Source organism: Microchirus variegatus (genome assembly GCF_963457635.1).
Source record: "Microchirus variegatus genome assembly, chromosome: 1".
NCBI lineage: Eukaryota > Metazoa > Chordata > Actinopteri > Pleuronectiformes > Soleidae > Microchirus > Microchirus variegatus.
The window spans coordinates 23448931-23573556 of NC_139802.1; the positions used below are offsets into that span (position 1 = coordinate 23448931).

The following is a 124626-nucleotide window of genomic DNA, read 5'->3' on the forward strand; positions in this document are numbered from 1 at the left end:
TCACCATACTCAACTCAGATCTGAAAACAAATCCACCAGACTGACAGCACTGTGGGTGTGCGTTTGCGTTATTCTTAATATACATTACATTATACATTATTTTAAATCAGATGTTTGGGAAGAAATTTGGTTAAATGTACAAAATGCAAGTGTGGCCAAACAAACGAGGCAAGAGAATCGAGTTGCCAAACAACGCCACCTGGGGAATTACACCCCAGGAAATACGATCACCACTCTTACTAGGAAGTTACACACAGATTCATAACACGGCTTAATTTAAAGAGGACATGAGAGGCGGACTTCCAAGTACACAAATTTTATTAAATTAAAACCAATATACTAGAGTTAAAAGAGCAGAAAGACGTCAGTTACCCAATCAAAGTGCCAAAATAATAAAGCACTATAAATTGTGGTAACAAAAGGATAAATAAATGACAGGACCAGGGCTAAGGCTTTGCTTGGCGGACAGACTAAAAAAACAAAAGAAATATAACTCAAAACCAAAAGAAAACCACTACCAACCACCACGTGCCACACCAACTTCAGGGAAGTGAGAAGGGAACCACCACCAGGGGAGTCTGCCACCCGCTGTACCCGCTCCTGTCCTGCACAAGAAAACAAAGAAAAAGAAAATACCGCTTTTAGTGGGACACTCAGGCAATTGGATCATGCAGTTAAAACAAGAGTCATACAAAACCACACACAGCAACAGACAACGAAATGAACCTAATAACTAATTAAATAATAAAACCCAAATACAAATATATCAAGAAACAAAATAACATAATAAACACAAGACACCAACACTCAACTGTGGACAGGGACCAGGCTTAAGATTCCCTTCGGCTAAATAAACAAACGACAGCGGAGTAGACTAAATAAACAAACGAAAATATTCAACCCAAAAGAATAAACCAAATAAGCCAACAGAGACAAAAAAAGAGAAAATTAATCAAGTAATAAGAGTTGTGGCGGTATTGAAAATCCGAAGCTGCGTGGGCGCACAGCAGGACTATAGTGTCCACTTTAATTGAGATGTCGAACCCGCAGCAGCAGAGGAAACGGTGGCGGAGACGAAGCGACTGCACCAGGGCTGGGGACTGTGGACAGCTTTACGATGCCCAGGCTGGCTGCCCGCGTCAGAGCCGTGCAGCGCAGCCCCACACCGAGCGCATGGGGGAGGAGGAGAGATAAACTGTGGCCTCAGCAGCTGAACAGAAAGCGTAGCATCCAGCTCCCAAAACAGCCAATCGTACAAATCCCAGCTCGCTGCAAACCACCGTAGCGCGCCAGAACGAGCCGACCCCGCAGTTCTCAACCTCGTCACAAAGACAGCAGTACGGCCAACACCAGCCGATCGTACAAATCCCAGCTCGGTGCAAACCACCGTAGCACACCAGAATGAGCTCTCTCCTGCTGAACGCCAGGCAATCGTGTGCGCACCCGCCGAAGCCCGACCACTTAACAGGTGGCACCACTGCGCAATCAGGCACAGGTGATATCAACTGAGTAGAGGTGGAGCTACCCTCAACCTGCCACACAAGGTACAACAGTAGAACACCATGCTGTCCTTTTACTAAACTAAATAATCCCATCTGTTAATTTATTCTGACATGATGATGTAAATGTTGACTTGTTATCGATGGGGAAAAAGAAAGACTATAATCCTCTGCTCGGACAAACACAGAGATCATCTCTGCATTTTAATGACCGGGTGGTTCATTGAAGGTTTGAGAAGAGTGAGTGTTTCGATTGCAGCGTGGACAGATTTGACCTTTGACCTTTTACATCGTGTCATCTTAAGATGAAGTGGTGAGAGCGAGAGAGAGGGCTCTCGGCTAATGGAATGTTGAAATGTCACTCGACACAAACGATCGATGAGGTCATCGATGACGTTCGGATCTGGATCGCTGGTTTCATAATAAGATGAGAATTAAAACTCATCTGTTTTATTCCATATTTATCGTCTTTGGGGATGATTTTAACTTATTTTGAGTTAAAGGATGAGTTTTATTGAAAGTTGCAGTGACAAATTCTACGAAAAAGACAAAATCACAAATGCTTCCGTTCCAATAAAATTTTTTATGATATCCTTGTAACCTTGTGATTGTTGTATCAGCTCCTGAATGTTGAAATAAATTTGATGAATGTCGACATAAAGGCTTGTTCAAATGGAAAAAGAGAATAAATATAAGTAAATAAATAGATAGATGTTGAGATATAGAGGTTTCCATATAAATGAATGGAAAAAATACATAAATGAATGCACATAAATGTATAAATACAGACTTTAAATAAATAAATGTTACAATAAATGTTATGTTCTACATTAATGTAGAAATACAAATGAAAAAGTATAAAGACACATGGAAATACATGGAGAATGTAATTCATGTAGAAATTCAGCTATAAATGCACTTAAGGCCACATTATACTTCTCCGACTGCGAATACGTTATCCGACTGACGGATACGCGCTGCAATTTCCCGCCCGATCAGTAGGGGTCGCTGCGCAAGGTTGTTGTGCTTCTGGCTACAGTGAGCAATGACGTCGAGTGAGAAAGAGAGAGAAATACTGTTGTTGTTGAAACAGTAGCCGTTTGTCACTTTTCTGTGTCACGGAACGCAGTTTTAAGATAATTTGAGGCGAGAAATTGGTCATTTAGAGTCTAAACATGTGCTGTGTGTGTATAGATATGACGTATTTATAGTTTGGCAGCGACGTTCTCGGCGGGGATCAGCCCCTCTGCGTAACCTACGCAGAGCACTTTACGCAGGAGTATAAATTGGGCTTTAGGCACTGAATCAATGTAAACTTAAATAAAAAAAAATACAAATTAGACATATAAACGCTACATTACAAATGTAAACACACGGATCAAATAAAAATATATTCAGAAATGTTGAAACAATTTCACTAATACAGATATAAATGTATAGAAATAATAATAATATTCACTGTATATATAACTATAGACATGTAGTCTATAAAGAGACGTAAGTGCATTTAAACGCTGAATAAATAAGGAAATAAATGTAGAAATACAAACTTGCTATACAGTAGGTAATGAATAAAATAAGAAAATAAGAACTGCATGTAGAAATTCATCCATAAATTGATGTAAATATATTTATTCACTGGATAAATGTGGCCCGCCACGGACAAAGGCGGCGCAAGTCGGCACAGCACAAAACGGGTAAAACCTGAAAAAAGTTTTTTTGTTTTTTTTTCAAAATGAGGGATTTTTGTTTTTTTCAAAATTGTTCAACTTAACTTCAAGTTTGTAAAATGCCACTACATGCTTCAAATCACAGTATTGTGGGTCTTAAAACCATAAACTTTGTTTTCGTATTTTTCGGCCAATCAGCTGACGGTGGAGAATACACATGGCTACTTAATATGCACGCACAGAGGGAGGGGAGAGGGAGAGAGAGTGTGTGGAACTTTCTAACAGTTATTGAGCTGTGCATTGTGAAATCAAAGCGTGATTGTCATCAAAGCAGTCGTCATCAAAGCTTTGTTGACCAAAGGAAGGCAAGGAGAACTGGACAATAATCACGTCTCAATTATCACTGTGTTTGTCTCCTATATGATAACTTTTGCTTGCCACTGTATGACTACACGAGTGTAAGGACAAAAGAATGATAACAGAATAAGAAAAAGAAAAAGAAAATGGGTTTTTAATAATTTGGTACCTGAGAAATCTCAAATGGCACAGATGGTGCCAAACTGTGCCAAAAGAGAGAACGCCGAGACATCTCTTTAGTAAAACCTCTGTAATTTTACTCTGCTTCATTTCAGCAGCATCAGCTCATGTCCACATGTTGTTACATGACCTCCATGTTTTTTTAAGCTCCTGCTGCATATTTTAAAGGTGATATTTGCTTTAAAATACAATACTTTTTTAGGCGACAGAAAAAAATCCTTCAGTTATGCTGTGTTCCATGTACATTTACTCTGACACAGTGGCATCTACAGTGAAACTTACACCTCTGGTGGAATCTCACAAATGTTATCCGTATTTTGATACCAAGATAATCCACATAGAGCTTGGAACTGTACTGGATCTGTGCTCATACAGAGCAGGGTGTGGTTTCACTGACAGCTTAGACCAGGAGGGGGTTGTTCTATGTAAATGTGATGATTCTGTCTCTTGGCTCTCAGAAGGTGTAAATCTTTGAGGCTAAAATTCTCCCTAAAGCAGTTTGAGGAGTGTCTACATTCAAATGGCCACATCTTCTTCAAAAATTATCAGATTTGCATGTGTTGGACATTGTTGGAAATCTTAGAAATCACACTTTTAGAATCTGTAAATAACTAAAAATGTCCCTCTGTAGACTTGTGACCGGTTTTGCCATGGCTGGACACAAATGTGTAAATAAATAAACACAAATGTGTGGAATACAAATGTTAATAAATGTACAAATACTTAAATACATGACAAAAAACCCAGAGAAAACAGAGTAGATATCATTTGTTCTGGTCTTAAAAAAAAGTAAATGCGTACCAGTGCAGTTGTCATGACAACGGGAAAACGGTTTATGTGTTTGTTTGTTTTTTTTAAATATTCAACCAGGGAAATTATGTTTGACACAATAATATAATAAAAGTGACTCCAGACACGGTGAAGAGTGAAATAATCCCTCGTCAATCACAGTCAGTCATAAAGTCGACTTCACCCATGAGAAATTATCACTTTGTCACAGCAGATATAAAAACCTTAGAATATTACCCATGAGCCTCTGCCACCATCTCCACCTCCACTGCTGCGGACAGGAAGCCAATTTTATTTGAAGTGTGACGGGGAAGTTCAAAATAAACAGAGATAATCCACATATGAATCTCGGGCTGAAACTATTCTTAAATGTCAATATTTTCTTGTTTCTTTGCTCCATAAAACAAATAAAATGATTAGACATTTTACCACACCACATTTGCTGACATTTTATGGGCCAAACAAGTACTGGATTAATCAAGAAAATAATGGACAGGTTCATTGATTACGTAATTAATTGTTAGTCGCAGCCTTGTTTGTGTTCTGCTGTGACATTTATAAATATCCCATTGTTCTGATGCCAAGATGACGTACAATCGTCATTACAATGAAAAATAAAAAGTCACACACATAATACAGATAATAAAACCTGTTTTTAATGTGAATGAAGAATTTAATAATTGCTTTTGTATCTGGGACAAAAGACTTCTTTTGGCTTTTTGGTCTCTGCACCAAACCCCATAGAGAAAATCAGTGATTTTACACAACTGGGACACAGGAGCTGCTGCTCTACTGCTGCCTCGTGTGGTCACTTTGTGTCACTGCGGTAAATCTGAACAAAGAATTTTAAACACAGAATTCACAAAACAACACATTTGGAGTTACTGATGGAGGGAGCAGTGGATTAACAACTCCTGTGTGCTGTGATGTTAAATTGGTGATTTTCTCTATGGGGTTTGGTGTGGTAAAAGTTGAGCTGTTTTCAAAGAGCCACAAACTTGAATTTCCAATCAGAAAAGTCTGTTTAACTGTGAGATAAAGCAACATGCATACTGTTACGATATTATACACGAGGTGGACCTATATTTTATTAAGTGGGCCTTTTACCACTATTTAAAAAAACAAAAAACAACCCGAAAATATCCCTTTAAGTTTGTATAAAACATTGTGATTGATGTTAAGGCGACATTGGTTTGATTAATTATAGTTATTGTAATTGAAATTGTTTTAAAAGCAAGAAACCCATTTGTTGTATTTTTTTGTTTTTTGACCAAATATTAAATGAATTAGATTAGATAAATTCAATATTAATTAGATCTACTGTAATTATTTGCCAAAATTGTTTCCCACATGTGCAGAAAACAGGGAAATGTGATTGATTTACTTTTTGTTTCCTGAATTTGTTTATATTTTCCATGTATTTTTGGAAGCTGCATGTGTGAACCGTCTGTTTTTATTATATTTTATTTATAATCTTTTTTATAAATTACACAATAACTATGATGTGATAGAATCAGTGCTTGTGCTGCTTTATTTCTGGTTGAAAAAGACCCGACGTGTGCACTTTAATGGACATATTTCACGTGTTGTACAGTGTGTATTGTAAGAAGCCCTTTCATTAACTATCAGTGCCTCCTCTATGACACTAAGAAAATGGCCGACATCTCCAGGCTAATGTCAAGTGTCGCTACATAAATGTCAGTCTCTCTTCACTCCTTCTGCCCCGAGGACGTGAACTCACAGCAGCAGTATCGTCCTCCTCAGAGTGTGTGTGTAGATGCACCATCTTACATAACGTCCACCTTTATGATCCACACAGTGTCCTGCAGTCAACTCCACACTCACTGGCTATTTATAGCACTGCTGATGAAGTGTGTGTGTGGACACTGTGGACTGTTGTCACAGTCAGTGGGTGGACACTCTTAATGGAGACTCCAGTTCTCTGCTCGTTACTCTGCTGGAACTTGGCTGGACAGAACGTCTGTCCATTAATCCACTGCAGAACTGTCCATTAAAAGTTTGCTTGACAGGCTTCAAACGTGGCTAATGGTCCGGTTCGGATTGGTACGGTACAGTCCTGGGTCAGGCTTGTGTTTTGCCTGAGGACAGTACCGACGACAACAGGCAACAAAGGAGGACATCCAGCAGCTCGGATTGTGGCAGCCAATATGGTGCCCGCGGGCTCACTTCACCTCACCTCACTTGCATGTATCCATATGATCACTCAGTAAAATATCATTGATATTGTTTATAAAAACTGATAATCGTTAGGAGTAAGCACTGGAATTAATGTGTTTGCAATTGAATGCATAATATTAATCATTTAAATAGTAAAACAAAAAAATGGTGCATAAAATATTTACATGGTAGCCCTCCATATTATTCTTTACCCTTCAGGTAGCTCTTGGTCTCAAAAAGATTGGCGACCCCTGGTCTAGGCTTTATACCACGTTTTGCCCTGTGTCAGCTGGGATTGCCCTCTGAGACTCTCGTGTGGAGGATGGATGGATTGATTTCGGCTCTTTGAGGATAAGAACACCAACTGACAGATTTTTACAGCTCCTGCTGCTCTGAAGGAGTATGAAATCAAACTAAACTCAATAACCAACCACAAGCAATGACGTTCTTTCTCCACTAAAACACACCAGCAATTTTAGTTCTCCCTCAGTTATTTACTGATTTAAATATCATGTAGTGGACCTCACGACAGAGGTAGTGTAGGCTGCTCGTCTCTGTCATCGCCCACTGGTGGTCACATGTGATAGACGTGTCGATACTTGGGCAGCTTCCGCCTCGTTGACACAAATGTAAACACCCACATGACCTACACAGACGGCCTGGAGGCAGCACTAAAACAACAAATGTTATTGGCACTCTCGTCAGCAAACACACACACACACACACACACACACACACACACACCCATATCTGGGTCATGGTTCAGTCAATCGTTGCTGGCAGTGGTGGTGGTGTTGGACCAAACTGTGGCTCCTGCAGGTGGGAGGTGATGTAAAGGTTTTATTCCAGGAAGCAGAGTCTTCGTAGCTCCTTTTTCCTCCTACAGCCTCGTCTGAAAGACGGAACAGTGGGATAGAAACTAATATAGAGTAACCTTTACGCCTCCTACTGAAGGCTTTAGCTGCTTAGCTGTTCCTCAAAGCAAAGACATCTATAACACACGCAGGAGTTCAAACTGGAGTCAGTGCAGGTTAGAAGTCGTCTGAAGCCTCGATCTCATCGACTTCCAGTTACAGTTGAAGTCAAACTCGGTCGCTTTTATTTGGACAATCACATGCCCACCTACCCTTTTTATGAAAAATAACAATAATATATTACTGGACACTGCATGAAAAACTGGAACAAAGGTTGAAATTCCTTGTTAGAGAAGATGGCCTACAGTTTTTAGCAATATTGAGAATTCTTTTTGAGACTCACAAAAGTAGAAACACCTGCTAATATTTGCAATGGATCCTTGTTCAGGGCGATGCTCACTATTATTATATAAAATTTCAAGTCATTCCAAGATACTTTTTGTTTTTAAGAAGAAAGTCAGCTCACTGTCAAAGTGCATCAGGGCAAATGGATCATTTCCTGAATTTCAAAAATTCATTAAAATTATTCCTTAAGAGGTTTGCAAATATTTTCAACGGATCTTTGTTCAGGGAGATGCCGACTATTAGGATGGTAAATTTAAAGGTGAAGTAAGTAGTTTATAGTGCCATCTAGCGGAGAGGCTGAAATTTACAACAAAGAACTGCTCCTCTGCTCACCCCCTCCCTTCCCTGAGCGCTACGGTGTCCTCAGCTGGTCAAATGTCGTCCTCGTTGTCTTTCTCCGTGTCAGCAGATGAGGTTCGTGAGGCGAGGGAGAGGGCGAGCTACCGCGGCCATAGCAGACGAAGCGGAGAGAGAGGAGGCGAGACTTCCGCTACAAGTAAAGCAACGCTTGATTTGTTCTCTCGTGTTTGTCCTTACAGGCTCCCATAGAAACATGGTGTCGTGGCAATGCAGTAGCGGCCCGTGACCATGTTATTTTACATGACTTTTTGAAACACTACGAAAATGAAACAAAGAATATTATACAGCGACTAGACAATGCAGGAGCACATAATATGTATAAAAAAGTGGATTTTGGGTCATATAAACCCATAAATTCTACACAGTGTCCCTTTGAAGTCATTCCGAGATGCTTTTTCTGAATAAAGTCTGATGAGGAGTTCATAGCTTATATCTTGAGTCATATTTTATTTCAATATAGAAGCGCCGATGATGGTTCTTTGCTCTGAGTTTTTCTTACTTTTGATTTATTATCGACACGGCTCTAATCGGCTTTATTGCCATCGATTGCTTCCGATGGAGTCACCTAAGAATCGGAGTTAATTTTCAACGCGTCCACTCATCGTGCGTGTATGTGTATGTGTGTGTGTCTCTCTGTGGACTAGACTGTCGGTTAAACGTTCAAAATGTCAATGGTGCTGCTCGGAATATTAATGATGCATGAACATGTTCGGCCTGAAGCAGCTGTGCTGTCGTTTATTTATAAACTAAATTCACTGAAAGAAAAAAAAGGTTATTTCGTCCCTTTGGGATGTGACTGTGTTGTTTTTGATCGCCGTAAGCTCGCACAAAAAAAGTGAAACGTATCCTATTATTTTAAAAAACAAAAGGTCGAAATGCATCATCACACCAGAAGATTTTCTCCACTAATTTGAGGATTTATATGGAGCAGACTGGGTTTGTCAAAAATGATGCACTTTTCCATCTTACCCTGGATTTCCACTGGATGCGTTGCAGCCGTGGCACGTCAGCGGTGCGGTTGCCGTTGCAAATCGCTTCCATTGTAATCAATGCATTTGCACTGGCTGCGCTGCGGAACATCTCAGCAGCGTCCCAGAAGCGTCTCGCTGCGCCGCATCGCTATCGATAGGTAGCAGTTCAATTTTTGCCGTTGTCGCTGCTGAGTTGCGTCAAGCAGATCGCACCAGACAGGAAGTCCGACACAGAATCAAAGTAAAACATTTCTGCCCCCCTTTCAAAATAAAACACAATACGCAGGTCATATAGCCTGTCACAACTTTACATCAACATTACGTTGTGACCGGTGCTACCAGGTCAACAGTCAATTAATCAGAGTGTCTCGGAGAGACTGATTGTTGACGTGGAGAAACATAAAATCATTTATGACACCAGATCAACAGTTCTTCCACGGCAGAGAATGAAAAGAAGCTGTGCTGTTGTTTCCTTTATACACAGTCTATCGCGGGATCTCGTGAACTTGCGTCCGTTCGAGATTATCGCTGGGCAGAGGTCGAAGCAGAACCGGCAGGCTGTAACGTCCAGTGGAAATCCGGGGTTATACAGTAATGAACCTTTTTTCATCTACACTAATCACCAAATTATTACTAGTTGTCTAACCCCAATCTTACCACCACCTAACCTTATTTAGCTTTCGATCAATACATTTGGTAATTGATGATATCTTTGTTGCTTTATCTCGCCACATTTTTTGCCAGTTGAATAGTTAACGTTCTTGTTGCATGAGACCTAGTGGAAGTAATGTAGGCTTCACTGCGTGTTGAGCTAAAAGGAGAAGCATCAAGATTCATCCAAGAAACCTCGTAAATGTCATCTTTTCTGCTGACGCCACATGAAGTCCACAAACTGAACGCTTGCTGACAACAAGACCTTGTGAAAGTCGATGCACCACAAATTAGGTCGTCATCGGCGTAGAAAGAGATGGTTTTATCCATGCGATCTTTGATAAAACATTTTGTTTTTGAATCTTTTTGATACAAATAGTCACAGTTAATAACCAAGCCAGTAATCGAATACTCAAGCATGTCTGTACTGTAAACCATAAAAACATGGCGTCGCTAATGTAATGTGGTTAATGTAAAGGTAGCTAGTTTAATGTATTATGTGTGTCAAATTACCGTTTTAGATCAAATATGGTGTGTTTGCGAGTGTTGATTCTCACACATCTGCACAAATATCATACAGTAATCATTTAAAATATGTAGGGCTGTCAAACGTCAACGTTTACGCGCCAACGGTGTTCAACTGTAGGCGTGCTAAGGACGCTAAAAGGAGCTAATGAAGCTAACGGAGCTAACTGGAAAACGGTGCCTGGACTCTGGACACTGTCGTGGCACATAAACATGACGTCATGCGCGTCTTTTTCGTCAGTCGCCATGGAATCATGTCATGTGCTAACGTTGATGCCATTAATTGTCGCTATCGTGTTAACCTAGTGCCCAGCACAAAAAATATATATAATGTATATTTCAATAAAAATGAGAACAATTACCATTCCACAATCGCATTTCCTGTCAAAAATAATTGCAGTTAGATAATTGTTCAAAATCGTTCAACCATATAATATGAGGGTATTTACTAAATGACTTTAATCCTCATGTCATATTACATTGGTAAAAATATAAATAAAATACACCCTTCCTTCTCCATATTCTGTCTCCCTGCATCATCTTCATCGATCCACATCTTGCTTTACCTCTACTCTCCATGTTCTTTTCTTTTTTCTCGCTCCTATTCACATTTCTCCGTCCTCAGCCTCTCGGAGAAGAAATCCCACAGATCGCAGCACTTGTACCACCTGTCACGCTGAATGCTAATGTGAGCAGCTGACGCATAACATGCACCCGGAGATGGAGAGATGCTTGAAACAAGAGGGTAGTGGAGTAGTAAAGGAGAAGGAGAAAGAAAGGGGTTGTGAATTGTGAGTGTGCGTGTGCGTGTGCGTGTGCGTGTGTGTGTGTGTGTGTGTTCGTGTGCGTGTGCGTGTATGTGTTTAAAGACAAAGCAATTGCAGAGATTCTCCTCTTTACACGTCTCATGTATATTAGAAAATGGAGGCTGGAAATATGTAAAAGTGACTGAAAACACACGAGCTGAGAAGTCTGTGTCGTTGCCTCGATGTAAAAACACACAGAAAAGCTTGTGACGCTTATTTTAAACTCCTACAGGTGAGCAAAATGAAGTAGAGAAGAAGAGTAGACTCCTGCTGCGAGGCTGCAGTACCACTGATGGAGAGAGAGGGAGACAGAGAGCAGGACACCAATGGTGAAAATTACACTTTGTAACCCATTTTTAGTGTTTTTATCCTGCGAAAGCACAGATTAGACGTGCCATTAAAGGTGCCATATGTAAGAATGTGGCCAAAAACGGTTACTACATTCAAATTCAAAATACCGCGGTCTTTTAGGTTTCGTTTTTTGACGTAACTGGCAACCCGTGGTTGCTCGGCAGCTGAGACTCTACTGACTGCAATGATTGGTAGACGGCGGTAGGTGGCGCCACATTCCAAAACATGATTTCAAAACATAAACATGATTTGCAGTCTGTACTGTTGTTGTTGGTGAGTTCAGTTTGTTATATGAAGATTACTCCTGAGTCTCTGTGACATATTAGGAGGATTTTATGGCCAGTTGATTTAGATTTATTACATAATGCACCTTTAAATCCAAACTCTTTTAAAGCTTGACTCTTTCACAATATGTTGTATGTATGTATGTTATATTATAACAACCAAAATAACGAACACAAAACGTAAACAAAGAAACGTGGTTATGACGATAACACAAATGCGAGTGTGTGGATGCGCAATCCAACACGTTCAACACAAAGAAAAGTTAACAAACACAGAAACAAAACCTAACTCTGCCCAGAACTCTTACTGTGAGCCGACATCAGGTTGTGTGGTCAGTCCGTGGGTCCGGTCAAATTTGTCTGAGCCGTGGAGTGTGGACGGGCCGTTATTTGGCTCACACCGGACAGCTGTTGATCCTTTTTGTCTCTGAGTGGAAGCAGTTCGGGTGGCAGGTATGGAGGGCTGCGCCAGCAGAGGTGCGCTCCTCGGAAGGTATTTTGGACCATTCTTCTTCTGTATCATATAAACTTTATTTCACTTCTCAAATATCATTGTGTTTGTCTCCTATATTATATATTTAACTGAAATTTCTTATCCAAATAACCAATGATTTATAAAGGAAAATCATGAAAATGTACAGGGGTGCCCAAACTTTTACATACCAATGTATTTCCATCATCTGTTTATTTTGTTTCATGAAAACAAAATATACAATATATACTTAATACTTTATACTTACACATAAAGTGTAATTGAATTTAATGTTAAACACAAGGGGCGATACTGACACAGTTAACAGAACATACCCTCTCTAGTGGCTAACTCACTGCTAACTAACAGGACCTAATGGTAAGAGCTTATACTAACTGAACTTCACACTTAATAGCTCAGTCTGCTCCTTCCTGGCTACTGCGCCAGTGATGATGTCATCCTCACTGGTGATGATGTTTTTGTGTTTTCTGCTTTTGTGTTTGTGTTGTGTGATTTGTGTTTCCGTTTTGAGTTAATTTTTTTGTGTTTTTGATTTGCGTTTGTGTTTTTTGACTTGTGTTGTGTTTTGTGATTTGCGTTACCTTATATCGCAAATATACTTATATTTAAAATGTTAATTTACTGTTACAACTACAATGCTACTCTCAATAAACATGAGACATCAATACTCCTACTCCTACCTAACACAAAAACAGAAAGATAACCTCAGTTTTCTTGAGCTGCAGTTAGGCCTGGACGATATATCGATTTTATCGATTAATTTGAGGTTTTTGTTCTGGGATGATTTTAAAAATAAAAATATCGATTATTTTCTCTGTCTGCATCAGATGAGGGGGCACTACCACTTTTTTATTTATGTTAATTAGTTTAATTTTAAATGTGACCAGCATTGAATGGCTTTGTTTTAAGATTCACTGGCATTTACGTAATTAGGATTTAACTTAAATGAAAACAATTGAACAATTGAGAAGTCAGTGGCTTCAATAAGAAATTGACATTTTATTCACTGACACAAAAAGCACACACTCTATGGTGATAAAGTAAGTATGAAAGGTAAAAAACAGAATAGAAAAAAACGGAAAAAACAGAATTCTAAAAAATAAAAACAGATAAAACAGAATTTGGAAAAAATTCAACGGATTTCATAGGGCCCTAGATTAGCCAGAGTCTGTGCTACGGTCATGGAGGATGTATTTAAAATATTTTAATTAACTGACACTGAAACACTGTGTATGTGTGTGTAAAACGTCATGCATTTACACATAGTACATCATATGAATAATAATTTTGTCTTTAGTAGTTGAAAAAGAAAAATTATTTTTTTATTAAATAAATCGGGGATTTTATTTTTAGGCCATATCGCCCAGCCCTAGCTGCAGTCTTCCTCCGCCATGGAGAACTCAGATCTCCATGGTGACCATTGAGCACTGTTTAACACTTTAGCTAACAAAAACAGCTGTGTGGTGGTAAATCATCATGTATTGGAAAAATATTCTGCATGTGTTGTTTCCACATTGGAACACTTTTAGCACCCAGCCATATCAAAATTAAAGAATTGTGTTTTTTGATGCATCCTAATGACAACGATAATAAACCAACGAGAAAAAGCGATCACCTGAATGCGTTAGTTTTGAACAATTTAGAAAAAAACTAAAATCCCTCATTTTGAAGAAAAAGTACTTTTTTCATATTTTACTTGTTTTGCGCTGGGCCGACGGCACATTTTAAAACCTGACTCTTTTTAGCTTGACTTTTAAGCCCAACTCTTTTTAGCCTGACTCTTTCCGAATATTTTAAAGCCTGACTCTTTCCGAATATTTTTTAGCCCGACTCTTTTTAGCCTGACTCTTTCCGAATATTTTAAAGCCCAACTCATTTAAAGCCTGACTCTTTTAAAGCCTGACTCTTTTTAGCCTGACTCTTTCCGACTCTTTTAAGCGTGTCATCTTTTGAAATGGTATTTCCTTGCTATTATTATTATCTCTCACTAATGAATCAAGGTGCGTTCCATTTCCGTCGGCGTTGCCTCCGAGTTGACCGATTTCCATTCGAGAAGTCGGGGGGAAAACCCATGACGCTGGCAGGAAAGCCTTTGTTGATGTTGTTCCTCTTTGAGAATATAGACGACCTATAAACCCTCCAAAGAAACAGTATGTCCATGAATACAACACAACGTTATTGTGGGTCATAGAGAGGGAGGGAGAGAGGAGGGATGAATGTGTGCCGTGAGCGAGAGAGCGGGAGTATGGGAACGGATTATTGCAGGCAGCAGTGTTCGGTAATTGTTCTGTGTGTGTGTGTGTGTGTGTGTGTGTGTGTGTGTGTGTGTCAGTGATGCTGAGACCTGACTCCACTGGAGGAAAAACAAACACCACACACACTCGCACATGCAGCGGAGAAGAGCGAGCGCCTCCCCTCTCTTCTCTCACACACTCACATAAAAACACACTCTCACACTTTTCCTTTGCAGCTGAGAGACGACAGAAAACACCCAGAAGAGGAGAAGGAGGAGGAAGAGGAGGAGGAGGAGGACACACGGTGAGGGAGGGAACGACATCCAGCAGCTTAATCTGAGAACATCTAACCCTGCTCGTCCCTCAGCCTCAGTCCAGCGCTGCAGCAGGTGAGCTGCATGTTGATGTTGTGTGTCGCAGTGTGTGTGTGTGTGTGTGTGTGTACTGTGAACACATGGGTCTCCTCTCTCTCTCTGCTGCTGCTGTAGCTGCATCACTGCAGTGACAGTGATGAGGAGACAAAGCTGCAGCTGGATTCTCATATCTGTGAAGATGCAGCACAGAGAAAGATGATGAAGATGATGGTGATGATTATGAATACAGTGCTCAGCTGCACGCGTCGCTGCTTCATGATAGTGTTGGAATTAGAGGAGGGAGCGAAACATCAGTCTCTCTGTTAGCTCCCGTGTTTTTTCAAAATTTTATTATTATAAATTATTATTTTTTTAATTGTGTATTCCAGATCAAAGTTGATGCGAGGGCGGTTGATTCCCACGCGCCCAGCGCGTCAATGTAGCACCACTGCACGGTCACTGCTCACGCTTAACAATGCCGCCCTAAAACCCACTTCATTTTCCCGGTGTAAAACAGATTTTTTTTTAAATTCACTGATCCAGGTGCAGATTTTCCACCACAATGATACATGTTGCATCTACTGCCCCCTGTGGTCAAACACCAGCTACTGCGTTCAGATTTAACCGCTCAATCAGCGAGTTGCCTCGTGTGACTCTTGAACCTCACACACACAAACACAGTGTCAGGTTTCACTGCCAGGCCACGCCCCCTGCACTGCTCTCCACTCCCCACAGTTTCATGGTTGGACGGAGTTACCCTTTAATAATGTGATATTGTGCACAAGCCTTGAACTGTCCTGGCAATGCTGTAATTATTTCTCTTCATCTTCAGCAGAAAATGAGTTTACACTTTTAAAATAACAGAAAATTAACTGGTGGAAAGAACATACAGCTTCTAGATGTTTCAGTGTCTTTATTTAAGTATTTATTGTGACGTCCAAAGGATTAAATAATTTTTTTATGTCAATTAACTAACCTTTAAACAAGTGTATATTAGTTTATGAAAATAGAATATAACTGAAATTAAACATAACGTGAAAACGTGTGAATATTTTATAAGGATAAACACTAAAATTATTCATACCATAAATAAAAGTATTCGGGATGGGAATCTCCGGAGACACTATGTCACAATTTTTAAGTCACTAAAATGGCATTCTCACGATATATCACCATCATTATGTCACAATATGATATTTCGGTATTGCAAAAATCACATATTGCGATAATCTCACAAAACAGCTCTAGTGAGAGTGAGCACTTGGCGCCATCTAGTGTACTGAAATGTTAGCTCTTTTTGATGCTAATCCACCAAAAATTTGCTTAATAAAGATACATGCCACCCCTACGACCTGTGACTACTGCAACCTGATTTTATTGCCTTTTTTTTTTTAAAGTTATGGCAAGTTATGGTTTTATACAAGAAATAGTTATAGCAGAAGTTAGTGGCTCTTATTTTGAAGGCCAGGTAATAAAGAAGTGGTGATTTGAGAGCATTTCCACTGGGCGCGCTGTGGAACGTCTCAGCAGCGTCCCAGAAGCGGTTTGCCGCACAGAAGCGCTTTCAATAGGTAGCAGTTCTATTTTTGCCGTTGCTGATCCATGTAAATTTCAACAGAGCAGTTCGCACCAGACAGGAAGTGCGACACAGACTCAAAGTCAAATATTTCCGCCCCCCTTTCGGTGCTACCAGGTCAACAGTCAATTAATCAGAGCGTCTCGGAGAGTCATAATGTACGACGAGAGAGACTGATTGTTGAAGTGGAGAAACATAAAATCATCTATGACACCAGATCAACAGTTCTTCCACGTTGGAGAATGAAAGAAGCTGTGTTGTTGTTTCCTTTATACACACAGGGCCTGATTTACTAAGATTCCAAATAGAGAGCGCTTAATTGCTTGCGCGAGCAGAAAGACTGCGCCTGTTACTGGATTACGTTTTGCGGGTGAACTACTAAGATTGCGGCCGCAATTGACTACAGGCGCAGAAGTGGTTAAGACCACCCTATTTATATGAGGATTTTGCGCTAGTGAAGAGTTGTCAACATGGAGAAAGAGCAGACTCAACGGAAGCGCAAAATTAAATTTGAAGCCACTGAACAGAAAGTGACGTTCTGCGATGAGCTGATAACTGAGATCGAGGCATATATGACGTCATTGTTCCCCGGGTCCATAGAACCTTTTTATATTATTATTATTTTAATCCTGCGTCTGTATTTTGGACAGCTCCATCATTACCTGACGTATCAAACAAAGAAAACTATGGACTATGGATGTTGCCATAAAAAAAAAAAAAAGAAGGTGCTGCGCTCTCCTCCTGACTCACCTGCAGCTCACTGACAGCTGCCAGGGAGCGAGTTCTGCTGTTTCTATCAAGATTACACATAGGTCAAATTTCAATGGATGTGTGACTTTTCTGTCAGTAAGTAAATAAATATATAAAGCGGATCATCACAACGGCTTTTTAGTCTCAGTCCGTCCCTGGTTTCATCTGTGTTCATTCAGTCAGGCTGAGTTTCCATTACGCGTGCCAACAGCCTTTGATCTGACGTCAGAGGCGACGGGACAATCGATATAGATGATATATCTATAGCTGATTCAGATAGTTACATCAAATAGTGATTGTTGTGATTATTTATTGCATTTAAATGTGCCTGGAACTGGAAGGGTTAGGGTTAGGGTAACCTGCCTGTGATGTTTTGGTGACATCTTCTCACTGCACCACCTGCGCTTCACCGTGCACCGAGAGTGGACCAGGTTAGAGCTGGACCCGTTAAGGTAAAGCAGGGTTCCCCGTTCCTCCGGTCTTAACTGGGTAACATAGGTATGACCCCTCGTTGAGCCTCAAACTGCAGACCAAGGTAAGCCCATACCAGTACAAACACACATTTCTCCTCTGGATATCTATATTTAATTAATTCAGATATACCAAATAAGAAATGAATGTGCGTCATCTGTGAACACGTAGTTGAACATGCTCTGGAAAATTGTAATTTCCTGATTTACAAATATAATATAACTATAAATAACCGCAGTCATGTGCGCGCACCGCTGTGCCAGTTAAGACCTGCCTTTCAAACGTGCTAAATACAGACGCAAAAATAAACACCGCAATCAGTTTCAGGTTTGATAAAGCACTTTGCGCGTGCTAAAATAACACATTTACATTTTCTCCTCCCATCACACGCAAAATAGCGTGTAAACACCCCATATTGCATATGCATTAAGGCAAGAATGCTAAATGGGTTGCGAGTGCTATTATGCCCGTCTGAGGGACGCACTCCTCGTTGCGCCGTTAGTAGATCAGCATCAATGCTAATCTGTGTGTGCAATCCAGTTTGCGCATGTTTTTTCACGTGCAAAGCTTTAGTAAATCAGGCCCATAGTCTATCCCGCGAACTCGCGTCCGTTCGAGATTATCGCGTGATCTTCCGTGAATACCGCTGGCTCCCAAGGTACCGCGCCGTTGCTGTAACGCGCCCGGTGGGGATTGCTGCTGGTCGAATCAGAACCGCGCTGCTGACGTGCCGCGGCTGTGATGCGTCCAGTGGAAATCCGGGGTAAGAGTTGCTGAGTTGACGGTGGGTAAGAAAATCAGGTTTAAAGTATCTTCAAAGTATTTATTGTGAACTACATTTTTACACTTGAACATTGGCAGGATTCTGTAGATTAAATTAAATTTACAGAGATTAGGACTGCGACTAACAAAGGTTTTTTTATAATCGCTTAATCTGACAATTATTTAACGAGAAGAACTATTGAAAATGATACATGACAATATTATTTTGTACCATTAACTACAGCAAACTATTTTTATTTTTCGAGTTTTATTTATACCGGCAGCAGAACTCTTGTTTTGAAGGCCGAGAAATAAAGTCAGGTTAGCTTGTTCATTGTTTTTTACCTGCACAGGCATAGTTGCACATAACATAACATAAAAGATCACATACATGTGTGTTTTATTTCAAAAGAATAACTACTAAAACATTATATAACTATCATTTATCTTATTTTTTAAACATTACTTTGACAGGAAGTAGCCACACGCGCCTGCTAAATCGTGAATCTTAAGGCTTAAAATGGGACGTACTGGTGACATCACTTCCTGTTGCAACTGGTGATGAAGCACAATCATTGAAGCTGAAAGTGTAAATAAACCAGTGTATTTTGCTAACTAAATCATGTTATTTGCTCTCAGCTCAGTTTTTGGCATTTTTCAAAATCAGGAAGTAGGCGGGGTTAACTTCAAAAGAGGTGATTTAGTTGACCCTTTTAAGGGAAGTTGTAAATTAGACCAAACTAATCAATTATTGACTTTTTTTGCGATAAATCATCCTCATGTTGAGTTGCTTCTTGTTCGTGTGTGTGTCGCTGTCTTTAAGTGTGTGTGTTTGTGACAATGTCAATGTAACAGGTGATCTGATGTGTGTGTGTGTCGCTGTTGTCCTCCACAGTGCCTGACGCCCGACTGCGAGTCCTCGCCCGGGGAAATGCTCCACAGACAAAGAGACGAGGCGTGAACACCATGAGCTGCCAGGACAAATGGGTCACTCTGACCCCGGCTGAGTTTGCTCTGCTGCAGGAATACACTCAGTGTGAGTACCAGTGTAACGCTGTGTGTGAGAGGATGGTGGCACTGTGGAGGCGGCTGCGTTTTCCTTCTTCTGTCTCATTTTTCCCAAATCACAATCACGAGAGCTGCAAATGATGGTAAACTTTCAAAATGACGACCCGTCTTCAATTCCATTAAATTAAATGGATAACCCTGGTGTTCTGAAACATGATTGTATGAGATTGTAGCCTAATCCAAAAAAAACTAAAACAAAAACGTTAAAAACTATTTTATTTACACAGAGACAAATATGACCAATCATTTTAGTATGGAAGCGTATTACATTCACCTAAAATAATTTTTTAAGGGCTTTTTTTACGTCAGTTTTTTTTCCGGGGTTTGTAGATTTTATTAGATGAGTCTTTGGGGTGGCTGATCAATGGATTTTATTGATTAATTTGTGGTTTTTAGTTAAGATTTCCCCTTATCTTCCACCATTGATGAAGTTTGCTGAAATGTTATATATATATATATATATGTATATATTTAATGTATATATTATTAAATCAAAACGCCTGAACTTTCTCTTTAATTGAATTGAGTTTAATTCATGAATTGGCAGCAGCTGCTGTGCACAGTGACTCCACGTCGAGAAGAGTGAAGTCCCTGCCGGTTTTAAATCTTTTATTTTTGCTGAGTTAATCCACAATCAGTTTACTCTGAAATTAAAAGTAGTGACAGTAAATCTGTCCTCTGGATTTAATTTATCAGCACAATCGGGCTTTGGGTGCCTTGCTCAGGGGAACCCCAGCCCGTGGTCCCACCTGGAACCAGATACTTTCCCTCTTGGCCATGGGTCATTTAATCCAAGTACATCCTGGTAATCTTTCCCCTAAATCTCATCATTTCCTGAGACTATTCCCTCAAACCTGTTATGACTCGAGGCGTATTTTCATTTCACCGTTCTGAGCTGTTGTAAGACTTGTGCTCTTAAAAGCTTCACTATCCTCCTCCTCCTCCTCCTCACACACTCACACAGACAAATGTTTTAGTTCCCACACACAAACACACACACAAACTGCTCTAAACTGCAGCTCAACTTCACCACGGTTAATCTCAAGCGTCCCTCGGTTGTAGTGATAAATATTTGATGTCGTAATTGCCGGTGCTGATGTAGGGAAGCCAGAGCTGCTGGAGCGTTTAATCTCAGCTGCTGCCGAAGTTACTGCTGCTGTTTGAGCTCTGAATGATTAATTCTCCTCTCAAAACAAACATCTCTCCTCACACTCACAGTCTGAGCCAAAGCCTGGAGTTTATGTTACGCTGCGACATGTTGACACATTTCTTCTGTGTGCGAAATTGTACCAGGGGATGGAAAATATGACGCCACCACCTGGCAGCGGCGATCACACCTCCGACCCACACACACACAGCCACACATACACCCATACACGTTTACCTTGCAGAGAGGGGACTGTCACTTCAAATGTGCTTTTTAAATTTTTTTGGAGAAAAAGCAAAGTGGGCACAAAGATCACTGTGCGAAATACAGTGGGGTCTGGGGGTTAGGTCTGACCATGTTACAATGTAACCTCACAATGTAACTTTTTCCTAAATATTTTTGTTATGCCCTTTATAACCAGACAACATGTAAATTATTGTATTTGTAATTTTGGATTTTAATGTTTTAATTAATTGCTTTCCAAATTGGAAAAAGGCCCACACAAGCCCACAACTGACAGGGAAGATAGCAATACTGCAGGGTGTCACCTGGGGTGGTGACACGGTATTGCGCAACAATTGTGAGATGGGACCCCCCCGATTATTAATGGATAATTCGCATCACTGACTAAGATCCTTGAGCGACGTCTACCTATCAAATAAGGGACCTCCCACTGTTACAGTGAAAGTGTCTGCAGCCATTGTTTCACCTAATGAGTGTCTGTTTACTGCCAAGCCTTTCTTTGAGTCTCCAAATAAATGATCATTTAACTTGAATGTTATCAACATTTAAACCTTTTTCTGTGACACAAATATTAAATAATCCTGGCCACTGGAATTATAAGAATAAAAAAACAAGTTTATTTTCAAATTAGATGTAACTTTGTCACTATTCTGAGAGGGGTGACTCCGCCTTAAGACTCCTCCTGAACGCTAGTGATGGGAATTCCGGCTCTTTTTAGAGAACCGGCTCTTTCGGCTCGGCTCACTAAAAAGAGCCGGCTCTTTCGGCTCCCAAGCGGCTCTTCAGGTTGTTTTATTGCTTTCATTAATTTATCAACAACAATATAAAATTATGCACAAAATTAATTACTAAAGTAAAAAAACTTGCTTTTTATTCATATATGTTTATTATATAAATATGCTTTTATTTATACACTCCACATAAAATGTAAAAAATAAATTATAAAATACAAAAACAACTATTTACAATTCAACTTTTAACTATTTCAATTTTCAACTTTTTCCTTTTAAACAAATTTAAAGTGAAACAACACAAAACACTGCAAACCACAACATAATAAAATATAGATTAAAATATGCAAAACAAAAAGAAAAAAAATGAACACCCAGATGTTTAATTAAGGTCGAGGTTGGCATTAAGAAATACCAAGTGCGTCAGCTGTGCAGGTTGTTTGTGGAGCCGGCTCTGTAGGATATTCTTTTCTTGCAGACTCTACACTCTGCCACTGTGTTGTCAACAAAATTGAAATGGTTCCAGATTTTGCTTCTTTTCCTGGTGTCACTCATTTTCTTACTATGGTAAAGGTATCTACTATACCTTTTCTAATGTGTCGATGTTGTCTCCTCTTTCTCCCTCCTGCTCTGTTCGTGTGTTACTGCTGCGAGTGTAACTACCGCCCCTCCCCCCGCTGCTCAGCGCAAACACAAGGCACACACGCATATAGACCAATCACGTGCGAAGAAAAAAAAGTGAGAGAGAGAGAGAGAGTGACAAAAAAAAAAACACGGCTCCCAAGAAAGAGCCGGCTCCCGTCGTTCACTTCAAAGAGCCGGCTCTAAGAGCCGTTTCATTCGCGACCGACCCATCACTACTGAACGCTGATCAGGAACAGGAGGGTGGAGCTGCGCAGTTGGAGACAATCACCATCGGCTTCTCAGAAAGTAGGTCAGCCATGCCTCCTGCAGAGAGAGAGGGAGAGAGAAAACAGGAGCAGCAGGGGAAAACTAATAATAAAACTAAATAATATTGAGGGAAGGTGTGGTGATGAGTGAGATCGTGTCAGTACCTCCCCCTCAACGGGCGCCTCCTGGTGCCACGACAGAAGCCTCAGGATGGTCCCGGTGGAAGTCACGGATCAGGGACTTGTCCGACTGGCCATTCGATTGGGGATGATACCCGGAGGCAAGACTGGCGGAGGGCGGAGCAGAATGCCTTCCAAACCTGGGAGGCGAACTGGGGGCCTCGGTTGGATACGATGTCAACGGGGAACCCATGGAGCTTGAAGACATGATTGACCAGGAGTTCACCAGTCTCAGCAGAGGAGAGCAGCTTAGGAAGAGGGATGAAGTGGACCGCCTTGGAAAAACGGTCAACTACGGTGAGGACGGTGGTATGGTCGAGAGATGTGGGTAGACCGGTGACGAAGTCCACGGCTATATGGGACCAAGGACGACGCGGGATGGACAGCGGGTTGAGGAGACCAGCTGGAGCGCGATTGGTAGACTTTCCTCGGGCACAGACGGAGCAGGCGGAGATGAAAGTCGAGGTGTCTTGAGCCATGGTGGGCCACCAAAAACGCTGTTTGATGAATTTAAGTGTTCGTCCTACTCCAGGATGACAGGTGAGTTTCGACGAATGTGCCCACTGCAAAACCTCAGAACGAACAACGTTGGGGACGAACAGACACCGCGGAGGACCACCCCCAGGGTCGGGCTCGGTCTGTTGGGCCCTCCAGAAACTCTCCTCCACTGGCCAGGAGGCTGCTCCGATGATGTATGTGGATGGGATGATAGGGCCAGGTTCCAAACACAGTGGATCGGGGGAGAACTGTCGAGACAGGGTGTCGGGCTTGACGTTCCTGGAGCCGTGGCGAAAGGTGAGAGTGAAGTTGAAACTCCCCAGGAAAAGAGCCCAACGAGCCTGTCGGGAGTTTAGCCGCTTAGCATTCTGGAGGTATGAAAGGTTCTTGTGATCTGTCCATACGATGAGGCTGAGCAGCTCCCTCTAGCCAGTGTCTCCATTCTTGGAGGGCCAGTACCACTGCCAACAGAGAGGACTGCTCCTGCTCCCGTGTCCGAGGCATCTACTTCAACAATGAATTGTAGTTCCGGATCGGGATCTGAACGAATAGGAGCAGAGGTGAACAGTTCTTACAGGTGTAGGAAAGCGGCTTCGGCGTCGCTGGACCACAGGAACGTTTTGAGGGGTGAGGTGAGTCTGGTCAGGGGTTCGGCCACTTTTCTGTAATTCCTGATGAATCGACGGTAGAAATTTGCAAATCCCAAGAAACGCTGGAGTTGTTTGCGGGAGGAAGGTGTGGGCCAGTCTCGGACCGCGCTGATCTTGTCAGGGTTGGGTGAAAGCTTTCCTTTCTCCACGATGAACCCCAGGAATGGGACGGACTGACCGTGGAAACAGCACTTCTCTGCTTTTACGAATAGTCGATTCTCCAATAGCCGCTGTTACACCAAGCGAACATGCTGGACATGTTCCTCCTTCGTCTCTGAGAAAATAAGGATGTCGTCGAGGTAGACGAAGAGGAACCTGTCCAGCATGTCACGAAGAATGTCATTTACGAGGTGTTGAAAAACAGCGAGGCGTTGGTCCAGAGGAGTGTTGAACGCCGTGTTCCACTCGTCCCCCTCACGGATCTGAACCAAGTGATAGGCATTTCGGAGGTTGAGTTTTGAGAACACCTTGGCCTTACTGAGGGGACTGAACGCGGAGTCAAGCAGGGGTAGGGCGTAGCGCTTTCTAATCGTGATCTCGTTCAGGCCTCGATAGTCGATGCAGGAACGAAGGGATCCGTCCTTCTGGACGAAGAAGAATCATGCGGTGGGTCACCTCGGCCAGAGTCCTGCCGTCCAGGTCCGCGATAACCTTTGGTTTAGGGAGAGGTGTGATGGGAATTCCGGCCTGGGCGGCGACTTGCAGGTCGAGGAAGGACTCATCGGCACCAGAGTCAATGAGGAAGGAGAGAGGGAGTGATTGTTGTTAAAACCGCGGTAGCCCACTGTGCGGCTCTGCCAGAGAGTAAATTTATAAGAAATGTAATTTTAGCACTGTCGGTGGGATATGTCATGGGTTGAAGGTTGAAAACTGAGGAACATTGAAATAGGAAACTTGAACACTTTCCTATTTCCCCCGCATATCGTTCCGGGATGGGGACGTAAGATTCACGTGACACTGGGGGTGAAGCGTGGGCGGAAATGACAGTGACGATAGGTGTAGCATTAGCCTGAGACCGGTTCATAGAAGTTTGTTGGGTAAAAGATGCTAAGCTAACAGAGAGGTCGTGAATAGCTGTTGTAATTTCGGATAATAATCCTTCATGACGCCCTATCATTATGCCCTGGGCTGTTAAAGCCTGACGGAGGGCGTCACTGTCTGCCGGGTCCATGATGGTCAGATCGTTATGCCACGATTCTTATATAAGAATTAATGGTGTTATAATATAAGGACCCGAGTGCAGACAGATGACAAGAGATGGTAAGTAAAGAAAGTAATTTTATTATAAATGTCGTAATAATAATTACAGGAGACCGTGTGTGTGTGTGTGTGTGTGTGTGTGTGTGTGTGTGTGTATGTGTGTGCGTGTGTGCGTATACGTGTGTATGTGCGGTTCGGCTGCGCCGGATGAGATCAGCTGCAGCGGCGTAACAGTCAGAGTTCGTTCAGGAAGGTTCCTTCAGGGAACAACCTCACTCAGAGCAGGAGAGGGGGAGAGCCTGATGTTGAGTGGATGAAGAGGAGATGACAAGTAGGTAATGAGTCGAGCGACTGGATCCCAGGAGAAGGAGGAAGTCGTTGGCGAGGGTCCGTGTCTCTCAAGGCGCAGGAGACGTGGCGACTTGGAGAAAGATCAGTAAGTACGAGTGGCGAAGTTTCTTTTCAAGTAGAGGGATCAATACGTGCGACTTTACCGGTGAGTATAGAACAACGATCTGACACTGGTGATAGGGGCGACTCCGCCTTAAGACTCCTCCTGAACGCTGATCAGGAACAGGAGGGTGGAGCCACGCCTCCTGCAGAGAGAGAGGGAGAGAGAAAACAGGAGCAGCAGGGGAAAACTAATAATAAAACGAAATAATATTGAGGGAAGGTGTGGTGATGAGTGAGATCGTGTCAAACTTGGCTGATCTCAGACTCACACGCACGTACGCATGCACGCACACACACACACACTCTCTCTCTCTCTCTCTCTCATCGTTACAAAATCACACACAGGCCTAAAAATGATACAGCAAAAAAATTATCCGCTCATTTTTTTTTTTTTATGAATAAACTAAACCATTTTTAACCCCAAAAACATTTTTGCATCTGTTTTTCTGAATGAATGATTCAGAAATTTCACCGTTCTGCAACATTTTCAAAAAGAAAAAGGACATTTTGAATCAATAAGTTAAAAATTAAAAAGTACTTTTCCCTCGTCAAAGTAAATATAGTGGTAGATATTTAAACCATTGCTGTTTTTCTTAAAAAAATATTTCTGAATTCTTACTAAAAGTAGATATAGCAGTATATATATCTGAAGAATATTTCTTTACAAAAAATAAAAATAAAGGCTCTGTTTTTTCTGAATTAACAAAAGGATTTTTGCATTAAGACAATCAATCAATCAATCAATCTTTATTTGTATAGCCCACAGTTTACAAAACATAGTTTGTCTTCACAGGGTTGGTAACATCCTCTGTCCTTAGACCTTCGACCAGGGTCAGGAAAAACAACCAGGGAAAAAACCCTTATAACAGGGAAAAAGGCTAGAAACCTTAGGGAGAACCACAGGTGAGGGATCCACTCAATCAGTCAATCAGTCAAATTCAGTCAAAACAATAATTTTGACTGAATTCATAAACGAGGTAATTGTTTTAGAATCAAATTTTCTGAATTAATGAGATAAATTCTACCCTTGATGAAGTTTTTCTGTACAAACGAGACAATGTCATTTAAAAAGTTGCTTTTTTATGATTTCGTACTAAAAGTATATGATATTAGTAGATATTTGAACAAAAAAAACTTAATTAATTAATAAGAATATTTGATCCTGATATGTGATAATAGTGGTGTGAATCACAGCGTTCCTCACGATACGATAGGCGCTGCTCTTTTCCTTTAATAAACAGACTGCTCCAGTTCCACTGTAGGCACGCTAACGGCGCTAAAGGAGCTAATGCAGCTAACGGAGCTAACTGGTAAACGGTGCCTGGACTCTGGTGCCGCGACACGTAAACATGATGTCACGCACGTCTTTTTTCCGGTCAGTAGTCATGGAAACATGTCGTGCGTTAACGTTGATGCCGTTGAACTCGTTAACGTGTCCAGCACTAATTCACATTAGTGCTGGACACAATCTGTCTGAACTGAAGAAAACAAAAAATGTTTACGTGAAAAATGAACCGTTAAAGGGGGAAGTAAGAAGTTTATAGTGACATCTAGAGGAGAGGCTGAAATTTACAACAAAGACCTGCTCCTCTGCTCACCCCCTCCCTTCCCTGAGCGCTACGGTATCCTCAGCTGGTCAAATGTCGTCCTCGTCGTCTTTCTCCGTGTCAGCAGATGAGGTTCGTGAGGTGAGGGAGAGGGCGAGCTACCGCGGCCGTAGCAGACGAAGCGGAGAGAGTGGAGGCGGGACTTCCGCTACAAGTAAAGAGACGCTTGATTTGTTCTCTCGCGTTTGTCCTTACAGGCTCCGGTAGAAACATGGCGTCTCGCTGCTAACAGTGGCTATGCAACCGCGGCCCGCAACCATGTTATTTTACATGACTTTTTGAAACACTACGAAAATGAAACAAAAACTATTATACAGCGACTAGACAATGCAGGAGCACATAATATGTATGAAAAAGTGGATTTTGGGTTATATAAACCCATAAATACTACATATTGTCCCTTTAACTGTTTCCCCCTCATTTATTTGAGCTGCGCCACCATGAGGAGACGTGAAGTAATGACATCCGGCGAGTGATAATGGTTTACTTTTGGTTGTTTTTGGTGTCTTCATTTTTGGTTTCTTTGCTCCATAAAACAAAAATCACCAAAGTCACTTGAGAACATCATTATTTTAAAATGTATGACTTTTCTGGACACAATCCTCGATTAATTAAGATGAATCAATTATGAAAGTAATAGGTTATGTGAAGGTTAAGGGTTAGGCACTGACTTGTAATAGTTAAGATTAGGGTAAACATCCTGGGACTGCGTTACATGGATGAGTGTCCTCACTAAGAATGTTTGTGTGTGTGCATTTGTGTGTGTGTTTGTGTGTTGGACAGATTTGGATAATGATGTTTCAGCGAGCACTTTGTCTGCGCTGCAGCTACAGGTTATAAAATATCCCCGTCGTCTGAGTGGGAACAATGAGCCCCATCACGTCGCCTCACCTTCTCCCTGATTAAAGTGAGCCGCGGCACACTCTTTCATAACATTTTAATAGCTGTGTGCCTAGTCACGCACCCCACATCTGACTCACAACAATTAGTTTCTCTTTATGTGATATAATTGCTTTTGTGCACAGAGCAGCAGCAGACTGTTTGCTCCTCTCTCTTTTATCACAGAGAGATTGTCACATTTAAAGGTTTTAAGACAAACGTAGAAACACGAGACGAGACGATGATTACACTCCGACACACAGCGGGATAAATAAATCATTAGCCCGAGAAAATAAATGATAATTCAGCCGAGGCTGCGGAGTGTGACAGACAATCAGTGGATACATAATCACTCTGCTCTGTAATGGACGCCTGTGGACGGTGAATCGCTAATAAAGACTCGCAATAACGATGACACATATCAGGTGCATATATGTGTGTCTGTGTGCATATATGTGTGTGTGTGCGTCTATGTATATGTGTGCGTATATATGTGTATATGTATGCATATATGTGTGCGTATCTACGTGTATATGTGAGTGTATATATGTGTGTGCATATGTGAGTATGTGTGCGTATATATGTGTATATGTATATGTATATATGTGTGTGTATATGTATATACACACATATATGTGTTGAGAGAATATAATGACACAAGTTTTTTCTCTCATTTTAATTAAATTAAAGTATTTAATGTAGAACTTTATAAAAGCCTTATTTTATAGTAAACATATTCTATTGTTCTACCTTGTGTTGTTGGGACAGAATATATAACAAGATGGTTCTTCTTTCTGCTCCTTTTCGTTCATGTTTTTGGATTTCCTTGTAGTTTTTTGTGGTGTTTGTATTTGCTATGTTTGAGGAATGGAAATAAAAATCAATGAACTAATACTAATAATAAACAGATGAGGGAAACACAGCAGCTCATTAGCATCACAAAGACATTTTTAAGTTTAAAGTGTGACGATCAGAGGTGGATTTAGACGAGCGTCCAGCTCGTGTGATAAAAACACACTCATTAACTTGAGTAACATTAGAACCTGGTGTCTGCGGCGCCGCTAATTGATTTAGCCGTGGAGCTCATGAATGCTCTGTGGTGCACAGTCATTATCACAGCCGCTCACTTTGACTTATTTCACTGTGACTGAGTGAATGAATGAATGTTAACACACACAGCGCTTCGTTCCTGTTCAACACGTGTGTTGTCATTAGCCAGGTTTTAGTGCACAGTTCTTCAGTATAATTGACTGATGTTATTCTCACCTGCTGCTTCCCCTCACATGTGTGGAGCTTTAGATTTTAGAGTTTAGTGCAGAGCAAACACCAGCTTGTGCTCCTCAGGTGGTCTGAGAAGTGATTCCACCTGAATGCTGATGTTCTGCTGCAGCAGAATTTCACCTGAACTTTAATAACTAACTCATCTACTTCAGGTAAAAGAGTCTCATATATATATATATAAAACATTGTTTCATGTCTTCTTTTCATGCAGTTTAATTTTCTCTTGAGTCTGTGAAGATGAAATTCTGCATCAGGGCAAATGGATCATTTCCTGAATTTCAAAAAATCATTAAAATTATTCCTCAAGAGGTTTGCAAATAATATTTGTATTATATATAATAATAATATATATAATATTAATAATATGTTCAACTGATCTTTGTTCAGGGTGATGCCGACTATTATGATGGTAAATTTCAATTAATTCCGAGATACTTTTTGTTTTTTTGAAGAAAGTCGACCCACTGTCAAAGTGCATCAGGGCAAATGGATCATTTTTGTTCAGGGCGATGCCGACTATTTTTATGGAAAATGTCATTCTGAGATACTTTTTTTTTTTTGCTGATGAGCCACTGCCTGCCTGGTGCAGCATGATAAATCAGTGAAAATTAAAATCCCCCCCCCCAAAAATTGAAAATCAAAGATGCACACCATCGGGTCATGCTCAACCCATATCCAAAGTCTTCGGGCAATCTGACTAACGGTCAGCGAGCTATGCCTGTCACAGACAGACAGACGCAACTCGCTTTATAGATAGATATCTCTGGCTAACTATCCTGCTATCTATCTAGTTATATATCTGGCTAACTATCCTACTGTCTATCTAGTTCTCTATCTAACTGGTAATCCATTTCACTAGCTATTTAAATAGACCTCTAAATTAGTACCTATCTAATCGCTGAGATTGTTTAAAGTCTCTCAGATTGAAGTTGTAGTGAAAGTGTTTTGCTGCACTGAGCCCCGCCTCCTCTGTCCTAACATGCCCTTCTTTGCTGAGTGTAGTTGTTTTTAAATGAACGTTTATTATGTGACAAATGTCAATGTGTACAAATGATGTTGTCGTCTGTGTGTTTGCTCAGACTCCACCAAGAAGCTGAAGGATGTGCTGCAGGAGTTCCATGGAGATGGTGTTTTGGCCAAATACAATCCAGAGGAGGTATGTTCAGTTTACGTTATGTCATATATGTATACATATTATGGCATGCCGTTCAGGAAATTCATCTTTGAATATATGGAATGAAACTTTGAATATATTGAATGAACCTTTGAATATATGGAATGAAACTTGAATATATTGAATGCAACCTTGAATATATTGAATGAAACTTGAATATATGGAATGAAACTTGAATATATTGAATGAAACTTGAATATATGGAATGAAACTCTGAATATATTGAATGAAACCTTGAATATATGGAATGAAACTTGAATATATTGAATTAAACTTGAATATATGGAATGAAAACCTTGAATATATGGAATGAAACTTTGAATATATGGAATGAAACCTTGAATATATGGAATGAAACTTTGAATATATGGAATGAAACCTTGAATATATTGAATGAAACCTTGAATATATTGAATGAAACCTTAAATATATTGAATGAAACTTTGAATATATGGAATGAAACCTTGAATATATTGAATCAAACTTGACTGATGTCAGACTTCACGGCAGTGTGTGCGGCCATCTTGTGTAACCAGTGGATGCTGCAGCAAAAAGTGACAATGAGTCAGGCCGCTCGCAATCTCCTTGCAGCAATATTAAACAATGAGGACATCATTACGACACTGGCGAATGCATGTGAAGATCCTCCCGATACACCTGCCTTATATCCTGCCCGGTAACAGAGCGAATCCTTCATGAAAAAGCATTAACGGAACACTCTGCTGTGTGTATAGGTCTATGTCGGTATCTATGTAGCTATATAGGTACAGTGGTATGCAAAAGTTTGGGCACCTCTGTAAATGTTCATGATTTTCCTTTGTAAATCATTGGTTGTTTGGATAGGAAATTTCAGTTAAATATATCATATTAGAGAAAAACATATATTAACATAGATATTTGAGAAGTGAAATAGAGTTATATGATTTACACAAAGTGTGCAAGAAATATTTAAACAAAATTAGGCATATGCATAAGTTTAGGCACCACAAAAGAAACATTTTGTGCATCCTCCTTTTGCAGAAATAACAGCCTCTAAACGCTTCCTATAGCTTCCAATTAGAGTCTGTTCAATTCAAATGCTCAATAATATTCAGGTCTGGGGACTGAGATGGCCATTCCAGAACGTTGTATTTGTTCCTCTGCATGAATGCCTTAGAAGATTTTGAGCAGTGTTTAGGGTCGTTGTCTTGTTGAAAGATCCAGCCCCGACACAACTTCACCTTTGTCACTGATTCCTAGACATTGTTCTCCAGAGTGGAATCCATGTGACCCCAACTTTAACAAGATTCCCAGTCCCTGCACTGGCCACAGCTCCACAGCATGATGGAACCGCCACCAAATATTACTGTAGGTAGCAAGTGTTTTTCTTGGAATGCTGTGTTCGTTTTCTACCATGCAAAACACCCCTTGTTTTGCCCAAATAACTCTATTTTAGTTTCATCAGTCCACAGCACCTTATTCCAAATGTGCTTTAGCATACCTCAAGCGACTCTGTTTGTGACGGGTGCAGAGAAAAGGCTTTTTCTGCATTACTCTTCCATACAGCATCTCCTTGTGTAAAGTGTGCTGAATAGTTGAACGATGCACAGTGACACCATCTGCAGCAAGATGATGTTGTAGGTCTTTGGAGCTGGTCTGTGGGTTGACTGTGACTGTTCTCACCATCCTTCACCTCTGCTTATCTGAGATTTTTCTTGGTCTGCCACTTCGGGCCTTAACTAGAACTGTGTCTGTGGTCTTCACATTCCTCACAATGTTCCTCACAGTTGAAACTGAGAGCTTAAATCTCTGAGATAGCTTTCTGTATCCTTCCCCTAAACCATGATATTGAACAATCATTGTTTTCAGGTCATTTGAGAGTTGATTTGAGGCTCCCATGTTGCCACTCTTCAGAGAAGATGCAAAGAGGAGAAACATTTACAATTGGCCTCCTTAAATACCCTTTCTCATGATTGGATTCACCTGTGTATGGAGGTCAAGGGTCACTGAGGTTACCAAACCATGTTTGAGTTCCATTTATTAGTGCTAAAGGTATTGAAATAAATAAAATGACAAGGGTGCCTATTATGCACAATTTATAATAATATATAATTTATATGCACAATAATTTTATTTAAATAATTCTTGCACACTTTCTATAAATCATATAAACTTTATTTCACTTCTCAATTATCACTGTGTTTGTCTCCTATATGATATATTTAACTGACATTTCTCATCCAAACAACCAATGATTTATAAAGGAAAATCATAAAAATTTACAGGGGTGCCCAAACTTTTGCATACCACTGTATGTATTTTGTGGTTGATATATGCCATTAAACGGTGTTACAGTGATTAACACAGCAGTAATATATTAATATTTTTTTTTTATTCCATAAAAATTATCTCCGTAAGGCATAATCTCATTTTGCATTCGTCTGTCTGTCAATCCGCTCTGTGAGTAATGTGCCCAAAGCTGACAATGTGTCGCCGATCATCAAATACGTTCAATACTAAACTAAATATTCAGCCTGCATTGATCTATGAATGTGGGTGATTCGTATTGTATCTAAACAATATATGAAGAGCTTCTCTTTCAGTTCACAAAATCCTTTTAGCTTCTCCAGTCCCGGAGAAGTGCCGTGTCAGAGCGCAGTGCCATTACGCACGGCCATTCACTGTGTTTACCTTCATTAAATCACCTGAAAACTAAATCAAGCTAACCATACGGACCTATACACACAGCGGAGTGTTCCGTTAATAGTTCTACTTTTTCATGAAGGATTCGCTCTGTTACCGGGCAACGTGTAGGTGTATCGGGAGGATTTTCACATGCATTCGCCAAGTGTCGTAATGATGTCCTCATTGTTTAATATTGCTGCAACGAGATTGCGAGCGGCCTGACTCATTGTCACTTTTTGCTGCAGCATCCACTGGTTACACAAGATGGCCGCACACACTGCTGTGAAGTCCGATGTCAGTCAAGTTTCATTCAATATATTCAAGGTTTCATTCCATATATTCAAGGTTTCATTCAATATATTCAAGGTTTCATTCAATATATTCAAGGTTTCATTCAATATATTCAAGGTTTCATTCAATATATTCAAGTTTCATTCAATATATTCAAGGTTTCGTTCCATATATTCAAGGTTTCGTTCCATATATTCAAGGTTTCATTCCATATATTCAAGTTTCGTTCAATATATTCAAGTTTCATTCAATATATTCAAGGTTTCATTCCATATTTTCAAGGTTTAATTCCATATATTCAAGGTTTCATTCAATATATTCAAGTTTCACTCCATATATTCAAGTTTCACTCCATATATTCAAAGGTTCATTTAATATATTCAAAGTTTCATTCCATATATTCAAAGATTAATTTCCTGAACGGCATGCCATAATATGTATACATATATATATATATATATGTATACATACATACATATATACAGTATATAAATGTTTATTAAAGCATTGGTAACATTAATTAAAGTCTTCTTTACAGATTAATTTAATAATAAAACATTTTCAGCACAGGATGACAGTTCAGATATCTCCTCTGTGTTTTATTTCCTGTTCTGATTTAATTTCTCACTCTTCACACATTGGATAAAGTGTAAACTGCCAGTTTAGCATCACAGAATAATTGGATGTCACCTCAGCGGTGGCAGCAGCAAAGTTTGTATCCAGGTTTTGTCGCGATGATAAAAATGATGGAGTTCTGTGTTTAGATTTTCGATGACTGAATAAACGAGGTGTGGAGGATTGTTCTCACCTTCACTTTAATGATCCTCGGTTTTCTTCACAAAAACACTTATTAAAAAAAAAAAAAATCCTTATGCAGTTCACTATTCCACTGTTATAACATGCTCCAAACATGAAACCTTATCTAATACTGTTTGTTTTTTAATATATATGTATATGTATATGTATATGTATATGTATGTATGTGTTTATATGTATGTATGTGTTTATATGTATATGCATGTATGTATGTGTATATATGTATACACATACATACATACATACATATATATATATATATATTTTAGCATGGCAGTAATACAAAATAAATAATTAAACAATGTTTCCATGAACGTGTTTCTTTCCTCCTTTAAACGCTGCGTGTCACAGAAGCAGGAAATCCTCAGTCAGGTACAGTAACTCATGTGTTTAACTTTATGAGATTATGTACTGCAAATACAGTATTTCACAACTCCACAAAGCTCTCAGAGAGCTTTATATGCCTGTAAATATATCCAAACATGTCTTTTTCAAAATAATTTGATGATAATTTGAGTCATTTCTGTGAAAATTTCAACATTATGACTGGTTTCCAACTTGCTTGTTAAGACCCCCTGTAAAGAATGCAATATTTAGATGCTTTCTTAGTTATTTGAGTATCTGTGATGTTAAAGAGACAATCACAGATAAATAAAAGTCTTGTTCATAATGAATTGTCAGTTTAACATGAGAGTAAAGAATGTAACTGAGTCAAGAGAGCTGGAATTGAACCTTCTGTTTTTGGGTTGTTTCAGGAGATCGACTTTGAGGGCTTCAAGGTTTTTATGCAGACGTTCTTGGAGAGCGAACTCTCCGAAGAGTTCTGTCAACACCTCTTCATGTCGTTCAGCAACAAGGGTCTGATGAAACCCAGTCCGTCATGTTCAGACAAATCCAAAGTCTCCGGTAAGTATTTCACGGTTGGACATCATTTTCTGAAGTTTGTAAACCACTCGCTCTTCCACACCAAACCCCATATAGAAAATCAGTCATTTTAGCACACAGAAACACAGATGTTTTTGGTCTACTGCTGCCTCGTGTGGTCACTTTGTGTCACTGAGGTAAATCTAAATTGAGGTTTAAAAAACCTGAAAATTTAAATAACACGTCTGAACTTACTGATGGAGGCAGCGGTGGATTTAACAACGCCGCAAAATCACTGGTTTTTTCGATGGGGTTTGGTGTGGGTTTTTTTTTCCTTGTGTCACTGGCAGCCATGTTTTCACTTAAAGGTCCAGTCTGTGAAGTGAAAATGAAAATATTAAATTTTTCTGTGTTTATACGCTAAATGATGCTAACTAATGATGCTAACTGAAGGCTGCATATGTGAAAAAATAAAAACTAGACACAAAGCAGCACTCACTATATCTTAAAACCATGTGTTAAAAATACATGAGCTATCACTTTAACCTCTGTTTTAATAGTGGCTTGGTTTGAATCCAGTGCAGCCCGTTTGTTGCTCAAGTGCACCGCAGCAGTGACACTCTGCTAATGATTTTTCAGAATAGTCTCAGACTTGACACAGTCTAATTTCCTGAGTCGTCTAAGATGCTGCCAAGTCCAGCGCCCGCCTGATGGAGCGCGATGGAAATTGTAGTGTGGAGGCTGCCAATTGTCTTGGCAACTGTCTTGTTTGTTTTCAGCGGTTTACTCTAATATCTCCTTCTCCCGTGAACGATGACTCACTGCTGTTGAAATGACACTTCATACGCCAAGAAAAAAGGGACACTGTTGCCTCCCATTCTGTCCACTTTTACTCAGAACACAGCAGTTAAAGGGAGAGTAAAGGTCGGCTGTCAGAGGTTCTGACACGCTCACAGTCGACGCTGACTCCTCTCTAAACGCCCCCTGCTGGCACCAGGAAGCAGCCGGCGCCATGGCGACAGACTCTTTCAGTGAAACACACTTTTTTTTAGTGCTGGGCACTAGGTTAGCGCACGTTAACACACATTATTCATGACACATTATTATTAACGCATGACGGAGTCCAGGCACCGTTTACCAGTTGGCTCCGTTAGCTGCATTAGCTTGTTTAGCACCGTTAGCACGCCTACAGTCGAACTGAAGTGGTCTGTTTATTAAACAATCTGTTTGTAAAGTTTAGCGTTACTTTAGAGACTAATGTCAACAAATCGGGAGTCACGTAAACATGAGATCACGGCCACGCGTCTTTTTCCGGTCAGTTGTCATGTCATTAACGCACGTTAACGTTGACGCCGTTAACCACCACTATCGCATTAAAGCGCCCACGGGCACTAGTTTTTTTATTTGTTAAATTCATTTCAGAACATATTTTAATCTTTAATCTCACTGCTAAACTATCATTTTGTAAACTGCGTCTTCTCCAACACCAAACCCCATAGAGAAAATCAGTGATTTTAACATCACAGACACAGGAGTTGTTGATCCACTTCTGCCTCCGTAAGTAAGTTTAAATGTACGATTTTGGCACAAAGTGACCACACGAGGCAGCAGTAGACCAGCAGCCCCTGTGTTAACATGAGCTAAATCACTGATTTTCTCAATGGAGTTTGATGTGGGAGAGTCAGGGGTTCACAAATGTCAGTTTCTAGCCCATAAACGGGGTGTCTAATTGTAAGATGAAACAGTGGATATAATTTAATGATAATGATGACTTTAATAGGTGTAGATTTGTTAAGGTGAGTCTTGTTTTTTAGGTTGCTAAAACACAAAGCAGCCATGTTTTACATGAGTTTTTCATGAATGTTGTGTTTTTCTACATGTACAGACACGAGTAGCTGTGAATTGTGCCTTTGTGTTGCTAACACAACACAAATGCCATGTGCTAATATCTTATATTTTCTCTAAATGCAAATATAGTTTACAGAATTGACATTACGTTCCATTGAAGAAGAGCTGAAACTGGTGCTTTACTTCATTAACTCCTCAGGAAACTGTTAACTTCCATTCAAATAGAGCTGTTTTTGCAACCAGTGGAGTCGCCCCCTGGTGGCTATGTCCATTTTTCATATTATAGCCTGTGGACCTGATGACCTGGACAAAAAAGGGAGTCCACAGCGTGAGCTCTAAAACCGCGTTGAGATGAAATAAACCAAACAAAGGCATTGACGAGGCTAAAAGTGGACATGGACTGTGTCTCTGCCCTTTTGTTGAAGTGGACACCTGCGATCCACTCACTGTGGTTAATATCAGGCATCCTTCTGACACGGCAGGCGCCCCTGCTAACATTAGAGGTAGTGGTTGGCTGGGTTGTTTTGACCTTTCACGTTAGTTTCTCCTCCCCCCCTGTCAGGACTGAAGCTGATCAAAAGCAGCTCCACGCCTCTGAAGATGACCACCGCCCTGACCACTGTACTGCCCACGCCTCAGGACATGGTGCAGCTGAAGGACATCGTCTGCTACCTTTCGCTGCTGGAGGGCGGACGTCCCGAGGACAAGCTGGAGTGTGAGTGCCCCCCCCCCCCCCCCTGTTTGTGATGCAGGTACAGAGATGGTACAATCCAGTCACTTCCTACAGTCAAAGATGTTCTCAGATCAGTGTCTGCAGAAGTTAACAGTTCGAGCGCTATCAGTCACGTCATTTTACATGACCTCATAGCTCCTCCTCAACGTGGGCAGAGTTGTCATAGCAACAACGGCTGCATGAAACTTCCGTGGTGTCGCGGTTTTCTACGCCGACACAAACACACAAACTAGTAACTAGTAAGCAGTTGTTTTGGGTTTAACTAACTCAATCAGAATTATAAGTAGATTTTGGAACTTTGAGTAGATTTTGGAACTTTAAGTAGATTGTGGAACGACAAGTAGATTTTGGAACCATAAGTAGATTTTGGAACTTTAAGTAGATTTTGGAACTTTGAGTAGATTTTGGAACTATAAGTAGATTTTGGAACTTTGAGTAGATTTTTGAATTATAAATTCAGGATTTTCAAGTCTTTTTTAATTAAAGTACAGTTGGACATTGTTGGCTTTGATTCTTGTGTTGGACGTAGTGCTCAAGACTCTTCTGTGACGACAGTCTCTGACCAATCAGTGTCCGTCAATCTGCTGATGTCACATTTGGCTTAGCTTGTCATTCTCAGTTCCAACTCCCGACTTCTGATGTAAATGGAACGCAGCACGATGTCCAGACAGTAGAATAAAGTGCCTAAACAGAAGTCAGAGGTGACGTTATAGACTCCTCAGGGCTCAGGTCCCGACAGAGTTTGCTCTTTATTGACGCACATTCCCACGTCTCTAAATGACATTTATCACATCATTTATTCACAGGGTTTCATTGGTTTAATTGGACGAGTGCCTGGTTTCTTCTCCGTGTCGCTGTAATCCTCATCCAGCTGCTGAATTATTGAGTTGAGCTGCTCTTCATTAAGTGACTGAATAATTTAGCATCTTCTGTGTGAAACCCACCGTGGATTTATCCGCGGTCTCATTCACTCATTGTTCAGTGTGTTCCTCCTCCTCCTCTGTGGTACATGCTGATGTAATCTCTGTGGGATGGCTCCATCTGCTGGTCTGTTTGTTAGAAGTGCTCTAAAGTGTTTTTATTTGAATTCTTTTCTCCTTTTCAGCTTCTAAAACAGGGGACAATGAGTTTTAGGAAAAACCTATGATGGAGTATTTGGGCCATACTGAGGAAAAAAACAACAAAAAAGTCACAATATAACAACTTTTTTCACCAAAAAAGTTACTTTTGTATTCTCAAAATGTACCTTTTCCTCCCCAATATGGCCTCACTTCATATTAGCATGTTAGTGTGTTTGAGACCTTGATGTTAGAATCTATAATGTGTGTATTATATTGGCCTCTTTACAAATATTTGTGAGTTAGCTTGCTAGCTAAGTGCTGTGCTAGTCGGTTAATTATCTAGCTAAAAGGCTTGTTTCAAATCATATTATAAGCTAGCTCAAAGTTAACAAACACTAAATAAAGTAGTATGTACCTTTAATATCAGGCTATAAGATGAGCAACAAACATCACAAAGTAAAATCATTTGATGTTCTTTATCTAAAAAAAAAAGTTAGCTTGCAAGCGAGGTAGTTAGCTACTTGGTTTGTTAGCTGGCTAGCTAGGTAGTTTTCAACAGATAATGGTTTGACTTCAGATAAATACTAAAAGGCTGATTTCAAACAATATTTAAACCATATTTAATGTTATTAACCTTATTTATCTTTAATGTTAATGAGACAAGAAGTGAAATATGTTTTTTGACGTTACAGATTAAATTAGTCATGTTAGTGTTTGTGTCAGGGCTGCAATTTACAATTATCGCCATAATCAATTCATATAGCGTCATTTTCTTCATTATTCAGGTATCAGACAACTTTGAAAAATGTTACAATTATGATATTCTTAAATTATTCTTCAGTTAGCTGTTGCAGCCTTAGTTAATATAGCAAAAATATAAGAAGAAAGATTAAAGATTAAATAACATCTCAGATTAAATCTTTATTATTCATAATTCGTTTAATTATGAGACGTGTGCTGACAAAATAATTGGTCAGCAAGATTGACGTTAACTATGAATAAAATAATATTTAAAAAAGAGGATAACCCCACTCCACTGTGATTATTTTCACCTTCGTTATTTTAAACTCGATAATCCCAGAGGATGAAGGATTACAGCTGAAAAACAGACTTTAAATACGTAAATAGTACAAGATAAATAAAGTCTTGTATTTTTTGCTGTCACTATCTATTTTTAAGTTTTTATGTTCTGTTTTACGAATGTTGCTCTGTCAATATTATTTTGTTTTAAATAACCGTGATCATCATCGTGATGTATTTGTGTGGTTCACCGCAGCGCCACCTCCTGGTGACACCGTCATCACGCTCCACCCTGACCCACAGTCACCACCTTTTAAACAAACTCACAAACTCTCCGTCTCTGAGGAAACCGGCAATTAGGATCCACGAAAAACCGCCGTCTGACGTCAACTCCTAATGACAACGTTAACCGCCGCCCACTTCTGCTTGCTCGGCCATGCCCCCTCACACACACACACACACACACACACACACACACACACACACACACACACACACACACACACACACAGTCGTGGTGGATACATTAGCTCTCATTACCGTGGAAAATATCCTTTATTACTGTCGCTGTTGTTGTTGTTTTTACTTGTGACAGTTACAGCCAATCACAGCTGGGATGTGGGAGCTGTCTGTTTCCATGGAAACTGAGGGACACTTGACGTTTGCAGCATCGAGATGTTTTTTAGTACAGACAGATGTGGCTTTTTCTTTCTTTATTTATTTCCCTGTTGTTGTTGCAGTGAAGTTCATGGTGAGATTCACACAGAGGAAATTAGTTCCTACACTGCAGTGACTTAAAGTTTTAATGTTTTTACATTTAAATTGTATTTTTAATGCCAACTAATGTACCTGTAACACATTTAGCACATACCCCAATGACTACAATCACACTCTAAATAATATATGTAAAATCTGTTGTTTGATCACATTTATGATGAAAAATGTCAACAAATCTCGACAAACACAAACATATACTGCTAAAGAAAGTGATGGGATTAAGGGATTAATGTCGTCTGGATTCAAAAGAACACAGAAAATCTGAAAAGTAAGTTTGGCTTAAAGGGCCAGTGCGTGAAATTTAGGTGGAATCATTTGCTAATGGCAGAAAATGAAGATAAAATAATTAAACTTAATTTAATCTTAAGTATATTTTTATAAGGAGCAGTGTCGGCCATTTTGGAACAACCATGTTTTTACAGTGACCCACATTTGTGACCCGCCATGGACCAAAAGGCAACAAGTCGGCCGAGCGCAAAACGAGAAAAACAGGAAAACGTTTTTTTTTTCCAAAATTAGGGATTTTCGTTTTTTTCAAAATTACACAAGTTGAAGTTTTGAAGAAGCCACTACATGCTTCAAATCACAGTATTGTGGGTCTTAAAACCATAAACTTTGTGTTTGAATTAAGGTTGTTTTATCCCTGTGAATCACTCCAAGTTTGGGTGTGGTGATCTCACATTCCAGAGCTTTTGTTGTTTTTTCAGCCAATCAGCTGACGATCACGGAGAATACACATGGCTAATTATACGGAGAGAGAGAGAGAGGGGGGGAGAGAGAGTGTGTCGAATGTCCAGCGTGTGTGTGCAGTGTGTGTGTGTGTGTGTGTGCAGTGCGAAATTAAAGCGTCATTATCATCAAAGCAGTCATCATCAAAGCTTTGTTTGACAAAGGAAGACAAAGAGAACAGGACAATAAGTCTGTGGCTGAGCAGCTTCTTCACGGACAGGGACAGAGAAAGCACAGAGACGGCTGTGTGTGGACTGTTAGCATTTTAAGCTAGCGATCTTTATGCTAACGTGTTAGCAGACTTCATCGTCACAAAAACAACAAACAGATGATTATTCCGCGGCTGAAAGAGAGCAGGACACACACGGTAGTTGTCTGAGATGATGACATGACGCCAGCACCGCTCTATCTCCTATCGAATTGGACTTTTGGAGGCGAACAGACGTAAAACTGCAATGAAAAGGAAGCAAGCCCGGACCTCTTATGATCAGAGGCACTGATGTTCTTATGGGGTGAGTTTTCCTTAACGTTGTTAATCGATGTTATGTTAGTGTTCATTCAAAGTCACATACAGACGCACATAGTGACGCTGTCTTTTAATAATCCACTGTGCGTTTCATAACGCCGTTTGGGTACATTGTTATTAGCTATGCTTGCTTAGCTCGCTAGCTTAGCTCGCTAGCTCGGTACTGTATTATTACAATGAGAATGATGCGCACATCGAAACTTTTGTTTGGTCAGATGAGCGTATTATAAGCCGTAAGAGGAGCATGTCACGGCCCTCTTTGAGATTTTGTACACCCGCAGGTTCAGTTTGATAATTCAAATGCTTTGAGACGAAACTCCCGTGTTCGAAACCTAACATTGCATTGAATGATGTGTGAATGCCACACCTTTGCATGCATGAACCACACATGATTAACACAATGTGTGATGAACGTGTTAATTACACGTGCAATTCATGCACATAAAGGTGTGGCATTCACACATAATTGAAGCAATACTACTGATCAATCTATACTGATTCAGTGATAAAGTGCCTGTTAACATGAACCATGATCTGAAACAAGTATTTTGTTATTTTTTTTCAGAATCCTGGGCATAAGGATTGGCATGTGAAGTTGCTGCGAACCCATGTGTCCAAGGCCTCAGTGTGGCGTCAATACATGAGGTCGGCTAAGGCTCTTGGTATGTGTATAAATTGATTTCTATACAATAGCCAAATGCTTATATAGACTGCAATATGTAATGTGTAAAATGTGATTTTTTTGGAAAAATAAAATAATTATTTTCATTGTGGTTCTTGCTGTCAACAGGTAGTGGAACACAGCTCTCCTGAAAGTCGCCTCAATATTCCGCAGCTTGTTGGAACGGCAGATGGCAGAGTGATAGTAAAGACCATCGACTGGCAGACACATCTGAGTCCCTACTTTCGAAAGCTCCCACAGATCAAGAGTTATCAGCACTTTAGGTATTTATATTCAAAATTCTGCATTTTATGAATAAAAATATCATGAATGAACATAATAGTGTTCCATGTGAACAGTGAGCCATGTTTTAAATATCCTGTTGTGTGCTTCTATTCTGTCACAGCTTTGATGCCAACAGACCAGGTGTGGTGCTTGCTCAAACTCACAGTGATGCAGAGCCTATCGAGTTTCAGCTACTGCGCAACCCAGGAGTTCTGCCCCCTGTTGACAGTCTTCCCGTCCTGGCCCCACCTGGACTGACCATGGACAGGCAGACGTATCTTTTTGAAAAAATCCGGCCTTTCTGTTCTGATGAGGCAAAAGACTTCACATGCCCAGCACCAAAGGTTACAGCACAGAAGAGTAAGCAGAAGAGGGTGCGTTTGTGATGTCATCATTTAGTCCGCATATCAACTGTGATGGACAGAGTGGGTACAGCCACATTGTGGGGGAGGAACTGGTATTGAAGATGATAATATAGTCCATGGTCTGGAAAATATTCCTTCACACACTTAGATATATTTTATTTCTTTATTTTAGTTCTATGCACCATATATCTGGAACAAACTCCCAGAAAACTGAAACTCTCACCTCTTTTAAATCAAGAGTGAAGACTTTTCTGTTTGCCGCTGCATTTCAGTAATTTCCAATACTGCACTGTAACCTCTATTCCTTATATATACTCTTGATTTTATTTTTTATCTTTTTATTTTATTTGTATCTAATTTATTTTTTAATCTTAATCTTTAAATTTTACCTGCTTGTTTTTATTTTGATGTTATATCTGATTTTATAAATGTCTCTTTTCTATGCTTTTTAATGCTTTATGTAAAGCACTTTGAATTACCTTGTTGTTGAAATGTGCTATACAAATAAACTTGCCTTGACATGAACTACATTCATTCCTTTTTTTTTCCAAACTGCTACACTGTTACTGTCCTGTGGGCTAACAGACATCAGATGTCACTGACAGCTAGACTGGGTGGGGGGTTGTGACCATGTTAATGTGATGCAAATGAGCAGCTATTGGCCTGGCTCCTCAAGAGGGTCGAAATCTTTCAGGCTGAATTTCTCCCTAAAGCAGTTTGAGGAGTGCCTACATTCAAATGACCACATCTTCCTCAAAAATGATCAGATGGACATGGGTTTGACATTGTTGGAAAGCTTAGATATCACACTTTCGGAATCTGTAAATAACTCCAAATGTCCCGAAGTAGACATGTGAACCCTTTTGCCATGGCTGGACACATTTTTTTAATGCTAACTGAAGGCCACATAGTTTTGGAAAATGGAACTTATATTATTATTATCTTTAGTTATGTCACGATCCACACTCTCATTCACATTCCGGCAATATTCCTGCGTTTTCCCTGCTGCTCCGTGTCTTCTCTCTCTCTGCAGGGGGCGTGGTTGACCTACTTCCAAGATGACGCTGGTGATTGATTCCACCTGCGTGGCTCCACCCCACCTGCTTCTGATCAGTGATCAGGAGGGTACTTAAGGCAGGAGTCGCCCCTCTCACCAGCGTCAGTTCGTTGTTTTGCTTCAGCTGGTCACCACGTCTCCTGCCGCTTGAGAAGCACAGAAGCTACAGTGGATTCCGCTGCTCCTGGGATCACTTCCGCCTTCTCGAATCGTCTCCAGCGTCGCCCTTCCTTCACGCCAAAATTGCTTTTTTGGTTAATCTGCTCTCGGGCAGAGCCGCCCAATGGGCGGCGGCGATATTTAAGAACCCACACACAAGACCAGCTTCCTACTCAGCAATCGGTGGGAATTACGGCGGGTTTTCGATTATTCTTTCCAAAGCAATGACATCGCCAGTCGCTTGATTAACTTAAAACAAGCTAACTCCTCGGTTGCTGACTATTCAGTAGACTTCCGCATCCACGCCGCTGAGAGCGGATGGAATGACACTGCACTACGAGCTTTATTTCTGCGTAATTTGAATGATGATTTAAAAGATGAACTGGCGACTCGTGACAAGTCACCAAGTCTCGATTCACTCATAGAACTGACGATTCGCATTGACTGTAGATTGCGGGAGAGACGACGCGAAAGGCGACGCACTTCACTTCCACGCTCCGTTGTCCCTCACTATTCTTTAAGTAGTCATCAACCTCGAGTGACTCTGGCGGGTCAAGTCCGGTGGGGTCAAGAATCCATTTCTCTCTCCTGTCTCGTTGACTCTGGAGCACACGAGAGCTTCATGGCCGAGCAAGCAGGGATCCCGTCTATCCCTCTCTCCCAACCCAAGACCATCTGCGACCTGGACGGCAAACCCTTGGCAGAGGTTACTCACCACACCACGCCCCTTAACATCATTCTGTCGGGCAACCACCAGGAGGAACTTCAATTGTTCCTGATTCATTCGTCAACAGCCCCGATCGTCTTAGGTCTTCCTTGGTTGGTGCTCCACAACCCCGTCTTCAACTCGCCAGCTGGAGCACCAACTGTCACTCCCGGTGCCTCCGATCTGGTTCCATCTTCGAGCCACCAAACCTCTCCATCATCCCCGAGGTATAGCATGATGATCTGGCTGAGGACCGTGCCCTCTCCCTGCCACCTCATCGCCCCTATGACTGTGGCAAAGACCTGCTTCCAGGGGCTGCTCTACCCTCGAGACGACTGTATAATCTCTCCAGAACTGAGTGCCAGAGCATGGAGGACTATAATAATCAGTCTCTGGCCGCCAATCTTATTCGCCCCTCTTCATCCCTAGTCGGTGCAGGGTTCCTCTTCCTTTAGAAGGACCGCTCCCTCAGACCCTGCATTGACTACAGAGGACTTAATGATATCACGGTGAAACCCCTGCCCCTCCTGGACGCTGCCTTCAGTCCTCTCAGCAAGGTGCGTATCTTCTCCAAGCTGGACCTACGGAATGCCTACCACCTCGTCCACATTCAAGAAGGAGACGAGTGGAAGACGGCGTTCAATACACCTATGGGACACTTCGAATACCTGGTGATGTCTTTCGGCCTCACGAACACCCCAGCTGTCTTCCAACACCTGGCAAATGACATTCTGCGCGACATGCTGGACAAGTTCCTCATCGTCTACTTGGACGATATCCTGATTTTTTCTGAGACGGAAGAGGAACATGTACAGCATGTTTGCCTAGTTCTGCAGCGACTTCTCGAAAACAAACTGTTCGTGAAAGCTGAGAAGTGCTCCTTCCACGCCCAGTCCGTCCCGTTTCTTGGGTTCATTGTGGAGCAAGGAAGTCTCTCCCTTGTTCGCATCTAGATCTCCGCCGTGAAGGACTGACCCACTCCTGTGACCCGGAAGCAACTCCAGCGCTTCCTGGGCTTCTCTAATTTCGTCTGTTCGTTCCCAAATCCATGCGCTCTGAGGTGTTGCAGTGAGGTCACTCGTCGAAGCTCGCCTGTCATCCTGGTACTGCCCGCACCCTGCAGTTTGTCAGGCAGAGGTTTTGGTGGCCAACCATGCCTCAGGACACAGCTACCTTCGTCTCTGCCTGTCCCATCTGTGCTGGAGGCAAGTCTTCCAATCGCCCACCTGCAGGACTCCTTAACCCACTCCCCATCCCTCATCGCCCGTGGTCTCACATCGCCGTCGACTTCGTAACTGGTCTCCCTCGTCACTGGTCTCCCTCCCTCCGACAACAACACCACCGTCGTCGACAGGTTTTCCAAGGCGGTTCACTGCATCCCCCTCCCCAAACTGCCCTCTGCCATGGAGACCAGTGAGCTCCTGGTTCAACACGTCTTCCGCCCTCATGGGTTCCCAGTGGACATCGTCTTGGGACAGAGGTCCCCAGTTCCCTTCTCAAGTTTGGAAGGCATTCTGCACTGCACTGGGGTCCTCTGCCAGTCTCTCCTCTGGTTACCACCCTCAATCCAACGGCCAAACGGAACGCTCCAACCAGAGCATGGAGGTCGATCTGCGTTGTGTCACGGAACGTCATCCCTCAGCCTGGAGCTCCTTCCTCCCATGGATAGAGTACGCCCACAACTCTCTCATGTCTGCCTCCACCGGTGTCTCCCCCTTCATGGCCTCCCTGGGTTATCAACCTCCGCTGTTCAACTTCCAGGAGTAGGAGGTGGCGGTTCCATCAGTGCAGGCCAACCTCCAACGTTGTCAGGTGGTGTGGCGGCAGGTGCGGGCCTCCCTGCTACAGTCTTCCCAACAGTCTCTGAAGCAGGCTAATCGACCTCATTCCCGCTCCCGAGTACCAACCTGGACAGAAGGTCTGGCTCTCTACTAAGGACAAAATCATCAACCCCACCTCCGTCCGTTTAAAACTGCCATGATCCCTCAACGTGCACCCAACTTTCCACGTCTCTCTCCTCAAGCCTGTGGTGGAGTCAGAACTGGTACCTCCCACCGAACCCCCTCCTCCACCAAGGGTCATCGATGGCGGCCTATACTGTAAACCGCATCCTGAACATCCGACGACGTGGCTGAGGGTACCAATACCTCCAATACCAGTACCAGTACCAGACTCTACTCAGGGATTTCCACCGTGACCGTCCTGGGGCTCCTGCCTTGGCGCCAGGTGGTGCCCGTTGAGGGGGAGGTACTGTCACGATCCACACTCTCATTCACATTCCTGCAATATTTTCCCTGCTGCTCCGTGTCTTCTCTCTCTCTGCAGGGGTTGACCTACTTCCAAGATGACACTGGTGATTGATTCCACCTACGAGGCTCCATCCCACCTGCTTCTGATCAGCGATCAGGAGGGTTCTTAAGGCGGAGTCAGCCCTCTCATGAGTGTCAGTTCGTTGTTTCGCTTCAGCTGGTCACCACGTCTCCTGCCGTTTGAGAAGCACAGAAGCTTCAGTGGATTCCGCTGCTCCTGGGATCGCTTCTGCCTTTCGCCTTCTGGCATCGTCTCCAGCGGAGCTGCCGCTACTTACCTGTGTTCAGTCTCGTCTTGTGGAACTCCTGCCGCTCTTCGTATTCCCCAGCCAAGGCGCTGCTTCTCTCCAGCATTCACGTTGGTCTTCAAGGACACTTGCCGCTCTTCGTCTACTCCAGCGGAAGTGTTGCTCATTTCCAGCATTATCCCTCGTCTCCTTGGACTCCGAACACTCATCACCTGCTCCGAGTGAGTTCGTTCCTTTCTGGAACACCAGCACGAACATTGACTGCCACAGGGAAGCGGCTGATCCTCTCCGGCTCGGCTGTATCTCATTCACTAGACATACTTACTTCCTGTATTAGCTCCGTGTACATCTAGGCTAATAAACTCACTTTTATTTTACCTCCTGTGTCCTGTCTGCTTCCGAGTCCTCCAATCTAGCTCCTTAGTCGTTTTCCTTAGGAAAAAAAACCCCCAAATAAGCAGAATATAAACAATCATTTTTGATTTACAAAGAGAGAAAAGGTGTTGGGTGAATATGAAAACAGTCGTGTAAAGCACTTTGAGTGTTCACAAAAGTGCTTTATAAATACAGGAAATGTACCTTATAATGTTATTAAATAATCAAAGTGTTTGTTTTTGTTTTTCCACAGTTATGTTTCGTCTCTATGACACCGATGGAAATGGCTCCTTGGACAGCTCGGTAAATATATGATATAAGCTATAAACTTTAATGTTAGAGAACAGGTTCTCTTGAAATGTTGAGCTGTGTGCGCCCCCTGGTGGCAAAGGAATGATTTGCCCTCATTGGAAAATAAACACTTAACAAAAGACAAGAGAATATTTAAGAATATGTTTGTCATTTTAACTTTTCTAACTGGAAACTGAAGTTTGTAAACAACTCATTCTCCCACACCAAAAACCCCATAGAGAAAATCAGTGATTTTAGCTCACAGGGACACAGGAGCTGCTGGTCTACTGCTGCCTCGTGTGGTCGCTTTGTGTCACTGAGTTAAATTAAAATGAAGGATTTCCAAAGCCGAAGTCGCGAATAAACACATTTGAAGTAAGTGATGGAGGCAGCAGGGGATAAACAACACCTGTGAACTCCTGTGTGCTGTGATGTTAAAATCACTGTCACTCAATTTTCTCTATGGGCTTTGGTGTGGGAGAGTGAGTGGTTTACAAACTTCAGTTTCCCTTTGGAAAAGTCTGTCTAACAATGAGATATAGACGTGTACATGTTCTTAAGATGCCGTCAGATTTAATAAATAAAATAAAAATAAATGTATAAAAATGTCTCCCCCACCAAGCTCCATAGAGAAAATCAGTGATTTTCCATCACAGGGACACAGGAGATCCACTGCTGCCTCCATCACTTAAGTTCTCATGTGTTATTTTGTGACTTCTGTGTTTGGAATCCTTTGTTCAGATGTATTGCAGTGTCACAAACTGACCACAAGGGGCAGCAGTAGACCAGCAGCTCCTGTGTCCCTGTGATGGTAAATCGATAATTTTCTCTGTGGACTTTTGCACAGCAATTAAAAAAAACAACTTAAATGTGACGCAGCTTTAATCAGGTATTAGACAAACTCTAGTCTGCACATAAAGCCCAGAATGCATCTGGGCGACTCAGCCTGCCCTTTGATAATAATGTCACCTTTAACCAAACATCAAGCTCTGTAATTAAAGCATCAGCTGCACAGCTCTTCCCACGCTGCCTTTGTTTCCCTCTGCTCTGCGGAACAATGACTTTGCCTAAACCTGCTATTACACACTGCTGATCGGCCGTGGCGTGTAGTGTGCGGGCGCTCAGACTAAGCTCTAAACACAGTGTTCTGCCTGCTCGCTTAATGACTGTGATGTCTGTGGTCCTGTGGTGCTGCAGGAGCTGGAGCACATCATCTCACAGATGATGCACGTGGCCGAGTACCTGGAATGGGACGTGACCGAGCTGAAACCAGTAAGGAAGACTTGCGGGATTCAGAATGAATGAATTTAAGGCAGCAAAAGTATTATTTAACATTAAAATCACTAAATTATGCCACTTATTACTGTGATTTAACAGCATTTCCCTCTGTAAATACTGTATTTTACAAAATAACAGAGGCATATACTAACCCATTACTTTAATGCTTAAACCAATATCTTACCTTAAAATAACTACTGACACACTTTAATGTGATTTAACACTGATTTACTGTATAAATACTGTATTTTACACTGACTTTTACGGTGTATTAGATGAATACAGCTGTATGTTTGTGCATAAAACCAATTGTTTACCTTAAAATCACTAAATTATGTCACTTATTACTGTGATTTAACAGTATTTTCTGTAAATACTGTATTTTACAAAATAACATCGGCATATAGCAGTACGTTCTTGTATAAAACCAATATCTTACCTTAAAATCACTAATGCGACACATATTACTGTGATTTAACACTGTTTTACAGTAAATTATAAGGATATAGCAGTACGTTTGTATATAAAACCAATATTTTACCTTACAACCACTACTGTGTCATGTTTTCTTCAGCTTGTTGCCAGTTTTTGTGATTGTTTTTGTTGTTTGCATTAAATAATCTCATCTCAGAGAGCAAATTATCTTCTTCCGCCTCATCCTGGTTAAGATATAGATCAGAGGTGTACAACCTTTAGGATGAAAAGAGCCATTTTTGTCCCCCACTTTAGCACAAAACCTATTTGACTCATAAAATGAAGATAATCAAACGTATAAAAGTTTTTATACAGATATACAACATGTATAAAAGAACAGTAGTTTGTTACATTTGTGACATTTCATTTCTGTTTATACCCAACGTCTTAAAATGTGTTTGACAATATTAAAACACTTGCATTTATCACCTTGATCTCTAAAAAATATATATAAATTTGATAAAACTACTACTGTAGGAGCCACAGGAATATATATAAATAATAATAATAATCATTTCAAAAAGCATATTAGCTGCAGATGTTGATAAGATCCAGAGCTCCCACATCTCATTTCTTCTGTTTTCTTTGTCAGATTCTGCAGGAGATGATGCAGGAGATCGACTACGATCATGACGGCACCGTGTCACTGGACGAGTGGATCCAGGGAGGAATGACCACCATCCCTCTGCTGGTGCTGCTTGGCCTGGAGACGGTCAGTGACAATCACAGGCTGAAGTGAGGGGTGAAGCTTTCATATCACACGAGTTGGTATTATGGTCTGTATTTATATAGACTTGAGGAGCTGCTTTACACGACAGTATTCACCCATTCACCCATTCAAGTGTCTTAACCCCACTGACAACTAATATAAACTCGACTCACTGCTAGTCATGATAGTCAGCACCTGCTCAGTTCACCATTCTCACCACTAGATGGCACCATTTGACAGGACATAGCATCATATGTGTTTGTTGTTTTTATGAATGGATGAATAAAGTGCTGCAAATGCTGCATTTGGAGGGTTAGCGTCGACATGAACTGAGAGTTAAAAATAAAGTAGAAGCAGGAGGAAAAATGGTCAATATTTATGTTTATGAAGGGATTATTTCCCGACGAGATGAGGTCACCTGACATTAGTCGGTGAGGGTGAGTTAACTGGTGTGATGATGAAGATGATGTGATTTAGTAGTATTTTCCTTTATAAATACTGTATTTACTGACTTTTACTGCATATTATAGCGATATAGAAGTTCTTTCATACATAAAACCAAAATTTTACCTCAAATTCACTAAGTTATGCCACATATTACTGTGATTTAACGGTATTTTCCCACTGTAAATACTGTATTTGGCAGTATATTATAGAGATATAGCAGTACGTTTATGCATAAAAACAATATTTCACCTTAAAATCACTAATATGGCACATGTGATTTAACCCTGTAAAGCCCAAATTAAGAAAAAAAATTATTTGACCTTTCAGATGTTGTTGTAGGAGGCCTTAGATGCAGAAATCAAAGAGTTTTTGGAAAAAAAATGTTTATGTACGTTTTTAGAGAAACGTTGTAATTTTGCAACGTTGGGCTTTGGTGGTAGCAGAATTTCTGTGTTTTTACTCACTTTGTCTGAACAACAATTCACAACAACTAAGTGTTTATTTGCAAGTTTGATTGCTTACTTAGCTCCATAAATGTATATAACATTAAAAATAATCACACATTAGTCATATTTTTATGAAATCATTTATTAAAAATAAATACATAAATAAATAAACAGGCTAAAACTCTAGTTTTTTCTAGCAACATCTTCATTCCTTTTTTCTTTTCATGACAATCTTTCATTGTTAGTGAAAGTCCTAAAAACAGTTCTTGTCCTCTGAAAAGCAAAGGCAAACATTACACTTGCTGCATTGTGTGTTGGTGAATCCTTTATTGCAGCATCCTCTCCCTGTCTTCATGTCCTTGTGTTCATCCAATAGCAGGTGTGTACATCTCTTGGATGGTCTCTTCTGAGCATTCAGAGGCTTCATAATGTCACTGTCTGTGTTGCTGGACTCTCTTTGCCTGAAGATGAAATCCAGACCAGAAAAAACAATGTTGCAACTGATGAAATATTTCTTCGGCCATCGACACCTGTCACTGTGCATGATGTGTTTGTGTGTTTTTGGCTCGATGTCCACATAATTATCAGCTGGACAGTCCATGGGTGGTTGGTTTTCTTTGTCCACTTGTTGACAGACATCTTCATCTGAGTCTTCATCACTCTCATCAGTGTCATTGAGTTCCATCTCAACTTCACTCTCTCCAGTTTGGATGATATCAATCACATCCTGCACACTGTATCACAGCTCTTGCTGGTCGCATTCTGGGAAAAAAGCAACTAATTAACATGTATAAATATGCTTTTTATATAGTAGTACATAATCTGAAGGAATAGATAGGGTGGTGGACCAAGTCCTCTGGGTAGAAATGTTTTCAAGGCAGACAATACTGTCTGCTGATTGTAAGTCACTTTGGACTAAAGCATCTGCTAAATGCCCTAAATGTAAATGTAATTGTCTGAGCCTATGGTCTCTACTTATCATACTAAAAGAAAAACATGCAAACCCCCACTAACATCCACACCCCACATTCAGGAACATTTACACCTTTCCCAGAACTGAATTGTCTGTCGATATCCTCTTTGTGGACAAAGACATGGGATTTTAGCTCAGTCTGATCAAATTAACTAACTATTTTTTTAGAGCTAAAACTTTAAAATCAGTCAAATTTGACCAGAACACAACACAAGGGTATATAATGTATATAATGTATACTGTTGTGTATTCATGTATAAAGAAAACACTCTGTGTTGACTGTTTAAGGCAGTGGTGTTGTGGAGGGAATACAACCTGTCTGTGTCCACTGTAACAAGCCTGCTATTTTGACAACCACCAAGACCCAGTGTTGTAAAATTACAACAAATATGTAACAAGCTCTAAATGAAATGTGATGCATCTATTCCACAATAACTAAATATGTACATGATCTACACATTATAATAACAACCAAAAAATATATAAAAGACATTTTAATTACTTGAATCTGATGAATCCAGTCCAATGAAATCTTGAAAGGTTGTGTGCGTTCATGGCCATAAATCAGGACTTATAAACAAATGTAACATCCACTAACATTGATAGACTGAACAATAAGACCCAATGACTATGTACATGTGGTAAAAAAATATATAAAATATAACAGATTGTAATATTGCAATATTTTCATGCATAAAACCAATATTTTACTAATATTATCACTAATACGCCTCGCAATACTGTGATTTAATAGTGTTTTCCCTCTTTAAATACTGTATTTTACACTGACCTTTACAGTAAATCACAGCACTATTGCAGTACTTTTGTGCATTAAACCAATATTTTAGCTTAAAATCACTAATATGCCTCACATTACTGTGATTTAATGGTGTTTTCCTGTATAAATACTGTGTTTTACACTGACTTTTACAGTATATTTCAGGGAAATATTAGTATTTTCATGCATCAAAGCAATATTTAACCTTAAAATCACTGATGTGCCACATATCACTGTGATTTAATGGTATTTTCCCTCTGTAAATACTGTATTTTTTTTTCATAAAGATGATATTTGACTGTAACTGTACACAAACCCTGGCTGTTTTCTGCAGAACGTAAAAGACGACGGTCAACACGTGTGGAGACTGAAGCACTTTAACAAACCGGCGTACTGTAACCTGTGTCTGAACATGCTGATCGGTCTAGGGAAGCAGGGACTCTGCTGCTCCTGTGAGTCTCACACACACACACACACACACACACACAATCATTATTTTTAATTATTTGTGTACATTTCCTGCCTAAAAACAACATTTAACCGTGAAAACTGTTAAACACACGTTACTGTATTTCACTGTGAATTTTGCAGTAAATGATTGTGATTTGGCAGTATTTCATGCATTAAACTAATATTCTACCTTAAAATGACTAACATGACTCATATCTATGTGATTGTGAGGCAATATATTTCACAGTTCAACTTCATGAACAATCCTATATTAATGTATTTTACTGCCTTAAGCGGTGTATTAATATGATTTAGCAGGACTTGTGTGCATAAATGCAATGTTTTACTGCATTTTTACTAACTAAGTATGACTGTGATTGATTTAGCAGTATTTTCCTGTATGTATACTGTTTTACTCTATTTGTTGCACAAATACCGCATTTAATTGTATTAACAGCAGTTTAATTTCATATCTTAAAACTCCAATAACTAAAATACGTGTTATTCTCGAAGCCTGTGAAATTATTGTCATTTATTGTTATTTTTTCAGTTAAATCAGGTGAAACTAGAAATTCTCTCCACTGTATGACGTTTTACTCTGTTTCTTGTTGAAAATACTGCTATATACTCTAATATATACTTTAACTCTTTGTTTTCCGTGTCTACAGTCTGTAAGTACACGGTCCACGAACGCTGCGTGGCTCGCGCTCCGCCGTCGTGCATCAAAACCTACGTCAAGTCCAAGAAGAACACAGAGGTGTGTCTGATTGAAGTGTTTCCACAGCTGGCACGACGACGACGAAGACGAAGACGACACTCCACGGAGCTTAGGACGAGGGTTTTTCACCTCGTCTTCTTCTCCGTCTGATGGGATTTAAACTCAATCTCAATCTCTCACCGAGCCGTGTTAATTAGCAGATTCACAGATACTGGGAGCATCTTCTGTTTCTCTGGTTTCTTCTTCTTGTTGTAGAGTTGCAGTTGAGCGTTGATTTTTTCAGAGGATATAATTCAAACTTTCCACACAGTGAACGTCCACTCACGAGTTTCAGATTATCTCAGCTGTGGGTCCAGACCCAGTGATTTAGGAGGTTATTGCGTCGTCTTTTCTGGTACCAGAATTAGCCCCTTTTCTACCTCGGGAACTTCTCTCCTTTACCTGGGATTTTGAAAACTTTCTCCCAATCCCAAACATTCCCCAAAAGAAGTACCGACTCGCGACTATAGGGACTTCTCAGATTACCAGGAACTCGAGAGGGGTCGGGGCAAGGCACAAGATACACAGACAACATCATCGAGAGCTGAGAAAATCCATCAATTCACTCAAAGAGTGAAACAGTTTAACAGTAACAGAAAAAGAAATCTCTGACAGAACCAGACTCAAAGATGTCTGAACATCTGCCTAGACAGGTTGTGGTGAAAGGAAAAAAATTTAGACTTTTGGATATAGGAGCAAGATAGGAACAGGAAGAACTTGGAGGAGCTGGGTCTTCAAGAGCTTCTTGACACAAGATCGACTTTAGATAGGCGTAAGATTGGCGGTAGATAGACGGAAGATCGACAGGAGATGGACGGAAGATAGAAGGAAGATCGATGAGAGATGGACGGAAGATCGACGGTAGATAGGCGTAAGATTGGCGGTACATAGATGGAAGATAGACGTAAGATAGATGGAAGGTCTACGGAAGATAGAAGGGAGATTGACGGAGGGTCGACGGAAGATAGACGTAAGGTCAACGGAAGATAGATGAAAGGTCGACGGAAGATTGATGGAAGGTCAACGGAAGATAGACGGAATATCGATGGAAGATGGACGGAAGATGGACGGGAGATCGATGGAAGGTTGGCGTAAGATAGACGTAAGGTCGACGGAAGGTAGACGGAAGGTCAACGTAAGATAGACGTATATTGACGTAAGATAGACGGGAGCTAGACGGAAGATAGACGGAAGATATACAGAAGATCGACAGAACATAGACGTAAGATCAACGGAAGATAGATGGAATATTTATACGTAAGATTGATGGAAGATCTACATAAGATCGATAGAAGGTTGGCTTAAAAGATAGACATAAGATCAACGGGAAGATCTACGGAAGATCGTCGCCCCCTGTTCTGGTAGCGCTCTCTAGGTCATGATTCACCAGCGTTGAACGATCCAGTCCTTTGATTAACAGAGCAGTCGAGGGTTAACATAAGTTCTTTAGGAGAGTATTTACGTAGGCGAGGGCAGAGATATGACGCTCTTTGTAAGCTAGCATCAGGGATTTGAATTTAATGTTGCCAGACTCTTATATTTATTGGCGAAACAGGAGCACCTTTTATATCGATTTAACCCAGAATTCCCCGGTAAGATCACACTGCAGCCATTCAACTCGACTAATTATGAAACCTTTTTTAAATGAAGGAAAAAGTCTGTGTTTGTTTAGTTGTTTTTGTGACTTGTTGTATTGTCTTTTTATCACATCTCTATCTCCACAGGTCATGCATCATTTCTGGGTGGAGGGAAACTGTCCCAACAAGTGTGACAAGTGTCACAAAACCATTAAGTGTTACCAAGGTCTGACTGGGCTCCACTGTGTGTGGTGTCAGATCACGGTGAGCTCCTCCTCCTCGTTATTGTCCCGCTGCTTATTGTTGTTGTTTAACCGTTTCTTTTGCACCTCCTGATGTCATGCCAGCCAATTTACACCCGGGGGAAACACAACAGACGTGACCCTGAACCTGAACATGAACCTGTGCTATTATTATTATTATTATTATTATTTAGGCCCGAGGAACCTATTGTTCCTGTTGAGATTATTATTCTTCTCCGATATTGCGCTCATTTTTGAGAGGGTTAAAGTGCATAAAAACTCTTGAAATTTGACTCTATAGCGCCCCCCAGAAGTCAGGTCATGGTCAGAAAAAAGTCGGCGGATCAGGATGAAATTTGGTGAGTTTGTTAGGCATAATCCAAAGTTTATTGAGGTTTTTTGGGGGGAATTTTCGACGCGAGAGAAAGTGGCATGGCCAAAATTGCATTAAATACTACATTTTGGATTTTTTTCTATCGTGTCTTAGTCGCACATAGTTGTTCAGATTTTAACCAAACTTGGTACACTTGTTGCTATCACGATTCCAAACAAATTTCTAATGTACTTCCATTAGCTCCACCCACCCAGAAGTCAGCCATTTTGGAAAAACGAAAATGGCTAGCCTGCGCGTTTGAGCTAGCCGCGTCAAACTCGGTGCATATGTTCTCAACAAGTTAAATGGCAGGAAAACTACTTTAAAATGTCACTTTTTGAAAGCTTTAACGCAAACAGAACGACATGAAATTCTTCTTCTTGTTTGTCTGGCTCCTGCAGCTTCATAACAAGTGTGCCTCACACGTGAGACCAGAGTGTGACTGTGGCCCCCTGAAGGATCACATCCTGCCCCCCAACACCATCTGCCCTGTGGTTCTGGTAAGACTTTACTTCCCTCTTTCTCTTCCCTCGCTCTGACCTCGTGTGATGCCACGAGAGACCAAATGAAACTTTATTGATCCTCACAGGAGGGAACACAGTTGTTAGAGGCGCTCAAAAGTCACAAGAAAACGAGTTGTTCTTCGCTTATTCCTTCATTTCTCGTAGAACACAGAGCATTTAGGCTGTTTTTTTATTTCCATTACTATATTAAAACGGTGATAAGCATTAGAAATATAAAATGTCTTAATCCTTTTATTTCCAGTACAACCTATAGATAATCTGATCAAATTATAATCTCTGTTAATTTTCTCAAACGATATAAACACACGTGAGCAACATTTTTAAAATCGGTTAGAATTTGTGAAATTTGGCTAGTTTTTATCAGCATAGTAAAAAGAAAAACAATCTATTTTGTGACTTGTGCACATTTATCACAACTGGCTTCAATTAATATTATTTGTATTAAGATTAAGCGTGGATTAATTTGAGAGATTGTTCAGTTTTCAAAATAATTTTCCCTGTTTATGACGTTTCACAGAATTAATGCAGTGTAATTGTATAAATGTTTGATTTCTTCAAACTTTAACCAGGTGCGTCCAAAATTTGACTCACACCATTTTATTAAAGTTGACCACAAGAGGTAGATTAATCAGTTAGCAAATTGCAACAATCAATATTTTTTTATTAATCAGCTAATTATTACTAATTATTTTTTCTTTTAATGTTGCATGTATTACATATTTAGTTTAGGCTTCATTTTATATAATCATCATATAATAAATGTGTTATTTTAAAGCAAATAAAACAAACTTTATTTAACATTATTTTTCTTTTCTTTTGTGGGTTCATAGTATTTATTATTTAGTTTATAGATGTTATTTTTGTTTTTATTAACTTATATCAGAGGTGCATACATGTTTTGGATGTTTGTAGATTCATTTTGTGATTTTATTGTGATCTAGATATCATTCCGTATCGAAGCAGAAACTTTTATTTTGAAATGATGTTGATATTGTATTTTGAGGTTCATTTTGAATGTAAACATTAATATTTTTGAATATTTTGAAGACTGGAATACTATCATTTGTTCGTTTTTGGCCTAAAATAAAAAAATAGAAAAGACAGCGAGATATTATCAGCGCAAACTCAATTTAACTTTAACTTGAATGTGCTTTTCATCATTATTGTCATCGCTTTCATTCCTAAACGGTGAAACTTTGAAATAAAAAAGGTTAGAGATCTTTTTACCAGTATCACCTTTGACCTCCTCCCCCCCCCCCCCCCTCTCCCTCAGGAGAGACAGTCCACACTGAGGAAAGACTCTCGCTCCAGTCAGTCGAGTCGGGGGAAGATGCAGAGAGCTAACTCTGTGACGGTGGACGGTCAGGGTCTGCAGGTGAGTCTGTGACACACTGAGTCTGAAACAGGAGGAGCTCAGATCCTCAATCCTTAAATTATGTAAAAACGAACACCTAAGAACAAGGAAAATGCGACAATTATGTCAAACTGAAACGCTATAGTATTTTTTTATACTTAAATATAAGACGGCTAACATCTGGTTAGCTGTCTCTGAGGGGAAACTTTGACTTTCACGATTAAAATGTCTTTGATTATTTTTGCGATATCCTGATATAATTTTAACCTCAGATCGACTGAATGTTCTTTAAAACAACAATTAAAGAATCTATTTTTAGTATTTATTATTATAACATTATTACATATACATTATTATAAATGTATATGTATATATATATATATATACATATATATGTGTATATGTATAGATATATATACATGTTTATGTGTATATGTATATATGTATATATATACACATGTATATATATATGTACATACACATATATATTTCTTTTTTTTATTATTATAGTAATAATATTATAGTAAAGAGAACACCTGAGAGAGTTATTAAGATGTGTAAATCTCAGTCTATTTTGTGTTATACTGGCGTGACACAGCTGTATATGTAGTCCTTTATTTAGTCGTTATCTGAGCTGTGTTTGTCACATGTAAACAAACAAAGGTGTATAGAGTCTTGTTGCCCATATTTCTCTCCTCTGCTCTTCATGTTTCGGGCTCTCTCTGGGTTTAAAAGGTTAAAATTGATTCTAAAAACAAACAAAAGTCTTAATAATCCTGCTGAGAACACGAGTTGTGCCGTATCTGCAGCAGAGCTGAGAGGAGCACTGATCTCTAACATCCGTCATCTCAGTCCCGGCTCACATCCATCTCTGCCTCTCGTCGCCCTAACCAGCGTAATAATCAAGATTATTATTTATAATTACAGGAAGTAATGGATCACTCCAGACTGGACAGGGCACTCGTTAATTCAGACAGGGGACATGGGAAGGGGGTGGAGTTAAATGCTTCATCTGTGTCAGGGCCAGAGGATGGAGGGCGGCAGAGTGGCAGCCGACTGAACTACAGGAAGTGGCTTAGTCAAACTGAGGAGGCCCATGCTGGATTAGCCTTTGTTTACGTGGCTGTTAGTGATGGGATTCGTTCAAAAGATTTGTTCACTGAATCGTTCAGTGCTAAGCAGGAGCCCAGTGCCCTGCTACATGACTCACCTCCTCCCTGAGTGCAGTACATTTGCGCCGCGGGTCATAGAGTGAGTGACAGCGTGGACGAGATTCACGTCCACAGCCACAGTTCTCCAGCTCTCTGTGTGTCAGTTTGTTTGCGAATCATGACTGAGTCAGACAGCACGACAGTTCGTTCACACAAATGATTTGTACTTTCGAACGAATCACTCCTGACCGACACAACACTAGTGGCTGTCCATGGCATCGCTGATACTGAGATATATACATATATATATATATAAGTTTGTATACATATATGTATAAGCTTTAAGTGTGTTAAATTTTCACTTCCCGTGCACCAAACCCTATAGAGAGAACCAGTGATTTTAACTCACAGGGACACAGGAGCTGCTGGTCTACTGCTGCCTCCTGTGATCAGTTTTTGCCCCTTAGTTAAATCCAAATAAAGGATTTCAAACACCGAAAGTCACTGAAAGTCACATAATAAGACAATTGAACTTACTGAAGGAGGCAGCAGTGGATCAACAACTCGGTGATGTTAAAATCACTGATTTTCTCTATGGGGTTTGGTGTGGGAGACTAAGGCGACACAAACGTCAATTTCCCAGGCTGACAAGTCTAACATTTTCTGAGTATACCGTAGACTTTATCTGGTGTAGATTTTATTCTCTCCGTTTTGCCCACATTATAATAACTGTAAAAGTGAATATTTGGCCCCTTCTCTAAGACCATTTTTATGAAGTTAATCACGTTCTCGTTGCTCAATAATTACATTCTTTTTTAATTAATTCAAGGTTAAATTTAGGAACCCAGTTGTGAGGGAATTTACCTTTGGATATATAGAGTAAAGTATGATGATGATGATGAAGCCTCCTGTCTCTCATTCAGATCACAACAAGAGAGGGCACTCATCCTCTGCTCGTTTTCGTCAACCCGAAGAGTGGCGGGAAGCAGGGAGAGAGGTAAGCAACACACACACACACACACACACGCTTACAAGAGGCTCTCACTCCTGAGCTCTGTGTTTCAGTCTTTACTTAGTCAAATGAAAACACAATAACATTTACCTAACATGAGGCAGCCTCTGGTTCCTCTCTCCTCTCTCCTTGTTCCTCTCTCCTTGGCCCGCCCTCCTCACTGTCACGGCCCTGGCTGCCCTCTCGTCTCTATCCCAAGGCTAATTTGGTTATTACTGAAACATATTCATTCACTCCATATTACACCAGCCTCCTCGCTCTCTCATCTGTTTAAATTATGGGATCAAAATGTGACTTTGGCCAGTTGATATAATGAAATTGAAATTAAAATGAATTAGTCTTTCTAATGCCTTTTTTTTTTTTGGTACGTCGCACCGCCATCTCCCCCCCCCCCCCCATCGGATTTGAACGGAATTTGGATTGTGCATGCAGAATTAGAGCCTCTACGATTACCTGACGTATCATTTACATCTAATACAGATTACAGATTTGGCATCAGTTTAAATGTATTCCCAGATTTCATCCAGAAATCCCATTCTCTTAAAATGGGCAAAACTGTAAAGAAAGAATTTACATTTTTGTCAAAAACTCTTTTAATGGAATTTGTTGAATGCATGCAGAATCAGACCTTCTACCATGCGATGAACTTTCATCCATATCTAATCCAGATGACAGATTTGGCAGCAGTTTAACTTTAACATGATTCAGTCCCATTGAACAAGTTCAGACGTGTATATAGTCCACAACCACGACACCACCACTTCCTGTCGACGGATCATTCTTATATTTTTGTCATTGGTAGGTGATCACCCAATATGTTCCCCTACAATTCACTGATGACATCACAAAACATGATCAAAGTTTGCAAATATATATATGGATATTTCTGTCAAAAGTCATTGGATTTGAACAGAATTGGGATTGTGCATGCAGGATCAGACCCTCTACCGTCACCTGAAGTTTCAGATCTAGAGTCCAGATTCCAGATTTGGCAGCGGTGTAACAAATTCAGATGTGTATATCTCACAGAAATTTCTACTGGATTCAGTGGATTTTAAAAATGTAAACCTTTCAGTTGCTGGTTTGTAAAAACACAGGTGATAAAGTGTTAAAGTATTGGTGTATATCTCATTTTTTTTTTCTCTCTCTCTGCATCTTCTCTTTTGAAGGATTTATAGAAAGTTTCAGTATCTCCTGAACCCGAGACAAGTTTATAACCTGGCCAAGAATGGACCCATGCCAGGGTGAGTACTGGAGCTCACGAATGCCACGAAAAGTAGATATTTACATACAATATGAAGTCTTTTAATGTCACTTTAACACTAAATTTACATCTTTTTGCGTAGTTAAATTTAAATTTAGTTAAATGCAACTAATTTAGTATGACATGAACTCTAAACTTTTAGGGTTACTTTAATACAAAATCTAACTAAATTGAAATATTTTTAGTGTGAGTTTAAGACTAAATTAAACATATTTTTGTGTAACTTTGAGACTATTTTAACTTAATGTTATTGTTTCACTAAATTCAACCAATACAATTTTTTTGTGTTGAACAGCAAATTTACCATAATATTTATACATTTAACTAAAGATTTATTGTAACGGCATACATATACAACTATTTTATGATGTTTTAACACAAAATTACAAACTTTTAATTATAAATGAACTTGTTTGTTACATGTTTGTGTTGCTCTACATTCAACCAATTCCAACAAACATTTAAACAAAGATTTTTGTAGCACTAGTAGTATACAATAACAATATATGATGCTTTAACACAAAATTTAACAAAATTCAAGTGCCACTTTAACACAAATTAAACTAAATTCAACACATTTTGTGTTATTTTAACAAAACGTTTTCTAAATTTAACACAATTCAAGTCCTATTGTCACTTAAACATATATTGAACTCATTGAGTGTTATTTTGACTCTAAATTTAACTTGTTTTGTGTTATATTAACGCCATATGTAAGGAATTCATTCAGATTGACAGACGGCCAGAGTCTTGTCCATCCTTCTTTTTAACCGTATTGGTAAACGACTGTTCTTGGCTGCTGTGTTTCTGTTGTTGCTCACGTACAGTATAATATCCACCATCACATGCATGAGCAGCATGCAGCATTAAAGCCACTTCCTCTCACACAGAGCAAACACAAACGAGCTGAGTTCCCTGATAAAGAACGGCAGCGAGCGGCGTCTCCATACGCATAAATCTGTACGTGAACGTGGAGCCGCTGCCACAGACGAGGAGCGGAGAGACTCCATCTATAGCCACGTGTGATCGCGCATACACACCAGCAGCTCACACTGTGAGCTGTAGGTTGCAGGTTAGCGGCAGGATTTCCTACGGTTCACGTCTGTGATTAGGAGAGTGATGGAGCATTTACATGCGCGCCGCTCCTTCTCTTTGGCGTTTGCGTCCTCGCCGCCGGGCTGCCGTGCCACCTCGTTGTTTGGGTTTGATTAAAAGTGAAAACAGAAAAATCTTATGTGCCTTTTTATAAATGTAAATAAATACACAGCGGCACATGCAGGATACCGAATTTTTGCCTCACGTAAAGTTTTTTTGGGGACTGACCTTTTAGTCGTGTCGTCTACATGAAACACAGGTATACCCTTCATAAATATAATGTGTTAAACATGTGCATGACCACATGTCAAAACTGTACAATATACTCTTATTTTACATAATATATGCAATATCTCATGTTCAGTCCTGTTTATACTGTCAATATCAATCATGTACGTCTATAATGTACGTTCTATTTTACCTTTTTATAGTCTTATTGTTAATATTTTCTCTATATTGTCATTTCACATACGTGGAAATTCATTTTTCACCTTTATTTTTACTGTCTTTGCTGCTATGACCATGTAAATTTACACTCATTTTCATTAGAAAACAAATTAAATGTATATTTAAAAATTCGACTGTAGCGCTTTACTAGCACAGCAGGCTAATGTAGCCCAGTTATTAGCATCCAACCCAAATTGTTAGCATAGACGCAAGTGACACTTTCTGAGTGTTTTCAACAGCCTAGCCCTGAAGCTACAGAGCATATACACATAGTACCACTTCCTCTCAAAATAAGAGCCACTAACATTTGCCATAACGCTTAGCAACATAAATGGCTTACAACTGGTATCCTGTAAAATAGAATACACATTTTTGATGTTATTTTTTAGCTGTCAGTAACAGGAGTCACTCACATTGACACATGGTTTTTGGTAACAGTTTGGTAGCAATAAATATAGCTTACATACGTTTTTATGGTCCTCCATAACTGTTGCGGTACATGAAGTTGCCACACTTTCACACATGCGCAGAACAAATTGGGTAATTAACAGAGCCCAACAAATGGCACACACAGATGCTTTTTCATTACTTTTTATGATGTTTTTGGTATTTCTTTTCTGTTAGCATCTCAGTTTGCGGGGTCACTAGATAGTATTAGCTTGCTAGCATTAACATTATTTCCCGCCATGTTGATTTATTTTATTTCTAGTTATTAGCATAGAAGCAAGCAACACTTGAAGACAATAACCCAGCAGAAAAGCAACACGGCTGCTGCTAGGAGATGTAAAGCCCGATGCTAACTTTACTCCTTCTGCCAATTGAAAGTTGCAGACGAGTCGGAACACTTTTTACAAAGTTTGTGGTGTTTTTCTTTGACAAGTGTCTCAGTTTGCACAGGTTCCATAATTAGCATTAGCTTGCTCGTATTAACAGTCTCTCTCCTCCACCACCATTTAGTGTATGTGTGTGTGGCTCTCCCTGCTGTAACCTCGTTAATATTTGGTGAAACACACACACACACACACACACACACACACACACACACACACACACACACACACACACACACACACACACACACACACACACACACACACACACACACACACAAGGCAGCGCACATTAGCGAGATGAGTGGTCACCGTCGGACACTGCAGGCCGAGGCAGCCGCACGCACTGCTGTCAATTATCCGCTGCGATAATGCGATTATGGCAAATTAAGTGTTTGTTTCTTGGTATTTAAATATCCCCAAAGTTGCCTTTCATGTTAGCGGCTGCCTGTTTTGACTCTAATGTGGTTTGTGGTCCCCGTCGCAGAGTAATTAAGCGAATCATTTACCCGCCATACCAGGCCGGGAGGCCGGCTCATTCAGTTAGCGGCTCTGTTATTGTGAAGGAACGGAAGAAGTTGGCCTGAACATTGCCTCTCATGATCCAATTAACCCTGGAACAGGCAGCCGAGCGCCGTGAATGAATAATTGTCAGAGCGACATGTGTTACTTTGTGGGATTAGAGGGGGGTTTGCAGTGAAGCACAGCGATCTTTCAGTTGTGGGGCAAAAAGGGATATGAGCCACTTAGCAAAAGGCTCACATAATATAATCAACACCTGCTTTAGTCTATAATACGCTACAGATATGTTTGCCCACTGTTCTTCAGCCTTTTCTGTCTAGAAACTAGAGTTTATAAACCACTCGCTCTCCCACACCAAAGTCCATTCAGAAAATCAGTGATTTTAGCTCACCCAGATACAGGAGCTGCGTGCCTGCTGCTGCCTCGTGTGGTCACTTTGTGTCACTGAGGTAAATCTGAACGAGCAATTTCAAACACATTATTTACGAAATCACACTTATGAACTCAGTGGATCAACAACTCCTGTGTGCTGTGTCGACTTTCTCCATGGGGTTTGGTGTGGTTTTGGTTTTTGGTTGGCGTTTTGAGTGAAAATTTGTACACGTAGCTCATGGAAAAATATATACATAAATATATAAAACCCAACATGTTTACTTCATTTCATACGTTTATCTTATTACTGCATGTCGTCACCGTCATTTAAAGTAAAGGTTTTCTATCTCAGGACTGTTCACACAGCATGGTCAGAAAGATGATTAAAATTACATTCAATTAAATCGGAACTACTAATAATAATGATAAAATATCATTTTATTTTCCTCTGTGGGGAAAAAAACGAGCAATTATTAATATTATAAAGTATTTTAATCTTGCACCATCAGTCTTAAGTTGATTTATTGCAGATATCTATCCCAAAATCCTCCTAAACAAATAAAACGTAGAAAATAGAAGTGTGTGAAAACCATGTTTAGGTTAATGACACAGTAGAATATAAAGTGTGTGTGTGTGTGACACAATTCCAATTCCTATCTTAACCCTCAATCTTAACCCTCAAGTTCAACCCTTATCTTAACTGGCCCTCAAAACCAAGTGTTGAGGGTTATTTTGTCACTTAGAAATGGGACACTCCTTAAATGCAGATACGTCTTCAGACTGTAGGGGGCAGAATAACGCAAAAGCTGCGATCAGTCTGTCAACTCCAAAAAAGAAGAAGAAGAACACATTTACGTCAGGATTATTTATTTATTATTTTATTTCAGTCAAGTTATTAGGTTGTCAGTTAGTTATAAGATGATACTCATACAAATACCACAACCACGGACATATTCAGCTGACAGTTACCACACACCACGGCTTATTGAAGGGTAAACGTTATCGAACGATCGCGTGTGCGCACCGGCCGGCTATTGACAAAAGATCGTAAAATAAAAATAAATGTTACGCAACAATGACGTCAGTAATCCATAATATGGGCCTAAACTTAGATAATTAGTTTAGGCCCATATTCATCATTTTTATATCTCTATTAACAAAGAAAATACTTAATTTGTATCGCACTCGCTTCACTGCTTTCGTCGCCATCTTTCTCATGTGAAAACACGCAATGCATTCTGGGTAGCCCTTGCTCCCAAGGGTGGTCTTGGAAAATCTCAATATTGAGGGCGATACAGCCCTTAAACTCGCCCCTCAACTTAATTTTTCTGAGAATCGGGACAGCACTTTTTTGAGATTGAGGGTTAAGATTGAGGGTTAAGCAAGGAATTGGAATTCACCCTGGGTGTGTGTGTGTGTGTTTGTGTTGCAGGTTGAACTTCTACAGAGATGTTCCTGATTTCAGAGTGTTGGCGTGTGGAGGCGACGGCACCGTGGGCTGGATCCTGGATTTCATCGGTAGGAAACTGCTGTTAATCCTTCAGATCATTATTCTATCTGTGGCTTTGTGATCGTTTTTGAGGGCATTAAAGTGCATAACAACTCTTGAAACTTGGCATGGATATTGGCATAGTTCCCGGGCCTGTGTGTTGCTCAAGGGCTCTACAGCGCCCCCTTAGGTGAAATCAGAGGCAAAATTGAGTTCCACCGAATATACTGAAACTTGGTGGGAAGGTGTTACAGACCAAGACGAACAGAAAAGTCGACCGTAACCATGGCTGCAACTCAACATGAGGTCGGCCATTTTTTGGTGTGCATTTTGGCTATTTTCACCCTACTTAAATGAGCAAACTCGTCCAAGCGCGGTTGTTGAACCGACATAAAAGAAACTCTCCAATTTGTACTCGACACATCGAAGGTGAAAAGTTAATCGAAAGGTTTTTGCAGATTCAAAACGGCGTGGCCACGGCAACCCTCTGTGTTTTGGCGAATTTCGACCATTTCGCCACAAAACAGGAAGTGCCCTATGACTTCGGCATACATTGAGTTCCAACGAATTTCCCGAAACCTGATGGAAAGATGTTATCGATCAAGATGAACAAAAAAGTCGACCGTAACCATGGCCTCAACTCAATAGGAAGTCGGCCATTTTGAATTTTGCAGTCCATTTTGGCAATTTGAGCCCTACATAAATGAGCGAACTTGCCCGAGCATGTGCTGTCCTTAGTTATTAGTGATCATTTTGAGACCAAATTAAAAACACCGTCTTCAGCGTCTAATAATGTACAACACGTTAGAATGTAAAGACTCCATTTCCTTTTCTTTTATTTCTCTTTTGAGCATTAGAAAATTGCATTTGTTTTTATTAGTTTTTCACTCTTGTTTTCCAGCCTGAAATGGTAAAGCTTACTTCGCCCCCTGTAAACACTTTCATTACGTCCAGAGTCTGGCGTATTCGGGGGGAGGTAAAATGGGATGATTACGTGAGTTGGAAAAACAACATATTAGTCGTCATTTGAGGAGGAGGAGGAGGAGGAGGGAGAAAACAGAATCACCTGGTACGCTCTCTGCTCCTGAAGACCTGCTACTTGTTTGGGTTCTCATAAATTGCCTCAATTTTTTATCAATCAGAACAAGAGAGGTAATAACCATGGGTGGGGGGGGGGGAGTCTCTTGAAATAGAATGAAACAACTGGACGTTCATATTGACTTGTAGTTCTTTTATAAGTGGCCTCTGCAAAATGGATTTGCTGCTTTTGTTTTGTGTGTCTCGCTCTCTCCTGTCGTGATGTCTTGTTATTGTTGTCATCGCTGCAGATAAAGCTAACCTGGACAGGAACCCGCCCGTGTGCATCCTTCCTCTGGGCACAGGCAATGATCTGGCCAGATGTCTGCGATGGGGAGGAGGTACAGACTGAAATACATGGCCCACGCTTAACCTTATTACATTATAGTTTTTATGTGTTAGGTTTTATGTGTTGTTTAAAGGCAGGCGGAGGGGAATTAGCAGCTGCTACAAATGCTGCAGTGCATTTTCTTGTTTAGGATTTGACTAAAGGGGTAGACGAGGTGATTCTAAACGACTAACTCTCCCACACACCAAAGTCCATCGAGAAAATAGTTCATTTTAGTAGTTAAGTTATTTTATTTTGCCAGTTTTTCAGCAAATTTCTTGCACCAAACCCCACAGAGAAAATCAGTGATTTTAGCTCACAGGGACACAGGAGCTGCTGGTCTACTGCTGCCTCGTGTGGTCACTTTGTCACGGAAGTAAATCTTAAAGTATTTTTCATGCCGAATTCACAAAATAAGACATTTAAACTTAGTGATGGAGGCAGCAGTGGATCAACAACTCCTGTGAACTCTTGTGTTCTGTGATGTTAAAAATCACTGATTTTCTCTATGGAGTTTGGTGTGGGAGAGTGAACGGGAATAGAAACTTCAGTTTCCTGTCAGAAAAGGCTCTAGTAAATACAGTAAATAGCACACAGCACCGTACATTAGACATTACACACAATAAAATTACAAATGTATAGTATAAGCAAAGGTTAGTTACAATTCAGCTAAAATCACTCGTATAAATCAGTGAATGAACTCTGTTGTAACTCATGTTTGATTCGCCCCCCGAGGCTACGAGGGCGAGAGTCTGCTGAAGATCCTGCGTGACATCGAGCACAGCGCGGAGGTGGTGCTCGATCGCTGGAAGATCAACGTCACGCCCACCGACAAGGAAGAGCGAGGAGACCTGGTGCCTTACAGCATTATCAACAACTACTTCTCCATCGGAGTGGTGAGTCGGAGGATTGAATGAATGAATGAATGAACCAACAACCCTAGATATAAAAATTGCCCGCTTTCTTCACCAAACCCCATAGAGAAAACCATCGTTTTTAGCTCACAGGGACACAGGAGCTGCTGGTCTACTGCTGCCTCATGTGGTCACTTTGTGTCACTGAATTAAATCTGAACAAATTATTTTTAATGCCGAAGTCACAAAATGAGACCTTTTGAACATACTGATGGAGGCAGCAGTGGATCAACAACTCCTGTGTGCAATTCTCTATGGGCTTTGGTGTGGGAGAGTGAGTGGTTTACAGACTTCAGTTTCCTGTTGGAAAAATCTGTCTAACAGTGAGATAAAGACGTGAACATGTTCTTAAGATATAAAAAATGAAAACTCTATTTGTATCTGATCTTCATTCTAAATCAAAATAACGGACAAAGCCACTGTTACGACATGGATGCTAAAAGTGGGGTCCAGGGGCCAAATTAGGACCGTTAAAAAGGATTCATTTGGTCCAAACATTAAAGAGTATATTTATTAATTAAAAATACTCACATATGAAACTGTTTATTATATATTCTACTCTGTGTTTGGAAAAGTAGGCAGTATTTTTAATGGATTACCCATTAATCTGACTTCTACATTGTCTTCTACATCCATGTGTTTTATTAAGGGTTTGGTTGGCACCTAAACCTGTTTTTTATTTTTATTTTTAATAATATAAACACAAAAAAGAGAGTAAAATTCACTTTTCCCTCACAGAACAAGAAGAAAAAAATAAACAATAAATTAAACATTTGACAATGACAATGACAAGTGTTGTAGGGTACTGACACAGTAAAAACACATTTTAGTCACTTATTAAATTATTAAAAGGCTTGTCAAATAAAATCTGACAGTCATTTTAGACTGGAAACTGAAGCTCACTCTCCTCACACCAAATCCCATAGAGAAAATTAGCAATTTTACGTCACAGCGACACAGGACACGTCGATGCACTGCTGCCTCCGTCAGTAAATTTAAATGTGTTGTTTTGTAAAATTTGGCATTTGAAATAATCCGTTTGGTTTCAAATAAGTGGTGGAAATGAACCAAACGAGGTGGCAGAAGAGCAGCAGCTCCAGAGTCCCTGTGAGCTAAAACTGGTTTTCTCTATAGACTTTGGTGTGGGGCGAGTGAGCCCTTTAGAAATACAAAGCCTGGCTTTGAAAACATGCCTTTATATCAGCCTTTCACACTAAATGAAGACGTATTCAGGGGTAACGAAGACTCTCTGGTGCTTGTACAGGCTCCTAAAGACAGGAGGCGCTGCAGAGTGTTGCATAAAAATGAAATGAAATCAAAATAAGTCAACAGAGAGAGTGAGACGTGGCGTCCCGTGGTGACGGCCTAATCACTCACTTTATTTGTTGTGATCACATTGAGTTTAGGCCTTTATTGAGATGTGCTCCGGCCTCAGTCGTCTGATCAATAAAGCGGCCGCTCCTGTCCATCTCCACCATAATCACTCTGATTTTACACAGCTCATGTGAGCCATTACTGGCAAATGTCAGGGGGGAAATATGGTAATTGACATTTGCAGGTGGCAGAGGAGGATGAGGAGGGGGAGGGAGTGTGCAGCGGTGTTTTTGCCGTACACAGCGACATAAGTGATGCATGGCCTCACAAATGTTAGTTGAATAACACCTCGAGCTCAGGGCCTCTAACGACGATGTCAGACATGACAGCGAGGCCTTGTTGACGACGATATGATGCTCGACATATGTCCACTTGCACCAGGAGGAAGCGACTCAAATAAAACTCCACGCCATAAATGTCAAACACGGAGGTAACGAGTCGCCTCATCCTTTCATTCAAACACGGTTCATTTACAGGGAAATTGGTGTTTAAGTGGCTTTTTTAATTTATGATACAAATACGACCAGTGAAACAACTCAGCTTTGGATTTATTTCTACATATCCTGTTTTATATTGTGGAAGAAAACGTCCTTTTTTCATTTGAACCATGTTTTGTACTCATCCAAACGACAAAACGGATACAAATATGGCAGAAAAGAATGACAAAACAAGTGTAAACTCAAAAGAATAACTAAATAACATGTACCAATTAAGGATTATTAAAAATAACACGTGTATTCAAAAGTGTAAAAGTTAAATTCTCTGAAGAAAAGACACATTGTCCCTAAAAAAAAAATGATTTTATCCACTCAACCTCATAAAATATGTGCCTGCCTCAGTCTTTGATAGCTCACTCATATGTTTGCCGCTTTATTTTGCCATTAAACAGAGCTTTTCAACTGCTCGCTTTCTTGCACCAAACCCCATAGAGAAAACCAGCGATTTTAGCTCAGGGCGTCACAGGAGCTGCTGCTCTACTGCTGCCTCGTGTGGTCACTTTGTGTCATTAAGGTTAATCTGATATTAAGCATTTCTGTGCCGAAAGTCACAAAATGAGAACTACTGAACTTAAACTTAGTAATAGAGGCAGCAGTGGATCGACAGCTCCTGTGTGCTGTGATGTTAAAATCACAGATTTTTTCTATGGGGTTTGGTGTGGGAGAGTGAGTGTTTTTAGAAGCTTAATTTTCCAGTCAGAAAAGTCTCTTTATCAATGAAGTGAAGCAGCAAACATGTTCTTAAGATACCATAAATATGAAAATACTAATATAGTGACCATTTAAACAGACTTTTCAGTTGCTCACTTTCTTGCACCAAACCCCATAGAGAAAACCGGTGATTTTAGCTTGCGGGGACACAGGAGCTGCTGGTCTACTGCTGCCTCGTGTGGTCACTTTGTGTCACTGAAGTGAATCTTAACAAAGTATTTTTAATGCCGAAGTAACAAAATAAGACATTTTAACTAGTGATAGAGGCAGCAGTGGATCAGTAACTCCTGTGTACTGTGATATAAAATCACTGATTTTCTCTATGGGGTTTGGTGTGGGAGAGTTTGTGTTTTTAGAACCTATATAGTCCTTTTTAAAAGAGTGATGTTTTCTGGTTTAATGATTTCTCATGACTGCATCAAACTTATTTAAAAAAGGAAAAATCATCTTTGTCCTGACGGCTTCATAAAGTCATTGTTTGTGCTGTTAGCGGGATTATCATCGGGCAGATAGGATCAGGACAAATGAAGTTGTTTGAGGAAGGATTACGACGACACTGAGCTCTCCGAGGACTCAAGTGTGATATCATATTTTATTCTCATTAATAACATTGTTATTGTTATTCTCATTATTTCTGTTGAATGTGACAAGTCAAGCTCATAATAACCTCAGGGATTATGCAGATTGTGTCTGTAACGACGCTGCAGGTCCCGAGGTTCTTCCTCTGCACTCAAACAGACATATTTAGTGTAAAAATAACTTTTCCGCCAGTAATTTCAATCCCATTCGCCAGGTAATTGCCCCCCCCCCTTCCCCTCCCCCACCACGTTTGAATATTCCTCCGACCTAAGCATCTGCCACGGCCTCTCTCCTCCCGCAGGGGATTGATGATGGCCCCGTCCCTGGAGGAGGATGTGGAAGTGACGTGAAGTGTAATGATCTCAATCAGGGGCCAGGGGTGAGAGACAGAGCTAATCATCAAGACGCGCTGCACTAGCATAATGCAGTCAGTCAGTCGCCCTAATGACCCCCCGACACTCCTGTCAAAGCCATTACTCTATCCCCCCCCCCACCCCACACACACACACACACACACATCAAACCGCTGGGGCCTCGCTCATAATTGGACTAAACTTTGAGCTATGAGAGGACATTACACTTGTCCTGGATTAATTCACGTGCCAGATTTTAGCATTGGTAATTATTTGAGGGCAGCTACAGGAGAGCGAGTGTGTGTGTGTGTGTGTGTGTGTGTGGGGGGGGGGGTGTCAAGGCCTCAGAATATAGATTTGTACGACACGTGTTCATGACCAGATTAGAGCAGATTACATGACGCTTTATTGGCCGGGGAAATCAACCTTTTGGAGCGGCAAAAAGGTCAGAGGTCAACCAAAAAAGACTTAAAGGTCTGTTTAAATGCTACCTATATTAGTATTTTCATATATATGGTATCTTAAGAACATGTTTACTGCTTCACTTCATTGATAAACTGATTTTTCTGACTGGAAAATGAAGTTTCTAAAAACACAAACTCTCCCACACCAAACGTCATAGAGAAAACTAGTGATTTTAGCTCACAGGGACACAGGAGCTGCTGCCTCGTGTGGTCACTTTGTGCCATTGAAGTAAATTTAAAATGAACGATTTCAAAGCCGAAGTCGCAAAATAACACATTTTAACTGATTGATTGGAGGCATCACTGATTTTCTCTATGGGGTTTGGTGCAGGAGAGTGAAAGTGAAATAAACATGGTTTTCCAGTCAGAAAAGTTTGTTTATCAATGAATCGAAGCAATAAGATATCATAAACATGAAAATGCGAATATTATGACCACTTTTTCTTGCCTTCAAAGAGATTTTTAACCTAAGTCCAGTGAGAAAAATCAGCGTTTTTAGCTCATGGGGACACGAGAGCTGCTGCTCTGTGAAATGAATGCAGTTTTATTCTTACAGCCAAACAATTCTGAGTAAAATTAAAGTATAAGAGAAGAAACCTGCAATTTTTTCAGCACATGACAGGTGTTTTTTTTTCCACAGCTGAAATCATACAAACACAGCGTCAAGTGCAGAAAAACAAAGTGCTGCTTCCACTCTGTGCTGCATGAAATCCTTGTTTACTGTTGCAAAGCCACAGAAGCTCCTTGTACACGTCTCAGATTATAGACTCCAAACCAAAGGGGAGACAACCTCCTCTGGCTTTTCGCGCTCGTGTTTGCAGCTTATTGTCGTGTTTGTAAGAGAAAATCAAGTTACACTCGCTCTCTCTCAGAAACATCCATCATCTCAGCCTTTCCTCTTCAGCGCTGAGGCTGAGTCTGCGGGGAGCGTGGAAGAGGAATCCTTTTGGTCTTCTTGAAGAGACATCAAGAGAAGCTCCATTGATTTTTCTTTTTCGGCTCCTCCTAAATGTGTGTAGAGAGAGTTAGCAGGGGGTCGTCCCTGTAGCTGCTGTTTCACTGGTGCCACTCAGAAAAATGGACTCGGTCAAAACAGATTCACTGGAAAGAAGAAGGAAAAACAACAGAAAAAGAGGGGGAGAAAAAGTTCACGTCAACTTTTCAAATGTTTGTCCACTTTTTCTTTCAAGGAAGACTCAAAAGGAAATTTAAAGTAACTCATTTGGGCCCCGTCCCAATACCTCCCCCTTAAAATTTCCACTTGGTTTGGAGTGCCCTCAACCGAGTGGTGTTTTTAATTGTCTTTAAAAAGCAGCGTATAGTGGCTTTAACGGCTGTAACGTTTTAATCATATGGATTTACTATATTTAAACGTGATCGTACGAGTTCACGCTGGGAGATGTAACAGTCTGAGATATAACTGAGATGGTGTTAAAATACTCAGTCACACCACACACACACACACACACACCTGCATGTGTAACATCGGCTGTATCAGCTTTACACCAGCAGCTCCGACGTGGCTGTACTTTAATGCCTCGGATTGCATACACACAGACACACACACACACACACAAACACACACACACACACACACACACAGATAAAATCAGAGAGAGAGCAGCTTCCTGTAGGTAAAGTCTGGAGCTGTGATTACTCACAGTCAGTTTAATTAATGAGACCACGTGCTGTTCATCAGACTTTACTGTCAATTTGTCTCCATCCACTCCTCTAACACTGATGCCCCGCCCACCACGCGCACACACACACACACACACACACACACACACACACACACACACACACACACACACACACACACACACTTTACTTTCTAATTACTTTCATCATATGCAAATATACAGTCTGTGTATTAAAAGTCACTTTTTATATTACTTAAGTAAAAGTACTTTAAGTATCAGACATTTACTGTATCAAGTCAATTTTCTATAGTATTACTTAAGTAAAAATACTTAAGTATCAAAGTCATTTTTTTTATTAAGTAAAAATACTTCAGTATAAAAAGTCACTTTTTATATTACTTAAAGGTACAATGTGTAGTATTTAAGGGTTTATATGACCCAAAATCCACTTTTTTATACATATTATGTGCTCCTGCATTGTCTAGTCGCTGTATAATAGTTTTTGTTTCATTTTCGGAGTGTTTCAGCGAGACGCCATGTTTCTACCGGAGCCTCTAAGGACAAACGCGAGAGAACAAAACAAGCGTCTCTTTACTTGTAGCGGAAGTCCCGCCTCCTCTCTCTCCGCTTCGTCTGCTACGACCGCGGTAGCTCGCCCTCTCCCTCGCCTCACAAACCTCATCTGCTGACATGGAGAAAGACAACGAGGACGACATTTGACCAGCTGCGGATACCGTAGCGCTCAGGAAAGGGAGGGGGTGAGCAGAGGAGCAGGTCTTTGTTGTAAATTTCATCCTCTCCTCTAGATGGCACTATAAACTACTTATTTCCCCTTTAAGTAAAAGTAATTTACTTTTACTTCATATTTTTTGCATATTTTTATGCAAAATATTTGCATAAAAAAATATTTTTATATTATAAATAATACTGCAAATCATGTTTTGGCATGTGGCGCCACCTACTGCCATCTACCAATCATAGCAGTCAGTAGCATCTCTGCTGCCGAGCAACCACGGGTTGCCAGTTACGTCAGAAAACAAAACCTAAAAGATCTTCTTTTGAATTTGAATGTAGTAACTGTTTTTGGCCACATTCTTACATATGGCACCTTTAACACGTTTTATAATATTACTGTAATAAAAGTACTTAAATACCAAAAGTCACTTTTTGTATTATTACTGAAGTAAAAGTACTTGAGAATCAAAAGTCCCTTTTGTATATTATAATATAACAAAAGTAAAAGTCTTTAAGAATGACATTTTTCAAGAGCAGTGTGTGAATGAATGTGTGAATGGGTGAAAACTGTAGTGTAAATACAGACCATAATACCAACTCTTCTTCTTATTGATGTGATTTGGTAGTAACATTCTTTGTTGTCTATAATCTATATAACATGTTGTATTTGTTGTTTCCAGGACGCCTCCATCGCTCATCGTTTCCACGTCATGAGGGAGAAACATCCAGAGAAGTTTAACAGCAGGTACGCCTTTCTCCTGGTGGTCACTGACAGTACTGCACCCACAACATCTCCTGTGTTGTGGTGTCATTTGAATCATCTTTACAGCTGACTTACTGACTTATTTGATCAGGGGCGCAGCTTGTGAACAGGCAAGGCAGGCAACTGCTTGGGGCCCCGAGCTGACAGGGGGCCCCCGACACACTAAGTTTATATAGTTTTTTAAAAGCTATTTGCAGTATTTTATTGTTCTTTAAATTTATATTTTCACATACTTTTTGATTACAAAGTTTTTCCATGTTATTTCATTCATTTCGAAAACAAAAAATATTTTGAACTCATACATTTTTCGTTTGTGTCAGATTATTTACAACATAATGATAAGTGATGAAAACTGGTTGGAAGGGCCCCCTGGGAATTTTTGCTTAGGGCCCCTACAGACTCTAGAATCACCTCTGTATTTGATCAGGGTTTTTGAACACAGCGCCTCACATTCAACGTCTGTGATTCTAACCACGGCCAGAGAAGAAGAACATCTATGTTTGCATCAATATTTAACGTCTCCACTGGAGCCGAGGAGTCATTGTGAGCACTAATTGAATTTGCGTGGTCAGTTTGACATCATGGATCAGTCACAGTGATGACACACAGACTCCTAATAATCCCATTTCTACTCATTATCATATTTTACCCTGTTTAACTGTGTCCGTCTGCTGCTCACACACACACAGCAGAGGACCAGGTCCACACAGAGGTGATTTCAATCATTTAAAGGGACAGTACAGCCTTTAAAAAAAAAAAAAGTCTGATTGTTCATGTTTTTCATGACACAGTCCTGTTTTATTACCTGGTGTGTATTTTAGTTCAGAGAATGTCATCACTGAAGAGTCATGAGCGCGACGTCAAAACAACAATACAGTTCCAAAATCTATTTAAATCTACTTACATTTCCAAAAATCTACTCAAATCTACTTAGAATTTCAAAATCTACGTAAATCAATTTATAATTTCAATCTTATATCTATTAATAATTTCAAATTCTATGAAAATCTACTTATAATTTAAATCCAAAATCTATTAATACTATCAAATTTTACTTTTCCAAAATCTACATCTACTTAAAGTTCCAAATTCTACTTATAATTCCAAAACTTTTCCAACAGGAAACTGAAGTCTGTGTCACTTCCTAATCCACTCACTCTCCCACACCAATGTCCATAGAGAAAATCAGTGATTTGAACATCACAGCACACAGGAGTTGTTGATCCACTGCTGCCTCTGTCATTGACATAAAATATGTTATTTTGTGAATTTGGCTTCTGAAATCCTTTGCTCAGATTGACATCAGTGACACAAAGTGACCACACGAGGCAGCAGTAGACCAGCAGCTGCTGTGTCTCCCTGAGCTAAAATCACTGATTTTCTCTATGGAGTTTGGTGTAGAAGAGTGAGCGATACATACATTTAAGTTTCCAGTCAGAAAAAAGGATGTCTAAGCTGGTACTGCTACTACTACTACTAATAATAATATGTACATGAAAGTGTTTCTTGTGGGTGTCCTCATGTCCTCATGTAGTTATTCAGTGTGGCAGTATGTCATAGAACTGGTCTGTTCAGCGTCACTTCGGATCAGGTGATGTCGTAAATCTCACAGTGATGTTTGAATCCGGATTTGCAGCTTCCCCGGTCGGCAGTTAAAAGTAAACTTGCCCTTTTATGCTTCTTACATAATGTAAAAGCGTGTAACGTCTCTGGCTGTGTTTTAAGACTCGCTGACATTCCTTTGTTTTATTTGACACAGTTATGGACACACTTCCTGTCGAAGAAGCAAGGCAGTGAATCAGCATCGTTACACACTCCAGCGCTAATTCACTTAAATATCTTGTTTGTTTTATTGTGATGTGTCAGCGTTTCTGTGGATGTAAAGGCTGCAGGTCTCTGGCTGCTTCCATACCTGTGAAAAGCACCAGGGGGCAGTGTAAGGATCTAAGCTCCATTGATTTAACGTGCACAGTGAACTCTAAAATCTGAAGCATCAGTTCAGTTCATTTTTCAGGAGGTTTTCTGCCAGTGCCATGTTGGCAGGAAACTGAGCCAGGGTTCCCACAGGTCCTTGAAATCCTTGAGTTTTGTTATTGGGTAATTTTCCTTGAAAGGTTTTCAAATTTTGAAATTTGAATTTTATTTTATTTTTTCAAATTCACAAACTTTCAATTACCCATGTCTATTTAGGGTGTTTTCAAAAACTTTCAAGGGCCTTGAAAACATTTTCAAATTCACAAACTTTCAATGACCCATGTCTATTTAGGGTGTTTTCAAAAACTTTCAAGGGCCTTGAAAACATTTTCAAATTCACAAACTTTTAATGACCCATGTCAATTTAGGCTGGTTTTCAAAAATGTCCAAGGTCATTGAAAGTTTGTGAATTTGAAAAAAAAAAGTTTCAAGGCTACTGGAAGTTTTTGAAAACTGTCCAAAATAGACATGGGTCAGAAAAACATTTTCAAGGTTCTTGAAGGTCTTTGAAAACCACCCCAAATAGACATGGGTCATTGAAAGTTTGTGAATTTCATTTTTTTTTTTCAAGATCCTTAAAAGTTTTTGAAAACCAGCATAAATACTATAGACATGGGTCATTGAAAGTTTGGGGATTTGAAAAAAAAATTCCAGGCCCTTGAAAGTCTTTGAATACCACCCTAAATAGATATGGGTCATTGAAAGTTTGTCAATTTGAAAAAAAAAAAATGTTTCAAAGCCCTTGAAAGTTTTTGAAAACCACCCTAAATAGACATGGGCCACTGAACGTTTGGGAATTAGAAAAAAAAAAACATGTTTCAAGGCCCTTGAAAGTCTTTGAAAACTGCCCTAAATAGACATGGGCCATTGAAGTTTTGGGTTCATATGTAAATGTCAGGGACGAAAGACGAGCTCTTGCTGTGTCAGCACATTCTAGTCCTTGAATTTGAGGGAAATGGTCCTGGAAAGTCCTTGAGTTGATTGTCATTATCCCACCACCATGGCGTCTGATCCCTGGTTGTTTGTTTATTTATTTCTTTGACTCAGATTCTCATTTCTTTTGTTAAGAAAAAAACCTTCAGTGAAAAATGATTGCGATATTTTAAGAAGAAGATGATTCCGTGTGTTCTCTGAATAATTCAGGAGGCAGAATAGCTTTAGGATCTCTCTCTGTTCCACATGACTATCCTGGCCACTTCAATAATGCATGGTTATACTTTCTCAAAGGTAGCAGAGGTTTTCTTGGATTAGTCCAAAGACGTTTGGAGTCCATGTGATAGAATTATCATACAGGAACTTTAGTGGAGACGCTGGAGGCTGAAGGCTTTTTAGATTTCCTACAGTTACACATATTTTTTTAAGATAAGATTTAAAATAGTCCTTTGTTTGTAACTCAGTGAGGACATTTACGTTATACATATGTCCACATGTGAAAATTATGGGATATCAGTAAAAACGCACAAAGATTCCTGGATATGTCTAAAACACTCGCTGAATAAGCCGCTACCACCTTGACTTCTATGCTAGCGCCCCCTACAGGTATAGATCTATTTGTTTGTTTATTTTGCACAAAGAAGAAAATGTATTTATCGGCATCTGCTGCGAAAACAAAAGAGACTAAATAATTGTATCTAAATATCAGTATCGTTATCGGACCAAGCAATCCCGATATTATCGGCGTATTGCTAATCGGCAAGAAGTCAAATACTGGACATCCCAAAAAGGTATTAAGGCCCTGGGAAGTTTATGAAAACTGCCCTAACTAGACATGGGTCATTGAAAGTTTGAGAATTTGAAAAAAATAAAATAAAAATCAAGACCCTTGAAAGTTTTTGAAAATAGACTTTAAGAGCCTTTAATCACTCTTCCATTGTTAGTTTGCTGTATTCTCTGACGTTAATCTTCTCTGATGCTTGTAAACATAATTTACATAAATCCTTGATGTAAAAATATGTTCAATGCTTGAATTGTGATGTATTTGTACATTTAACCGTGAGTTTAAACATCTGTGCTGTCGCTCTCAAGGTCAAACTAAATGAACCAGATGTCAAATATTGAACGATGACAGCACTGATGACTCAAATCTATACGTTTCCTCAGTGTTTGACCTTAAAGAATTTCAATATTTAATCAGCTTTAATTACCAACCACACAACATTATGTAGCTTTATGTTAATTATGAAGTGACGAGGAGAGGGAGAGAGAGGTGGTATTAACCAAGTGAGGAGGGGGGTTTTGTTGATGAAATGTGGGGGTCACACACCTCCTCCTCCCTCTCCTTCTCCTCCTCTATCCGTCTCCTGTATTTGCACCTTGCGGTGATTACCAGGGTGAAGGTGTGAAGATTTGACACTCTGCAGATGGATTCATTTACTGTCACTGCCGGACCTGGAGGTGATAATGAGGTCGAGGATTAAAAGCAGACAATCAGTCGGGTCCGTGACGAGGGCTCAGCTCTCCTCCTCATCCTCCTCATCCCTCCATCTCCTCGTTAAAATACCATACTGTTTTATTTATTTGTTCTTGCTGATCCTTGTAATGTAATTACACACTAATCTCTGACTTCACAGGGATGAGGAAACAAGACGAGAGAGAAGGGAAATTAAGAACTTTTCACAGACTCAGAATCCATAAAAGTTTTATACCACATATATATATATATATATATATATATATATATAATTTCCTATATCTTATACCATTAGACATCCTTTTCTGACTGGAAAATTAAGATTTTAAACCGCTCACTCTCCCACACCAAACCCCATAGAGAAAATCAGTGATTTTAGCTCACAGGGACACAGGAGCTGCTGGTCTACTGCTGCCTTGTGTGGTCACTTTGTGTCCCTGCGGTAAATCTGAACAAAGGATTTCAGAAGCCGAATTGACAAAATAAGACATTGTTACTTAGTGATGGAGGCAGCAGTGGATCAACAACTCCTGTGAACTCCTGTGTGCTGTGATGTTAAAATTGATGATTTTCTCTATGGGGTTTGGTGTGGGAGAGTTAAAACGATACAAATGTCAGAAAATACCGTCAAACAACAGTAGATAGAGAATTTATTGGATGGGCCTTTTGATAAGTGGCTAAAATCAATTTTTTCACTCAAAGAATAACATCTCTTATTAGATAATTTATTTTAATATCACTAAAACATGTCAAAGTCAAACACATTGTGTTGTTTTTTATCATAAGGATCATTGGAGCACTGACTCATATTCTGTCACCAGCATTGTGCCTTTAAAATCATCAACAATGAGCTTTATTTTCACCTGATTCATGAATTCTGCAACAGCACAGACGCCTGTCAGTGATCACACACAGCACAGAGAAGCAGTGAGGACACAGGGTTAATGAGTGTCACACGAACGCACGCACGCACACACGCACACCCCCGGCACAGTGGAGCGTCCATGATTTAGGTCGCGATGGTTAATTAAGCGTGTCATTCTTGACTGGTAATTGGTCACTAAATCACAATTAAAATGGCCAAGTGTGTTATTACGTGATTAGAGGAAGACGGACGCTCAAATATCAGGCGTGGGAAGAAAAGTGGAAACAATTTCATCGTTGGATCGTTGCGTTCTACAAAAAAAGAATGAAAGAACAAAAAGACTCTAAAATTAGCAGCTACTTCTGTGAAGTTGATAAACACCATGATTATTTACAGTGGTTTATCCAAAAGGAGGAGAGAGCACAACGTTGTTAACACGTGACGTGTTTCTATGACGACTGACTGGGAAAAAGACGCGCTTGACGTCATGTTTCCATACTGCAGCACTGGAGTCTAGGCACCGTTTAAATGTTCAAGGCCTTGAAAGCTTTTGAAAACTGCCATAAAAAGACATGGGTCATTGAAAGTTTGGGAATTAAAAACATTTTTCCAAGACCCTTGAAAGTTTTTGAAAACTGCCCTAAATTGACATGGATCATTAGTTTTTAGTAGATATTTAGGTGTCGGGGGCGAAAGACAAGCTCTTGCTGCGTCAACACATTCTACTCCTTGAATTTGACTGAACTGGTCCTGGACAGCCCAGAATGTAATCATTACATCATCCAGCAGAGGGGCATCTTGAGCAAAGCTTGTTCTTATGCTACGTTCACACTGACGACGATTATCGGGCCACAGACGCGATCGATCATCTATCGCTGACCGAAAATGTTCGACTTTTCAAAAGAATCGCGTTGCCTTGTGTGACCGCTCAGCGTTTTCGAGATTCTCCGGATGACGTCACGTATCCAAGAGCAAAGTTATCAACGGTTGTTTTGGTTTGGTTTTGGCTTGATGTGGCCCGTGATATTTGCTCTGCAAACACACATCTATTTATGACATCTAACACACACACACACAGTGATACACACACACAGGCCCCTCCTGTGTTGTGTAACCATATCCCTGCGTTAACCTTTCCTGGAGGCGCAGGGAAGCCCAGGCATGGTGGCGCTCTTTAGCATAATTAGTGTGTTCATCAAAGCTGTGGCGCGTGTGCTGGATGTGGGGCCGCACACACACACACACACACTGTGTGTCATTTAGAGCTCCATCACCTGTGGCCCTTCATTCCCAGCTCGGCAGGAATCACACACACACTTATTGAAACACACACACACACATTTATTTAAACACAGACACACACACGCGTGTGGTGGACCTCAGACCTCATTTAAAGATGAAATCGTTGATGTGACCAAAGTGTCGTCTATAATTAATGATCACTTGTGGGTCATTTAGAGAGATCTCACCTGTGGCCCTGTGCCCAGCTCAGTGGGAACACACACACACATAAGTGTGTTTATATATCTTAGTGAGGACACATCATAGCCCTTAACCTTAACCTTAATCCTCACAAGTAACCCTCAAACTAAGTCCACCCTCAAAAAAACTTTCCAGGAGCAATTCCCTCATTTGTAATAAGTTATGTTAATTTCTAAGAAGCTTAGTATAAGAAGCTTCAGTTTTGTTGCTCAATTGAAGAGAAAGTGTAACTGGCCTTGTTTTTGTCACGTTAATACTCTCAGCTGTTTGTGCTTGTGTCGCTAGTTTTTCTCGACAGAAATACATTTTTCAAACGGCTGTCGTTTCTCAAACTGTCGCCTGTCTTGGTGGCGGCGGCGGCGGCGCTCCAGGCGGTGTCGCGTTAAACAAAACAGAGCATCGATGCGGCGCACAAAAAACTTATGTTACTTACATCCATGTGATATTTATCACCTCTGATCAAGAAGAAATGAGCGTGGAAAATGGAGGTCGTTGATCAGCGAGGGTGAGATGAAGTGTCACGGGAGAAAATCAATGCTGCTGCTGCTGCGGCCACGGCGGTGTTCACTCAGTGTGGCCGCGCTGAAACAAGAAGAAGAAGAAGACGACGAGGCCTCGGGACAGCGAAGCTACACTGGAGATTATCGTCTGTGACGTCCTTTGTGTTTTCTTCTTCAAGATGACATTTGTCTTCCAATGTGACCTGAGGACGGTTTCACTGAAGCAGAATCAAGAAATCCACATTAAAAACCTGTTTATTTTAAAATAGGAAGGGGAATCAGTGTCAGCTTAAAATCAGTGGATCAGATATCAGACAGATATAAATGTCAAATCTGATACAATCCAAAAAGCTAGCACTAATACCTGACTCTCTCGATTAATTAGATCTTGATTAATTTTTCATCATTATAGTGACAAAGTCATACAGAATTCAGGGCCTTTTGAAAAAGATGAACTGAGGGAATTGGTCCTGGAAAGTCCTCCGACAAAATTCCTTGAATTTGAGGGAATTGATCCTGGAAAGTCCTCCATGAAAAGTCCTTGAATTTGAGTGTATTGGTCCTGAGAAGTCCGATAAAATTCCCTGAATTTGAGGGAATTGGTCCTGGAAAGTCCTCCATGAAAAGTTCTTGAATTTGAGGGAAGTGGTCCTGTAAAGTCCGAGAAAAGTCCTTGAATTTGAGGGTATTGGTACTGGAAAGTCCTCCAAGAAAAGTCCTTGAATGTAAGGGTATTGGTCCTGGAAAGTCCTCCAAGAAAAGTCTTTGAATTTGAGGGAATTGGTCCTGTGAAGTCCTCCAACAAAATTCCTTGAATTTGAGGGAATTGGTCCTGGAAAGTCCTCCAAGAAAGGTCCTTGAATGTGAGGTTATTGGTCCTGGAAAGTCCTCCAAGAAAAGTCTTTGAATTTGAGGGAATTGGTCCTGTGAAGTTCAAGAAAAATCCTTGAATTTGAGGGAATTGGTCCTGGAAAGTACTCCAACAAAATTCCTTGGATTTGAGGGAATTGGTCCTGTGAAGTCCTCCAACAAAATTCCTTGAATTTGAGGGAATTGGTCCTGGAAATTCCTCCATGAAAAGTCCTTGAATTTGAGGGTATTGGTCCTGAGAAGTCCAAGAAAAGTATTTGGATTTGCGGGAATTGGTCCTAGAAAGTCCTCCAAGAAAAGCCCTTGAATTTGGAGGAATTGGTCCTGGAAAGCCCTCCATGAAAAGACCCTGAATTTGGAGGAATTGGTCCTGTGAAGTCCTCCAACAAAATTCCTTGAATTTGAGGGAATTGGTCCTGGAAAGTCCTCCAAGAAAGGTCCTTGAATGTGAGGGTATTGGTCCTGGAAAGTCCTCCAAGAAAAGTTTTTGAATTTGAGGGAATTGGTCCTGTGAAGTTCAAGAAAAGTCCTTGAATTTGAGGGAATTGGTCCTGGAAAGTCCTCCAAGAAAGGTCCTTGAATGTGAGGGTATTGGTCCTGGAAAGTCCTCCAAGAAAAGTTTTTGAATTTGAGGGAATTGGTCCTGTGAAGTTCAAGAAAAGTCCTTGAATTTGAGGGAATTGGTCCTGGAAAGTCCTCCAACAAAATTCCTTGAATTTGAGGGAATTGGTCCTGGAAAGTCCTCCATGAAAGTCCTTGAATTTGGGGGAATTTGTTCTGAAAAGTCCTTGAATATGTGGGAATAGGTCCTGGAAAGTCCTCCAAGAAAAGCCCTTGAATGTGAGGGTATTGGTCCTGGAAAGTCCTCCAAGAAAAGTCTTTGAATTTGAGGGAATTGGTCCTGTGAAGTTCATGAAAAGTCCTTGAATTTGAGGGTATTGGTCCTGAGAAGTCCAAGAAAAGTATTTGGATTTGCGGGAATTGGTCCTAGAAAGTCCTCCAAGAAAATCCCTTGAATTTGGAGGAATTGATCCTGGAAAGCCCTCCATGAAAAGTCTTTGAATTTGAGGGAATTGGTCCTGTGAAGTCCTCCAACAAAATTCCTTGAATTTGAGGGAATTGGTCCTGGAAAGTCCTCCAAGAAAGGTCCTTGAATGTGAGGGTATTGGTCCTGGAAAGTCCTCCAAGAAAAGTCTTTGAATTTGAGGGAGTTGGTCCTGTGAAGTTCAAGAAAAATCCTTGAATTTGAGGGAATTGGTCCTGGAAAGTCCTCCAACAAAATTCCTTGAATTTGAGGGAATTGATCCTGGAAATTCCTCCATGAAAAGTCCTTGAATTTGAGGGTATTGGTCCTGAAAAGTCCAAGAAAATTATTTGGATTTGCGGGAATTGGTCCTAGAAAGTCCTCCAAGAAAAGCCCTTGAATTTGGAGGAATTGGTCCTGTGAAGTCCTCCAACAAAATTCCTTGAATTTGAGGGAATTGGTCCTGGAAAGTCCTCCAAGAAAGGTCCTTGAATGTGAGGGTATTGGTCCTGGAAAGTCCTCCAAGAAAAGTTTTTGAATTTGAGGGAATTGGTCCTGTGAAGTTCATGAAAAGTCCTTGAATTTGAGGGAATTGGTCCTGGAAATTCCTCCAACAAAATTCCTTGAATTTGAGGGAATTGGTCCTGTGAAGTTCAAGAAAAGTCCTTGAATTTGAGGGAATTGGTCCTGGAAAGTCCTCCAACAAAATTCCTTGAATTTGAGGGAATTGGTCCTGAAAAGTCCTCCATAAAAAGTTCTTGAATTTGGGAGAAGTGGTCCTGTAAAATCCGAGAAAAGTCCTTGAATTTGAGGGTATTGGTCCTGGAAAGTCCTCCAGGAAAAGTCCTTGAATGTAAGGGTATTGGTCCTGGAAAGTCCTCCAAGAAAGGTCCTTGAATGTGAGGGTATTGGTCCTGGAAAGTCCTCCAGGAAAAGTTTTTGAATTTGAGGGAATTGGTCCTGTGAAGTTCAAGAAAAGTCCTTGAATTTGAGAGAATTGGTCCTGGAAAGTCCTCCAACAAAATTCCTTGAATTTGAGGGAATTGGTCCTGGAAAGTCCTCCATGAAAGTCCTTGAATTTGGGGGAATTTGTTCTGAAAAGTCCTTGAATATGTGGGAATAGGTCCTGGAAAGTCCTCCAAGAAAAGCCCTTGAATGTGAGGGTATTGGTCCTGGAAAGTCCTCCAAGAAAAGTCTTTGAATTTGAGGGAATTGGTCCTGTGAAGTTCATGAAAAGTCCTTGAATTTGAGGGGATTGGTCCTGAGAAGTCCAAGAAAAGTATTTGGATTTGCGGGAATTGGTCCTAGAAAGTCCTCCAAGAAAAGCCCTTGAATTTGGAGGAATTGGTCCTGGAAAGCCCTCCATGAAAAGACCTTGAATTTGGGGGAATTTGTCCTGTGAAGTCCTCCAACAAAATTCCTTGAATTTGAGGGAATTGGTCCTGGAAAGTCCTCCATGAAAGTCCTTGAATTTGGGGGAATTTGTTCTGAAAAGTCCTTGAATATGTGGGAATAGGTCCTGGAAAGTCCTCCAAGAAAAGCCCTTGAATGTGAGGGTATTGGTCCTGGAAAGTCCTCCAAGAAAAGTCTTTGAATTTGAGGGAATTGGTCCTGTGAAGTTCATGAAAAGTCCTTGAATTTGAGGGGATTGGTGCTGAGAAGTCCAAGAAAAGTATTTGGATTTGTGGGAATTGGTCCTAGAAAGTCCTCCAAGAAAAGCCCTTGAATTTGGAGGAATTGATCCTGGAAAGCCCTCCATGAAAAGTCCTTGAATTTGATGGAATTGGTCCTGGAAAGTCCTCCATGAAAAGTTCTTGAATTTGAGGGTATTGGTCATGAAAAGTCCTCCAAGAAAAGTCCTTAAATTTGAGGGAATTGATCCTGGAAAGTCCTCCAAGAAAAGTCCTTGAATTTGAGGGAATTGATCCTGGAAAGTCCTCCAAGAAAAGCCCTTGAATGTGAGGGTATTGGTCCTGGAAAGTCCTCCAAGAAAAGTCTTTGAATTTGAGGGAATTGGTCCTGTGAAGTTCATGAAAAGTCCTTGAATTTGAGGGTATTGGTCCTGAGAAGTCCAAGAAAATTATTTGGATTTGCGGGAATTGGTCCTAGAAAGTCCTCCAAGAAAAGCCCTTGAATTTGGAGGAATTGATCCTGGAAAGCCCTCCATGAAAAGAACTTGAATTTGGGGGAATTTGTCCTGAAAAGTCCTTGAATTTGAGGGAATTGGTCCTGGAAAGTCCTCCATGAAAAGTCCTTGAATTTGAGGGTATTGGTCATGGAAAGTCCTCCAAGAAAAGTCCTTAAATTTGAGGGAATTGATCCTGGAAAGTCCTCCAAGAAAAGTCCTTGAATTTGAGGGAATTGATCCTGGAAAGTCCTCCCAGAAAAGCCCTTGAATGTGAGGGTATTGGTCCTGGAAAGTCCTCCAAGAAAAGTCTTTGAATTTGAGGGAATTGGTCCTGTGAAGTTCATGAAAAGTCCTTGAATTTGAGGGTATTGGTCCTGAGAAGTCCTTGAATTTAAGGGAATTGGTCCTGGAAAGTCCTCCATGAAAAGTCCTTGAATTTGAGGGTATTGGTCATGGAAAGTCCTCCAAGAAAAGTCCTTGAATTTGAGGGAATTGATCCTGGAAAGTCCTCCATGAAAAGTCCTTGAATTTGAGGGTATTGGTCCTGAGAAGTCCAAGAAAAGTATTTGGATTTGCGGGAATTGGTCCTAGAAAGTCCTCCAAGAAAAGTCTTTGAATTTGAGGGAAGTGGTCCTGGAAAGTCTGAGAAAAGTCCTTGAATTTGAGGGAATTTGTTCTGAAAAGTCCTTGAATATGAGGGAATAGGTCCTGGAAAGTCCTCCAAGAAAAGCCCTTGAGTTTGAGGGTATTGGTCCTGGAAAGTCCTTGATGATTTGATGTAAGACTCGTAGATGTAAACAAATACAGTGTCGCACACAGTAACAGGAAGTGGGCCATTTAGATATTTCCATATTCAAAAATCAGGTTTATCAGGATAAATGTTCCCCTCCTCTCTCACTTGCTGTTTGCTCTGTTTTTCTTTGATTTGTTTGGTTTCTCGGCCACAGCGTTTACATCCTCCCTCCTTGTCCTCTCTCTCAAACCTTTGTGCCGGGATTTGTTTGTTTAAACAAACGAACACCTGAGCGTCTGTGGAAACCCGAGCCTCCTGCAGCTGTTAGCGTCGTCCTGCAGCCGCTAAAGTCATCATTGCAGTGCACTTTGCATTCAGACACTAAAAACACAGCAGAGGACATTGAAACCAGAAGTACTGCTGTTTTTGAAAATGACTAACAGGGAAATAAAAACAACAAAACCATGTTGTGGAAGGATGCGAGGAGCTTTAAAAACCAGGCTAACGGACACTTTACGTTCACTTTTATTGCACTTACCATAAAACCAGGTTCCTCCTAATCTACTTGAGGAGCATCATCGGAGTCAAATGGACTTTCCCATCAATCGCAGGACGAGCTGGACTCTGCTGAAGACGCTGTCCACTGTCAGTTGCTGGGATAACAAACGACAGAAACCTCCTAATTACCTAATGAACGGGGACATGCGGTGATTTGTGGCAGTGGTTGCTCTTCTCTTGTTAAGTTAAGTGGAGAGAATCGACAGGACGGTCAGATGTCCTCGCTCTGATCTGAGTCTGCTCGTTAAAGGAAGCTCTCAGCTCTTCTGCCGCTGACACATGTGCGGTCGAGGTGGTTTGTTGTGCTTTAACGAATAAAAACATATATATAAGGAATCCAGACGTTTGTCCTCAGTCAGGGCCGTGTGAAGAGAGTTCAGGGGCTGAGGGCGAAAGGAAAAGATGCTTTAAAGAAAGCTGCTGTTCAAAAGTTTGCCTTCTCCCAGAAAAACAACTGTATGGATGTTAGCGGTGTCGCGATCGTGAATATCGATCGAACGACGTCACAATTTCGACCTTCCAAAACAGAAAGTGGAATCAAGGAGTTAACCACGCCCTCACTTCCTAAAAATGTCCTCACCTCCTAAAAAATGTCCTATCTGAAAATGTCTTCATTTTATGAAAACGTCCCCACTTTCTGAAAATGTCCTCTTTAGTAAAAAGCCTCACTTTGGTCAAATGTCCTCACTACGGTAAAATGTCCTCACTTTGTAAAAATGTCCTCACTTCCAAAAAATGTCATCACTTTTGTAAAATGTCCTCAATCCCTAAATATGTCCTCGTTATCTAAAAATGTCCTCACTTTCTGAAAATGTCCTCACTTGAAAATGATCTAATATCCTAAAAATGTCCTCAGGTCCTATAAAATGTCCTCACTTCAGGAAGATGTCCTTAGTAAAAATGTCCCCACTTTCTAAAAAATGTCCTTAATTCCTATAAAATGTCCTCGCTATCTGAAAAAGAATTCTCTCCATTCATCACTGACAGGTTTTCAATCCACTTTAACCTCAGCCTTCATTTGTTTGTTTGTAAAATGACTCAGACCTGAGTGGTTAGTTTGTGTTCACCTGTATTTCTTCCTCCTCTCTCCTGATGTAAAGGATGTTGGTATATGTTCACCTATATTTCTTCTCTCTTTTCTGATGTAAAGGTTGTTGGTTTGTGTTCACCTGTATTTCTTCCCTCTCTCCTGATGTACAGGATGTGTTGTTGTGGTGAAGCCTCTCTCCCTCTCTCTCTCTCTCAGTCCTCTGTATTGACCGTGTTGCTGGATGATGAATTAGCTGCAGGTTGAAGCTACCTTGCTTGTAGCCTAATGAAAGCTCATTTATAAAGAGGCTAAATGGTCCTGACAAAAGTCCTAATGAGGAAATCAATAATTCAGTGATTGTTACTCTGCTTATACTAATACGTAGCCTCTCCCTCGTGGCGAGGACACGGCCATTCTTTACCCGTTTGTTCACTTCTTGCGTGTCAGCACTGTTGTCGGTGTTTGTCTTTGTGTCCGTGGAGCTCGCTCTCTCATGATGAATTGTCGGTCGTGAGTCGAGAGAAGATTAAAAATCACATCTTTAGACATTCTTTAGACTGATGAACCGGCACATTTTTAACATCCTTCAGTACGTTTCACAAAACACGAGATTTAAAAAGAAAAATACTTTTAACATTTACCAAACTGAATTAGTCAAACACGGAGGTCGAGAAGCTAGCGCTGCATGTTTATGTGACAGACGTGAGCTCGAAGGAGTGTTTTTAAAATAAAAACTAGTGCTGGGCACGTTAGCGGCGTCAACATTAACGCATGACACGTTTCCATGACGACTGACCGGAAAAAAATGTGTGTGATGTCTTGTTTAGGTGACTCTCCGGTTTCACTAAAGGCGCGCTAACGGCGCTAAAGGAGCTAACGAAGCTAAGTGGTAAACGGTGCCTGGACTCAGGTGCCGAGGCAAGTAAACATGACGTCACGCGCATCTTTTTCCGGTCAGTCACCATGGATGTGCGTTAACGTTGACGCAGTTAACCGCTGTTAACCGATGTTAACGTGCCCAGCACTAATGAAAACCTGCGTACATGGGCTACACCAGGGGTGTCAAACTCAAATACAGAGTGGGCCAAAATTTAAAACTGAACAAAGCTGCGGGCCAAGGTTGAACAAATTAACCTTTTAATAGGGACCCAAACAAGTTTTGCATTGAATATTGAACAAGCAAGGCTTATATAACTTTATAGTGACATGCGAAATCGAGTTTCAAATAATAATAATAATTACAATAGGGTTCTTGCACAGTCGTGCTCGAACCCTAATAATTAAAAAATATCAATGGCATATCAAATAAAATTTAAATAAAAATTGAATGCACCCTAAATACAGGATAAGCAGTAGATAATGGATGGATAAAAATTGAATGCCTCTTTTCTATTTGCAGCCTTTTGAGGTAAATATCAAAATAAACTTTTTCCACAGGCTAATAATAAATTTGAAAATAAAATAACAATAATGAATGAATCAAACATTCAAGCCTTGAAGTAGCAAGAGAAAGTGCATGAATAAAACGTTAATTATTGCTCAGTTTGCTACACTGATTTGCTTTAACACTGAATATGGAACAAGCAACGCTTATATAACTTAATAGTGCAAAATCAACTTTCAAAAAACAAACGAAAAAACATCAATGTCATATTAAATAAAATTTAAATAAAAAATGTAATGCCTCTTTTCTATTTGCAGCCTTTTGAGGTAAATATCAACATTAACTTTTTCCACAAGCTAATAAATTTGAAAATAAAATAACAATGAATACAAAACAACAGCAGAGCATTATGGGATTTGTATTAGCGGTGAATGCGGTGTTACAGCAGCGGTGCCGCTGTATAATACCGGCGGGCCAGCTCTAATGTTAATTTGATATTGCCTCAAGGGCCAAATGAAATTACACGGCGGGCCAAATTTGGCACGCGGGCCAGAGTTTGACACCCATGGGCTACACAGTTCACAAGGAAAACGTGATGAATAAGCATGATGAATATATACTTCACAACTTTTCCAGAACCCCGAGTGATTTTATTAGCAACTTTGCGAGGAAGAAAGTCGCGATTTCTGCCACACACACGTAGAGTTGTCCCATGGAACGTTTAGAACGTGGGATATTTCCAAATCTGGGGACAAGAAGTGGCTAACTTTAGCCTGTTTTTGTTGAGGTTAACTGTCAATTCTAGCAACAGGATCTATTTGAACCAGTTCATATTTTCAGATGTTACAGTTGATTTGGACCTGTGTCGTTACTGGGTTTCTGTAAAGACATTTTCGATTCTGGTGTCCATGAGAGAAAGTCATGAGACTGTGGACAGATGGTGACTCGTCATTCATCATCACATTTAGTGATGATAGTGTGTAAAGCAGCAGCAGCACCTCCTCGATTCCTGTGTTAATTGCAGGTCCAGGTGTATTCACCCTCTCACGCTCCTCACAGAGCCTCCTGGTTCCTCCTCTGACCTCCTCATGTGCTCCTCACTCTGCCTCTGTCGTTCATCATCCTGATTTGATGTGTGATTAATGAAGCACACTATGCAGTCTTTGGAGATTAATGACGTTAGATCCACGGTTCAGGAGTGTGCTTATGATGTCAGTGACAACACTGTATCTGAAGAATGTGTTTTATTTTGCTGTTTGACAATCTTTTTCTGCCTGGAAACTGAAGTTAGTGTCGTTGTGTAAACTGCTCACCAAACCAATTGACAAAAACATCCATTTTAACATCACAGCACACAGGAGCTGTTGATCCACTGCTGCCTCCATCATTAAGTTCAAATGTGTTATTTTGTGCATTCGGCTTTTGAAATCCTTTATTTTGATTGACCTCAGTGACACAAAGTGACCACACGAGGCAGCAGTACATAGTTCAAATCTGCTGCTTTAAGGACATTTAGAAGTTTGTATTTCCGTGTAGTTTAGAAGATCTGGGGAGAAATACTCTCTTTACTCCTTTACTCTTGATTTCATATGTTGACAAAAAGAAGAGATGAAGAGAAGTTTGGCTTCAGATTTTCACCCCCGATGTTTCTTCGTCTCGTGGTCCCTTCACGCTTCCTGTTGTCTTGTCTTTTTGTGCAGAACAAAGAATAAGCTGTGGTACTTTGAGTTCGGCACTTCAGAGACCTTCTCTGCCACGTGTAAGAAGCTCCACGACTTTCTGGAGGTGGAGGTAAATGAAACCACATGTTCTCATGTTCTCTGTGCGTTTTAGACAGAAACGGACATTTGTTTGTGTTCTATCACTGTTTTATCAATGTATTATCTCTGTTTTTGTGAACTAGTGCAGAGCCTGTGGGAAGTATGTATTCCTATAGGGGGAGCTGAAGAAGATTTTTCAGTTATGGTAATGCATGATAAGGAACATAAAGGCTAAAATAATAAAAACACTGTGCAACCGTAAAACTAATTATATAAAAACATTAGGCACATTTGCGTTGTGCCTAATGTTTTTTTGAAGAAAGTCAGCTCACTGTCAAAGTGCATCAGGGCAAATGGATAATTTCGTGAATTTCAAAAATTAATGAACATTATTCCTTAAGAGGTTTGAAAATATTTCAGATGGATCCTCTAGGCCTCTAGAGAAGAACGTCAGTCCAGAACTCGTGGGAAGTCCTCATAGGGATGACATTAGCCACACCCACTTAAAATGTCTGGCCGATTTAAAAAAAAAAAAAATAATAAAAAAAAAATAATAATAATAATAAATCGTGTAATTTGCTCTACTTTTCAGTGGAAATATTATCATATCATTGTATTATATTGTATTTGACGGTGCCTCAGAGAGCGCTCGTGGTCCAAAAATAGAGCACATTTGTGTCAGATTCTCCGTTTTGACCCTGACAAAGTGTTTGAAGTGTGAAGGCGATCAGTGCGTCCTCACACCTGCGTCTCACTGAAGCACAGTTCAACACACACAGGTAATTAGCCCGACACGACCCTCGCTGTGTGTGTGTGATACTGAGTGATAATGAACCCGGTGTCTATGCAATTCATCTCCGAGCTTTGCACACAGTCTTTATTCATGAGATTTACAAACGTACACACTCATGAAGAGCAGGACTGGAGCTGAAGATACACATATATTTTAATTTTAGGTTTTAATTGCTCTTTGCACTGTATCTACATCAGTTTTTAGTAGATTACACCGTTTAATTGGACTAATGTCCTTGTCCCAGGATACAAATACTATAGTAGGTCTGGTTTTAGTCTCCGTAAGAGTCCCTAAAACCAGTCTGGATTAGAAAACAGGCTCAAAAAGACGTTGGTTTCATGTAAATAAATCGGACATTAATCCACTTTTGTCCTTTGTTTGCTGCCTCCTCTCCAAAAGTGCGACGGCGTCACTCTGGACCTCAGCACCATCTCCCTGGAAGGCATCGCTGTCCTAAACATTCCCAGCATGCACGGCGGTTCCAACCTGTGGGGCGAGAGCAAGAAGAGGAGGGGACACCTACGGGGAGGGAAGAAGGCCCAAGACAAGAGGACGCCACTGCTTGACCCCAAAGAGCTCATGTTTGCCGTTCAAGGTAGCCTCGATGATCGCATGAATCCAAACTAATGTAGCTAAGCTTGTTAATCCCTAAATTTACTTCATAATAGTGGTGGGCGGATCGATCCAAAAATAACGATTTAATCGATCTAACGTTGTTATTGATATTGATCAATATCAGCGTAATAATATTGATACTTTAGTTCCTGTCCTGTCTGCACTGCGACGAACTGTCTGTCTGTTTCTGTGTAAGTGTCGCTACTTTGAGAGCTCAGTCAGACAGGAACACTCTGCTCCTCCTCCTTCCTCTTGTGTTTCATTGTCATGTGACCCAGGTAAACAAGCAAGAAGTGCTTCTGGCCAGTGGCAACTACTCACACAGGTGATGAGAGACGGAGCGGAGGAATGGCGTACACGAGAAGGAGGAGCGCTGAGTGGCTTTATATAGAATCACAAACAACAGCAAAGTGTGTAGTTTGTAAATGTGTAAAATTGTGTAAAACACCTGTAAAATACAGTGGCAATACAAACACATGAAAAACCATGACAAGGAAAATGCTGAGCTTCAGAGACAGAGAGAGGAGGAGAGAAACCCCCCCCCCCCCCCCCCCACCCCCGGCCCCCACAGACCCACACAAAGGCAGAGGCAGCAGTGATTAATAGAGGCCTTTCAGTTTGGCATATCCAGGTAGATAATAGTGGTGAAAGTAATATTTTGGCCATCTTCGACATTGGATAATACATAGTTTTAAGTGCAACTGGTCATTTGTTACTATAAAGTATAAAGTATGCCAAGACCTTGAAATAATACATTTATCCAATTGAAACGTGTTATTTTAATTTTGCTTTATTTTTGTATTTAGTTTTGTATTCTACTACAAAATAATTAGTTTGTAACATTTGGTGTGCAATGATAATTTACACTTTGTTTATTTAAGAAAAGAAGTGCACTGAAGGCAGATCATTTGTTTAAATTTGTTCTCAAGTGACAATTGTGTGCACTGTTTTAAAGTATTTTACTTATAAACTGTCCTGGATGAGTTACTATTAACAAATTAATCATCCAAACGAAAGGACGGAGCAGCGTGAAAGGAGCGCCGTAAGTATCAGTATCGCCGATACTGACTGGTATTGGATCGGTATCGGATCAATACCAAAATTTGCAGTATTGCCCGGCCCTACTTCATAACACTAACAGCCTTCTGCTTCCTGGTCAAAGACCAGAACGCCAAGTCCGACTAAGTGTGTACATGCAGGTGTAATCGGAATATGAGTCAAATTATCCAGTTATGTTCATCCGACTAAGACGAGCTCCATTTTAGTTGGACTAACGTGTTTGCATTGCATTAAGAATACAGAATTATTGTCTTAGTCTGACTAAGACTAGCTCCATTTTAGTCAGACTAATGTGTTTATATGACATTAAGAAAACTGAATTATTGTCTTAGTCCGACTAAGACGAGCTCCATTTTAGTCAGACTAATGTGTTTGCATGACATTAAGAATATCGAATTATTGTCTTAGTCTGACTAAAACTAGCTCCATTTTAGTCAGACTAATGTGTTTACATGACATTAAGAAAACTGAATTATTGTCTTAGACTGACTAAGTGTATACATGCAGGAGTAATCGGACTATGAATTGCATTGTCCAGGTATGTTAGTCTGACTAAGTCCAGCTCCATTTTAGTCGGACTAATGTGTTTGCATTGCATTAAGAATACCAAATTATTATCTTAGTCTGACTAAGACCAGCTCTATTTTAGTCGGACTAAGGTGTTTACGTGACATTAAGAAACCCAAATTATTGTCTTAGTCCAACTAATCTTACACATGCAGGAGAAATCAGACTAAGAGTCACATTATCCAGGTATGTTAGTCCGACTAAGACTAGCGAGATTTTAGTCAGACTAACGTGTTTACATGACATTAAGAAAACAGAATTACTGTCGTAGTCCGCCTAAGCCTTTACATGCAGAAGTAATCGAACCGAGTCCCGTTACCCAGGTAGGTTAGTCAGACTAAGACTAGCTCCATTTTAATCAGGCTAACGTGTTTACACGACATTATGAAAACCGAATTACTGTCTTGGACTCTAGTCGACTTTCAAAAATATTTGTTTTATTGTGAGGACGCCATGCTAATGTTAGCACTGGCTTTCATAATCGATGAATCAGTCCATAATTAGTTGTTTAATCCATAAAATGTTGACCAGTGTTGTCAAACCTGTTCTCAAATGTCTTTTCTCAAATGTCCATAAACTAAAAATTTCAGTTTTAATGATTTCTTTGTTACGTGGAGCAAAGAAAGCAGAAAACATTCCCATTAAATGAGCTGAAAAATCGACGAATCGAGTAATAGTTTCAGCTTCTGAGTCTGATATGGAGGTAGTCGGTGAGTCTGTAAATTAACCATGTGTGACAGTGCGAGCGTCTCTGCTCCCTAAAGCACCGTCGTGTCCTTGCTCCCGTCAAAAAGATCAAAGACTAAACTTGGAGCAAAACTTCTCTCGAGGCTCATGAATATTTCAGCGACGACAAGGTGAATCAAAGCATCGCAGGTTTTGTTTGTAAAGACGAGGCGCGGCCGCGTCACCGGTGTTTTAGCGCTAACAAGAGCAGACTCTGATGGTGGTGTCGTCCATTTATGTCAAGAGGGAGAGACCTTCAGAGGGGATATATGAGGGAATGAATGAATGAAGACGAGGGAGCTGCTGGTCTAAATAAAAAGTATTTTAAATACTACTATTTTTATTATCGTAAAACTCAGATTAATTTAGTTTTTCTGCTCTTTAATTATGATATCCTCAAACGTCTTGTTTTCAATGATTTCTTTTATTATATAGAGCAAAATAAACCACAAAGGATTAAAAAAAATGTATTATTTTAATTTAGTCATGGTTGCAACTCTAACTTACTCACAAACATCCATCCATCCATCCATCCATCCATTATCTACCGCTTTATCCTCCACCAGAGGGTCGCGGGGGGTGCTGTGCCTATCTCAGCTGACATTGGGCGATAGGACAGTTCACCAGTCCATCACAGGGCCACATATAGAGACAAACAACCATTCACTCACACTCTCACAGCTACGGTCAATTTAGAGTGACCAATTCTACTCACAAACATACACAAGTAATTTAACTTGTGCATAACAAACATTGAAAATAATCCTCTTTTTTTTGCCTGAAAAATAAAAATTATCTTGGTGACGTGAATTTCAAGTCTCATTTTAAGTAAATATTTCTTAAATTATGGTCTTTTTTTTTTTGACACTTTTTACCCTCATTTTAAGAAACATTTAATTAAAAAACTATATACTAGCTTATATACTACCTTATACTAGCTGCTCATTACAAGGAAGCTAAGAAACTAGCTGCTGGTCATTAAGAAGCTAGGAAACTACCTACACTTTGCTAACAAAAAGAGTGTTGGTGTGGTCAGTTAATCACGTCTGTTAATCCCTTAAACTACTGGATAAATTGGCCAGATAATCTGTTCAAATCAGGCTAAAATTAAATGTGAAGACACCCACAGTTGTCGGGACCAAAATCTTTCCTCACGTGGCTGTTTTTTGTGTGCTCAACCAGGAAGTCAAAAAAAAGGGAAGTTTATGAGCAAATATTTTAAATAGTCGTTGGTCTCAGCTGCTCTTTGTGTTTAGTGCTAATTAGCAAAAGCCAGCATGTCCATATGTCCTCTGAAGGTTAGGCATATGGACATCAATATGTTAAATACTGCATGTCCAAAATGCCAAAGATCTGTGTTAAGGTTAAATTAATCCTCACAAACAAACTCTAGCTCTTAAGTTTTGCGATGTCTTGTCTCTGTTGTGTTTTTTTTTGTGTGTTTTTGCTTTTTCCTCTCGACTGTGGTTCAGGTGATGTTGTACACACACAGTGTGTTTGTGGGTTTCCTGCAGTGATGTGGTGATAGTACTCGGGGATGGAGTGGATGTTACGATCAGTGTCGGGATTGAAACCTGACGAGTCAGTGAGGCTCTCCAGACACTGATCCCTTCTGAGACTTCACTGCTCAGAGAACATGACTGCTGGAAAAACAGATCTATGAGGCCTCCTCCTCCTCCTCCTCTTCCTCCTCCTCATGATATCATATGATTCCGTTTTGTTTTGTTTCCTTTGGATTTAGGGAGTGTAGATAAGATGATAAGATGTAAAAAGGAGATATTATGAATGACAGCAGGGACACTCGCCACTAGTCAGTAAAATGCTACGCTAATGCTGCGTTCCAGAGCCCATCCAAACAAATGGGATGTGGGACTTATCCCTTCCTGAATTGTACTAGCTCCTACTTCAAAGCGTTCCAGCAATTGAAGTCGAATGTTAGAAAACATGGACGATCGCGTCACTTTAGATTTATGTTTGAAGAGGCATTTTGACTGTCAGCAATTCAGTCTACTTACATAAACAAGCGAGTCGTATATGTAAAAGCGATACATATAACGTCATGAGTATACTTTTACTGTAGCCCTACATGTCTTCTTGCTAATGGATAACAACAACGACATAATTTCACGCCATAACATGAAAAAGAAGTTGTGATAAAATCGCTGTGTCTAAAACAACTGTACAAGCAGAAAAGTAAAGTTTATAGCCTATTCATGTGACTCCATGGGAGCCGCCATTATTCTCCGACATCATTTTGGTGAAGTCAGGGAAGGTCGATCAGCCCCGACTTCGAGAGTAGGTCCCACTTCGACAGGCATTCCAATGCACTTTTTCTCGTTGGAGGTAGGATAAGTCCCACGTCCAACTGGTTTGGATGCTCTCTGGAATGCAGCATAATTCCTGGTTGATTGTAGGCTACCTATCTGTCAGTCGTTAAGAAGGTAAGAAACCAACTGCTAGTTAATAATAAGCTAGCTACTTGTTGGTATGATGCTAAGAAAGTGCTGCTAGTAGCTTTGAAACTAAGCAGCTACCAACTTGTTTCTTGGCTACTTAGCAACTCGCAGCTAGCTTATTAGCCACCAACAAGTAGTTTTTATCTTGTTAAGTGAAAGATACATTGATAGACAGACCACTATATCGATCTAAATGTTTTTTTTTTTTATTGTTATCTAACAGTTAAATGAAGCTGCTGCACTGTTACCCACTCACATCATCCTTAAACACTCACTGCTAGCTTCTTATTAACCATCAACTACCTTCTTAAAAACTAGCAGCTAGTTTCTAATATCTCTAGTAACCTGTAGCTAGCTATTCATGCAACCAGCAGGGACAGAAGTGTCACCAGTGTCAGACATAGATCAAAATATTTGGTGCAACAGAACCAGTGAACAAGACACAGATATTTTAGCCACTTAACAAAAGACTTGTCTAATTGTTTGCAGCTTTATCTCACATTTAAACAAACTTTACCTGCTGGAAACTGAAGTTTCCAAACCGCTCACTCTCCCACACCAAACCCCATAGAGAAAATCTGCGTTTTTAGCTCATTGGGACACAGGAGCTGCTGGTCTGCTGCTGCCTCATGTGGTCACTTTTGTGTGTCACTGAGGGATTAACAACTCCTGTGTGCCGTGATGTAAAATTGCTGATTTTCTCTATGGGGTTTGGTGTGGGATAGTAAGCGTCAATGTTCCACTCTTAAAAGGCTGTGAAACAGCAAAAATAAAGCGACAAATATATTATTAAGACATTGTAGACCTTAAAAAGGTGTAGATTTTATAAGATAAATGGCTAAAACTGTTTTTTTTTTTTGTTCCTGAACTATCCCCTTTTTGGAGGGAGTTTGCTGTTACCAAGGTTTTTGGAGACGAGTGAAGACGTCTCTGGAGTGTGTGATTTATTGGAGACAGCTCAGCACTGACTGAGGAGAACAGAGCACAGCTGGACGCTACCTCAGATTCTGAGGGTAAAACATTCAAAGAAGCAACACGGAAGAGCTTCCTCCTGGAGATGATCTTTGAATAGAGAGCGTAGTTTCCTGTGAGTCTAATCGTCTGTGTTTAGGCATCGAGTGTCAAAGTAAATTTGACTTAACGTTGGATTTATGAGTCATATCAGATACAATTAATGTTTGTTAAAACACAAAAGACACTAAGTCTTTGTTGACATGTGTGTGTTCATGTGTGTGTGTGTGTGTCCTTGCTGAAAGTGCCCTCAAGGTTGAGCAGCCGTCGGAGCAGGAGAATGGCATATTTAGAGGCAAACATATTAGGCCAGAGGGGGCAGCGACGAGCGTGACGCATGGATCAAGCTGTTGGCAGGGGTTATTCTGTGTCTGTATGTGTGTGTGTGTGTGGGGGTTCTGGGACATTTAAAAAAAAGAAAAAAAACACCTGACCTTTCGGCTGCTGTTAAATCGTCCCGCTGGTGACGCCAGGAGACAAGCCCCTCAGGTGGAAGGGACTGGCTGTGGAGTGAATTATTTAGACTGGGCCTGAGGTTTCAGGGGTGGGGATGTGTTGATATGTGGGTGGAGGAGGTTGATTCCTGGGACTGATGCCCTGTGACAAGCCCCGTGAAGCCTTCACTGGACCATCGGCCTCCTCACGCTCCTCTTTTATTGGAGCTCTCTCAGCCTGTCGCTCCGCATGCGTCAGTACAGACACGGGCCTCGACATGCACTCGATCTTAGACCACGACAAAGATGTTGTTTCTAATCTCACGCAGCTTAGATTAAAGCCACAGTTGAGCGAAGAAACTCGCCACTAGTCTGTAAAATGCTAAGCTAATCTGTTAGTCATTAAGAAGGTAAGAAACCAACTGCTAGTTAATAATAAGCTAGCTACCAGTTGGTATGATGCTAAGAAAGTGCTGCTAGTAGCTTTGACACTAAGCAACTAGTTGCTAGTAGATAAGAAGCAAGCTGGTAATTGCTAAGAAACTAGCTGCTATTTGGTAAGATGCTATGGAAGTGCTGCTGGTTGCTAAAAAGCGAGTTTCTGGTTGCTAATAACTAGCCTTTAGTCGTTAAGAAGACAAGAAACTACAAGTTGCTAAGATGCTTGCTGCTTATTGCTATGAAGCTAAAAAAAAAATAAAAGTAGCTGCTATTTGCCTTGAAGCTAAGGACCTAATTGCTGTTAGTTGTTACATCGATAAGAAGCAAGCTGATTATCGCAAAGAGACTAGCTACTAGTTGATGACAGTGCTACTGGTTGCTAAAAAGCTAAGAAACTACCTACAAGTTGCCAAGAAGCTAAAAAACAACAACAACAACCAGCTACTAGTTCATTGGAAGCTAATAGCTAGGTGCTCATTACGAGGAAGCTAAGAAACTAGCTGCTGGTTGTTAAGTAAGATGTTAAGTATGTGCTGCTGGTGCTCGTTCCTGGTTGCTAACAACTAGCTGTTAGGTGTTAATAAGCAGAAGCTAAGAAGCTACATACACATTGCTAAAAAGAGACTGGCTGTTAATTTCTAAGAAGGATGAGGACGATCCGAGTGTCTCTGTCTCACCTCACTGTCTGTGTTTGTGTTTATCACCACTATCAAGTATTGTTTTCATCGTTGGAGCGAGGAACATCATTTCCATTGTTAAGTGGCAGGTGTTTCACTTCACATTTTGCCGCCAGCTGCTTATCTGCTGTTAATAATTCAACTTCCTTCTGCTGTAAATCGTTCAGTGACGCACTTTTCCCTCCAGTTTATGTTGGGACAGTAACTATGATTACTTTTTTTTTTATTTGGCAGTCTATTTCTGTTTTTTATTATTATTATTATTATTATTATTATAGTCGTTATTGGCTATTTCATTTACTCCTATGTGAAATAATAGCCATTCATTCAGAAGACAAATTGAAATTCACCAGCGAATCGTTTCTACAGTAGAATGAAGTCTGACTTTGATTGACTGAGGTCTGCATTGAAATTATGTGTCTGCATTATTTTAATATTGGTGAAAATAGGTCCTGAGAATGCTTATTTCTTGTGATTATTTTTTCGATTGTGTTGTTGATTACCTCCTGATGTCAAGGTGCCAATAATTTTCCACCACAAAATTTTATCTTCTCAGGTTTTGATGAAAACACGACCAAGTGTGACCTGTTTTTCTGACTGTATGAACAGTCAGAAAGCTGAAGCAAAGCTAATAGACGCCCACACTTCAAAAACGTATCAAGTACACACTAGTTATCACACAGCAAATTTGAACATTTCCATTAACAATATTTGTTCTCTGTATGAAACTAATGGGTCGACCTGCTGTTCCTACAAATATTTTAATAAAAGTCTCTGTGAAAACAAAGTTAAATGTATTCAGGGAACCAAAAACCCCAAATGCTTTTACTTTGAAAGAGAAAAATCAAGTGTTTCTCACACATAGACGTACTCTGGTATCCAGTGTGGCCCAGTCCTGATAATTTAGTGCTAAATATCTGACACTGACAAAACTTCACCTCAGACTTTCTCACCAAAAATGCAAATCTGTAAATGATTGCAAGTGTTTTCACTAATGACACACATTAGAGCGAGGTGGATTCAAAAACACACACACAGTTCTGTGCTTGTTTTTAAAAAATAATAATATGATAATATCGCATTTCAGAGACGGTGTCCAACTTCATAATGTCTGAAGAGCTTCGGCCAAATCACTTAGACTTGAGAGGAAAGACAACACAACAGTAACATAAATCGAACATCTGGTCTCCCTGCTGAAAAAACCAGCTTAGACCAGCTTAGGATGGTTGATGGTTTTAGCTGGTTTTAGCTGGTCTTAGCTGGTCTTAGCTGGTCTTAGGCTGGTTTAGTTGGTTTACCAAGCTGGACAAGCTGGCCAGGCTGGTGTGTCAGTCGCTGGCCAGCTGGTATGGCTGGTCACCCAGTCAGGCTAAGCTGGTCTCAACCTGCCTGACCAGCAAAACCCGGCTGGTAGGCTGGAGTCAGATGGTCTGTCTAGCTTGTCAGCTGGACGGACCAGCAAAACCCGAAGGGTAAGCTGGGCAAGCTGGTTGGATGGCCAGCCTCTTAGACTGACCAGGCTGGACTGGGCAAGCATGGCTCATAATTGTCATGATATGTATAAATAATACATCCTGATATATATATATATATATATATATATATATATACACACATATATATATATATATATATATATATATATGTGTGTATGTATATGTGTATGTATATATATATGTGTGTGTGTATATATATGTATATATATATGTATATATATATATATATATGTATATATATGTGTGTATATACATGTATATATATATGTGTGTGTATGTGTGTGTAATAGGGAAGCCACAAGGCAGTGTTGGTTAGTAGATTAAAAGTTATGGCTAAAACCTACAACAGATCTATCGTATTTGCTCTAAAAAAATATATCAAAACAATAATAGTCCCTCTTTCCCATGAAGAGGCAAAGGCAGGTTGAGAAAATGAATTCATGAACTATTGTTTTTAGAGGATTTACATGGACTGTCCTAATACCTGTGATCCATTCAAACCATGAAGAGCAATTAAAATTATTTCCTCATATTTTGTTTCACAGTTTATATATCAATGACACACCAATACTCCAAAAAGTGATCGGTGTGGTCAAAGAGAAAAAAAATATATTTTGGCACATGTACTTTATGTGCCAAAAAACTTCAAAACTTGATTGGGTCAAAATCCATCAACGTTGTCTGTGCGTCCAACGTCACACGTCATCACGTCGACAGAAGATGACGCAACACACACCTCGCCAGGTTCTGAAGACCGCGAAGCGCGAGCCACCAACGGGGAAACGGACCGGCGAAGGAAAACGGGAACAAAAGGTCTGTGCACACTACATACGGTATATAATTCACACTTTGTGTCGCGTTTTCTATTAAAGTAGTATATTTATATTGTCGAGGCTGGTGGGTTGGTTTGGATAACAACGTAGCTAGCCATTTAGCCGCTAGCATGGAAGCTCACAAGCTATAGTCTCCACCGGTACGTCTCTCACGTCGCGGGCTAAATATCCCGAAGTCATGTAGCGTTAACTCAATTTACTTTTTTATTTATGTATGCAATTTATCACCTACACGTACACACACGTACACAGACACACGCACACACACATACACATACGCACACACACGCACAGACACACACGCACACACACACATACAGTTTAGAGGTGAGTTCGGACGGAGATGGATTTCGTCGGGGGGGGGGGTTTCGGCGTTGATGGCAGACTAATCGCGGTGCTGTATAGTATGTATGTGTATATTACATATATATATATATACATATGTGTATATATATATGCATATGTATATATATATATATACATATGTGTATATATATATACATATGTGTATATATATGTATATATATATACATATGTATATATATATATATATACACATACAAGGGGTATGTTTCGGCGTTGATGGCAGACTAAGCGCAGTGTTGGGAAGGCTGTATATTATGTATGTATGTGTATATTACATACATTTATATATACATATACATTTATATATACATATACATATATATATATATATATTTACATATATATATATATGTATGTATATATATATATATATATATACATATATATATATATATATATATATATATATACATATACATATATATATGTATGTATAGGGCGAGAGGGAGGATTGGTTTCTTTCACCCACAAACAAGCTAGTTATCTTCACATTGGATTACATTCTGCTGCTTGAATGCATTGCTTTTTGCATGGTGATATCTGAATAGTTAATATAGAGCTGAAACAATCGATTGCTAAATTAATCGTCAACTATTTTGATAATCGATGAATCGGTTTGAAGCTTTTTTCATTATTAAAACAAGATTTCTGATTGTTTTAGCTTCTTAAATGTGGATATTTACTTTGTTTCTTTGCTCCACATAACAAATAAATCATTAAAACTGAATTGTTTAGGCTTGTGGAAAAAAACAAGAAATTTTAGAGCATCGTCATTTCCAGGTTTGACAAACACTTTTCTGTCATTTTATGGAGCAAACAATTTCTTTTTGTGTTTGTTTCAGATCAATCGCGCATTGTCACCAACACTCTGACAGAGTGGCAACTGTCAGAGCTTATAGTAATATTTAAAGGTAAGAAATACAATTTTTTCCCCCATCCACAGCATATCGATTCTGCACTACTCATAGTGATAATTTGGATAGTTATGGAGTTGACTGCATTCCTTTTTTGTATAAATTCTTATTAAATATAATTTCCTTTTTTTTTCAATAGGTGGGCTGCACACATTTTCAGAACATGTTTATTGTAATGATAGACCCTCAATTAATTTGTGGCTTCTTAGGTCAGTTCAGGTTTGAATCCTTTTTTTAATTGTTTTCTGTAATGTGAGCTATATGCCATAACCATTAAGACTTAAACAAAAAAAGTTTGGAATATTTGTTATGTGCAGTGAAAGGTAGACTATTAAAGTTCAACTTTTTGAATTATAAATGCACTGAATCTTTTCCAAATAGTAATCCTAACAAAGACTCATTGTTCTTGTGGGCACCAGGAAAATGGTCCTCACAATGTCTAGTTTTAATTCTACTATAGTTGATAGACATTTGGTTCTTACTCACTCACATTTGCTCTCTTGCATTCTTTCTTTGTTTCTTTTTTTTTTTAGCCTGGAACAAACATGGTGGAGTATCTTCATGAGGCCAGATCCAGACCCTACACCTATGTCCTGACACTGGGGAATGACAATCACCATCCATCAGGCTATTACTATTGTTGCCGGAGAGGCTTTGGAGCATGATTCAGGCCATTGATGTCTGCTCTAAGGCAATTTCATCTTCGACATTGAATATCCAAAGCAGTGTAAGCATGTGTGGTAATTCCTACAGAGCGCAGTCTATAAAATGCCAGGAGGGGAGTCCAAACAGGTGAAGTTCCTTCAGACAAGAGTACTTGCGTGCAGGTAGAGCTAACTACCTTTTCTAATTTAAAAGCTGTTCTTGAGGCCAACAGGTGTTGATTGTTGACTTATTTTATTGTTTGTGTTCCAGTGACTTGAAATATGCTGAATTTGATTTTATATTGTAGATCATTTTCAATAAATGTTTTCCAAGATTCCAGTATTGTTTAAGTGTTTATTGCATAATATATGCTTTGCGTGACCAAACTCTGACCAGCTTAACCAGCTATACCACTGTGACCAGCTTAACCAGCAATGATGACCAGCTTAAGCAGCTATGGTGCCCAGCTAGACCACTGTGACCAGCTTAACCAGGTATGGTGACCAGCTATACCACTGTGACCAGCTTAACCAGGTATGGTGACCAGCTATACCACTGTGACCAGCTTAACCAGCAATGGTGACCAGCTAGACCACTGTGACCAGCTTAAGCAGCTATGGTGACCAGCTAGACCACTGTGACCAGCTTCACCAGCTAGTGTCCAAAACCCCTCTAAACCAGCAAACATCCCAGTTTAGGCTGGTCAGGCTGGTCTGCCAGCCTGACCAGCCTAAGTTGGACCATTGTGACCAGCTTAACCAGCTAAAGTGTCCAAAACCCCTCTAAACCAGCAAACCATCCCAGCTTAGGCTGGTCTGCCAGCCTAAGCTGGGATGGTTTGCTGGACCACTGTGACCAGCTTAACCAGCTAAAGTGTCCAAAACCCCTCTAAACCAGCTTAGGCTGGTCAGGCTGGCAGACCAGCCTGACCAGCCTGGTCAATCTAAGCTGTTTTTTTCAGCAGGACCAAGAAGCTAGCTGCTAGTAGCAAATAACCTCTTCATAGTAGGCCTAACTAGCCAGCTTTTTTACAATTAGCAGCCAGTTTAGCTTTTTAACAACTGCCAACTTGTTTCTTGGCTTCTTAGCGACTAGCAGCTAGCTTATTAGCCACCAACAAGTAGTTTTTATCTTATTAGGTGAAAGATACATTGATACACAGACCACACTAGATGGACATAAATGTGCTAGAAACCAGTCCACTGCTCGTCTTTTATTATTATCTAACATTTGAATGAAGCTGCTGCACTGTTACCTACTCACAGCATCCTTAAACACTCACTGCTAGCTTCTTATTAACCATCAGCTAGTTTCTTAAAAATTGTTTCTAAATTTAGTAACCTGTAGCTAGCTATTCGGCAACCAGGCCCTAGTTTCTCAGCTTTGTTGCAATTAGTAGCTAATTTCCTAGATTCTTAACAACTAGCATCTGGTTTCTTAGCTTCTTACCAACATTCAGCTAGTTGTGTATCTTCTTCACAACAAGCAGCTAGTTTTGTAACTTCTCTTCAGTAACCTGTAGCTAGCTATTCGGCAACCAACCTCTAGTTTCTCATCTTCTTTGCAATTAGTAGTTAATTTCTTAGCATCTTAACAACTAGCATCTAGTGTCTCAGCTGTTTTACAGTTAGCAGCTATTTCCTTAGGTTCTATAGTTTATTACCTCTCTAGTAACTTGCAGCTACTATTTCGCAATCAGCAGCTAGTTTCCCAGCTTCTTTGCAACTAGCAACTAATTTCTTAGCTTCTTTACAACTGACATCTGGTGTCTTAATTAGCTTCGTAGCAACAAGCAGCTAGTTTTGCAACCTTGTTGAAATAAGAACCTAATTTATTAATAAATTAGGTAGACTTAACAACTAGTGGCTGGTATCTAAGCTTCTGAGCAACAAGCAGCTAGTTCCTCAGCTTCTTTACAATAATCAGCTGTTTCCTTAGGTTGTGAGCAACTTGCAGCTTCCTTCTTAAGATGACAAACTAGCTGCTAGCTGCTAAGAAGCTAGCGGTGAGTGAGTACCAGCGTAGCAACTTCATTCAGCTGATCTTTAACAACAAAAAACGAACAATCGACTGGTTCATAAAACACTTAGATTGATGTGGTTTAGCGAGTCTGTTCATCTTTCACTTTAGAACAGATTATTGATTCCTAAATGAAATCCCCCTAATCTGTAAATGGTTTCACTTATCGATGACTTTTACCTTATTTATCTCATCATCATCTTTAAATATTCTCCACAATGTAAATCAGTCATTAGTATTTTATTTGTTTTAGATTCAAACACAGTGAGATTCTGCCGTTGATTCCACTGAATCTTTGCCGCTCCGGGGCAACAAGGACGTCTCATCGCCGTGACGACGCTGTGTGTCCATCATGTGTGTCAGAGCGACTCTGTGTGAGTGTGTTTGTATGAACGTGTGAAGGAAAGGAGGGTGAACGAGGTCTGCTGTGTATGTACACACACACACAGTCCATCACCATGGTGACAGCTGGACACCACAGCCTCGGCGGAGACAACACATCACAACCACGGCAACGTTAGCCACGACACTCCTTTAGGAGTGAGCTAAAGTCGCTCCCGTACTCACCGAGTGCCCAAATCTGGATCTAACTTTTTCAATTAGAGAGTCGGTGTGTGTGTGTGTGTGTGTGTGTGTGTGTGTGTGTGTGTGTGTGTGTGTGTGTGTGTGTGTGTGTGTGTGTGTTAGTGTGTGTGTGTGTGTGTGTGTGTGTGTGTGTGTGTGTGTGTGTGTGTGTGTGTGTGTGTGTGTTGCGTGTGTGTGTGTGTTAACGACAGAGAGGCAGCAGCTTCTTAATCTGTGGAGGGGCGAGTCGATGGAGAGTCAGAGGCTGGAACAGATGGGCCCTGCGTGACTCTGGGCCTCCAGCAGGGACAGAATCAATGCTCATGGCTGCAAAACCACAAGAGAAATTAATAATTATATGATCACAAGATTGCCTTTGTGGTATTTGCCGCTGCAGTTTAATTAATAGCTGTTTTGTTTGTGGCTTCGTGTTTTTTTTCCCGTCATGATTAAGATGCAGAAGATTCACTTGATTCTTTTCTTTTTCACTTTAAGACGTAATTTTTACTTGTGTACTTGATTGATTTTTAATTTAGTGACATTTAAGAGCAACGGTGGAACATACGTGCTGCATTCATCACCTCACTCATGAATGTTGTGTTTTCACAAATGTAGAAAAAAAGTAGATAAATGAATATACACGTTTAAAAAGTCATGTAAAAACAATACAAAGACAATATTTTGCAAATTATTGAAATTCTTAAACGGTAAAAGTTATATTCTTAAGATGAATAGAAGAATATTGTAGATAAAAACTGTTTTGAACACAAACTATTGTTTTAAAATAAATGTGTTTTCACAGTAAATTTCAAAGCTAAAGTCAATTTCACACCAATTCCGATCAGGACCAGAACAACTCTGGATCAAACCTTTAATTTAACCGAATTTGGTGACATTTTATCACCAAAATAGTTGATTGTCAAACTATTTTCACAGCCTATCTAACTGTTTTAGTGTTATTTTATTAGTACTAAAAATAGTTAAATTTAACATTATTCTGCAGTAGATTTGGTCTTAAAGTGAATTGGTGTTAAAATGACTGAAGGTGTTTATGTCAGGTGTTAAACTATAATCACCATATGTGTGATATTGGCTTGTATTATATGGACAAATCGAGAAGAAATGCAACACAGTGTGAACTAATGACAAAGAGACGTTTGTGATTTGATTTTTAATTTATTTATCAGCTACGATGCCAAAAAAAACCCTAACCCTTTCTAAATTATGATGACAAAGGAACGTCAGTTTTCAGCCCTTACAAATGCAGCAGGCAGATTTATGGCTTGATTTTTATAAATTGAAAAGATATTTAGGTTTTATGATGCAGAATATATGTTAAATATGTGTTCTTTTGTTACTTTAGACCTGTCTGACCAGCTGCTGGAGGTGGTCGGGCTGGAAGGAGCCATGGAGATGGGTCAGATCTACACCGGCCTGAAGAGCGCTGGAAGACGACTGGCCCAGTGTTCCTCTGTCATCATCAGGTCAGCAAATAAACTATATATTTAACAATATATGTCTATATGTTTGAAATAAAATGCATTAAAAGGAACCCCGGCTATAAAACTTGTAGTTCTTAAAAGATAAATGTTAGTATCAGTTATAATAAATTGATATAAAAAACCTTCTTGATGTCTTCGTTTTTATAAAATTTGTAAAAATAGTTTAACTCGTAGGTCACCATTGTTGTTTACGTCGCAATGCACTCTGGGTAGTGACGTATAAAGGTTGTACTGGGGGCTTCGGGACCCTGTTGTGACTGTTCAGCATAAACATGTCATCTGTTCAGTCTTTTCAATTTGAACCTGAGCGAAACATACAGGAGGAGGACAGCACTGACAATGTTTCACAAAACGAGCATCAAAATGAAGCGCAAGAAAGACGGGATGAGGCGAGAGTGGGACAAAACCTGTGGTGTACGTGCGGCAACTGCGTCTCCATATATGGATATACAGTGAAGCGGCGACTGCAGACGCGGGTTGTCTGCTCAGGAGAGCATCCAGCGTCTCTCGTCTCTGCCGATTTTTAACGCGGATTTCACTCGCTTCACGCGGGCGTTTAGGCTCCTTATGTGGGAGAATTGTCGGACAGGCATTTGGTTTAAGTCTCCGTTTGTATCCACCCGCTCCGGTGAGGTCTTTTAGCAGCTGTGGTCGACTAAAAGCCTCAAATGCTTCTGGCGAAAAATGTCGAGAACACAGCCGCGGATCTTTAGGAAGTTGTGTCCTTCCACAGGCATCTTCCCACTCCTTTCTCCTCTTCTTGTCAGTGGGAAAGCTGTGTAAACTCACAGCACTTCCCTTGTTGCCTTTCGATAAATGCCAATCGAAAGTCGCCCACAGCTGCTAAAAGACCTCACAGGAGTGGGTGGATACAAACGGAGACTTAAACCAAATGCCTGTCCGACAATTCTCCCACATAAGGAGCCTAAATGCCCGCGTGAAGCGAGTGAAATTCGCGTTAAAAATCGGCAGAGACAAGAGACGCTGGATGCTCTCCTGAGCAGACAACCCGCTTCTGCAGTCGCCGCTTCACTGTATATCCATATATGGAGACGCAGTTGCCGCACATACACCACAGGTTTTGTCCCACTCTCGCCTCATCCCGTCTTTCTTGCGCTTCATTTTGATGCTCGTTTTGTGAAACATTGTCAGTGCTGTCCTCCACCTGTTTGTTTCGCTCGGCTTCAAATTGAAAAGGCTGAACAGATGATATGTTTATGCTGAACAGTCACAACAGGGTCCCGAAGCCCCCAGTACAACCTTTATACGTCACTACCCAGAGTGCATTGCGACGTAAACAACAATGGTGACCTACGAGTTAAACTATTTTTTACAAATTTTATAAAAACGAAGACATCAAGAAGGTTTTTTATATCAATTTATTATAACTGATACTAACATTTATCTTTTAAGAACTACAAGTTTTATAGCCGGGGTTCCTTTTAAAGTATGTTTACCAATTCAAAATTGTATTTGCGTTTCGTCGTGATTTTGAGTGACGATAGTGTTAAAAAGTAACTTAAATCACCGTTTTTTTTCCTTCCAATGCTTTGTTGTAAATTTTAATTTAGATTTGTGTGTTTTTTTTATTAAAGTTTTCACTCTCACGTGATTGTTAGGTTCATTTTTTGGGGTGTGTCTCTATGCAGAGACGTCCTACGATAACACACTGTTCTGTTTGTTTCCTGCAGAACCAGTAAGTCTCTGCCGATGCAGATCGACGGTGAGCCCTGGATGCAGACTCCGTGCACTGTAAGCTCTTCTGTGTTTGTGTCGTTGACGTGTGGTTGTATAAGGTATGGTCACGTTGTCATCACTGACAACTCCATCCATCCATCCATCATCTACCACTTTATCCTCCACCAGAGGGGGGTGCTGTGCCTATCTCAGCTGACATTGGGCGATGGGTGGGGTACACCCCAGTTCGCCAGTCCATCACAGGGCCACATATAGAGACAAACAACCATTCACTCACACACCCACACACACAGTAAATTTAGAGTAATTTAGAGTGCCCAATTCATCTATCCCCATATCGCATGTTTTTGGACTGTGGGAGGAAGCCGGAGAACCCACGCACACACGGGGAGAACATGCAAACAGGGTTTGAACCCAGGAACCCGGGTCTTCTTGCTGTCGGTCCCCACTGTCAACTCCTTTTAGCCAATTAACAAAAAATAATAACGTAATGAAATCTATAACTGCTTAATTCTGCAACATTATCTTAAACTAGATAGGATTTTCCTGCTGGGAATTTAAGTTTATAAACCACTCACTCTCCCACACCAAACCCCATAGAGAAAATCGCTGATTTTAGCTCATGGGGACACAGGAGCTGCTGTTGTCACTTTGTGTCATTTGTGTAAATCTGAACAAATGAATTGAAACACAAAAGTCACGCAGAAACACGTTTGAACTGAGTGATGGAGGCAGCTGTGGGTCAATAACTCCTGTGTACTGTGATGTTAAATCGCTGGTTTTCTCTATGGGGTTTGGTGCACAGAGTGAGTGTTTTACAAACCTTAGAAAAGACAACATTAATGCTAAAACAAGCAGCAAACGTCGTCCAAAATTACTGTAGACTTAAGCAAGTGTATGTTTTATTAGGTAAATGTCTCAGTGTTGATCATGTGTTATTATTTTAGTCAGAAAACCCTGAAATGTATGTTCTACACTGTCCTTTCTCCGTCTCTAAACAACTTTCTCTGCATTACACAATATAAAATACACGTTTTTATCACTCATCTCCTGCAGTAATGTCGCAAATCCTAAATGATTTGAGCCGTCCACTTCTTCTTCTTCTTTTAATTATCCCGCTGTCTCCGTCTTAAACACGTAGCCTGCACGAGTGTCTGCTCTCGTTACGAGTCGCTCAAATTGAAACTCCTCAGTTTGTGTTGATTGCCGTCGTGTTTAGCTTTAATTACAAACATGGCGGCTGCAGATGAAGAGCTGCCGCGGATTTACATACAGATAAAAACACAAACACAACAGAGTGCGTGACAGAGTGAGGAGTCGCTCTGGAGGAAACGTCTGCGTTTGACCAGAGTTTGTGTCGAGACTCAAACTCGACAGAGCTGCAGTGAATCTTTCTCAGCGTTTGACCTGTTAAACACTGTTCTCCCACTAATTATTAACAACAGCTATGCAAATGAGTCTCAGTTCTCCTGCGTCTGCATGAATATTAACATATAAACACCGTCAAAACATTTGCATTTTCATGTCACGCCAATCACCGTCGTCTGAAATCACTGCTTCTTTTTACAGCTATTATTTTTTAGTTTTAGGCCTAAAGTAAATGTCCTGACCTGCTGGTTCACTGAGGTCACCTGGCTCAGGTTTGATCTGTCTCCAGGACAACTTAAGTTTTTAATGTGTAATCTGGAACAAACAAATTCTTTTTAAATCTCACCTGAAAACTGAGCTGATTTCCGTTGCATTTAAATAATTAAAATAAAACAACCACAATCATCACAGCTGCACCTCTATAACTGTACGTTTTAATTTTCCTTTCTATTTAAATGTTTTAGAATGCGTTTATATTTACTTGGAAATGCCTTGTTGTTGAAATGCGCTTTATAACTAAATAAAGTCAAAATTAAACGTCCTAAAAGGGCCACTGAGCATCTAGACTGGACAGTAAGAGGTGTGTGTGTGTGTGTGTGTGTGTTAAAAATATATAAAAATTACAATATTTATGACGACCTTTTAAGTTATTATTGTTATTATTATTATTATTATATATTTAAAGTTTTGGCAGTTTGGCATATGGAATGATTCAGGAAAATAGTAAATTTAAGGCCACGTCCAGATGAAAACCGCACAAGATCTTTTTCACATGCAGTGTTTCTTTTTTTTTTTTTTTCTAAGGAGTTAAAAACATGCATAATTCATCATTTGTACTAATTGTTTTTCAAGTGTCATAATCTGCTGTGAGTGGAGCTCTTCACAGGTGTAAATGTAAATGTGCATCGTTTTCTTAGTTTTTCTTAGAATTCTCCACTTAATTCAGTGTTTGTGCTGCTCTGATATAAACAGGAGATCAGATTACAGGAGATCATATTACATGAGATCAGATTAGACTTTTTGAAAAAAAAAAAAAATTGCAGCTGTAGAAGTGTCAGACATCAACAAGTGACAAATAGATGATTTCATAATTTCCAGGTTTGACAAACACTGATCGACATTTTCTGGACCAAATAAATTCTGGATGAATCGAGAAAATAATCTACATAAATTATGAAAATAATTAGTTGCAGCTCTACAAACTCATGGTTAATATTATTTATATTTATTCTGCCCCTAAAACCTAACCTAAATGTTTTTTAAGATTGAAGAAAGTCTGAAAAGAAGCTGCTAATTGTTAGCGAGTAAAATAAATGTTCTGCGTGTCCCTTTAACGCAGATGGCAGCGTTTCCTCTCCTCATTACCACGCTGACTCTTATTGTAACGGCATGAAGAACGATGAGATTAATGTGACGAACCACTGATGATGGTTGATGTTTGTCGTTCCACTTCAATCTTCAACTGAAACAAATGGGATTATCGTCGTCACCGCGGGTAAAAACAGGATGTTTAGATGACGATCTTAAACTGGTAAAAGTACTTTACAAACGTCCTGATTGAAATGTCAAATGTCACATTAAGATCCTCAAACAAACACACACACAAACACAGAGGACAGAGCTCCATACGGACTGTGGAGCCGTTATTTGTCGTTGATGACATTCTGAGGAGAAAACAGCAACGATAATGAGCCGCTGCTCGACAATGTCATCGTCTTTAGAGGATAAATTATTGTGACTTAAAGGCATAATTCTGTTGTTTTTAAAGCCATTTGTTTGAGGCGCAAACACAAAGTCGGCTCTGACTGAGCAATGTTATCAATGTTTAAGTGTAGTTTTAAACAGTTTTTCAGGTGAAAACCAATGTATAAAAGGTAAGTAAGTAAGTACTACCTGAGGAAAGAGGGGACGTACCACAGTTTGAGAACCCTGGTACTAGACGACACAAAAACCAGACAAATATGTCAGAGAACCCGTCTCTTCTCCATCTGTTTTTCACTTTAAAAGGTGAAGATGTTGGACGGATAGCTGTTGTGCCAAAACAGTCGTAAGCAGGCTAACGCACCGAGGGAATCTTGTCTGTGAGTGGACGGTCATTCCCGTGGAAGTCCTGAGGCCTTTTGAATGTTCTAGATACAACACAAACGGTCTAGGAGTTATGGTATGCATGCCAAATCAAAATTTGGTAACAATGGGGTTAACTCTCTTTAGAGTTACAAGACCGGGTATTGTTGGTGTTTTTCTAACTCCAGAAGACAGCAGTATTGCGACATTGTGGATGCAAGCTACCGTCGAACCCCATAGAAGAAGAAGAAAGGTCATTAGCAATGTCCCAATCCACAAAAGTAAGTTGTTCTGAAAGGAGACGGTCTGACCTAACAAGAAGTAACTTCTTGGTATGTCGCAAATTCTTCCACTGGTGTACGAATAATTCTGGGATGTGGTCTGCCATGAAGAATCTGCAAGATGTATCCTTCGTAGTCTCCTTCGAGTGTGGCCGAAGGAAGTCAACGAATCAAATTGAAAGGGTAAATATTCGGGTCGATGAATATCCACTCTGGAGGATTCTGTCCCATCAACAGTGGAGAGCACAATTTAGCGACGAATCGATAAAATAACCGAGAAATCAGAGATGGATTAATCCTGTTCATGTTCATGAAGGCGCTTCTTGAAACAACGTCAAGTAACGCAAAACCCTTTGGAGAACGAAAAAGAAAGAAAAAACATATCGGGAAAGTTCTGTTTGGTCATACTGCGACTAAATCTGCGGTCTTTTGTCTCCCTCACCCCAGATTGAGATCGTCCACAAGAACCAGGCTCCCATGTTGATGGGTCCACCGCAGGTACGCAGCTTCTTCTCGTCGGTCATCAGGAGAACGCACGCCGAGAGCAAAGACTGATCCGCGATTTATCGCAGACCCGAGACGTCAGGAGTCGTCTCGCGCACCTTGCAGACCTGCCATCTTGAGTCGATCTTTCCTCGGCCCTCGTTCATGACGAGGATTCTCTGGTGGCCCGTTTGAAAAGCCGCGACGCGTAGCTAAAATGTGTTGCCTGAAGCATTGAGGCCTCGGCGAAGGATTCCTCGCTTTAATCCAGAACGAGGTGATGCTTTAATCTACGATGTGTCGTGTAGTTTAGCCATTTCCGTCTGTTCACTTCTAAACGTTTTCTAAAAGCCTGTTTTTATTTTATTTTTTTTTCTTCTCTCGTGATCTGTGCCACGTGGAATTCCGTCCACACCTGAATGTCTTTTCTTATATTTATTTACGTTTTTCTAATATTTGCTGCTATTGTTGGTATTTTTTAAACGTTTTTCGGCATCCTCTTTGACGCATGGTGGACAGTGAACGCATCGTCCTGCTGTTGGTCGCCACATATCCGGAGTTTGCGGCTGAGTTTTGTACAAAAAAACAATAAAAGTAGTGACGTTTCTTTCTCGCTGAATTTATTTGGCTTTTATCTCGTTTGGCCGGGGGAATCTTTGCGTTTTTACGGCGTCATCTTCGTCATGTTTTTAAATCTTTATTTTTTGGACGTCAGTGGAAAAGTGGACTTAGTATCGACCGCTCATGAAAAATGCATGACACTCTTTGTTTCGACGTTTGCACGAGAGACACTTTGACCTCAATGTGTGCACACTTTCTGTTGCATGAGTGACCAAGAGATCTGTTAGAAAACGTGAGGAACCTGGTGTTGTTTACACTTAACACAGCCGCTTGAACCATATCACACCTTTGTAAATCCACCACATGGCTGAGTATTTAGGAAACTGCGTGTTTTGTTGTTTTGTTGTTGTTTTTGTTGATTTCTGAACAGGTACTCAGGTACTTTTAAAGAAAAAAAGTGTAGGATGAGAGTGTAGCTTGGTTCTGTGGCTGTATCCTCGGCTATTGACGAGAAACAGTTTGACCTCCTCTGCTCATTGATTTGTTCTGACGTCTACACTTGAGTGTTTATAGTCTGCTGCACATACAAGACAACATTAACCGATTAAAGTCTGCAGAATACAGAGAGAACCACTGATATATATACAACACAGTACTGTTCAGGGCCAGTGGATGAAGTCCAGATTTATTTTTCATGAAATACAATCAGAAAATACAGGAAATGTTTGCGTTTAAATTAAAAAAAGGGAAAAAAATTGGGACAAAACGGCTTCAGAAATCAGTGTTTAGTGTGACCTTTGACCTTTTGTGCACATCCTGAACTCTAATTTTGACATATATGACTTTGCAAAATCTGGTATTTACTACCAGAAAATATGCAAACATAGCCATTAAAGATGTGAACATGTGATCTCCCTCTTTCAGGAAGTGATCGTTCAAAATTATGATTTTAATGTCAAATTGTGTCTTCTTTGACATTTTGATTGGAGTAGTGATTAAAAGTTGTTTTTATTTATTTAGAACTTATTATTACTTCCGTACAACAACTGCCATGTTTTTTACATTAAGAATGTTATTTTTCAAGGTCACACAAAATACACTGGAGCCCAAAGTTACAGAAATGATCCCTCATTATTATCGGAATTGGTCCAATTCTGGTCTAAATCATGGATCACATATCAGAAAAAGATACGTATGAAACCCAAATATATCAAAATAAATATATATGTATACTAAGCACGGACTGTTAAACGTAAATAAAAATTCTCATATTACATTTTTTTTTAATTTTGAGGTTAAAGTCAGAATTCTGATATTAAAGTCTGAATTAAGAAAAAACTGAATTCTGAGATTAAATTTGAAATTTTAATAGTCGGAACTCTGAGATTAAAGTTTCAATTAGAAGAAAAACTGAATTTTGAGATTAAAATATGAATTCTAAAAGAAGTTGGTATTCTGAAATTAAAGTCGGAATTCTGAGAAAAAGTCAGAATTCTTGCTGTTTTGTTTTTTATTTTTCCTTTATTTCAAAAACAGTTTTTTTTACATGTTGCCCTAATACTCGTAGGATTGTTATCGGACTTAAATAAGAAAAAAAGAAAGTGGTATGGAGTATTTTCTGTTTGTGTTCAAAGAGATTCAGAAATAATCAACAAATGTAATGTAATCTAATCTGGCTGAAAATATGAAGTCAAACAACATAAACAATATTCTGGACATAAATCAATGTGATTCAAACTATTTCTGTCTTTGAGGGTGCTTTCACACTATAGTTCGATTGCTTTGGTCCGCACCAGTCAGAAGAATGTTACAATGTAGCAAACAGACGTGGGTACGGTTTGCTTTCACATATGCAGAGTTCTAAACGAACCAAAATAGACCGCGAAGACCATCGGCAACGGAACCGTACTAACCCCCGATTTCACCGATGTCACAGCCACGGAACGTAAGCGCCGCGGTCACCGGAGCTGATCGCTGGCTCGCTGAATACGGCTGGCTCGCAAGGCAGTGCTGCACTTCTGTAATGTGCCTGGTGGGGATTGATGCTGGGCAGAGGCGGCTACAAAACCGTGGCGCTGACGTTCTACCCCGCTTATGTGCCCGGTGATCCCGTATCTCATCTCATATCCAAAATGCATTAAACTAGACCGTTTAGTCCCATTTGGTTTGGTTGCTTTCACATCGGAGGAACCGCACCAAAGTAGAGCGGATAAAGAAGTCCGAGACCACCCCTTCAGGCAGGTCTTGGACCGGTTGATTTGGTGCGCACCAAAGTACCGAGATTGCATTCACACCTACGCTAACGAACTGAATCACAGCATTTGGTGCACACCAAACGTGTTGGTGCGCACCAAATGCAGTAAGTGTGAAAGCACCCTTAGTTCAGATATGTATTATTTCACACAGTCTCACCAAGACAAATACACACACACACATAGAATCATTCAGCTTTGTGTGACGCAGCGTTTGTACAGTGAAGTCGTATTTTTGTACACAGTATTTTTTATTTTTCTGCTTCAGCTTCACTTTAGAATTCACTCTGTTTTTCTGCCGGAGGAAAAAAAAAACATTGCGTGTCGATGTTGAATGAGACAAAGTGGTATTTAAAATAATAATAATGGTAATAAAAAGGTTTTGTTTGTTTGACGTGTCGTGTTGTGATGTTTTTGTAAATGAGTTCTGTTGAATATTGGAGTTAAAAAACATTAAATTTCATGCGACAAACTTGGATATTTTTACTTTTTTTTGTTTCAAATAGACCAAACATGTGACTCATGTTGATGAATTATGTGTATTTCCTCTGATAGTGTATTTAAATCAAACACAGAAAGATTTGTAAAACATCCACTCTCCCACACCAAAGCTTATAGAGAAAATCAGGGATTTTAGCTCACAGGGACACAGTAGCTGCTGGTCTGCTGCTGCCTCGTGTGGTCACTTTGTGTCACTGACCAGTCTAAATGAAATATTTTAAATGCTGAATTCACTAAAATAACATAATATTTTATTTGAAGTTAGTGATGGAGGCAGCAGTGGATCAACAACTCCTGTGAACTCCTGTGTGCTGTGATGTTAAAATCACTGATTTTCTCTATGGGCTTTGGTGTGGGAGAGTGAGTGTTTGAAAAACTCTGAGATGAAATAGCAAACGTATTTAATTACGTAAGTCGTGGTTAAAATATTTTTTTTGGGGTCCCCAAAAACAGTTTTTTCAGAATTTATCCAACCTTTAAATTGTGATTCATGCCTTTATGTTTGGATTAACATGAATAAAAAGTAATTTTAAATTATTTGCCTATTATTATCTTTTGGAAATAAACAAAACAAATAAGGCACCAAGAGGAGGGTCATGGGACAGTTTTTGAGGTCCCCTCTGGACGTTGTTTATCCTGGAGAAGCAGCATCATCACGTCCTCACGTCAGTTCCTCTGGACGTTGAAGGTAAGAAGAAAGTGGTTTACTGAGCGTCTCGATGTCAGATGTTCGGACGTCTGCGTTTGACCTGCGTCTCTGCGTCTCTGGGAGAAGGTGACAAGGCTTCAGCCGCCGTGACCGCTCTACTTCACGTCACTCCACTTCACTTGACATGATGGCAAGTGCCAAGATGGCACCCGTGTGTCCACCATGACTTCCGATGTGTCCGTCTTTTCAGAGCAGGTAAATCTGTGTTTTACAAATTACAATTTAAAGCTAAAGTGTGTAACAAAACAAAATGTATCATCTTTTTACAATTGTGTTATAAATACAGAGGTGAAATGAAGCATAAATAATGTGAAAATAATAAACTGTGTATGCAAATTACATGTAAATTATGTAAAAATCCAATCCAGCTTTATTTGGGAAGCACTTTAAAGGTCCCCTATTGTGCAAAATCAACTTTTTAATCTTTTAGTACTTATATTTGGGACTCAGTGGGCCATACCAGTCCCCAAAATGTGAAAAAACAAGACAAGACTTTGTGCAAGTATAGGCGATAAAACACGCAATGTTTACACCTCCCGACCAAATGACGACAGTGCGGACATTTCACCTTGAATGTTGGCACCCCGCCAGGCAGAGTACTTCACAGAGTACTTCACAGCTCCACCGTAGCTCCCCCTTGTCCCTGTGAAATACGAGAGTGCAGGCGAGGGAGGAAGAGTGGCTGCACAGCGGAGCACAGTGTTTTACACAAATTTCCAGCCTCAGAGGATTTGTGTGTCCAGTGGATATATTTTATTTCTGAAAAAAATGTTCACAAGCTTCACAAGCCCTTTGTTGTTGATCGTGTATGTAAATTCCTATGCTAGAAAAACACCTTGAACGCACCAGTTACGTGCCTGCAGTTAGCGAGTGACATGTGTGGATCGGTGATATGAGGAGCACGCGTTTGAAAGCACTGCAGAAAGATGTAGATGTTGTCCTACATTTCTTCTCAACCAAAGGCTGCCTTTCTGTCGTGTTTCCACGTTCTCTCCTCGTGTTGTTGATCCACACACGTCAGTTGCGGCCGCAGTAACACTGGTGCATTCAAGGTCTTTTTCTAGCATAGGAATTCACATACACGCCGCACCGGGCTGCGCATTAATCGTTTTTCTTCGATTTTAATGTTTTTATGATTGCGAGAAGCCAAAATCGTGGTCACTCCATACATTACGGTGAAACACAGTAACAACGGGTAAACGGACATTACTATGGGGTATATGGAGCGGGGGTTGGGACGACTGTGCATGACAATAGGTGATAAGTGGCGACAGTATGGCTGTGGATAGTAAGTTAGATCGACACTCCCCTGGAAACAGTGGATGTGTGTTTATCTGGGTCCCATTCACATGTAAATGATCAGGCAGAAAACCGAGCGTTCTGAAAAAGGCTGTTTTGGCAGAGTTATTGAACTGCTATTGTGCTTCATCCTTATGATATTTTGACTAAAGCATGACACAGACATGTTCATTAGGGCATCAGGAACTAGTTTAACTTGGGGTAATAGGGTATAATATGGGACCTTTAATACAACAGTCATACAACATGGTTAAAGTAACAGACGTATAGTACAATAAACCACAACAAAAACTAATAAAATAAGATGAAAATAACTTCATCAACTTAAATTGTGTCAAGGGTCAATGAAAAGAAATGTAAGATTTAAAAACAGACAAAAAGTGATAAATTACCTATAAATATGTTTGCAACTGTGTATAATTCTATTAAAATTTAAATGGCTATTTTTAACCTAAGAATCAAACTGAATCTGAATTTTGTGCATTATTTAAAACAAAAAATTCAGATGAAAATGAGTTTGGGGACCCAAAAAAATTACCCATCTGTGGGCCCCCCGACCCAGTGTTTGGAAACCACTGTTTAAGTAATATTTATGTTTAAGTAAGTTTATTATATCAAAAAAAAAAAATCACCCTGTGAAAAGTTGCGAAATTGACTTTTAAGACTAACTTTAAACGCTGCTTTTTAAGTCAAAGAAAATAAAAAAATAAAATAAAAACGCGAGATGACATTTGAGAGTGACTTTGTCCTCGCACTGTCTGCTCGCCGGAAGCAGCGCGTGACTGACGGTAAGTGATCAAATCCAGTCAAAGACACCATGACAGAGAACCAGTGGGAGGCGGAGAGCGGCTCCTTTCCACACCAGGTCCCCGCGTAGGAGACGCTGTGAGCGGGAGGAGGAAGAAGAAGAAGAAGCAGCGGGAGCAGCGGAGACTCTGCGGCCGCTCTGAGTGACTCCTCAGGCGGTAAGAAGGAGGAGACAGGACTCGCTGCTCCTGATTGAGAGCGTTTACGTTTTTCGTACGAATTTCGCGCAAAAAACGTACAACTTTATGACATTTGTGACGTGTTTTTGTTTCCAGAATAAACGTTTTGGAACGGTTTTCTGTCCACACGGTGTTTCACAGAGAAAACGACGGAAAACTCGCGTGGATTCAAAAACGAAGAAAATGGAAGAATTTCACGAGCAGCGAGTTCTTCAGTTTAACTCAACAGTGAGTCTTTAAAAATCACAATAAACCTTAAGTTTGTGCTAAATTACACCAACACTGTGTCACAAAAAAAACCAAAATACAGCGAATGAAATGAACAATAAAGGGAATAATACAACATTGTTTAACATAATATGTTAAACTATATTATATATATATATTTGTATAATTCATCATAAATCACATAAACACTTCAATCCGACCCATATTTATACACTTTTATGCTCATTATAAAACATATTTTACTACTTTTTCCACTAAATATGATTGTTTTAAAACGGTTTGGACAGTAATACATGTACATATTGTCATTAAAAAATGAATTTGAATGACTTTTCCAGGCTTACATTTGAATTTTTGACCTTTTTCTTATTATTTCAGATTAGGTAGTACAGAATATTCTTTGGGCACATGAGAATATTAGTAGTTTTTTTCTGGCTTTTTTAAATTTGTATTTTTTTGGATTATTATTGATTATTTTTTTAAAGATTTTCTTTCCCTCATTCTCTTCCGCACTACGTAATTTTTTTTACTCCTTTTTAATTTCTGTGAAGGAAAGTGAATTTTTCAGACTTTAAACTTTAGAGAAGACACTTTTTATGTCATTTTACTTTACTCTTTGTGTTGTTGTAAATCTCTCTGTCTGGGATCACAGTCATGTAATAACCTGTTAATAAGACCACGAGCCACAGGATGTTCTCTTTGTTTTCTTTTACTTCATAAGATTCATGTTTTTATGTTTTGGTGTTTTCATGTTGTGTTTCAGGAAAAAACTGTCACGAACGACAGGAAGATAAAATTCATTCAGATTCAGCAGGAGCTGAACACTGCAGGTACACACGCAGACGGACACACACGCAGACAGACACACACACACACACAGAGACACACACACAGCAGTTAATTTCACGGCTTCTAAACATTCAGCAAAATTCAATAGTTTAGTTTGGCTGCTAATGCTAAGCACAGAGGTCAAAGGTCACGGACTCACATTGACTTGTTATTAGCGGCACACTTTCTCACATCATGCAACAGTGACACTGATGCGGTTTTCATGATGATGAAGATGATTTTTCTCCAGATCTTTTCCACAATCTGAGTCTGAAGGAGGCGTGGCTTTGGGTGAGAGTTTTAAAGCTGCGCTACGTAACTCTTCTTCTTATTTGGTTTCTTCCAATGTAACATTATCTATTTGCTGCATCCTTCATCTGAAAACAGACTCTCTAATCTCATATTATGGACGTGTTTTTTTTTTTGTTTTTTTTTTTATGATTATGGACTTTTTTCTCAGATTAGGACTTTTTTCTCAGATTACCGATTTTCCTTTCAATTCTGACTTTAATCTCAGTTTAAATATTTTTCTTAAAAATCGGACTTTAATCTCAGATTACAGATTTTTTTCTCTGATTTCCAATTTTAATCTCAGATTACAGGCTATTTTTCTCAGGTTTCTGACTTTTTTTCTGAGTTACGATTTTAATCTCAGATTACAGACTATTTTTCTCAGATTTATCACTTTAATCTCAGATTACAGACTCTTTTCTCAGATTTCCGACTTTTTTCTCAGATTACAGAATATTTTTCCTTTCAGTTCTGACTTTAATCTCAGTTTAAGTATTTTTCTTAAAAGTCGGACTTTAATTTCAGATTTCAGACTTTTTCTCTTTAAATTCCAACTTCATTCACAGAATATTGTCTCCTTTATTCATTAATTTCTTTCAAATTATTCAGTTTTCATGATTTATTTGTTCAACGGGGGAAGGAAAAAGAGAAAATCTTCACATTTAAGAAGCTGAAAAATCAGAGAAACTGAGCGACCAGTGATTTAATCTGTGCAAACGCACACGACAAACACATTTAAAGGAGGTTTGTAACAGCAACAGAAGAAGACAGAATGAGTGTAGAGTCACAGCCTCACATCACCGTCCAATTAAAAGCCGGTGTGTGTGTGTGCATGTGTGTGTGTGCTTGTGTGTGCGTGCGTGTGTGTGCGTGTCATCTTCAGGGAGACGCAGCAGAGCAGACGCTCAGAGTGTCCTCACACATCACCACGAGA

The 124626-nt window shown here is 40.1% G+C and overlaps 1 protein-coding gene across 2 annotated transcripts; it reads left to right on the plus strand.

Moving 5' to 3' along the window:
* Positions 1–19485: 19485 nt before the first annotated feature.
* Positions 19486–116109, plus strand: dgkb (diacylglycerol kinase, beta; the record flags this gene model as incomplete). 2 transcript variants are annotated; one of them, XM_083898993.1, is made up of 24 exons in its annotated part: positions 19486–19555; positions 30426–30502; positions 34643–34663; positions 35047–35197; positions 37566–37718; positions 48268–48317; positions 49503–49577; positions 50650–50769; positions 53745–53862; positions 54529–54617; positions 56342–56458; positions 57211–57309; positions 58607–58708; positions 60762–60835; positions 62020–62094; positions 66813–66898; positions 68198–68287; positions 69010–69170; positions 76225–76289; positions 92966–93056; positions 94218–94413; positions 110005–110125; positions 111835–111895; positions 116002–116109. In XM_083898993.1, 24 exons carry the CDS (start codon positions 19486–19488, stop codon positions 116107–116109), a joined length of 2370 nt encoding a protein of 789 aa, XP_083755119.1. The 2 variants fall into 2 exon arrangements, with proteins under 2 accessions (XP_083755119.1, XP_083755120.1); XM_083898994.1 differs by lacking the exon at positions 34643–34663.
* Between the last annotated feature and the right edge of the window lie 8517 nt (positions 116110–124626).